Source organism: Grampus griseus (genome assembly GCF_964374135.1).
Source record: "Grampus griseus genome assembly, chromosome: 2".
Classification (NCBI taxonomy): Eukaryota; Metazoa; Chordata; class Mammalia; order Artiodactyla; family Delphinidae; genus Grampus; species Grampus griseus.
This window is the reverse complement of record NC_139018.1, coordinates 168,362,351-168,476,822: the sequence shown is the minus strand read 5'-3', so window position 1 is coordinate 168,476,822 and position 114,472 is coordinate 168,362,351. Positions and strand designations below refer to the sequence as shown.

The 114,472-nt window shown below is 44.9% G+C and overlaps 2 protein-coding genes across 6 annotated transcripts; both read left to right on the top strand.

Moving 5' to 3' along the window:
* Positions 1-46,210: 46,210 nt before the first annotated feature.
* On the top strand, positions 46,211-76,075 carry SEPHS1 (selenophosphate synthetase 1). Of its 5 annotated transcripts, none has more exons than XM_082648286.1 (9): positions 46,211-46,335; positions 49,150-49,419; positions 53,916-54,019; positions 56,038-56,145; positions 57,011-57,165; positions 60,568-60,658; positions 62,613-62,712; positions 72,430-72,642; positions 74,213-76,075. In XM_082648286.1, the coding sequence occupies exons 2-9, from the start codon at positions 49,227-49,229 to the stop codon at positions 74,425-74,427; spliced, it is 1,179 nt and encodes a 392-aa protein (XP_082504412.1). In that variant the 5' UTR covers positions 46,211-46,335; positions 49,150-49,226; the 3' UTR covers positions 74,428-76,075. The 5 variants fall into 5 exon arrangements, with proteins under 5 accessions (XP_082504412.1, XP_082504413.1, XP_082504414.1 ...); XM_082648287.1 differs by lacking the exon at positions 46,211-46,335 and adding an exon at positions 47,030-47,169; XM_082648288.1 differs by lacking the exon at positions 46,211-46,335 and adding an exon at positions 48,566-48,840.
* Positions 76,076-88,352: 12,277 nt separating this feature from the next.
* On the top strand, positions 88,353-105,727 carry PHYH (phytanoyl-CoA 2-hydroxylase). Its single transcript, XM_082647826.1, has 9 exons — positions 88,353-88,510; positions 91,949-92,007; positions 92,996-93,106; positions 93,745-93,913; positions 97,138-97,219; positions 98,612-98,793; positions 101,371-101,520; positions 103,411-103,542; positions 105,411-105,727. The coding sequence occupies exons 1-9, from the start codon at positions 88,436-88,438 to the stop codon at positions 105,462-105,464; spliced, it is 1,014 nt and encodes a 337-aa protein (XP_082503952.1). The 5' UTR covers positions 88,353-88,435; the 3' UTR covers positions 105,465-105,727.
* The last annotated feature ends 8,745 nt before the right edge of the window (positions 105,728-114,472 follow it).

The following is a 114,472-nucleotide window of genomic DNA, read 5'->3' as shown; positions in this document are numbered from 1 at the left end:
ACTACTGAGCCCGCGTGCCTAGAGCCCGTGCTCCGCAACAGGAGAAGCCACCGCAATGAGAAGCCCGCGCACCGCAACGAAGAGCAGCCCCCGCTCACCGCAACTAGAGAAAGCCCGCATGCAGCAACGAAGACCCAACACAGCCAAAAATAAATAAATAAAATAAAGAAATTTATAAAAATAAATAAATAAAATATCACCAAGTTACCTTTAAGAAACAACAACCCACGTAGCACAGGGAGATCAGCTCGGGGCTTTGTGTCCACCTAGAGGGGTGGGATAGGGAGGGAGGGAGGGAGACGCAAGAGGGAGGGGATATGGGGATATATGTATATGTATAGCTGATTCACTTTGTTACAAAGCAGAAACTAACACACCATTGTAAAGCGATTATACTCCAATAAAGATATTTTTTAAAAAAAGGATTCATTGAAGGATTCACGGCCAGCTTCATGGGGGTGTAGTCAGTGCCAACAGCCGTCCCCACCCAGGGTTGGCGGGGACCTCAGGGTGGCTCTCGGCCACCATGGTTCCAGGTACTGGGCACACCCCAGCACGGAGGCTGCGATCCCCCAGGGCGGCCGGTCCACTGGGGATTGGGGCACAGAACTGTAAGAAGGGGGATTTGGCTTCCCCCCATCTTCATTTAGCACCAGGTCTGGCAAATTATGTAGCTGGTCCCGCTTAAAGGTTTGCATTTTGAGCAGCCAGATTTTTAATGAGTGTCATTTACCAAAATGAGGAAGAGTAGGGTGGGGTAAGAAGTGCAATTTGGGACGTGTTTAATCTCGAGATGCCTGTGAAACATCTAATTGAAAAGACCAAGTGGGCAATTGCGTAGTCTACCTACAGCTCAGGAAAAGTATGAAGTTATAGATATAAAGCTGGAATTCATCAGCCTGTAGATAGTGTTTAAAACCATGAGAATGATGGTGCAGCTGTTGTGAAAAACAGTAGGATTGGTCCTAAAACCATTAAGCATAGAATTACCATAGAATCCAGCAATTTCACTTCTGGGTATGTACCCCATGAAAGCAGGGACCCCAACAGCTATTTGTACCCCCATGTTCACAGTAGCATTATTCACAGTAGCGGAAACGTGGAAACAACTCATATGTCCATTTATAGATGAATGAATAAACAGAACGTGGTGTAGACGTAGAAGTGATATTATTCAGCCTTAAAAAGGAAGGAAATTCTGACACAGGCTACAACATGGATGAATCTTGAGGTCATGACGCTAAGTAAAAGAAACCAGTCACAAAAGGACAATACTGTGTGATTCCAATTATATGGGGAACCTAGAACAGTCAAATTCATAGAACGAATGGTGGTTACCAGGGCCTGGGAGACGAGGGAGATGGGGAGTTACTGCTTAATGGGTGCAGTTTCAGTTTTGCAAGATGAAGGAGTTCTGGAGGTGGATGGTGGTGACTGCTGCACAATGTGAATGCCCTTAGTGCCACTGAACTGTGCACTTAGAAATGACTAAAATAGTACATTTTATCTTATGTACATTTTACCACAATAAAAAAGAACTTATTATTATTTACTGAATGCTTTCTCTATGCCCAGCACTGATCTAAGTGCTTTCCTTGTTTAAAACTCATATAACCCTTCACAACAGTCTTTAAGGTAGGTCTGACATTATCTACCCCATTTTACAAACATGGAAACTAGTGACCAGAGATGTTAAGGAACAAACCTAAGCTCACACAGCTTCTAACTGGCTGGGGTAGGATTTAGACTCAAGCGGTCTGGTTCCAGAGCCTAAGCTTTATTTTTTATTTTTATTTTTTTTAACATACTGTACTACCTGCCAACAGAGATTATGTCATAAGCTATAAGAATACACGTTTCACAATAAAACACTCATTTTTAAAATGAAAGGCTGAATTTACAGCCCACAAGCAGCTAGGTCCTGGCCTTTCACCGTATTCCAACATCACTTCCCAGCATGGAGCCTGGCACTGCAGAAGTGAAGAGAAACCATCCAGGGACGATCACTGTATCATCTCTGAGGAAACTGTTCTATGACCAGAGATATGCCCAGGAAACACGTACCGGAGGGTCTCCTGCTGCATGTGAAAAGGCCGGGATCACCCATGGTCCCTTTCCTGGTCCTTAGGAGGATACAGTGTGGACTCCGCCAGCCCAGGAGGCCAGGTCAGGGCCCCAATCCCAGGACAGGTAGGCTTGGGGAGGAGATGTGCAGTTCCTGGCTTTGGAGACAGACAGTTACTGGGCTGTATTTAAGTTGCTTCATTATGTTATCAATTAAACCTCTCAAGCAGAAGCAGTACCAAAGCCGTGGAAACTCCAGGCCTGCAGCTGGGAAAACACGGTGGCTGGACCACGGTGTACAGAAGTTCTTATTCATGAAGCAAAGTTAGAGCTGGCTGGCAGAGGGAAGGTGCAAACCACTCGTGGGGATTCCCTCACTCAGAAACACATCCCAGACTGTCAGGAACCCAGGGGCCAGTGTCGGCGCTGGGCAGGCCTGGGTCACTGAAGTGGACAGAAAGCAGGAAGGGCCAAACAACAAGGATGCGAAGTGTCGTTTTGGCTCAAGTCCTGGGCGGTTGGGAGAGGGTGAGCGACCTTAGATTGACCTCGAGGCAGCATCCCCAGATCTGAATGCATCCTTTAGAGGCAGGGAGGCCCAGGCCCCAGAGCAGTGAGCAGGCAGCCCGCTTCCTAAACCCCCCTTCCAGGTGGCATTTAAGTTGACCCATCGCCGTTGCCTTTGAAGTATTCCTACCTCTCAGCACCCCCCTTTTTAAATTTACTTGTTTTTGTTTATTTATTTTTGGCTGCGTTGGGTCTTCATTGCCGTACCTGGGCTTTCTCTAGTTGCAGCGAGTGGGGGCTACTCTTCGTTGCGGTGTGTGGGCTTCCCATTGCGTGGGCTTCTCATTGCGGTGGCTTCTCGTTGCGGAACACGGACTCTAGTCAGTAGCTGTGGCTCGCAGGCTCTAGAGCGCAGGCTCAGTAGTTGTGGCTCACGGGCCCAGCCGCTCCGCGGCCTGTGGGATCTTCCCGGACCAGGGCCCAAACCCGTGTCCCCTGCATTGGCAGGCGGGTTCTTAACCACTGCGCCACCAGGGAAGCCCCTCAGGGCCCTTTCTGAGGTGGGAAGGACTCTGACCTCAGCTATGCGACCTGGGTCAGATGTTCTGGGTGAGCACGGCCAAGGCTCCTCCTGGTTAGGGGGCCCTGCCCTAGTGACATTCACACCAACAGAAAGAGAATGAAACAGGGTTCCTTTCTCTGGTCCCAACTTTGAGGAGGGCAACTTACTTTAAGTTCCAGTTTTTAAAAAATCAGCACCTCCTTCCTTCATTACTAAATATTGGGTTGGCCAAAATGTTTGTTTGGGTTTTTCCATAGATGTTAAAGATGAAATTTTGGCCAACCCAATACAAGTTTTAAGCACATACTCATCTCCACGCACCACCCCAGCACACACCCATCTTCCTAACGCTAACTGCTCCATAACTATTGCTGTCTTGCGGTGTTTGGGATCCTCAACACTTGACATAAACACATTTAAATATATATGTATGTGTATTCGTCTGCTAGAGCTGCCATAACAATATACCACAGACTGAGGGGCTTAAACAATAGAAATGTATTTTCTCACAGTTCTGGAGGCTGGAAGTCCAAGTTCAAGGTGTGGGCAGGGTCAGTTACTGCAGAGGCCTCTCTCCTTGGCTTGTAGACAGCTGCCTTCTCTCTGTGTCCTCACATCGTCTTCCATCTGTATGAGTCTGTCTTGGTCAGTTTGGGCGGCTGTAACAAAATACCACAAACTAGGTGGTTTGTATATAGCAGAAATGCATTGCTCACAGTTCTGGAGGCTGGAAGTCCAAGATCAAGATGAGGATAGATTTGGTGTCTGGTGCGGCCCACTTCCTGGTTCATAGACAGCCATTTCCCTTGTGTCCTCACATGGTAGAAGGGGTGATGGAACTCTCTGGGGTCTCTTTTATAAGGGCACTAATCCATTCATGAGGGCTCCACCCTCATGACCTAATCACCCCCAAAGACCCCACCTCCAAATACCATCTCATTGGGGGCTAGGATTTAGCATATGAATTTTGGGGGGACACAAACATTCAATCTATAGGTGTCTGAGTCCTAATCTCCTCTTCTTATAAGGACACCAGTTGTATTGGATTAGGGCCCATCCATATTTCCCAATTTTGCCTAAATTACCTCTTTAAAGGCCCTATCTCCAAATACAGTCACATTCTGAAATTTTGGGGGTTAGGTCTTCAATACATGAATTTGGAGGAGGGGGGGACACAATTCAGCCCATACAGTATGGAAATGACCGAGGAGGTTCTGCTGAATCCAGCGTTAGCACAAGGCCCATCAAAGATGTTTTGTTTAACTTATCGGAAATAGCTAAATTTATAGCAAGGAGGCAGAGAAACTATGTTTTGTTATCTTCATTTCCATTCTCACCACCTTTAAAGGAAATTTCAAAAACAACACCTATAGCAGTAAATCCCAGCACTCGTTAGCTATGGTTTTCTCCTAAATTTTGTTTTAATACTTCAGTTCTCTGATCCTTCCTCAAAGCAACGCAAATATCAAAAAACAACCCAACGTGTTAGCCTCATCCCCAGGAAACGGCAACCCAGTAAGCAAAAGAACCCAGCCTCCTTGGGTCACTGGACTCACAACCAGAATTCCACCAAGCAGAAATAACAGGTGGCAACATTTAGTGCATTCCTTGTTTTCTGTTTTCCTTTTTCCTACCTATCAGTACCTTACGTTGCTGAGAACACAGTTCATATTGAAATCAGTCTTGCTTTTTTCTGTTACACTTGATCAGACTCCTTTCCTAACATCGTTAAAAATTATTCATCGACGTGTTGAACGGCTGCATAATACTACGTGGTTTTTCATGATGTCATTTCCCTATTTCTAACTGTTGGAAGCAACATTTAGGTTGTTTCCAGTCTTTCTCAATTACAAATAATGATGACAAACATCTTTGGTTTATATCCCAGCCTGTGTTTCTGAGCATTTCTTTAGGCTAGATTCCTATTAGTGAAATTACTCTATCTAATGTACATACACTTATTTTGAAGGCTTTGGGAACATAGGAAAAGAGCTGTCTTTTCAGATTCTGTGACTTCGTGGGTCAGGCCCTCCCCTGATGTTAATCCAGCATTTGGTCCTATGTTCTTACCAAGGTATCTTTGCCCTCTGCCACCTTTCCAGCCAAGCACAATTATTACTTCCAATAATTACAGGTTGCTGTGATAGGTACGAGGAATAAAAAGCACCACAGCTGCTCGTGGGGATAAAATGGTGAGGAGGGGTGTAGAAATGCTTGCATTTACAAAGCACTTTTCCTCCAAAGAGCTCAAAGGTTTTCCGAGACATGGTCTCATTAATCTTCTTAGGTCTGTTAGTTTTCCTTCTGATACAGATCCAAACATAAACCTTATTTGTTGGCTTGCATTTAGGCACTCACTGTGCTCCAGTTTTCTTGATGTTCCCTAAAGTGACTTTTATATTTAGGACTTCTGTTCATGCAGATGACAAAAAAGCCCCAACTGGGTCTACTCATCGCTCACCCTTAAGACCCACAGGAGGAAAAGAGGAAGGACAATTGGTCTCATCTGAAGAATGAACAGAGAAGTTCAGTAGCCCAGAGAAGTTAAGTAACCCAGCACAGGGTGAAACGGGGATTCAGGGCAGAAGCCCTAAATGACAGCTGCACACAGGCAGGTTGCTTTCTTTCACAGTTGCTTGCTTACATCTTTTTGCACAAATACATGCACAATTTCTGACTTTGTAGACATTTTGAAATGAATCGTGGTAGACGGAATATTGGCTCCCCCAAAGATGTCCACCTCCTAGCCTCAGACCCTGTGAATACATTACCTTACGCGGCAAAAGGGACAGACTTTGCAGATGTGATTAAATTAAGGATCTTGAGATAGTGAGATTACCTTGGGTTATTATGTGCAATCACAAGAATCCTTACAAGAGGGAGGCAAAACTTTTGGGCATCAAAGGACGCTACCAAGAGAGTGAAACGACAGTGGGAGAAAATATCTGCAAATTGTATGTCTGATAAGGGATTAATATCCAGAATACATAAAGAACTCCTACAACTCAATGACAAAAGGACAAACAGCCCAACTAAAAATGGGCCAAAGATTTAAATAGACATTTCTCCTAAGAAGATATACAATTGGCCAACGAGCACATGAAAGGATGCTCAACATCATTCGTCGTTAAAGAAATCAAAACTACAACAAGAAACCACCTCACATGCATGAAGATAACTATAATCATAAAGACAGACAATAACAAATGTTGGTGAAGATGTGGAGAAATTGGAACCCATGCACATTGCTGGGGGGAATGTAAAATGGTGCAGTTACCATGGAAAACAGTTTGGCAGCTCCTCCAAATCTAAACGTAGCATCTTCATATAATCCCACAATTCTGCTCTTAGGTACACAACTGAAAGAAGTGAAAACAGGAACTTAAACATACTCCAATGTTCATTGCAGCATTATTCACAATATGGAAAAAGTGGAAATAAGCCAAGTGTCCATCAACTGATGAACAGATAAACAAAATGTGGTGTATGCATTCAATGCAATATTATTCAGCCACAAAAGGAATGGAGTTCTAAAATATCCTACAACATGGATGAATATCGAAAACATTACATTAAGTGAGAAGGACAAATACAAAAGGATAAACGCTGCATGACTCCATTTACATGAAATATGTAGAATAGGCAACTCGTAGAAACAGCAAATGGACTCCAGCCGGCAGGAGGGAACGGGGAGTTATTGCTTAACACGTAAAGGGTTTCTGCTTGGGCGAGGAAGTGTTTTGGAAATAGTGGGACTGTTGTACTACATTGTGGTTGTAATTAATGCCACTGAATTGTACACTTAAAAAAAGGGTTAATGCCGAATTTTATGTTATATATATTTTACAACAATAAAAATAAAGAGGGAGGCAAGAGGGTCAAGGTCAGAGAAAAGAGATGCAAGGACGTAAGCAGAGATTGGAGTGATGTGCTTTGAAGACAAAGGAGTAGGGCCGTGAGCCAAGGAATGATGGCAGCCTCCAGAAAAAGGTAAGAAAACAGATTCTCTCTGGAGCTTCCAACGTCTTGATTTCAGCCTTCTAAAACCCTTACGGGACTTCTGACCTCCAGAATAGTAAAATAATAAATTGTGTTGCTTTAAGCCACTAGGTTTGTGGTAATTTGTTACAGCAGCAGTAGGAGACTAATCACGGATGTAAAACCTTATTATATTATTATAGTTCACTCACATGATACATGGATTCAGTTTAGTTGATCCACGTGACTTTTAAAGTTCCACACCAAAGCACACTACAGTTTGGGTAGAAGAGCTGATGAACCGGCCTGAAGGGTCCACTGAGTTTAACCAACGTGCGATAGATCAGACTGGGATTCTTCGAGAGACCCGGGCTGTCAGACCGTGGTCCCCTTTCCTGAAAAGATAAGCTGTGGAATGGATTCAATTAACGACATCCCAAAGAAAAATATTTCTACAAAAACAACCCTGAAAATTCATGCATATGTGAATTGTGTGATTTATGAAAATTCGAGCTGTGTGACCCAAGCGGGACTGGATTTAGAGACCAAATTCTGTGTTCACTGCTCCCACGTCTTCTTGCCCCTTTTTTACACTCCTGTAGCACCCGGCCTGGCCTCTTATCACGCTGTTCTCTTGAGGGTTGGGACCAGGTCTTCTTAAGCTTGGCACCGAGAGCACAGAATTTACATTTTCATCCTTATCTCTAATTACGGAATGAAAAGCTTTCTTTTTGATAAACCACTAGGAGGGGAGATGAAGTTCTGGAGAGTATCCGAAAAGATCAGGAAAAACCAGCGTGTCCCAAGGACATCTACATCCTAGTAAGAGACACCTAGAGATATAATAGGATTAACTTCACAGCACCTACAGAATGGTCATACCCAGCCCTGCATCTCTCCACCCTCTCTCCTAACACCAGCATCTTGATTCCTAGGCATATCCTGGTGGTTTTTCTCTAAAAACACCAGCCTACAGTTGGTTCAATCCCTAAGATTCTCTGCGGAATTCCCAAGCTGCTTCTTATCCATTTATCACCCTTACATGACTTTGCTCCATGAACTTGATAATGGCTAATCAAGTCTCAGGCAGGTGCAGCCGGCTCCGGCACCTGAGCTCCAAGCCAGGGGCTGCGGGTGTCCTTCACGTGGTGGCACTGGGTGGGTACAAAGGCTCTGCTGGCGGGGGTGTCACAGCCACAGTTATGGACTCAACCATCGTCCCCAGGGACCTGTGGCTCATGGTGGAAGTAGTGGGTTTCTGCCAGTTGCGGCGGTGCCCTTTAACTGCAGCGATGGACACAGAACCAAGGAGGAGGGGCAACCAGGTGGGACGGCAGATGCCCAGGGCTGCATTTAGCGCTCTGCCAACTCACTTCTTCCCAAGAGTGACCTGATCAGTGTTTGGTTTCTTGCACTTTGCTTACAGGCTGAGGTAAATAAAGAAATGCCGGTAAATCCACCTGCCCTTTCTTTCTTCCTGTTCTCCCCAGAAAAATCACAAGTCATACACAGAAGATCAGTAAACAACAAAGACCTTTGTCAAAAAAGAGCAAGGGAGAAAGTGAACAGAAGGCTGATAATCTGTCACTGCCACTTAACAGAACATTTCTCCAAATCGCTTTTATTTTTTTCTAATTACAGAAGGAAGGCATGTTTATTGTAAACAATTTGGAAAATAGAGAAAAACACGAAGAAAAAAGGCAAATTATCTGTAATCTTAGCATCCTGAGATACCACTGTCCCTGCGCTAACACCGTCTATACTCTTACTCTGCCTTAATTTGGTTCAGAGTCCTGTTATATTATTATTACTATTACTGTTGTTGTGGTTCTTGCTTGTTGCCTGACTACCTCAGTAGAACATGAAGCCCATGAAGGCAGGGAATCTGCATCCCTGTGCACCAAGGACAGTGCTCAATAAATATTTGTTAAATGAGAAACAGTCGAAAAGACACGCGCATCCCAACTTTCACAGCAGCACTATTTACAATAGCCAGGACATGGAAGCGACCTAAGTATCCACCGACAGATGAATGGATAAAGAAGATGTGGTACATGGGACTTCCCTCGTGGTCCAATGGTAAAAAATCTGCCTTCTAATGCAGAGGACGTGGGTTCGATCCCTGGTCAGGGAACTAAGATCCCATGTGCCACGGGGCACCTAAGCCTGTGCGCCACAACTACTGAGCCCACCTCAACTAGAGAAGAGAAAACCCACATGCCACAACCAGAGAGAGGCCCGCAGGCCACAACGAGAGAAGCCCAAGTGCCACAACGAAGAGCCCATGCGCCACAACGAAAAAATCCCTCATGCCTCAAGGAAGATCCTGTGTGCCTGCAACTAAGACCCAACAGAGCCAAAATTAATTAATTGATTTAAAAAAAGAACCATGTTTATTAAAAAAAAAAGATGTGGTACATATATACAATGGAATGTTACTCAGCCATAAAAAAGAACGAAAAAATGCCATTTGCAACAACATGCATGGACCTAGAGATTATCATACTAAGTGAAGTAAGTCAGAAAGAGAAAGACATATACCATCTGATATCACTTATATGTAGAATCTAAAAAAATGGTACAAATGAACTTATTTATAAAACAGAAATGGACTCACAGATGTAGAAAACAAACATGGTTACTGGGGGGAAAGAGGGGGAGAGATAAATTGGGAGATTGGGATTGACATATACACACTATGATATATAAAATAGATAACTAATAAGGACCTACTGTATAGCACAGGGAACTCTAATCAATACTCTGTAATGGCCTATATGGGAAAAGAATCTAAAAAAGAATTGATGTATGTATATGCATAACTGATTCACTTTGCTGTATGGCAGAAACTAACACAACATTGTACATCAACTATACTCCAATAAAATTAATTTTAAAAAAACAACAACAAAAAAAAGAAAAACAAATCAGCTTTTAATCTTTTTTTCTAAAACACCTATATACATAAATTATGTTTATAAAGCATTAGTTTTGTTAATTTTAAAAACCATTCTATTACCAAGAGCCCCAAAGAGAATATCTGAAATACTTATGGTCTGAAAAGTAGAGCCCGATGGACTCACCTACACATCCCTTCCTCTCGGGGGAGTTTCAGAGCAGCAGCTCTGGGGAACGGATGACGTCACTGTTCCAGCCAGGGCTGACGGCCTTTGAAAGGTGCACTCAGCTCACGTGCTTTCCCCCTTAGCTTCATGCAGCTGCTGGTGTGCGCACGGATACACTTGAACAGGTGATCGGGTTGCCCAGGAGGTAAGGTTGAGCAGGCTGGACGCAATGGAAGGTCAAGGGCGTGAGAGCATCAAGGAGCAAGTGCAAAATTAAGGCATCTGAACAGGTGGTTACTGGACTCTCCAGCTCCCTCTATTCCTCATCCTCAGATCTGCTTTGCCTTAAAACGTCTGAGAGCATCTGAAGTGACCTATTTCAACACACCTTCGCTTTACGTCAACGTCTTCCTGACTCTCCACCTATTCTTCTCTTCTCAGGAGCAAACATCCTCCTTCCTTCCCCTGGTTCCTCCTTCCTGGTACTTGTGACCTTAATGATGTCCCCTCCCAGCATCGCTAGGATTCTGCTCCATGGTTATCTCCTCTCTCTACTCTTACCTTCAGTTTTTCCAGATACATTCATTCCTTCCTCTTTTTATGACTGTTCTCGAACTACCCAGTCCCCCAAATAATCCTCCTTCCCACTCATGCTACCCATCTCGTCTCTTCCCTCATCTTCATATCGATCTGATTGATAGAGAAGTTTACACCTGTTGTAAATATCTCCCCCCACTCACTCTTTCCTTAACTTCCTATAATGTGGTTTCTACCTTGATTCCAGGACCGTCAGTGACCTTCCACCTGCTCTGTCTGAAAGCCTTCACTCACCTCATCCTCTCTGTAGCATCTTACACTGTCAACTATCACTGTCATCTGTACAACGACTGGCAAGCGTGGTCTCCTTCAAATTCCATGCTCACCTCTCTATGCACCCTCCTGATACAGCCTACACACTGATGACAAATTAATCTTTCTAAGGCATAATCTTTCTAAGGTGTTGTCTAAGATTAATTTCTTTCTATGGCTAAACCAGTAAATTAGAAAAAGTACTAAATATACTGGGTCAGGACTTGAGCAAGTCATTTAACAAGCCTCTCATCCTTGGACAGAAGGTTGAGTGATGTGGATATAACCCAGAAGCATTTTAGCAGAAGACCTCACGTCGATGCAAACAGAGCTGGTCCAGAGTGAAAGCTCAACGATGGGGCTCTACCAACCGTCAACTGTGGTGCAGTGGGCATGGCCACTTCCACTGTCAAGAGTGGTGAATCTGAATACAGTAAGTGCTAAGCAATGTCCTGCAAAGTGACTGCAATTTGTTGCCTCACTTATCCTGCTCCTTCTAAGTTTACCTTTAGTGTAGCGATGGCCAAGGCGAGGCACTGTGGAGCCATAATCCTGGTTTATCATGTCCTTAGACCCGAACCAACCCCAGGATACCAGTCTGTAATACCCAAGAAGGTCTCCAGCACCCAGGCCTCTTCACCAGCTCTCATTCTCCTAACTCAGTCCTTTCCTGTCCAGGATCTCGTCCTCTGTCTGCTCAAGAGCATCCTCTCAAAACCCTCCTGTCCTTCTCCCAAGGTGCATCCACTAGACACGGGCTTCCTTAGGACGAGATTCATGTTTACTTATCATTTTAATATCATTAGCGTGAGGAAGTGCCCCTCTTCCATTCTGTCCACCTGCATCTTGGCTGTCTCACTGTCTTCGAGACCAAAATGTCATCATGGCAGCCACCTTCATTCTCCTAGCTGTTTCTGCACTATTTCTGCAGGCTGGTAACAGACCTTAACTTCATTCACTTAACGCATTCTGTTTCCACTAACCAACCCCCGAACTCCCCTTCTCCAAAGCAATACAGTTCTCCTACTCAACATTCTCCAACAAGATCATTAAGGACTTTTAGTGCAGGTAAAACTGGTCTATTTTGGCAAAGGGTATCCATTCGAATGTAAATGAGCAAGGAATAGGAAATCTATGACTGATCTAAAAATTATCAAAGTCAGACCTGCATCCATCATTAGAGGGAATACACCTGGGGACGGCAGTTTTTTTGTTTTTTAAAGGAAGCTGTTTGTTTGGGTTTTTTTAAGTCTTTACTGAATTTGTTACAATATTGCTTCTGTTCTGTTTTGGTTTTTTGGCCCTGAGGCATGTGGGATCTTAGCACCCTGACCAGGGACCGAACCCGCAGCCCCTGGAAGGTGAAGTCTTAACCAATGGACCGCCAGGGAAGTCCTGGGACAGCAGTTTTAACCCCCCTTAATCATGTGGAATTTATGCACAAATGGACTTATGAACAGCTTGTTTGTAAGTAGAGGCACGTTGGTATGGTTCAGTGGATTAATAACTTGTTGAACAACTTTAACAAAAGATATGGGTTGGTAGACCCATGTCAATCTCTTTTCTTTTTTAAAAAACTTATAATTTTTAAAAAATTGAGGTATAGTTGATTTACAATATGATGTCAGTTTCAGGTGTACAACACAGAGATTCAAAAATGTTATAGCTTACATTCCATTTACAGTTCTTATAAAATATCGGCTATATTCCCTGTGCTGTACAATATATCCTTGTGGCTTATTTATTCTATACATAGTAGTTTGTACCTCTTAATCCCCTACACCTATCGTGACCCCCTCCATCCCTGTCCCCACTGATAACCATAGCTTGGGGCTGCATAGTCTGTAACCACTATATCTGTGAATGTTTCTTTTTTGTTATATTCACTAGTTTGTTTTATTTTTTAGATTCCACATATAAGTAATAACGTACAGTATTTGCCTTTCTCTGACGTTTCACTATGGATAATATTTTCTATGACCATCCACATGGCAGCAAATAGCAGAATTTCATTCTTTTTATGGCTGAGTAGTATTCCATCTTGTGTGTGTGTGTGTGTGTGTGTGTGTGTGTGTGTGTGTACCACATCTTCTTTATCCATTCATCTGTTGATAGACACTTAGGTTGCTTCCATATCTTGGCAATTGCAATCCATGTCAATTTAAAATGAGGTCTCTATTGCTTGATCAGTCTTCATTTCTGCCCTTTTCATGCCTTTCCAATTTGTGAAGGGATAAGAAAATCAGTGCTGAAAAATAATTTTAAGAATAAGGGTTCTCATACTAATATAAAATGAACATGTGTCCATTAATTAACTCATTAACTAACCATGAAGGCAGTAAAACATTACAACTGGCTCCAAGGGGAATCCAAAGAAAGGAAAAGTATAGAAGCAATCAGAAATGTTGAAATAATTTGCTAATCGCTGCAAGACTCGCAGCCTCTTTCACGGGGTGGAAGTCAATTGCAGGCCCACCAGACAAAATTCATTTTTCTCTTTCTGGACAAGAATTTTTTGCATCACTCCTATGTGTTTTCTACAATTTATATTTGCAAAACAGTTCTGTGAAAAACAATGAAAGACACAGACCCCCGTAAAGCCAGACAACCCAGAAGAATCTGCTCGATGATACCCAGCAATCCACTGAATGGAAACTCAGTAATCTTTTTGCCCATTTCAAGGCCTTTCACAATTTTTCCTGACAATAAGAGGAAACAATCATAAAGCAATCTGAGGTCTTTTGCAGGGACCAAGTACAAGGAGAGAATAGAAAAGGTTATAGCTTAGCAGTAGTGCCTTCGGGAATGGCTTAGGAGTTGAAATCAGTACTATGTTCATCAGTTCAGTGTGATGAGCGCCAGTATTATATTGAGTGTGACTCCCAAAAAAATCTTAAATTATTTTTCCACTTCAGGCATCTTCTGTAGAATGAGAGGAGGGAAGGGTCTGCCCTGGTCAGCTGTGATCAGACAACCGGGTTCCATGTACCGCATTTATTTATTTGTTTGTTTGTTTGGCTGTGTTGGGTCTTCGTTGCTGTGCGCGGGCTTTCTCTGGTTGAGGCCAGCGGAGGCTACTCTTCCTTGCGGTGAGCGGGCTTCTCGTTGCTGTGGCTTCTCTTGTTGCGGAGCATGGGCTCTAGGTGCGCGGGCTTCAGTGGTTGCGGCTTGCAGGTTCCAGAGCGCAGGCTCAATGGTTGTGTCACATGGGCTCAGTAGTTGTGGCTTGCGGGCTTAGTTGCTCTGAGGCATGTGGGATCTTCCCGGACCAGGGCTTGAACCCGTGTCCCCTGCATTGGCAGGCAGATTCTTAACCACAGAGCCACCAGGGAAGTCCTATGTACCACATTTTATAAGAACTGGAGACAGTCAGGCAGGTAAAGGAACGTGGAGTGGTGGAGGAAACCAAGAATATCCGGTCTAGAGAAGAAAAAGCTCAAATAGGAATGGGATAGCTGTCTTCAAAGTCCTACAGGACAAATGTGGAAGAAGGCTTAAGGAAAACATTCCTAAATTATAACCCAATGTACGGTGATGTTGACAACAGCAGCCAAGATTTATTGAGCTTTACTCTCTGGCAAATCCTGAGCTAAGCATTTTACAAGTGTCATCTCATTAAACCCTCACAACAAGGAGAATCTAGTGGCCAAGTCTAGACTTGACAGTCAGAGATGTCAAGCTTTGGATGGAACCAAAGGCCTTTAAGTTCCTTTGAGCCCAGAGATCACGCGGTTCCGTGTCCCTCTGCTGCTCAAAGACCTCCAATGGATCCCTACTGGCTACTATGTTAGGTACACATTTCTCAGCCTGCCAATAAAGGCTCTTCACGGGATGGCCCAAATCACTCTCTCTGGGTTTGTCACCTGAAAACTAACACCCAAAAAAGTACCAAATCCAGCCGTGCAAGGTTCTCAACCAACCCTTCTTCAACTTGACCACCTCTCCACATTCTATCCATGCTTTTCCATCTCCGATGTTACCTCCTTCTCAAAATCATTCTAGTACCTTCTTTCCCTCCTCTTCCACCCTCCTCCTCTCTCCAGTAGCATTTTGCACTCCTTCTGCCACATGCTGGCCGCTGTCATAGTTACTAAGTCCTTGTTTAATCTCTTCTACCAGCTTACAAACTCCTTGAGGGGAGGGCTGTTGGCCAGATGTGTTGAGTGGCCAGAGAAGGAAGGTGGGACTTAGATGGGGAAGAAGAAGCTTGAGGAAACTTCCAAGGCAACAGGAAGAATCCCAGGTCCTTCACCAGGGGAGCAGTTTCTGGAATGCCTTCGTCACTTGTGCTCCTCTGAGCTATTCTCTTTTTTCTCACCTCTTAACAGAAGGGAGGATGGAGCTCTCTTTTTTTCTGGAGGCAGCCTGGCTTACCCACAGAGGATGGCATTCCCTGTGAGACAACAGGGCAGTGGGGGCTTCCTCCCTTCGGTACCCAGACCCCGACAGCAAGTCAACAAGTGTTTGATAAATGACTCATTTATTTATTGTAGTTGGCGTCAAGACTGGACAAGTACGTTTGGGTCCAGGTTATAGAAGGCCTTGAACATCAAGACAAGGGGAGCGCCTACGGATCCTTGACCCGGAAAGTGACTTCCTTACATGATTTTCTCTAGTTGTCTTGTATGTATTGATATTTTTTTCAAAAGTGTTTTGCAAATATGAATTATCAGGTCCAACAGGACAGTAGGAGGAGCCAGTACAAATAACCAGCAGGGATGGTCCCCAGGGGCTAAGGGCCCTTCCAAGACACATATAAGTACAAATTCCATGTGAATATTTTTACCTGGGCTGTTCCCTCCAAATATTTCTAACAGGGCCCAAACCCATTGTAGAGCACCTGTAAATTGTTTGTATAACATTAAAAGATATATTTATTGTCACTTATTTGATGAAGGCATTGAAACAATATAAATCCAACTTAGTGTTCTTGTATGTATTTTTTTAAGATTTTTTTTTGATGTGGACTATTTTTAAAGCCTTTACTGAATTTGTTACAATATTGCTTCTGGTTTTTTTTTATATAAATTTTATTTACTTATTTATTTTTGGCTGCGTTGGGTCTTCGTTGCTGTGTGCGGGCTTTCTCTAGTTGCAGTGAGCAGGGGCTACTCTTTGTTGCGGTGTGCGGGCTTCTCATTGTGGTGTCTTCTCTTGTTGTAGAGCTCGGGCTCTAGGTGCATGGGCTTCAGTAGTTATGGCACGTGGGCTCAGTAGTTGTGGTTCGTGGCCTCCAGAGCACAGGCTCAGTAGTTGTGGCACACGGACCTAGTTGCTCCGCAGCATGTGGGAATCTTCCCGGACCAGGGCTTGAACCCGTGTCCCGTGCATTGGCAGGCGGATTCTTAACCACTGCGCCACCAGGGAGGCCCTTGCTTCTGTTTCATGTTTTGGTTTTTTGGCCACGAGGCATGAGGGATCTTAGCCCCGCAACCAGGGATCCAACCCGCACCCCCTTCACTGGAAGGTGAAGTCTCAACCACTGGACCTCCAGGGAAGTCCCGTTCTTGTATGTATTTTTTTAAAAATACGCTCATACAATCCTTTTTTGACCTCTCATTCACCCACGTCTTGCTCTAGTTGCTCGAAAATGTTACCGCAGACATTTGATAGTTTTGTGTTTCCTCTGCTTTTTGTCATCTCCCACCTAGACCTAGAATATGCTTCGCCCCTCCTCCACAGACACAGAAACGTCCTTTGCCAATTTCCCTCTCCCCCAAATCCGTAAAAGCCTCTTGACATGTCTGCTTTTCTCTTGAGGATTTTCCCTCTTTCCTCCCTTAGCTGTTCCACTGCTCTGTTTCAACGAACTGTGACTTACCTGGGTCTGGGGCTCTCTGGTTCCTATTACGGAGGTCCGACTCTTTTCCTGTGGGAGGCTGCAGAGAAAGTGAACAGCCCAGTAAGCCATCAGGAATTTCTCGCTGATCAGTGGGTTGCCTGCACTTCGTACGTCTTTTTTCCAGAACTACGGAGCAACCACCTCCCCACCCAGGAGCTGGGTGGTCTCCCAGGACTCTGGCCATCCTGCCCAGTGGAAATAACATGAGGATGGTGTTCTGAGCCGCCACTTCATCGTCAACCTTCAAAACAACCCCCTCACGTGGGTTACTACCTCGATACCACGGATAGAGACGCAATGTGGAGAAACTGAATAATATCTCCCAAGTTCCAGAGCTAGTGAGTGACAGAGCCAGGACTCAAATGCAGCCTTCCTGACCCAACACGTGTACCCTCCCCGCAAACTTCGTGTTTTGCACTGGGTTTAGAAGACTTACATTTTCTTTAACATGCTGCCCTAACACAAATTTCAAAAAGTAAAAACAAATCGCTCCATTAAAAAATTCACATCTCCTATTTGCAGCAACATGGACGGACCTAGAGATTATCATACTAAGTGAAGTAAGCCAGACAGAGAAAGACAAATATAACATGATATCGCTTATATGTGGAATTCAAAAAAATGATACAAATGAACTCATATACAAAACAGAAATAGACCCACAGTCATAGAAAGCAAACGTATGGTTACCATAAGGGGAAAGGGCGGGGAGGGATAAATTAGGAGTTTGGAATCAACATATACACACTATTATATATAAAATAGATAACCAACAAGTGTATATAGCAGAAGTGTGTATAGCACAGGGAACTGTACTCAGTATTTTGTAATAACGACAAGGGAGAAGAATCTGAAAAAGAGCATACATATATTATTGAATATGTATATAACTGAATCACTTTGCTGTACACCTGAAACTAACTTGACATTGTAAATCAATTATACCTCAATACAAAAGTAAAATAAAATAAATTCGCACCTGAACACTCTCGCACGATAATACTAACCCTCTTGTAAATGTATTTGCTTCGTCACCTGAACAAACATTCCTCATCAAAACTGCCCTTTGTCTGCTTCTCATTGTGAAATGCAGCAATTATATAAAACAAAGGATCAAAAGAAATGGATTAATTGCTTAGGGGATGCATTTGCCTTATTTCCTATAGTCTTCTTTTCTCTTCTTTTTCCAGACTGTCTCCCTGTTTCTGTTTCTAGAGGTTTCCTTTTTAAAAAAAAAAATTGCCAAGATTTTAATGAACCCATTCACATTCATTCCCTGCCTCTTAACAGCTTCACCATCCTGGTCTCCTGTCTTTGGACGCTGGATAAGCCCACAACACGCTCACACATTGGAAATCACAGCCCCTTCCCTTAGACCACTGTCAAGTTTACAGCATCCTCAAATTTTGCTCAATTGAAGGGGGATGCATTTATGTCCTTCCCCGTTCTGTTCCCTGCGGTGACCTTCCATCTAGAACATAAATTCATTGTTTTCTTTTTTAAAATTTTCTCAAAGGGGTGCCAAGAAGTACAAAAAAATCATTTTAATTACTCAAACAAATTCGTAGACAATTTAAAAGGTGTAAGGGACTTTCCTGGTGGTGCAGTGGTTAAGAATCCACCTGCCGATGCAGGGGTCCCAGGTTCGATCCCTGGTCCGGGAAGATCCCACATGCCGCGGAGCAACTAAGCCTGTGCGCCACAACTACTGAGCATGCACTCTAGAGCCTGCGAGCCACAACTACTGAGCCTTCGTGCTGCAACTACTGAAGCCTGTGAGCCTAGAGCCCGTGCTCTGCAACAAGAGAAGCCACCAACTGCAATGAGAAACCTGCGCACCGCTATGCAGAGTAGCCCCTGCTCGCCGCAACTAGAGAAAGCCCGCGCACAGCAATGAAGACCCAACACAGCCAAAAATAAATAAATTTTAAAAATACATAAATAAAAATAAAAGGTGTAAAAGGGTATACGTCCTTGTCCCCATCCTTTGGTTTCCTACACACAGGCTACCACTCTCACCAGTTGGTTGCCATTTCAAACAAGAACGATCTGTGCTAATAGTTTCCTGCTCCCTGTGGCTTTAAGCTGCTTCAAAGAAAATTCACCCATTCAGTTCAGCCTACTTGAATCACTACTCGACCTTCAGTCTCGACTTAAGTGGCACCTCCTCCTGGAAGCCTCCTGTCCCTCCCAAGCCTGCGACACTAAGCCCTTACCCCATCGTCCATCAAGCTTACCAAGCAGGATAGAAATTGCCTGTTTCTTATCTCGGGGCAGGACCAGCACAGCACCTGGCACACAGATGTATTCAGGAAATATTTGCTTAATTAATGTAGTATCTGAATACCAGTGTATATTGCAAACTATGCATGAAGTCCAGGGAATGCAAAGGCAAATAAACCAAGGTATCTACCTTGGCATCTTCATATAGTTCACCAAGAAAAAAAGAAACAGAAGCAGCAAGAGAAAGAGCCACCTTCATTAATCTTACTTTCAATCCAGGTTCATTTAGCAGCAGTATTTCTCATTTGTATCACCTGTTCTTCCTCTTACTGTTACTAAGTGTTCTGCAGTCACCCTTTATTGCCAAAATGAGTCCTAGGAACCCCATTAGTTTGTGTTGGCGAAAGCATCAAAGGTTGAATATTTCACCTTGCCTTGCTCGCCACTTTTCCTTTCTCCAAAGAGGCATCTGATTGACTCTCCAGCGCCAGCTATTGAGAATACTGGCAGGCAATTCGCTGGGGAGAGGGCACCATTTATTTTTATGACTTCAATCGAAAAGTTACATATAGTTTACAAATATACAGTCACCCCCCCCCCCGCCTCCGGTATCAGCAGGAGACTGGTTCCAGGACCTCCGCAGATACCAAAATCCGAGGATGCTCAACTCCCTGATATAAAATGATAGCACAGTATTTGCCTATAACCTACCATACAATCCTTTGTCTACTTTAAACCATCCCTGGATTATTTGTAATATTTAACACAATGTAAATTTTATGTAAATAGTTGTCAGTGTCCAGCAAATTCAAGTTTGGCTTTTCAGAACTTTCTTTTTTTTTTCCGAGTATTTTCAATCCGCGATTGGTTGAATCCGCGAATGCGGAACCCGTGGGTACAGAAGGCCCACTGCAGTCTCGAAATATACTCAGAGGCAGCATGTGTTGCTGCCCTGGAGAGTCAGAGCAGAAAAGTGGTATTAAGGCTCAGCAGATCCGTCCAGGTCTTCTGCCAGCCTCCAGACCCAGCTCAGGATGGCAACAGCTCTGAGCTTCTGCTGTGTGACAGGACAGCGTCTCTGAGTCATCATCGTGGGGTTTGTGACATGTTAACTAAGCTAACAAATGCAAATGTCCAAGACAATATGTGACTTGTCCTGAAGGTTCAGTATTGCTAAGAGAGGAGAAGCAATTCCTGCATGATGATGACATCTTTGATACTTATCATTTTAAAATTATTTTAAAATTTAAAGCTATCTTACTACAAAATCCTACTTAAGTGAAATGGAGCATATGCTCTGTGCATCAGCCTTGGGCAAATCACCTCATCTCAACAGTATTTTTCTCCTGTCAGAAATGATGAGTTTGGGCTAAAAAGATTAGACTCTCAAGAGACAAAACAACCAAACGCGATGGGTGAAACTTAATTGGATTCTTCTTTAAAAAAACAAAAAAACAAGACCTTAATTATTGTTGGCATTGCTGATATTTAAATATGACTGCCTATTAGATATTATGGAATTATTATTTGTTTTCTTAGGTGTGAATTTTAAAAAAAGTTTTGGTGTGATAGAGTTTTCGTGGGCAGGTGAGAGTATGTTCTTACTAACAGGAAATGCATACTGAAGTATCATGATGTCTGCAAATGTTTAGGAAAAAGAATATTCAAGTTTGTGTACAGAAAGAGACTGAAAGGAAGAAATAGAGAAAATATACCATTTTCACAAAATGATTTTTGAATTCCCTTTTTGCAGTCATTTCAAATTTCCAAGAGTGCATCAAAACCCTATGACCAAATATATTGAAAATCATTTTTTTAAACCAACAGTCTAGCCAAACAAGAACACATTCTTTATGCTCTAATTTTGGTCTTTAAAAATCTAAATATTCTGTCCCATCTGCATCATTTTAACAAAGTTTCTAAACTTCTGAGTACACTAAAAATTATAACTTTTCAAGGGACCCTCCTACACTGGTGGGAATGTAAATTGGTGCAGCCACTATGGAGAACATTATGGAGGTTCCTCAAAAAACTAAAATTAGAGCTACCAGGGACTTCCATGGTGGTCCAGTGGTTGAGACTCTGTGCTCCCGATGCAGGGGGCTTGGGTTCGATCCCTGGTCAGAGAACTAGATCCCACATGCATGCTGCAACCGAGAGCCCGAATGCTGCAACTAAAAGAGCCCACATGCCACAATGAAGATCCTGCATGTTGCAACTAAGACCTGGCACAGCCAAGTAAATAAAAAATAGAGCTACCATGTGATCCAGCAATCTCACTCCTGGGCGTATATCCGGAGAAAACCATCATTTGAAAAGATACATGCACCCCAATGTTCATAGCAGCACTGTTCACAATAGCCAGGACATGGAAACAACCTAAATGTCCCTCTACAGATGAATGGATAAAGAAGGTGGGGTGTATATATATACACACACAACGGACAATCACTCAGCCATAAAAAAGAATGAAATGATGCCATTTGCTTGGATGGACTTAAAGATTATCATACTAAGGGAAGTAAGTCAGAAAGAGAAAGACAAATACCATATGATCCCACTTATATGTGGAATCTAAAATATGACACAACTGAACTTATCTATGAAACAGAAACAGACTCACAGACATAGAGAACAGTCTTGTGGTCGCCAAGGGGGAGAGGGTGCGGTGGAGGGATGGATTGGGAGTTTGGGGTTAGCAGATGCAAACTATTACATAGAGAATGGATAGAAAACAAGGTCCTACTGTATAGCACAGGGAACTCTATTCAATATCCTGTGATAAAACATAATGGAAAAGAGTACGAAAAAGAATATATATGTATAACTGAATCACTTTGCTATACAGCAGAAATTAATACAACATTGTAAATCAACTATACTTGAAAAAAATAAATTTTAAAAAATTATAACTTTTGAAAATTCTGTTCATTAGTTTTTTTTTTTTAATTTATTTATTTTTATATTTGGCTGCGTTGGGTCTTTTTTGCTGCACGCAGGCTTTCTCTAGTTGCGCTGAGCGGGGGTTACTCTTTGTTGTGGTGCGCGGGCTTCTCATAGCAACGGCTTCTCTTGCTGCAGAGCACGGGTTCTAGACGTGCGGGCTTCAGTAGTTGTGGCACGCGGGCTCAGTAGTTGTGGCTCACGGCCTCTAGAGCACAGGCTTGGTAGTTGTGGCGCACGGGCTTAGCTGCTCCACGGCATGTGGGATCCTCCCAGACCAGGGCTCGAACCCGTGTCTCCTGCATTGGCAGGTGGATTCTTAACCACTGCGCTACCAGGGAAGCCCCATTAGTTTTATTTATCCTAATTTTTACCAACATTTTGACTCCCTTCCCTTCCCTCAATGATCCTTCATGCTTCTGGCTTTCAACAGAACCTGTCTTGCCTTTCCCCTTTGGATTTTATTCTTGTATGTCTTCATTTTTTCTCTCATCTCCATCATTTACAGAGATTTCTTTCTTCCTTGCTGTCAATATTTTCCTGTAGATTTGTGTCCTATTCTGGGCAGTATTTTAGTTCTCTAATTTATCCTGCCTTCACTGCACTTTTTTTTTTTTTTTTTTTTTGCGGTACGCGGGCCTCTCACTGTTGTGGCCTCTCCCATTGCGGAGCACAGGCTCTGGACGTGCAGGCTCAGCAGCCATGGCTCACGAGCCTAGCCGCTCCGCGGCATGTGGGATCTTCCCGGACCAGGGCATGAACCTGTGTCCCCTGCATCGGCAGGCAGACTCTCAACCACTGCGCCACCAGGGAAGCCCCTCACCGCAATTATTACCTCTACATCTGTTTCATTATCTTCTATCATCCTCCATTCCCTGGAAAGGGGGAACCCTGGACATCCCCACTGATGCCCCACTCCTCTGTCTTCCTTTGTTACAAGCAGCCCTCTGAGTGCTTTTTCAAATCTGGCATGGTTTTATTTAAAATAGAAAAACTTGGGCTTCCCTGGTTGCACAGTGGTTAAGAATCCGCCTGCCATTGCAGGGGACACGGGTTCGAGCCCTGGTCCGGGAAGATCCCACATGCTAGGAGCAACTAAGCCCGTGCACCACAACTACTGAGCCTGCACTCTAGAGCCCGCGAGCCACAACTACTGAGCCTGAAGGCCACAACTACTGAGCCCACGTGCCACAACTACTGCGCCCGAGTGCCACAACTACTGAGCCCGCGAGCCACAACTACTGAGCCCAAGTGCCACAACTACTGAGCCCGTGCGCCTTGAGCCCATGCTCCGCAACAAGAGAAGCCACTGTAATGAGAAGCCCACGCACCTCAACAAAGAGTAGCCCCTGCTTGCCGCAACTAGAGAAGCCCGCATGCAGCAACAAAGACCCAATGCAGCCAAAAATAAATAACTAAATTAAAACAATGAAATAGAAAAACTTAAACTTTTTTAAAAGCTTGAAATGCCAAGGCAGTAGGAATTTTCTCTCCAAGAATGTAAAAACGGAGCCAGCCCAGAATCAGTCCTCCACCGTCAGATCTAGTCCGGTCTTTCGGGGGGAGTTTACTTGGTCCATTAGGTGCTCTTCGAGAAGAAAGCCGGCCCGCCTGCATCAGTGCACTTAGACTCTCATCCACATACGGTGGAGTTCACCCAAGTGACTGCTCCTCTCCCCTCCCCCACCCCCTCTGCCCCCACCCCGCCAGCCACTCCCAGAGCTTCCTGTCATTTCACCTTTTCTCTGGTTCACAGAACCCTTGAATGATAATCCTCTTTTATTTTCCTGAACTTCTGAACTCTTCTTGCTTGCGTCTTTTACCTCCGGTCTTTGGCAGGCAGCCTCGGATTCCTTTATCTGCCTTTGGACTGGCTTATTCTTTTTGCCCATGGAGAATAAGAAGGACTGGTTTCCACCGTCGTTTCTCGCTTTTGACCACAATGCCAGGCCATACTGCATTTTTTGTTTCCCCTGTTCTCTCCTTTGTTTTAGTTGACCTAACTTTTCCTTTCATGTCTGGACTCAGAACCCAGTGATCTTTTTTCCTTTTTCTCTGCTCTCTGGTCTCCACTGCGGGAGCTACCTCGATGTGCTTCCCCTACCCACCTCTTTTATTCTGATGCTGGGCAAACTGAATCGTCCATCAGTCCCACAGGTACCACCTCGTCGTGGAAGGAGTTCCCTGCAGTCTGCACACCTGAGCTGGTCAGTTTCAGGAGTCCTGTGTTCAAGGGCTCCTTCAACCTGTGTTTGCAGGTTTACTGCCCGGGTTCTTCATAATCATATAACCTTGCTCTGCTCTCAAAGGTGGAAGGATCATTCCATCATCTCTCTGCCACGTGCAACATTCCTCTGTCCACTCCCCAATCCGGCCCAGTATTTCACTTGGTATTTCATTGCTGTGTATTTCATTTCATTGTCCTGGCATATTTCATGGTCGTGGCTTATTAGCCATCTCAGACTAGCATCTTTTGTAACCACGTTATTTCTCGTTCTAGACGTAAAAGCATTTGTTTCTTGTCCTGCTTGGGGCTGTGCCTCTGGAAAATTAAATCACAGGCTCCCATATCAATCCCCAAATACTTTTTAAGATGTGTCATGTATTGTCTTCCTTTGAAGGCTTAGTACCACTTATTCTAGGGAACTAAATTTCACCAATGTGTCTCCTGGGATTACAGTCAAAGACTTTGTACTCTCAATTCTCTAAACAAAATTCCTGCCTTGGAATGTTGTTCAGATGACAGAACGCCCTTTCTGAATGACTGGGTGATCAGTTCCTCTCAAATCAGCCAACGACTTGTGTTAAGTCCTTTCTCCTCATGGAAAACAAGAAACTCAGTATCACTTCGTGCCTCTGACTCTTCTCAGTAAAGCAGTTTTTCGTCTCTTCTCCCAAGTCTCACCTTAACATCTGGCTGCTTCTATCGCTTTTCTAGTCTGGGTCTGGGACTAAAACTCATCAGAAGACAGCCGTTCTCTGCGAATTGCCGTTAGCATGCCATCAGCCAGTCGGTCAACAGGTATTTACCAAGCAATCCTGGTGGACAGTCACCACAAAAATAGCCGTGGCAGAATCCCACGATGCCAAGGCATTGAATCAAATTGCGAGGAGTCCCCTCACCTCTAACGGCAAAACCGCGGCACTCCTCTGGGTCATCTGCCCATCTTGCAGGACACATGGTGTCAGGGAGGAAAAACCTTTCCTCTGTCCTCTTAAACTCTGTCACTGGGGGCCTGCAAACTACACTAACAAAAGACAAAATAATTGGAGAAAAGGCATACAATTTTTAATAATATTTTACATGCATGGGGATTTATAGAAAAGAACTAAAACTCAGGACTTCTCTGCAGTCCCCATGCAGGGGGCCCGGGTTCGATCCCTGGTCAGGGAACTAGATGCTGCCTGTCTGCCGCAACTAAGACCAAGCGAAGCTAAAATAAATAATTATTAAAAAGAGAAGAACTAAAAACTCAAAGAGGTGATTAGACTCGGGGGCTTATAGATCATTTTAACAAAGGAAAGGGGGTTTGGGCTTCGAGGCACAATAAATGTGGGGAAGTGACTAGGATGTACATGGAAGAGCTAATGGCAGATAAGGGTTATTTCAGTAAAGTCTGTTTATGCAGACTCATCTCGGTGCCGATTCTCTTTCTCCGGTGATATGAGTCGTTCTCCTCCTCCGGGTACAGGAGAGAGGGACTCTTGTCACCAAGGGAAATTTATGCCCAGCTGTAGGTAGATAAGGGGAGGCCAGAGAATTCTTCCTGCATCTGTTGATTCTCAGTTGCCTTCAGCTCAAAATAATCCTTATGCCAAAGTGGCATATTTGGCGGGGGGGACCTCCTGATACCCTTCAATGGTTCCTCCAATAAGTGCAGCCGTGCTGACGTTTTCTGCTGGCGCCTTACAGAGAGCAGTGCTTTCCGATTAGCATTCCCATTTTTCAGTTGAATACACTGCAGCTTTGAGAGATGAATGCTTTTCCTTCTCTGATCCAATCTCCAAATGACTCGATTCAGTTACCTTGTGCAGTGCTGTAATCTCACTGTTCTTCCCTCTCCAGCTCATTCATGTAGCCGCCACTGAAACTGTTGGAAAAACAAAGTATATTCTGCTCCTTAACTTTCATAGTGGGGACCCCTTGGTTTCTTCCCCCTGATTTCTCCCACTATCCCCGAGCAGAAGAATGAAAGACACGGAAGCAAGGAGAGACCGAAAGGAAGCTCAACGTTTGCAGCCATAGTTAGAACCCACATCCTGTGCCCCAGATCTCTGTGCCCTGTGGTTCATCCACAAGCTTGCTCTTGTGACCATCTCCTGCTTTAGCCGCGAGAGTTCCACGGAATTCAAACCCTGTCCTCATTGCCTCCGGGGGTGCTCCTGAGCTCATGGTCCCCCTGATTCTTCCCAATTCTTCTCCCTAAACATTCCAATATCAAGAAATGTGAGTCCTTTGGGGCAGAAACAACGTAAGGACCTACAGAATCACAGCTTTTCGGAGTCCGAATAGCTCTAGGGCAGGGAGTGTTTTCCCCACTGGAAGAGCATGCAGGCTGTGAGTTTGATGATGGTGACAGGTTGGCGGACCAGCGGGGTGGGACATGCCTCCAGCCGGAATCAAGTCTGTTCAGAAGCTTCACTCATATTTATTTTCTTCTGCCACTAATCCTTCCTAGTGCCCAAATTTCATGATGTTATTTGAGTGGAATTAAATTGGAACAGCTTACATTATCTGATTAAGTAGAGTCAGCTTTGACCACAGTGATGAAGAGGTCCAATCCTGTTAGTGTAATATTCCGCCCGTCAGGCTGTGGTCACATAACCCTGGGAAGGGCTGGGAGAGACTGCTGGTCTACTCGTTTATGGATATAGGTAATTAAGCTGAACTTTGTTTTAAAAAATTAGGAGGGCAACACAACGGAATATTATTCAGCTATGAAAAGGAATGAAGTACTGAGGCAACCTGCAAACGGATGAACCTCAAAATACTATGCTAGGGGGCTTCCCTGGTGGCGCAGTGGTTGAGAGTCCGCCTGCTGATGAAAGGGACGCGGGTTCGTGCCCCAGTCCGGGAAGATCCCACATGCCGCGGAGCGGCTGGGCCCGTGAGCCATGGCCGCTGAGCCTGCGCGTCTGGAGCCTGTGCTCCGCAACGGGAGAGGCCACAACAGTGAGAGGCCCGCGTACGGAAAAAAAAAAAAAAACCACAATGAGATAGGACTTCACATCCACACTTATGACCACGAGCATAAAGGCAGACGGTGACCAGCATTGCTGCAGATGTGGACAAGTGGCTCCCTCGGATATTGCTGGTGGAGTGTGAAACGGCGCAGCCAACTTGGAGAACAGTTGGCAGTCCCTCAAAAAGTTAACCATAGTTCCCACACGACCCAGCAATTCCACTCCAAAGGATATATCCAAAGGATATAATGAAAACATTTATATCCACACAAAAACCTGTACAGGAATGTTCACGACAGTATTATTCGTATTAGCCGCAAGGTGGAAACAACACAAATGTCCATCAACGGATGAGTGGATAAACCAAGGGAGGAACACAGAATATTCTTCAGCCATAAAAAGGAATGAAGTACTGATTCATGCTGCACCATAGACGAACCTTGAAAACGTTCTTCTAAGTGAAAGAAGCCAGACACAAAACTCGCATACTGTAGGATTCCTTTTATAGGAAATGTCCAGAAGAGGCCTATCTCTAGAGACAGAAGGTAGCTTAGCGCTGGGGCTGAGGGGAATGACTGTTCAACACAGAGTTTCTTTTAGGGATGATGGAAATGTTCTGGAATTAGCGGTAATAGTCGCACACAGTTGGAATATACTAACAAAACACTTAAAAGGAGTGGATTTTATGATATACGTATGATAACAGCAACAACAACAAAAAAAACCCTGAAGCTAAGGTATAAATCACCTTCATCAGCTCCTGAGAGCAAACGTTAGCTGGGAGGATGAGGGTGAAGCAGCAGGAAGTTGCAGGCTCCCAGGCTGGAGGTGTAGACAGGCCCAGACAGGGGAATGGGCCCTCTGCCCTAAACTACAATCTGTCTTGGTCATCTTAGGTCATCTTTCCTGCCCATCTTTCCTCTCCCGCTGTAGAAGGAAAGCAACCTCAACCACGGGAGGGAAAGTAACCAAAATCGACATTCATAGCCTTGGAAGTCATTTCGGGCACCAAAACACAGACAAGTGACTTTCAAAAAGTGCAACCAACAAAAAATGTATCTATTTTTCTCACAGCTAAGAAAGAGAAAGGATAATGACAAATCCTGGCTTCGGGAAACACTCACTTTGCCAAAAGATTATCGAAAGCATGTGGTCCCGGCTCAACTGCCTGTCTCTCCACACACGTCTCCAGATGATGGAGTGAGCTGGGTGTGTTTACATAAAACACGGTCCTTGGAGCCCAGCAGATGTTTGCTGCCTTCCAGGAGGGGCAATCGGATGGCCGCTTTGGTTTCGTGGCACTGCCCACTTGAGAAGGTAACTTGGGAGCTTAGTGCTGAAGGAGTGTCCTTGGGGGATCTACCAGCTGGGATCAGGTGTCTGAACCTGGACGGAATAATTACACACCCCCTTTCACGACAAAAGGAGATACCCATTCCGTAACCCGAGAGGGGGATTTGACTTTCAAATTGTTAACAGACCTTGGATCAAGCGAAAAGCTTGGGAGGGAAAAGCAAGCAGCCTTTGGATGAGTCCTGAGGTAGGCTGGATGTTCTCCTGAAAGACTCCTAGTCTCTGATTAAACTTCTGCCATCTTCCCTCCTACACTACGGTCCAGGGCAATCACTGAGAGTTTAGAGAAGGTCTTTAACTTATGGCTGCGGTTCATGGTACAAGTATGCGGCACTGATAAAGAACCACGTGGATGAATACGCGGGATCATAAAACGTTTTTTTTTTTTAAGAGGCACGTGAGAGGAAGTATTTCACAACAGGTCAGGAGGGGACCAAATATTTCAAGTCTGTGGCTTCTTCTGTCTGGGGGAAGAGAGCTGGCCCAAAGATGAGACGAAGTCGGGGGAGTCAGGATGGGGAGTGAAGCTCGCAGACACAGTGAAAAGGTTGGGAGCACAAAAGTGGGATGAGACGGGGAGCAAAAATTGCCTCTTGCTGAAGAGTTTGAGAAGGGGCTGCTGCTAACGTACGTGATTTGAAGATGTTTAAAAAATCACGCAACACCGTCCAGCCTCCACCTATAGACACCCAGAAGCAGAGGAGCACAAGATTAAAGGAGAATTCAGAGCGGTCAGTAAACACAAGACCATACCACCTCCTCATCTGGACCGTAGGTGCCTCTGCCCATCTCCGCCAGGGGTTTTAAGAAAAATGCTGAGATTGGTCAGTTTTTAACCCTAACTTAAGTTGTTGTCATTTAAGCCTTTTCTGGACAGTCTCTCTTCTAAGATCTTGGCTTTTAAGGTAACCTAAATGCGCCTTCTATTCTTTTCCATTATTTTCCCTGTAACTTCTTGGGGCCTTTTCAGGTTCTATTGGGGTTCCCTCCAAGCACGGATTCTCTGAGCCTGAGTCATACTATAACGTAACTGCTAGCTCCGTGTGGTCCCAGAGCACTTGAGACGTGAGTAATCCCAACTGAGACGTGACTAATCCCAACTGAGAAGTGCGCTAGGTGTTAAAATACATGTCATCTATCAAAGACTGAGATAATTTAAATTCTTTTAAAATATTGGTTACAGGTTGAAATGGTACTATTTTGGGTAAATGGGGTTCAATAAAATATATTATTAAAATCGATTTCATCTGTTCCTTTTTTCCTTTTTTCACGTGGCTGCTAGAAAATTTTAAGTTGCACCTGCGGCTCATATGCCATTTCTATTGGACAGAGCTGCCTGGAGCTTTTAATCCATGGCAGCCCATGGTGAATCTCTAGGAGGAGACTGTAGTATGCAGGGTTTCCAAACACATATGACCACACAACCATTTTTCACATGGCTCTTGTTTTAGTTATATACTGATTCTCCTTCACAGGTCCCCCAAACATAATCATGTCCATTAATTCCCATGAGTGGCTTGGAATCCTGTTTAGTGAATGACAGTAGCTGCAGTGCTCAGCCCAGAAGTGCACCTCCCAAAGAAATTCATTTATGGGGACAGAAAAAGCAGTTGAGGCCTTTTGAGGATGTAGCGCGTGATCCTGACCGCTTTAACATGGTCAAGAGCGGCAGAGTAGGGCTTCCCTGGTGGCGCAGTGGTTGAGAGTACGCCTGTCAATGCAGGGAACGCGGGTTCGTGCCCCGGTCTGGGAGGATCCCACATGCCGCGGAGCGGCTGGGCCCATGAGCCATGGCCGCTGAGCCTGCGCGTCCGGAGCCTGTGCTCCGCAATGGGAGAGGCCATAACAGTGAGAGGCCCGCGTACCACAAAAAAAAAAAAAAAAAAAAAAGATCAGCAGAGTAACTTTTCTGTAGGTGTTTAACGTGAGGGTGGTTTTAACAAAACCAAAATGAAAATACATTTTATCATTTCACCATATCCCATAGAACCTGATATCTGGAAGGTACCCAATCCAATGCCTCACGTCATATTCTAGATTAGGGACCAAATATCCAGCCACTAATAATTTCCTGAAATATCTACTGAATGTCCACTATGTGCCAGGCTCTTGTTTCATGTTCACCAACAAGCTTACCCAGTTGGTACTATTATGACCTGTCCAATTTCATAGGTGCTGGGAAGATCAGAGAGGTTGGACCACCTCTCTGAGGTCACACAGCTGGAGGGAGGGGCTGGTATGCGTCTCCACTATGCTTTGCTGCCTCTGGGAAGTGGAGGGACTTGCAAATATAATACATCAGACCTAATATTTCAGCTCTTTCAGATAGTAATATACAGTGTTTGCAATAGACAAATGACTGCTTTAATATATTCAAAAGTAATATAATTGTTTTAAACAATTTTAGAGCATTAAAGTAACAAAATGGAAATGGAAACGGCCAGAAAAACCCTTGCTTTTCCACTTTTTCATACCTACAGGTGGAAGTTTGCTGTGATGTTTATTTTAGTTTACTTACATCTACATACTGGACATCCTTGTCTTTTGTGAATTTACATACCAGAGTTTCCGTTTGCAGAAATAGGAACAAGACTCCCTTGTGACAAGCTTTGAGCTTTTCAGATTTCAGGGCCAAGTCAGAGAGGGATTGGGACTATATTCAGCTGTGATTTCTACCCGGCACCCCCAGATCATTTAACGTTTTGAAAATGTTTGGCTATTAGTTAATTCCTACCTTTTTCAGGAGGTAAAGAAGGAAACGGAAGCACAGAACGGAGGGAAGCCTCCTTCCCTGGGCCAGAGCCGACTCCAGCAACAAGGATCCTGACTCAGAGCATGAGGTTATGCTGCCTCCTACCGGCCAGACTGAGACTGCGCAAAACACACTGGGAGGAAAATTGTAATTCAGCGCTTCTCAACTTAATTACTATAGACTCTTTCTAAAGGGAAAAATGTATATCTTAAATATACCTACAGTCCGTAGATTGAAAAAACACCACTCTAAATCCTGCAAGTAAGGAAGTTCAAATAGAAACCAAACCTTAAATTCAAAGAGTTGCCTTCAGTTTCCACGGGAGATCCTGCAAGGCAATTACCTTTGTTCTCAGGTTAGGTCCCTCCTGTAGTTCCTGCAAAGTCTGGTAGTAGGGCTTCCCTGGTGGCGCAGTGGTTGAGAGTCTGCCTGCCGATGTAGGGGACGCGGGTTCGTGCCCTGGTCCGGGAGGATCCCACATGCCGCGGAGCGGCTGGGCCCGTGAGCCATGGCCACGGAGCCTGCACGTCCGGAGCCTGTGCTCTGCAACGGGAGAAGGCACAGCAGTGAGAGGCCCGCGTACCGCAGAAAAAGTCTGGCAGTAAGGATGACCTTGTATCAAAGGCATCTCTCTACTTAACTTTTGGTGCTGATTCTAACTCCATTCCTACAGAAACATACTCTTCCCTTGGTTTCTGTGAAACTGTACTTACCCCTCTTCTTTGCCATCTATGCCTTTCTGTCTCATCTCCTCGAAAATGGAGAGGACATCTTTGCCCTGTTTCAGCCTCCCATCGTCTTACACTTTCTTGTAATGAGATCTCCTCACTCTGACAGCTTCCAGGCAGAACTTCTCCATCAACCCATCCCGCTTCCAACGCCTTTACAGGCAGAATCAGTGTCTCTCTCCTCCAGGCAAACACATCACCCTGTCCTGAACTCTGTCGCCTTGCATAAACAAGGTATCTGGCTCCCCCTCTAGTCCTCCAGTAATTTGAGGACAGAAGACCACGTCTTAGACACTTTGGAACAATACCCTTATTGATATCACCTGAGCTTGAAAGTGTGCTCAGCATCCTTAAAGGAATCGTCTCGACTCAGATGTCTGAATAAGACAATAAGTTAAGTTCATGATTTAATAAGACAAATACATAAAACACTGTAATACAAAATGAAATGGGAGAGAGAAATGGCAGGTTACAGAAGCCGATAAAGCCTTGGACTAGGAGAGCACAAAGGAAGAAGCAATCGCCTTCAGCTAGAGAGGGAGGAAATGGCATTTGAGGCTGCTCTGAAATGGTAAGTACGTATGGGGGTTGAAGTGGGGAGAGTGGAGTTGTCATATATGAAAAGAGTCTACTCCAGACAGAAGAAATCCAAACAAAATAAAAGAAAATACAAGCCTCTGAGACAGGAAAGTGTGAATATCTTCTATGAGAAAGGAAAAGTGCTGTTTTTTCCAGAGTCTTCTTTCAGGAGGGAGAGAGAGAAAGGCACATGGGGTCAAGTCACTGAGGGTCTTAAATGTGAAACTAAGGAGAGGAGTCGGATATCTTGACCAGGCAGGAGCTGGGATGGAGTGTCCGTGGGCCCGTGGAGCACAGACACTCCGGTACCCAGGTATCCAACTGTGTCCAACTTGCCCTTGGGCGCTGTAGTACTTCTGGGAAAATGACTTGAACTCGGTCAGCCCCAGGAGTTTGGACGTACGTAGACAGAGGACCTGGTGTGAGCAGCTTCGAGGGAGGGTCCGTGGAGGCTGAGTCTGACTAGGAAACCAGGCAAGCCCCAAGGCTGAGCGTGGGGAGGGGACAGGGGAGGGAGTCCCAAGCGCCCCAGGGCAGCGGGCACCAGAACCGGGGTGGTGTATGCAACCGTGATGAAAGGGCATTTTCTTCACCTCTGGAACACTTTGGGACACCCCCTGCCTACCTCCACCTCAGATGGGGTGTACAAAGGAGATAGCATTCTCTTCTTTATATAAGAGCAATGATTTCCAAATTTGAGCGTGCACCAGCATCGCCTGGAGGGCTCGTGAAAGCACCCCATATGGGGCCGCACCCCATATGGGGCCCCACCCCCATAGCACCTGAGTTAACAGGTCTGGGGTGGTGCCCCCAAAGTTGCATTTCCAGTAAGTTCCGAGGCGAGGCTGATATTGCTAATCCAGGGGCCTCTCTCTGAAAACCGTTGTGCAAGAACATCCCTGGGAGGAAAATGCTAAGAGTAGCACCCATGCCTGTGCTGTTCATCATGGAGTTCCCAGCGCCTAGCAATGTGCCTGAGACATAAAAGGACCTCCAGAAATATAAGGCTAAGAGCTGGTCCTGAACAGATGCAAGGCCAGAGAGCACGTGACACATAAAAGCCCGATCACAGACGGAGAGACCGCCCCCGTCTTCAGACGGAACAATGTCGAGACGGGTGTAACACCTATTTTGTTTTAACATTTAATGAGTTTTCTTAGATTTTTTGTTTTTAATAAAATGTCACAGATAGAGTTCTACCACAGCTACGACCTCAGACTTTCCTCCTCTCCCTCCCAGCAGGTAAGCCTATCTTGCATTCAGTGATTCCTTCACATCTTTATGAATTGATCATATATATACATATTCAATATGTTTAATGCTTTATTTAGTTAGTTATGATTCTTTAATATTTTTAAATGTCATGAGCACATCATACAATGCATTTCATGGTGCGCCTAATTCTGTTCATTATGGGGGTTTTTTTCCCCTTAAATTGTGGTAAAATAGATATAACTTAAAATTTACCATTTTAAGTATACAGTTCAATGGCATTAACTACATTCATTTTGTTGTGCAAATATCACCAGCCCATCCATCTCTGGAACTTTTTCCTCTTCCTGAATTAAAACTCCATACCCATCAAACACTAATTCCCTTAACATCATGTTTTCACGGTCCTTCAACTGGATACATTGACTTGTTCTATCACTGTAACTGCTATAATAGCGTTCCAGTATAGGACTGTGCAACCTTTATTATCCCACCTCCTTTTTGATGGAAATTTAAATTATTTCCAACTTGCAGCTATTACAAATATCCTGATATATGACTCTTTCTTTGTACATACATCCCCCTAGGAGAGGAATTAATAAGAATCAGAGGATATATCCATCTTTACCAGAGAGCATTCAATCCATCCCCAAAATGGCTTTACTAATTTCTATTCCTGCCATTAGCATAAGACAACCCCAATTTCCCCACATTCCTGACAACGTTTAGTCTCACTGGACTTTTAATTTTTGCCAATCTGGTGGATATAAAATGGTGTCACATTTTCATTTGCATTCCTTCTTTTTTTAAGTGAAACCAAGCTACGCACGCAGTTTTTTAAAAATATTTATTTATTTTATTTTTTTGGCTGCGTCGTGTCTTAGTTTTGGCACTCAGGATTTTTCGTTGCGGCGCGCAGTCTCTTCGTTGCAGAGCCTGGGCTTCTCTCTAGTTGTGGCGCACAGGTTTTCTCTCTCTAGTTGTGGCGCACGGGTTCCAGGGAGCGTGGGACCTGTAGTTTGTGGCACGTGGGCTCTCTCTAGTCGAGGTGCCTGAGCTCAGTAGTTGTGGTGCGTGGGCTTAGTTGCCCCATAGCATGTGGGATCTTAGTTCCCCACAGGGATTGAACCCATGTCCCTTGAATTGGAAGGCGGATTCTTAACCACTGGACCACCAGGGAAGCCCTTCATTGGCATTCGCCTGATTTCTGGTTAGGTTGAACATCTTTTCACGTATTTATTAGCAACACAAATGTCCCCTTTTCTGAATTCCCTGTTCATACCTTTACCACTTTTTCTATTGGTTTGTTTTTTCTTGTTGATTCATAGGAGTTCTTTACATACTTTAGAAAGTGTTCCTTTGTTATTATGAGTTACAAATATCTACTCCCAGTCTGTGGCTTGCCTCTTGGTGTAAGTATCTTTTTTATTCCACATAAGTTTTAATTTCAATATAGCCAAATTTATCATTTTTTTTTTCTTTTTACTTGATGCTTTTAGCAACTTATTTAAGAGCACCTTCTTGTTCTGAGGACATAAAGAGAAACTCTTACAATTTCTTTGATAAGTGTTGATTTTTGTGTGTGTGAGTATGTGTGTGAAAGCATTAATTTATTAAATCTATGCATTTTAACATGCATTTTAATGTGTATGAGGGTTGGGACCACAGTGTGGAAGCAGAGACATCAGTTTGGGGACTGTCTTAGTTTGGGACGCTATAACAAAATACAATAGACTGGGTGGCTTAAACTACAAATATCTATTTCTCTCAGTTCTGGATGCTGGGAAGTCCAAGATCACAGTACTGGCAGATTCAGCATCTGGGGAGAACCCTCTTCCTACTTGTAGATGGCCACCTTCTTGCTGTATCTTCACATCACAGAGGGGGAAGGCTCTGGTCTCTTTCTCTTCTTATAAGGGGACTAATCCCATCATAGGGGCCCCACACACATGACCGAATCTAAACCTAATTACCTCCCAAAGTCCCCATCTCCCGATACCATCACATTGAGGGTTAGGGCTGCACCATATGAATTTTAGGGGGATACAAACATTCAGTCCATAGCAGAGGCCATTGCAAGTCATTCAGGCAACTGAAATATGAACTTAGGAAGAACCGGTGGAGGAAAATAATGAATGGATTTGGCAATATTCGGTAAAGTAGAATCAACAGGAAGCCAGACCCAGCAGAGGAAATCACCACCAACAGATTGTCAGGGGTGCACACCCATTTTAAATGAATCACAGAACCTCCAGGTAGAAAAGGATCTTAAGGCTCATCCAGTACAACCACCCACGTGTTGTTTGGACCCAGTCACCAAGCATGGAAATGGAAACATGTCTGCTCACTCTCTTTGAAGAAAACAGTACCACCGCAGCCAGGTAGACTGGCTCAGCTCAGAGAAATTCAAGCCAAGGAGGGCCAAACCTGAATCACATCCAAAACCAGACATGGTCCCTGCATTCCAGATGTGGGCGCCCTGAAAAACTTAAACTAAAACCGATTTCTGCCTCTGCCGTTATTTATTTATTATTCCTCACTTGTATCCTGTATGTCTAGTTTCGTGTCTGGAGGCCCCGAGGCCGGGTCCACCTCTGAGCCGTGTCCAGCGCAAGCCTCACACGTTGCAACACAGAGCGAGTGCCAGACAAGGACAGGAACCCTCGGGTGGGATGAACTCAATCTGTAATTCTCTTCCCAAGCAGCCTCACAGCAGAGGAGATAATTAAGAGAGATGGTGTATTTGGGAGCAAAGGGCGAAGTCAGCCACGGATTAAGTATGGGGAACAAAGAATGTGAATAAATAGCTGCTCCTCTGCTGGCAGAACAGTGAACTCTAGTCCACTTAGGGCTTGGTTCTGGAGCCAATTTTTGTTTAACCAATTGTGAGAGCAGGAAATAGACAGGAAGCCTGAATCTTATATCTGCACAGACATGTCATCTCTACCTGTGTTCTCTGCTTCTCCCCTTCCTCATTCTTCCTCTCTTTTCTCCTCCCCCACCAAATACTAGGGAGAATTGGGCTTCTAACACTCATCGTTCATTACAATATGACTTAGACACTAGGGGGCAGGGGAGAGCCAATTACATGTAATTCAGAAAAGCGGGAAGAAATGCACCCGAACCAAGTAACCAAGACCCTTCATTTATTATATTGCAGAACCAAGCCCTGAAGGGCAGGAAGCTGGAAATGGCTGGGATAGGATCTCTGGCTAGAAGGCAAGAGCAGCTTTCCTTAATGGAAGAGAGAATGGAATGGTGGAGGGAAAAACTGGAAAATGAATCAGGTGTGGATGGCTCTCAAGGTCTCAGGATTTAGGGGGAGCGGGGCGGGGGGGGGGGCAGTAATCTATGCATTTTTGGAAATTATGTGCAAAACCTCACTCATTTTAATCAGTGGAGACAGGAAGAGAGAGGGAATGTGAAAATGCAGTTGAAGAAAATAAACTGGTTTTACTTCCCTCCGTATTATCTCTCATGTATCAGAGACAAAGGGAAAACTTAATTAATTTTGTAGCCTTTGCTACTCTCGGGGTGCAAACAATGAAATCTTCACTTTATAGCACCAAATTACTTTTGTGCTTAAGAAAAATGGGATTCACCAGGGACAACACCACAGCATAGTGGGATCTTGTGGAATGTGGCTAAATTTTGGGTGGTGCAGAGCCAGAATTTCGGAGAGCATCATATTGTTAATTGTATTTCAGTGGAGAGTACCCTCCTCGGCCGATCACACTCAGAGCCATGCATGCGGGGTGCTGCAGGAAGTGGGTCTCAGGGGGAGCCCCAGGCTTGGTGGGGAGAGGGGAGACCCTCCAGGGGGCCTGCAGGGGACTTCTTAACTATGGGGTCTACTCCAACGAGCTTCCTTCCTTTTGAAATAACCGATTCACTTCAAACACCATGACTCGAATTTCTTGTGACCTTTTTTTCTTGCCAAAAAAGCTATGGTTTTTACCAAAGATTGTAAAAGACCACTGAAGAAAATAAATGATTATTGTAATGACTGTAGCATTAATGAACTAATGGAATAATAATGCACTCCCTATATTTCCAATTGCTCCTCTCAATTCAGATTCTGTTCTCCCCCAGCACTTGCCACCATATTACTCAGTTTGGGGGGGTCACAGACCCCTCCGGGGAGCTGATAAAAGCTAGGAACTCTCTTCCCAGAAATGCACAAGTAGGTACAATTTTGCACGTAATTTCAGAAGGTTCATAGATCTCCCCCTGCCCTTCCTCTCCAAAAAAAAAAAAAAAGAAAAAAGAAATCGCTGAGACCTTGACTTAGCACTTGGTATTACAGCAATTCTCTTTCATTGATTGGGATCTTGACCTGTTCACAGAGTCCCAACACTGAGCACAGCGCCTGCAAACTAATAGCTGCTCAAAGATAAGGCTTATTGTTCACCTGACTTTTCAGGCAAGAAGGATGGAATGAGGGACTTCCCTGGTGTCCAGTGGCTAGAGCTCCACGCTCCCAATGCAGGGGGCTGGGTTTGATCCCTGGTCAGGGAACTAGATCCCGCATGCCACAACTAAAGATCCCACGCTGCAACTAAAAAGAAAAAAAAAAGATCGCGCATGAGGTAATAAAGATCCCATGTGCCACAACTAAAAAAAAAAAAAAAGAGATCCTGCATGCAGCAACAAAGATCCTTCACAGCCAAATAAATGTTAAAAAAAAAAAAGAATGGTGAAATGAGAGAAATGACATTTAAAAACAGGGAGAAAGCATGTTTATGTCACTCAAGAAAAAAAAAACTGATTGGCCTTTAAGCTGTTACCATTTTTACTGGGATTTGGATCACTGGAAAATTTCATAGTGTGAAAAAAGAGCCAGTTTCTCTTATATAGACAGGGATCTTCAGCCTTAGCCCTTGAGAGAGTTAGATTGATCTAGAAAGATGTGTAGTTACTAGGGACTTCCTTGGTAGGACACGGGTTAAGAACCCACCTGCCAATTCAGGGGTCCCAGGTTCGAGCCCTGGTCCGGGAAGATCCCACATGCCACGGAGCAACTAAGCCCGTGCGCCACAACTACTGAGCCTGCGCCCTAGAGCCCGTGCGCCACAACTACTGAGCCTGTGTGACACAACTACTGAAGCCCGCGCGCTTAGAGCCCATGCTCTGCAACAAAAGAAGCCACTGCAATGAGAAGCTCGCGCACCGCAACAAAGAGTAGCTCCCGCTCACCACAACTAGAGAAAGCCCACAAGCTCCCGTGCAAAAAAAAAAAAAGAATAAGCCTAGATAGAGGCCTAGGGGAAAACAGAGAATGCCCCCAAAAGATCAGGATGCAGCTAAAATCTGCCTTAGGGATCTTGTTCCGTTCTAGAACCTGCCCACCAGGACGATGCTGCCTGTGAGGGGGTCGACAGTGAGTGGTTCCAGGCACAGGCGCTACTTTGCTTTCCCATGAGAGCTGCCAAGGCCCCATCTTTCCTTTCCAGCCTCTGAATTTATTACCTCCGGGACTCCTGCTTCTGGATCTGAATTTCTGCCCCCCTTCGCCCCCCACAGAAACCTACCTTCCGTCGGGGTTCTGACACTCGCCCCCAGGCCTTAAGCCCTGCTAGCAGACAGTTCTAGGGCTGCAAAGCCAGGCCTGCAGGGGGTGATGGGCGGTGCGGAAGGAACACTCCTGTACCCTGCTGGGGAGCAAGGGATGGCCTAGTGGATCCTAGTCTGTCCTGGGCTGAGAAAGAGGGAGAGGGGAGAGCAAGGTGTCCAGAAGGTGTCATCCTAATGGAACCGAACATTTGGAGTCCCTGCCTCGAGGTGGAGCGTAAGGGATAGTATCTCAGGCATCTGTGTGACCTCAACCCTGGTCCAGCAGACTGTGACCCTTCTGGTCAGCCCTCATTTGTGTGAGAGGACAGTGCAGTTGGACAACACCCCACTTGGGGGAGGGGGAAGGTAGCTGCAGGAGGGTAAACCATCCTGCGATTTGCGGGCAGAGCATGTCAAGTGCGTTCTCAGTCACTTGACAACTACTTAGTGAGTGCCTGCATCTTTGAGTGTGGACTTGGGAGACAGATGGCCCCGGTTCAAATCCAAGCCCTCCACTTTCTGCCACTGTGACTTTGGACAAGTTACTCACCGTCTCTGTGCCTCTATTTCCTCACCTGTAAATGGATAATAATGGTATCTACTTCATCCGGTTGTTATGAGGATTAAGTGAATTTGTCTATGCCGCGCTCTCAGAAGCCTGCCTGGCGTGCACACAGCAAGCGATTTGAAGTGTTAACTGTTGTCACTGTGTTGAACCCACAGCCATGGTCCTTGCCTGCGTGGAACTGACAGCCCATGAGGAAAGCAGAACAAACACTGTACAATCCACCCACTAAACTTAGCTACCGGAGCATCCGTACCTGCTTCCTCTCCTGTCTCCATCCAGCTGCCAGAATGCCTCGCCTCTCCCCTCCTTCCAGGACCTTGTTCTACCAGCTACCCTTCCTCATTCCTACATCTTTAGTCTCCTTTGCTTTGCTTTACGCACCTGTTCAAAGCTTTTCAGGTTCTAAAAAACAACCCCCTTCTCCCCCTCAAGTAAATGTCTCTCTTCTTCTGCCCCTTCTACAGCATGCTTCTTAAAAGAGGCACAGTATAGACTCTTCAAAGACTCTTAAAAGAGTCTATACTCATTATCTGCACTTGCCGACCCACACGCACTCCTCGGCCCCCTACACCCCGTCTTCCACCTGCACTCAAGTACCCCAAGGCCACTAAATCCAATGATTTATTTTTGGCCCTTATGTCGATTTTCTGTAGCACGTGACAATGTTGACTCCTCCTACCTTCTTAGAATTTTCGTCCCCCAATTCCAGAGTAACTCTCTCCTGTCACTCCTACCACAGGCCAGAGAATGCCCGAGGCACTGGGAGGCAAAGGTATTCAGTCTCCCCAGGAGCTCGTGGCTTTTAGTGGGAGGGGGGAGCGGGGGGTGGGGAGGTGTGGAGGAGAGATTAGGTACATGGAATCATTGCAAATCAGGGGGATGAGTCCTACGATAAGGACCAAAGTAGGAAGGCGCAGCTGGTTCCCTCAGGGCACTCAGGGGAGAATCCATTTCCTCGCCTTTTCCAGCTTCTGGAAGCTGCTCACGTTGCTTGGTTTGTGGCCCCGTATCACTGCGACCTCTGCTTCCTTTGTCACAACTCTTCAGGCTCTCTTGCCTCCCTTTTTTCCTGTATAAGGATCCTGGTGTTACATTGGTCCATCCAGATAACCCAGGAAAATCTCATCAAAAAAAAAATCCTTGGGGGCTTCCCTGGTGGCGCAGTGGTTGAGAGTCCCCCTGCCGATGCGGGGGACGCGGGTTCATGCCCCGGTCCGGGAAGATCCCACATGCCGCGGAGCGGCTGGTCCCGTGAGCCATGGCCGCTGAGCCTGCGCGTCCGGAGCCTGTGCTCCTCGGCGGGAGAGGCCGTGGCGGTTAGAGGCCCGCGTACCGCAAAAAAAAAAAAAAAAAAAAAAAAAAATCAAATCCTTGGGCTTCCCTGGTGGCGCGGTGGTTGAGAGTCCGCCTGCCGATGCAGGGGACGCGGGTTCGTGCCCCGGTCCGGGAAGATCCCACATGCCGCAGGGCGGCTGGGCCCGTGAGCCATGGCCGCTGAGCCTACGCTCCGCAACGGGAGAGGCCGCAACAGTGAGAGGCCCGCATACTGTAAAAAACAAAACAAAACAAATCCTTAATGGGACTTGCCTGGTGGTCCAGTGGTTAAGACTCTGCGCTTCCACTGCAGGGGTCATGTGTTCGATCCCTGGTCAGGGAAGTAAGGTCCCGCATGCTGTGTGGCACGGCAAAAAAAAAAAAAAAATCCTTAACCACATCTGCAAAGTCCGTTTTGCCAGGTAAGGTAACACAGTCACAGGTGATTAGGATGTGAGTATCTCTGGGGACCACTCTGCTGTCTACCAGAGATGGAGTTCTCCCTGGAGCAGCCAGACAACTCTTCAGAGAGAAGACTCTTGGAGGGGAATTTTATAGGGTTAGTTCTTATTTGCCAGAAGGGGAGAAAAGGTGGTACAAGCAAAGGACTAGTGCCTGCCGAGAGGCTAAATGTAGAAAGAGAAGGTGAGCCTGGAGATCTGTAAGCATCCAGCATGGTTGCATGGCTGAAGTACAGGAAGAGGGTACCTTCTAGAGATCATATGAGAGAGGAAAAGTAGAAGCTGGATCGTGAAGTTTTTTGTTTTTAAACCAAATTGAGTCTGAAATGTATCTGAAATGCATTTACTTGGCCAATGCCATTACTTTAGACTGTGCTATTTTTTCTTTAAAACATTCTTTAGGGACTTCCCTGGTGGTCCAGTGGGAAAGACTCCATGCTCCCAATGCAGGGGGCCCAGTTGGATCCCTGCTTGGGGAACTAGATCCCGCATGCATGCCGCAAGTAATAAGAGTCCGCATGCCTCAACTTAAAAAAGATCCTGCGTGCCGCAACTAAGACCGGGTGCAGCCCAAATAAATAAATAAACCTTGGGAATTATCCTTAAAAATAAATTAATTAATTAAATAAAGCAAATATTCTAAAAAAAAACAACTTTAAGTTGACTCACTTTTTGTCCTAAATAATAATGCCCACAGAATCACAGGTTTTATATGTTAGTTATATCTTTCCAGTGTGTGTTAAGATGTGTATGTAACTATAAAATGTTCTTCCCTGTACACCCTAAAATCACGTACACCCATGAGTGAGTACCATACTTTGAGAAATGGAGCCAGAGGCATTGAAACCGCCTAAAGGTTTTGAGCAGGGAAAGAAAGAACATGATCAGGGTTGCCTTGGATCAATATCATTCCCGTAGCATTAATCACTTTGGACTGAACAGAGACCGGTGAAAATCACAGCAGAAAGCCCGTAAATTAGGAGACTTCCACAATAGTTGAGGGGAGAGATGAGACATGAACAGAGACAGGGACTGTGGGAGGGGAGTGGAGGGTTTGGATGTGAACAATATCAAGGTGGTAGAACTGACAGGTAACAGTGAAGACTGGAAATGGAAAGGGAGGAGCTGGGGATGACTACCAGGGTTCTAGCATGTGCAGTGCAGCAGATACCGGTCCATCCACCAAGATGGCAAATAGAGGGGGAGCTGATGGGCGGGCGAGGGGGGGCAGGGTTGGAAGGAAAAGAATTGCTTTAGTCTGGAACATGCTCGATTTGAAGCGTCTGTGGAACACTCATGTAAGTACTTGAATGCCTGTGTCTGTGGCTCTGGGGACTGGGGCATCATAGAGAGCCGAGCTGTCCAGTAGAAATAGGCTGTGAGCAACCTATGTCATTTTAAATGGTCAGGTGGCCATATTAAAAAAAAAAGTAAAGAGATTAAATGATATATTTTATGTAACGCAACATATCCAAAATATTCTATTGCAAGATGAATCAATAGAAAAATCACAAAGATATTTTACATTCTTTTTTCATTTTAAGTATTCAAAATCCAGTGCATTTTTTACAGAGAGCACATCTCAGCTGGGACATTCCAGGCACTCGAAACGCACCACGGAGTGTTACCGTATTTATTGGACAGCACGGCTCTAGAAGCACTTGCTGCAGGCAGGCCAGGGTGATCAGATGTTTACCTGGGGGATGGTGGAGGCTGAGGACCCTGATCAGATACTGAGGGTGATCAGATTTGCTAAAACTGGATTTTACAAGGAAGGGCACAGATGGGTCTAGGAGAAGATTCAGGAGCCAGACTGAAGTTTGGCCAAGCACATCATCTTTGTCACAATCCCACCCATGACACCTGATCAATATAATCTTTGGAGTGGGGCTGGCAAATGCGTATTTTCAACAAGCTTCCACCAGGTAATGCAACCCAGGAGAACCATCTTTCAGTTGGAGCCAGTAGCACCTGAGAACTCAGGGGAGATGGTTCACAACAGGATGGGGCTCTGATGAGCCGCCTGGGGAAGACTCACAGAAAGAAAAAAAGCTTATGGGGGGAAGCACAGAGAGAGAGGCTTGTGTTTAGGGCAAAGGAAGGGAAGGATGAGAGCGCTGGTGGAGTATCTGTCCCCAACACTGTAGCCTGGCTCCAGGCTACTCAAGGCATCGTGGCTTAGACCAGAGTCTACAAACTCCGCTCGGGAGAATCTGACTCAAGCTGTCCTGAAGCTGCCGGAGAGCTCCAACCCCAGGGCCTGGGGGAGGAAGGAGTGGGTTCTGAGGACGCTCGCCTCCCACACAAAGCAGGGATCAGCCTCTTGCTGGCCCAGACATTCAGTTTTGAAACTCCGCAGGGCTCTGTCCAAGGTCTCTTTCTTTTTCTTCCTCTGCTCTCACTCCTGGTTAATTTCACCCCTTTCCGGGGCTTCAAACTCCATTTATATGCTGATGGTGCCCACATTTGCATCTCAGACTCAGAGTCCACCCCTACTCGAAGGGCCAGACCTAGTTTTACCAATTGCCTTCTGCCTAGAGCATCTGGCGGGTGCCTGAAATTTAACATTTCCAAAGCTGAACTAACCCCCAAACCTGTTTGCTTGCTAGTAAGTTCCTGTTTCAACTAGTAGCCTCACTACTCACCCGGTTCCCCCCAAACTAGAAATCTGGGTGCCATCTTCCGCCTCTTCCGCCAACCATACGCGAAATCACCTGAAATTCCTTCCTTTGTCTGTATTCCTGCAACTTCAGTTCGGATACCCTCGACCCCATGCTTGACTAGTACAATTCCCTCCTCATTAGAGATGTGGCCCCACTCTCCCTTCTGGGAGAGGGCATCCTCCCAAATGCGGTACAGCCTTCTTTTACAAGCTAAACTTGTAAAACCCAAATCTGACAAACTCTGCTGACTACGGCATAAACAGCAAACTCCTCGGCATGAAACATGCATCCTCACAGAGGGCCCTACTCACCTCTGTTGTCACCTTCCCCCAATCCCCAAAATCTTTTTTTCTAGTTGTGACATTTGTTTGCTAAAAAATACACACAACATACCAAAATGCCCCAAACAACTCACAAAATCGATTTTAAAAGGGAGGAGATGAGGGGAGTTAAGATATCTGTATCCTCCTTCCCTGATCCCGAAGGTCTGGAGTGTTGCCTGGGGATTGCCTGTACCTGCGTTTCCCCAGGCGATTCGGAGGCAAATCTAGGTTTGTCAACCAGTGGGTTATGCCACTCTGACAAAAGTCCAACACATCAAAGAATCTAGGCTACTATGCTCTTTCCTAACTTCCTGTAGGGCTGCAGAGAAAAGACAGAGAGGAGCCTGCATCAGCCTGGACTGCATTCTAGACTGCATCACGATTGCATCCTCACCTAGATCAAAACCCTGGGGAACTGCCAAGCAGAAATTTTAAGAATGAAAAGGGCATCTGCGTAGCCTACAAACCTGACAACAGAACCTACAGCACCTTTCGGTTAAAAAACGCTCCTGCCCCAAAATACATTTGGAAAACGTCGAACCACTCTAGAAAACTTTGATCGGCATCCCCTCCCTCACTTCTCGGTTTTAAGGGGAGCCCTAAAAGACGCCATAGGAAAGCATTTTGCTTTATTTTATTCAGCAGTGCCTTAGAAAGTTGAAAACCTGAAAAAAGTAATCTCAGAAGCTGAATCGCTCCTATGGGTGTCCATTCAAACACAAACAGTATTAGACTGCCATGTTTACTTGAACCCGTGGAGAGAAAACAATGTAACTGAGGAACCTTAAGCTTTGACTTCCTACCAAGCACATGAAACGTTCAAGAAACTTTGCAGGACGTGTGCACGTGCACTAAGGCTCACATTAACTCCCGAGCCAGGCTGAACAATAGAGGGAGACTCGTTATTAACGAAACGCGCCGTCTGTGTTTCGAAGTCCTTCATCGCAGCAGAGGGGGCCTTTCCTCTGCTCCGATTCGATTTTCAAATTGTTTCCACGCTCATTGTCTGCCAGTAGGAACAACGGCAGCGCTTGGGGCGCTTGGGGGAGCAGGTACAGCGTCCCGCAGAGTGCAGCGCGGTTGAGCCCGGCCAGGTTTTGGGACATTCCCGGCTCTTCCAGCGGATCAAGGAAAAGGAGGTGGCCCGGGCGCCAAAGGCTGCTGCCAATGCAACTCGCAACTTTTGAAATCAATCCTTTTTGCATCATGCAACGGATGCCACCTCTCCTCTGGCTTGCAACCCCCCACCCCTCCCCCGAGACCAATCATTGCCGCGCTCGGGCCTGCACATCGCCTCCGCCCCCTTGCCGGGCCGCACGCAGCTACCGAGCCGCACTGGCCGCGGCCCGCCGCCTCTTAAAGGGAGGGAGCCGGCCCTTAAAGGACCCTCGCGCGCGGCACACGGCGGCCCCGTTCCCGGCAGGGGCCCGCCGAGCCAGGCCGAGCCCCCGCGGCGCCCAGGCGCGGCCCGGGGCCCTCCCGCCCTCCGCGCCGCCGCCGGGAGCGGCCTTTTTATTCAGGCGACGCTTAAGGGAGCCCGGCGGCGCCCGGTGCATTGTGGGAGCGGCGGAGTCCCGTTCGCGGGAGGAGGCGGAGGGCGCAAAGCGAACCGGTAAGCGCCTGGCTCGGGGAGGGGGGGCGAGACACCAGGCTTAAAGGGGAATATTCGTCCGCAGGCCCAGGGCGGCCGTGCGGATCCCCTCGCGGGCCGCCTGGGCGCGCCGGGAGCCGTGCACGGTCGGCGCTCTGCAGCGCAGCCTGGAGAGGGGCCGAGCCAGGGCTTGGTGGGGCCGCTTTAAAAAAGAAGCACCGCCCGCGCCGCCGCCGCCGCCGCCGCGCGGGGCCGAGGAAGGAGGGAGGGAGAAGAGGGCGGGGGAGGAGTGGAGGGGGAGGGCGGCGACGCAGGGGTTAATTTTTTCGCCCGCCGACATTTTTGTGCGGCGGCGGCGGCGGCCCGCGCGCGCGGCGGGAGAGCCTAGCCCGGTGCCCGGGGCGCGGCGCGCGGCGCCTCCGGGCCCTCCCCGCCCCCCCGTCCGCGCGCGCCCTCCCTCCGGCCCCGCGGGCGCAGCCTGACCCCGGGCGTCCCGGCCTGGCCGGCCCGCGAGCCGGGGGACCCGCCGCGGCCGGTGGGCCGTGCGCGCCTCACTCCCGCCCCGCGGCCTGGGCCGCGCGGTTCCCGCCGCTGCCGCCGGGACAGGGAGCGGGCGGGCCGGCATGGCCCCGCTGGCCGCCCCGCTCCGCCTCCACCGGGCCGCGCCGCACAAAGAGCCTGGGCCCGGGTGGCCTTTAAAGGCGGCAGCCGGGGATTTAAGGTGTCCCCGAGCTCTGCCCTGCACGCACCGGCTGCCGCCCCGACGTGTGCTTCCCGAGGGGTGCGCCGCCCCTGCGCCCACGTCGCCGCGTCCCCTCTGTTTTTTATTTCCTAGGCTTGGGAACCTGGGGGGAGGTAGGTACCGGGCCGGGGCTGCCCCCTCTCCCACCCCCACTTACCGTGCTCCCTCGGCTCTGCGGCCAGCTTGGCGCCCTCGTTTGAAAAAATTAAAACGTGGCCGAGAAGGAAAGGGTTAACCGTTGTTTTTAAATATTCATGTCATTGTTTAAAGGTGTAAACAGGCAGCTTCGGGGTTGAAGTCGTCTGCGCGTTATGCCAGCCCCCCACCATTAATTACGCCTTTCCTCACGTCCCCCTCCACCCCCCCATTTTCTCATCCCGTCCAAAAAATGTAAGAATTTATGTTTTTTTAGGATTCGGATGCGATGTGTGTGATTTATGTCCCTCGTTCCATTTGGAATTTTAAAACTCCTGAGTGCCTTTTGGGCTTAAGGTGTTTTAAACTTTTTGCCCTTAAAAACCTAGGAAGATTTAAAAGGAAGTTAGACCCCTGAATTCCAAGGGCCCCTCCCCGCCTTTTTTTTTTTTTCTTTCTTTTTTTTTTTTTTTTGGATAGGGATTGGAGGTAGGAAAATAACTGGATGCCTCGTGAGTTGGATTTTTTTTTTTACCCCTGGTAGGAGTGAGGCGGTGTTAAGTGCGAGGCATTTGGTGAGGAAAGGACTGTTGTTTTTGTTCCAAACCCAAGTCAAACTGCTATTGGACTTTTCCTAACTCTAAAATGGCTTCAAAATTCCCAGCTCCATAACTTAGCTCTCCTGGCGCCCTCCTTTCGGACAGGTGGTTGGTTTTCTTGGAATGTTGGAAGGTTTACTCCTTTACGGTTGTAGATTTCAAACGGAAATCATTGCTCACCCCAAACATGGCTTTGTAAAGACAGTTTGGATTACTGCCCAAACTCAGGCTCTAGGAGATTTATTTTAAATGAGTGATGGGCTTCGCAGGGGATCGAAAACTCTATAAATGGGAATTATGTTCTTAATGATAAATTTTATAGGGGAAACTGACCCTAAAACTTGGGGTGTCTAATTCTATGCCCAGTAAAGTATCAGCCGGGAAGTTTTGTAAACCCCGGGAGCACGTGGAAGGTTTCCGTTTAGCCGCAAAGGCTTCAAGCTTAGAAAAGTTTGTTCCAGAAACTTCCAGCGATACCAAGTACCATAAATGCTTGTGATTTAGTACAGTTTATCACTTTAGGTCTGCAGTGAAACAGTAACGAGCAGTAGCATATTTTATCAATGATGTGTGTGTGTACTAGTTTGTTGGGCGGGGTGTTTGCTTTCTAGGAAATAGCACTGAATTAAAACATCAGAAAACTTTCCACTGCTCTCTTGTAGAAAATGAGCTTTGCTGTGTTAAACAGCCATTCCAGTTCTCAAGTTGTGTTCTTTAGAGAGGCTTCCTGTTAGTTTTGGATCATGTCGTGTACTTCTGGCTCAGAGTGAAAACCTGTTTTTCTAAAACTGAACTTAGCGTCGTAAAGAATTTCATCAAATGCATATCCACCGATGTCCTTTTCACCAAAAGTATCTGTTAAGCATATTATCTTTCTTTGTGAGATAGCAAAAGATGGTAAAAGGTCTTCCTGAAGAGTCACTTTAGCCAGGGCATTTAATATCTAAACCATAGTACTTCCTGGTTGATAGGTGAAGTGACTAGTTTTCCTGTAATGCTGCCGGCTAGAAGAACGTTTGGAACTTTTTACTCAAGATGGCACTGTGTCCTGTAAGTCAGCTGGCCCATAGTTCCGTCTTCCTTGCAGCCCCTCAGAGCCACCATTATAACAACACAGACATCAGATCTCCTTCCATAGAATATGTCTCTAATGGTACAGTCACCTTTTAAAATGACGACTTCTAGCTTATGCATCACTGTGACAAACTATTGTGGTCCCAGATGGCTGTTTCCCTGTGGTCTTGGTGATTGCAGCCCTTTTCATGTTTACTTTTCACTGTCATGTATTCACTCACTAGATTCTTGGCGGGTACTGGTAAGAACTCTTTAATGGTGTCTTTGTGTTTCGGTGCTACCCAGGTGGATCTGTAAAGAAACCAGCCGTGTAGGAGAGGGAGGGGAGGAACCCAGCGGTGAGGTGTGTGCGCCCGAGAACCATGTCTGCGCGGGAGTCCTTTAACCCGGAAAGTTATGAATTGGACAAGAGCTTCCGGTTAACCAGATTCACTGAACTGAAGGGCACCGGCTGCAAAGTGCCCCAAGATGTCCTGCAGAAATTGCTGGAATCCTTACAGGAGAACCACTTCCAAGAAGATGAGCAGTTTCTTGGAGCAGTTATGCCAAGGCTTGGTATGTGAACTGCTGTTTCTTTCATATTTCCCTGAGTAGAGCATCTTGGCTGCAATGTAGTCAGTGAGTCAAAAAACTAGATTTCTCCTCCCATGTTGCCTTTTTTTTTTTTTTTTAAAGTTTCTGCAAGAAGGATTCAAAGAGCAAAGCAATGGTAACTGTTACCTCATTGTAACTTATTTGGAGGAACGACTTGAAAAACATGAAGAAATATGCTCTAACCATTTTGAAACTGTTACTATGCGATTGAGACACTTGTATTACAGTAAGAGCATTTTTATTAAATCAGAGTAGGAAAGGTGTCGTGCAGGACACCTTTAGAGAGCAGTGCCTGGGTTGGGGGGAACTCGGGGTTCCTGTGCAGCAGGCATTGCTTGAAAAGCTCCCATGGGGAGGAGGGAGACACAGCAGGTGAGAACACTGGACGGGGTCTGGACCCCAGGACGGCATCTGGACTTGAGAGCCGTGTTTCCTTGACCCAGTTCCTGCTGCCATTAGTGGTTTGCCTTTTCTCAAACACAGAGCTCAGAAATTCTAGGCTACTGGGATGCTGTTTGTTAGCTTCTCTTGTGTGCTTTGTTAAGTACATGATGCAAGACTGTGATCACTTTGCCTTTTGGGTGTTTGACATGTATTCTAGGAGTTTGTGGGTGTTTTGTAGTTACGGTGTATGAGTTGATCAGCTTTCTTACATAAGGTTTTAACTGCATTTCTTTTATGGTCATGTTCTGTCTTACAACATTGGTTTTGAACCTAGGGTACTCCTTTCTTTCCTGATGTATAAAGCAGAGAAACGCAGAGTTGCTTTGGGTGGGAGAGGAGAATTCACACCCTGCACTCTTGGGGCCTGTAGGGCTTGCAGGAGCTCAGTTAGAAAATCATCCTCATCTAGCTGATGTCTCAGCGTGGAGAACTACCACAGGAATGAGGTGGAGTGGATGTCAGCTTGCTTGTCAAGAAATGAGAATATACTGAGAAAGCCCTTAGATGACTTTGTCGGGGCCAAATGGGCAGAGACAAATGCAGTCAAAACCTCATGGATAAAGGCATCATTCCCCTCTGTAACTGCCCCCGTTGACTTCTTGAGCACTCCATGGAGCTCAGGAAGGCCGGGTAACCCGTTCCCTGTCACTTGGTGGGGGTCAGGAACTGGCATCCACATCTTCCAATTCCTCCGCCCACCATACTGCTTATCGTCTGGTTTTTAAGTCCATACGTGTTCATGGGGAGAGGAGCCGCGTCAGCTGTAACTCAGCAGTGGCAAAAGGGGACAGATGTCGACAGCAAGGGTCCAGGCAGGAGAAAGAAATAAATGTTACTCTGTGCAAGTTCGTAACCCTCCTGAACCTCAGTTTTCCCATCTGTAAAATGGGGTAATAATACTGTTTGCAACTGTTGTGAGTAGAAGAAATTATCCGTGTGTGTATGTATATGCACCCTGTGCACCTGTACCCGTGTACATAATACTTGTGTGTGTATGTATAATGTTTATATAACGTATACACACAAGTCTGTTGACCTGTATTTAAAATGTTTTTTGTAAAAGAATGTCGTATTTCCTGGATTCTAAGGATGAACCGTAACAATTGTTAAATATACACTTTTATTAAATGTATTCTAACTAAAGAAATGTTAAGATAAGTGTGTCTTAGTACTTGGTACCTCTGTTGCCTGATGCCTAAGCTGCCATGTGTTGATGGCTGCTGGCCGTGGGGGTAGAGTGATGATTTGGGTTGTTTTTTTTTTTGATGGATAGTTTCAGTCTTGCTGAAACCTAGAATTCCCCGTCACCACCCACTGATGGTTACATACACCCTGCTCGGTCTGGTATTTGAGGCTCCCTCTACTCTGGCATTTACCTGCCCTCTGCCTGTACTGTCCCTCTCTCTCTCAACTTGATACCCTCGTTTGCAAGGCCCATGGCCTGTCCCATTCTCACCCTCTCTCTCTTCCTTTCTTGAAATTTGGTAGGTGATTTGTAGACCAGTCACTACAGACCAGTGCTGTCCCAAAGAAAGATGAGGTGAGCCACCTGTGTCATTTAAAATTTTCTAGTACAGATAGTTCCATTAAAAAAAAAAAAAAGAATCAGGGGAATTGAATTCTAATATATTTTATTTAATCCAGTATATAAAAACTATAATTTCAATACATAATTAATATAAAACATTGCTAACAAGACGTTGGTTTTTCTCGGTACTAAGTGTTTAAAAATCGAGTGTGTGCACTTGTAGCGCATGTCACTTTGGAATTGCCCCATCTCACATGCTCGGTAACCGCATGTGGCTGGTGGTTCCCATGTGGACAGCCCTTGACCCTCCTTCTAACACGGAGTGGTGTCCTGGTGAAGAGAGAGGACTTGTAGGTGATGGAAGCTTCTTGTCAGCCCCAGGAGCGTGCTGGGGAGTCATGTTTCACACGCTCTGATGCTGGGTATCAAGAGAAATTAACTGCTTTACAAACCAAAAAGATTGAATTCCAGTTTAAGATTCCCACGTTACAAAACATTTAAAGCTAACTTTCAGCAACTCTTTAGTCTCTCTTTCAATAGTCCTATAGTTTATATGAAAATCTAAAAGAAAAACAGTATTTCTTCCCTCTTTTCCAAAGTGAATGGTAATAGACTTGGAACACCCAGTTGTTGGAAAGATCAGTTTGGGGGAGCAGTCGGTATGAGTTTAATTGTGGCTCTTGAGTGCTAGAGAGCCCCGCTAGAGGGCGCTTCTGCATACATGCGTCGCTGAGATGAATCATCACACGCTTTCTGATCACTGGTAATGAGCGTTCCATTGTTACAGATTTGTGAGGCTTGCCATTCTGAATCAAAGTCCTCCATTCCCTAACTGGATCTTCCACCAGGAGTTTCTGCTTTGCCATCTAGTGTAGTAATAAAACATCAGCCTGCCTACACAGAGTGATCTTTCACTAAACTTGATTTTATTTTAGTGTTAGTAAGAATGGATCAGGACTTGACATGGTGCTGGGGTAGTTGTGAAAGAAAGCCACACGTGGTCCTGTCTGAGTGACTCGGGTGTGACTTATTCCGTTTGAAATTCTGAATCGAGACGGTAAACATCTACCTGCTTCCTTTCGTACTTCATGGGATTTGTCCTTTGCTTTTGGCCATTGGGCTGCCAGGTTGAAATACTTCCTGAGGGCCAGAGGGCATCCTCTTGAGAGAGGTGAGTGTAGGAAAGCACTCCATTAGGCTTACCTGGTGAGAGGCCAGTCTGAATTTGAAAGGTTTGCATTACAGGTGATTTTTTTTAAAAAATGTAGCCTGCAGTAGCTAGTCTTGACTGTTTCTAAACTGATTTCAGGAAAAGGGAGCTGTTTCTAATTAGCCCATCAGTTGTCTGTGTTATCTTTCTAAATGTTTAGAAACAATTTTTAATAAGTTGAAATATATCCCATAGGCTTGTTAAGCAAATTTTTCTTTCCCTGCTCATTAAGTTAGTAGAGGTGACATAAGTTTCTCATGAGTGGAATGCATGGAATTTTAAAGTTTCTTGGGAGCCACAGTGTTTATGTACATGCTTGATTGGAATCAATGAATACTTGTTCTAGCATTGTCCTTTTCTTTCTTTCTTCTTTCCTTCCTTCCTTCGTTTCTCTCTTTCTCTTTCTTTCTCCCTTCTTTCCTTTCTTATTTTTGTCATTTTTGACTAAAATGTAGTATAATAGCATTTTTTAAAATTTTTATTTATTTATTTATTTTTGGCTGCGTTGGGTCTTTGTTGCTGCGCACAGGCTTTCTCTAGTTGCGGCGAGCGGGGGCTACTCGTTGAGGTGCGTGGGCTTCTCATTGCAGTGGCTTCTCTTGTTGCGGAGCACGGGCTCTAGGCGCGCAGGCTTCAGTAGTTGTGGCATGTGGGCTCGGTAGTTGTGGCTCACGGGCTTTAGAGCGCAGGCTCAGTAGTTGTTGTGCACAGACTTAGTTGTTCTGCGGCATGTGGGATCTTCCCGGACCAGGGCTCGAACCCGTGTCCCCTGCATTGGTAGGCGGATTCTTAGCCACTGCACCACCAGGGAAGCCCTATAATAGCATTTTATATGTGTAAAATATTTTACAGATTTTCTGTTGGAAAAACAGAATCATGCCCAAAGATATACTCCTAAGTAACTATGGAGAAGACAACCCAAGTTCCATTTGTGCTGTTCTCATCTTTACAGAAATTCTGTATGGTGCCAGTCACGTGATACAGTAACACAAAGGAAACTTTCTGTTCAAGGCATCGTTAAAGTCTAAAAATTGTACCATGTTGAAGTTGAGTCTTATGACTAACAAATTGTGTTCTCATTTTCTATCTTAAGCTGGTTTTGTTTCACGTTTATTGCAGTTATGCTTCTTGATAGGAAACACATTGCTTTGTTGGCGGTGAGCAGTGTTCCGTAAGTGTCTTATGCAAAACCCCTCCTATTCAGAACACTGCAGGTACAAAATGACATGGCTCTTCCTGTTGACTTTTGGATGATGATGACCCCCATCTTTGCAGGCATCGGGATGGATACCTGTGTCATTCCTTTGAGGCACGGCGGTCTTTCCTTGGTTCAAACCACAGATTACATTTATCCCATCGTCGATGACCCTTACATGATGGTAAGTTTAACCGACGTGTTTTTACATCTGGAACTGCTTACTCTTTTGGTTTTGGGTGGTGGCTGGGGTTTTGTTATTCTTGTGTGGGTTTTTTTGTTTTCGTTCTACACAAATTGCTCTCATCCTACCCCTGCCCTGACTCCCGTGGTTGTAGATCTGATCTGGTCGATCCCTTGCTCACACTTGGCACCGTGCATGAGGTAGGCAGTTAAGGTGGATGGGGGGCGTCCCCTGCTGCTTTCGTACCTGCCTGTGTGTCTGTGCCAGAACACCTGTGGTCTGTTAAGCGTGTCTGTTGACTGATGTGTTTGTAGTTTTCTTCTTTATTTCCTTGTACTTTTCTTTCTGGGACATTTGTAAACGCCACACTCCTGTGTTTCACCATCCTCTGTAATAGGACTGATCCTAGATGTCTCTGTCCAGAAAGAAAGAGCTTAGCATCTCATCACCATTAAACCTGACCGTTGATCCTGAATCTGGTCATTCCCCCTCCCCGTGTCTTTTTTTTTTTTTGTGGTACGCAGGCCTCTCACTGCTGTGGCCTCTCCCGTTGCGGAGCAAAGGCTCCGGACGCGCAGGCCCAGCGGCCATGGCTCATGGGCCCAGCCGCTCCGCGGCATGTGGGATCTTCCCGAACCGGGGCACGAACCTGCGTCCCCTGCATCGGCAGGCGGACTCCCAACCACTGCGCCACCAGGGAAGCCCCTCTCCCCGTGTCTTATTCCACTGTGTGGCGTGTGCATCCGCCTGCTGATCACGCTCTGCCCCGACACCCCGTCCTGCTCATTGCAGGGTTGCTGCCAGCAGCCCCTCCTTCTTCCCAGCTGGACCCTCCACCCTGGCAGCTGGGAGGAGCCGATGAAGAGATTGGCAACATCCTATCATTAGAAAGTGCCGGAGGCCCTTCCTGTGCCAGGGGCACTGGGATTGAGCCCCACGTAGGGACTGAGGCCGGGAGGTCTGAAGGTGGGGACAAGCACGCATGCTCCCAGAAACCTGTTTCTCGCCTCTGGCGCAGCGGTCCTGAGAGCTGCGCACGCCACTCCCCCGGTGTCCCACCTGTCCGGGGGCCCAGGGGGCTAGAACCGGAGTTCATCCTGTGCCAGCATCTCGTAGAAGGACCCGAGCGCCCACGCAGAAGGGGCAGCAGGTCGCTGCAGCCCGAGCCTGTGGTTGGCGCCTCCCAGCTGCTGACGGCGCCGCGCCCGTTACCTCGAGTGAGTCACAGGAGGTGATCAGGCTCCCTGCCGACCTGCCAGGCGGTCGTGAGACGGCATAAACGGGCAATGAAACGGCCGCTGGAAGTGATAGTAACTTGTGGTTTGATTACCCTTACGTCAGAAAGAAAAATTGGTCGTTTTCTCCTTTACTGTCTAGAGAAGGGCAACTTTAAAATTTTTTTAAATGTCTGTTGGCAGTAGAAGATCTTTATTACCACATTTCTGTTGAGTACTGTTTCAGAGCTCCTCAATAAAACCTTATAGTTTACTGGGAAATGCTTCCCTTTGTCTTTAGAAAACAGTCTGATTTCAGGCCTAGGTGTCGTTTATTTCTTCTGTCTTTTTGTTTCTCAACCGAGACGATTTTCCTGTTTATCTCGTACGAGAAGCTCCCAGATTTCTCCGTCTAGGTGTATAGAACCCATCTTCTCTATAACCAACAAAGGGGACATTTTTAAGGCTCTGCTCGGGAGAAGCGGCGGCTCCACGTCTTCTCTAGCACAGTCGTTTCCCAGCACTTCCACTCCGGCTGCTCTGAAACCAAGCACTCCAAGCTTTTCCCCGACATCTCCCCGCTCCGTTCCGCACCCAAATAAATTGCAGACCTCTCCCTAAAGTTTAGAACGGGAAAGAACCTGGAGACGATGGGTGCTGCACGAGAAAGGAGAGGTGGTAACGGGAATGCCCGAGAGTGGTTCTGTGATGGAGGAAAGGCGGTGAGTCCGTGAAGCACAGAGCCGGGGACCACGTCCCGGCAAGCCCGCTGTGGCGCCTGCTCACGTCTCCCCTCTCTTCCAGGGCAGGATAGCCTGTGCCAACGTCCTCAGCGACCTCTACGCCATGGGGGTCACAGAATGCGACAACATGCTGATGCTCCTTGGAATCAGCAATAAGATGACCGACAGGGTAAGCAGGAGCCGGTCCGGCTGCATCCTCGGCCCCGGTTGTGGTCCTGTCACTTGTCTGGTTGGCCCTCCTTCCCAGCCGTGAAGTCAGGCTGTCCATGTCCCACCCGCCCTCTGCTTTTTGGCAGTTAGCAGCGAATTAGAATAGGCTGGCCTCTTCGTGTCTCCATCCCCACCCGCTGCTTCCGCTTCTCTCTCCTGGGCAAACTGAAGCCAGCGTGCGTGTGTGTGTCGTGGTGACGTTTAGGCCGCAGTAACAGCACCTCCAGGCCGGGCACCCGCCTCTTCGGTCACGGTTGGCTGGTGACGTGGACGGCGGTGGGGCTGGGGTGCCCTGTGCTCACCCGCTAGCATCTGTGGCCTTGCTGCCTGACCCCCTCCTTGGCCCAGAGGTGAACTCCTGTTTAGATTATTTTTGACAGGTAATTGGTTTCGTCCCCGCCAGAAGTTTGCCCTGCGCATAGAACTGAGCATTCAATAGGCCCTTCTCTGCCCTCACAGCGTGCTCTCGGGCCACTGCTTGTACACAGACACCCGGAGCGGGCGCGTGGGCACGCGTTAGCTGGTCACGGGATGGTTAAGGACCGTCCAGAGAGCTGGCTCAGGTACAGGGCAGCCCTGTGCACCCAGCCTGTTCCGGTGTTTGCTCCTCTGTCGTCTGGGCTACATTCGCTTTGTGACCTAGAGCCTCTTCCTACTTTTGATAAAAGGGCTATACCATGTGAACTGTTCCCTGCCCCTTCTGTAAACTCTCAGGGCTTCCTGTAAGGGTTTTATGATCTTTTTATAACTACAGTGGTAGACTCTCTTCTCTGGGTTTTGAACTGAATGATGTGACTTTTAATTTGTGTCCTTTTAAACCGTAGGAAAGGGATAAAGTGATGCCCCTAATTATACAGGGTTTTAAAGATGCAGCAGAGGAGGCCGGAACATCTGTAACCGGCGGCCAAACAGTGCTAAATCCCTGGATTGTTCTAGGAGGTGTGGCTACAACTGTCTGCCAGCCCAACGAATTTATCATGTAAGTTGATTTTGGTTTCATGTCCCCTGGCCAGGTTCTCTCTCTCTCTCTCTCTTTCTCTCTCTTTCTCTCTTTTCTTTAAAAATATATTTATTGAGATACTAATTCACATACCATACAGTTCACTTATTTAAAGTGTTTATAAATTCAGTCGTCTTTGGTATAGTCACAGGGTTTTGCAACCCTCACTAGAGTCCACTTCACGACACTTTTATTGCCCCAGCGAGAAACTCTATCCACCCCCTCGGCTGTCACACCCCACCGCCAGCCCCCATCTCCATCCCCCATCTCCATCCTGGCTTCTTCCACTTCACAGAATATTTGCATAATCTTTTTAAGGTGTATCCATTTTGCAGCATGTATCAGTACCTCATCCCTGTTTATAAAAAAGTTTTAGATTTTTTTACTGAAGTATAATTCATATAACAAAATTTCACATAACATGAAATTTAGCTTTTTCAAGTACGCAATTCATTGGTTTTTAGTATTCACGAAGTTGCGCAACCATCACCACTATCCAATTCCAGAACATTTCCGTCTCCCCAAGAAAGAAACCTTGTATCCACAGCAGCCACTCCCAACTCCCTCCTCCCCCATCCCCTGGAAGCCACAGATCTACTTTCTGTCTCCTGGATTTGCCTGTCTTAGACATTTCATATAAATGGAATCATGCAACATGTGATGTTTTATGTCTGGCTTCTTTCACTTAGCACGTTTTTAGGGTTCATCCATGTTGCATGTGTGTCACTACTTCATTCCTTTTTATGGGTGAATAACATTCCATTGTATGGACAGACCACAGTTTATTCATCCAGTCATAGGTCATGGACCTTTGAGTTATTTCCACCTGTGGTGCGTGATGCTGCTGTAAACATTCGTGTGCAAGTTTTTTTGTGTGGATATACATTCCAATTCCCTGGGGTAGATACCTAAGAATTACTGAGTCACGTGGTAACTATTTAACTTGAGGAACAGACTAAGGCAGCTGCACCGTTTTACCTGCCCACAGCCATGGATGGGACCCTGATGTCTCCACATCCTCTCACCAGGACTTGTTTTACTGTCTTTTTGGTAATAGCTGTCTAAGTGGGTATGAGGCGACATCTCACTGGGTTTTGATTGGCATTTCCCCGGTGGCCAGTTCTGTGAGCATCTTTTCTTGTGCCCTCTGGCCATTTCTAGATCCTTGGAGAAGTTTCTTAACAGAAGTTGGCCCTTTTCGTGTTTGATGTCTTATTCAGAAAAGCCACCTTGTCCTATTCTTAGAGGAAGCAAAAGCTCCGTTTGTTTTATCTGATTTTGTGAGCAGGCACTGTGTTCAGGACTCCAGGGGTGTGAAAGGCCCTGCGGTGCAGAACCCCTCACCTGCCCTCAGTCATTAGTGGCAAGCACTTTGACCAGTCTCGGGTATTTTTAACCAAGTAACTCTTGACATTCAGATTATCTTCAGTTATGTTGACATTACACATAGTACTCCAATGCATAGATCATCTTGCATGTGTGACTCTTCGTAAGAAATTTTTCAGAATGGCATTGCTGGGTCCGTTGCCTGCGCACCATAATTCTGATCGATGTCTTCAGTTTGCCCTTCGTAGAGGCTCCACCAGCAATGGGTGAGAGTGCTGGGTTGCCCCATCCTAACTAGCACAGCCTGGTGACAGCCTCCTTGGTCTTTGCCTTACTCCTGAGAGTAAGGGTGAGTGTAATTTTCATGTATTCATGTCTTTGGTCCATTTTTTGACTGATGGGTGCGTCCGTGTTAAGGGTCTTGCCCTTTACCTACATCCAGGTTTTATTTTCCTATGTTTTATGTTGGTAGTTCTCAAACTTTCCACTTAGATGGGACAAGAGAACTTGCACCTGTCTCCCCCATTCCAGCTTTCCCATAGAAAAGGAACCCAGCTGTAGCCAAAAAACGAGAGAGGAAAAAACAATAAAACAGGCTTCAATGAATTTTTTGTCAACAGCGTGTATGCTTACTTTGTAAAATAAGAATGCACCTACGCAGGTGACTATGTTTTGTAAAAGACTGCCCACAGACTTAAAAATAACCCGGCGATTTTATCGTACTTCACTTGCTGATACAGATTTGTAGGTTGCACGTAACCAGTGACGCACAAGAGCACATCAGCTCTCAGGTGCAGTTGAGTCAGAATTGAAAGGCATTTATGTCTTAAGGTCCCGTTTTTGGAAAATGAGTTTCTGGTATATCCTCCCAGAATTAATATTTTTCAAAGCTAACAATGGATATAGATATTACAGGATGAGTCGAGGAGCTAGTTTTTGATTTTTAAGTCTGTGCCCCTGGCTTTTTAATCGACTTGTGTGAGTATTTGAGTTGTTCGCTGTCAGGGGACGGGATGGCTGTGTGGACAGCTCCTTGAACTTGGACAAGAAAGACATGAGTGCTAGACCCATGTCCTGGTCGTGAGGATACAAGTGAGATGGGAGTTTTGTCTGAGGGGGGACAGTCTTTCTGCTTTTAGGGCTGCGTTTTTTTAGTATTTGCCTTCTGTCTTTAAGACAGGGACCAACCAGGGACCCTGTGTACCAAGTAGGAAACTTATTGGTCATAACTCTGAGTTTGAAACATTGATGCTGAAATCACCAAAACATTAGACCCACAGATTCTAGCCAAATCCCACATCCTGAGAAATCCCACCTGCATCTCTATCATATAAGTGACTGTAAAAAAAAGAAAGAGAGAGAGAGAGGGAAAGAAAGAGAGGAGAGAGAGAGAGAGAGAAAGGAAGGAAGGAAAGGGAGGGAGGAAGGAAGAAAAGAAAGAAAAAAAACAACCGTTTTTGTTCCAGAAGTCTTGTTGCCTCAGAACCCTGGTGGGTCTGTGTTGAAAAGTACACAAGAGGGCTTCCCTGGTGGCGCAGTGGTTGAGAGTCCGCCTGCCGATGCAGGGGACGCGGGTTCGTGCCCCGGTCCAAGAAGATCCCACATGATGCAGAACGGCTGGGCCCGTGAGCCATGGCCGCTGAGCCTGCGCGTCCAGAGCCTGTGCTCCGCAACGGGAGAGGCCACAACAGTGAGAGGCCCGCGTACCGCAAAAAAAAAAAAAGAAAAAAGTACACAAGAGCATGGCTGAATCAGGGCCTGATGAGGCCTTTGAAGACTAAGCGATTTGCTTTTTTGGGAAACTGATAAGTCACTGGCCTAAGTGTTGTCAAAGTCCACGGCCTCCTCACTTTTCATTTAATGTTTTGTTTGTCAGTCATCCTAGTAGTAAACGGCAGAGCTCTAATACATGGCATTAGTTGGCTTAAATATAAGTGAGTGTTTGCAAACACACAAGTGGTTTTACCGGCCTTTTCTTTCTCCTGTTTAACCGACAATGATGAACTTATCTCCTCGGTTGATTTGACAAGGACCTGCCTGTGCTCTCTTCTTCAGGCCAGATAACGCAGTGCCAGGCGATGTGCTCGTGTTGACCAAGCCCTTGGGGACGCAGGTGGCTGTGGCCGTGCACCAGTGGCTGGACATTGTGAGTGACCTTCACCTTCCGGTGTCAGCAGTGTGGTTTCTAAAATAAGCTCTTCTAGTTTTAGTACCAGGAAGTGTGCTGTCCATCTAGGCCTTCAGAAATCCTGGGAATTGTCCCTATTCTTGTATTAGATCCAGTTTTCATGTATTGAATGCTTGAAGTAGGTAATCCCCTGCTCGGGGTTCAGAGATAATCCATAATGAGAATTCAGGGGACAGTGAGTGCAGTTTATCTGTTCATTTGGTGCTGAGATGGGTATGTCTTTCATACTTAAACATCACTAAAAAATAATACAGAGGAGGCAGTTCCCTGGCGGTCCAGTGGTTAGGACTCCGCACTTTCACTGCCGAGGGCCCAGGTTCAATCCCTGGTCGGGAACTAAGATCCCGTGAGCCGCGCAACGGAGCCAAAATAATAATAATACAGAGGAGAATATGTGCAAGGTTTGATATTTGAGGTTTAAGGCCAGGCTTATTGACAGTTTAAATTATTTTAGTCATGAGTTTTTTGGTCATTTCTGGTTGCTTGTTTTGTCTTTTTAAGCTAATTAGTAACTCAGAACATTTTGATAAATAATTAGGTCGTGGAGAAAGCATCTAGAATATGAAGATATTTATCCTGAGTCACTTTTCAAGTGAGCTATGATCAGTTGTTCTTCATTTAAGACTTTTCATTGCCATAACAACTCAAAAATTAATATGATTGTGGTATATTCTCACATATCTCAATGCTTTTAATTTCTACAACTGTCATCTGAAACCATCAGTCCTGAGAAACAATTGAAAATGAACAATTTTATGTTATTCGTCAACCAGGTATATCTTAGATTGACAAACAGAGCAGAGAAAATCTCTTAAGGAGGCCGCATTCTTTAGTTATTTTTCCCTTCTCATCCAGTGAGGATGGGGAGATTTCCCATCAGGTGTGATCACCTGTGAGTCAGACCATAGGGCTTTTATAGGCCAGTAATCCAGAGGTGCTTTCCAATAAGACTGCCCAGGTGAGGCAGAGGGGGTCCAGGAGGAGGGGCTCTGGGATCCTTCTGTTTGTCCCACCCCCAGCTTGACACTGCCTTTGCTTTTTTTTAACCAGTTTCTTAAAGATGCTCAGAATTGAAAAAAGCAAGTTTCAAAGGCAAAGTAACAGCACAATACCCTTTCATAAAGGTCGGAAGCAACCCAAGAGTATTGTTTGGGCATCTATACGTACGAGGATACTATTTTTTGAAACGCAGGGAAATGACAAGTGTAAAATTCAGAATCATTGTTACCTCTGGGGGAGAGATGGGGGCAGGGGGATAAGGGAGGGACGCAGACATAGACTTAAGTTACTTGTTGGGCAGTAGATGTTGGGTATTACCAAGAAAGGAACAAACGCACGAATGCTGGCTATTAAAATGGACCGTGATGACTGCGTGTCATGAACTCAGCATCGCGATGCCAGATCCTTTAAAACTCAGACTGAGGAGGAAGGGGGAAGACGGCAGTCTTTCAGAGGATGCTTTGTGGTCACCCATGCCGTCCTCGTAGCTGATACAGTTCAAGTTGTTTCCCATTAATTTGTCCCTCAAGAGGACTTGATCCCAGAATTCAGGGAAAGTCAGTAAGAGTATAAATTACATGAAAAATGAAAGCCATCCGCTTACTAGGGGAGATGGAGAAGAGAACCCAAGGACATTCAGAACTGTCTTGCTGGTTTCAAGTTTCTAGTACGCTGCAGTGTTTGACTACAGAGGTGTGGCTGAGGACAGAGAAGGTGCCAGATGATATATCTAACGGCCACTTAAAGCAGTAGTCACGGGGGGAAGAGTTAGAAAACTTAATATTGTGTGCAGAATTAGGGAAGCAGAACGCCCCAGAAGATGGCTAAGGAAAAAATACTCTTTCAGTGGTTAGAAGCAAAGACTGATCACACTTTTCTCTCTTTGCTCCCTCACCTGTGTTCCTATCATTAGCCTGAGAAATGGAATAAAATCAAGCTGGTGGTCACCCAGGAGGATGTGGAGCTGGCGTACCAGGAGGCGATGATGAACATGGCCAGGCTCAACAGGACAGGTGCGGCCAGGGCTCGCCACACAGGGGTTGGCCAGCTTTCTGAGCAGGGCTGGGACGGGAGACACTTAGGGCTTTGTGGGCCACAGACAGTCTCAGTTGCATTGATTTTCTTTTCCCCCCATGACTCTTTTAACACGTTTCTTTAAAAAAAAAAAAACAGAAAACAAAAAACCAGAATACATTCTTAGCTGGAGGAACTGGCCATGGGCCAGGTTGGGCCAGTGACTGCAGAGCCCCCTCTGTCGGTGCCTGGAGCACCGGTGGGACTCCAGCTATGTCGTGTGTTCTTGACAGAAGCGTGGGGTAAATGTGACTCACCTTAGAGGAAGTAAACGGCTGGCCACTGGCCTGAACGTTGCGCTAGGTCAGGTGGTGAGGCCGTGAGCGTTTGTCCCCAGCCACTCCTCTCTGAGGTGTGCGTCTGGAGTTCTCCAGGGCACTGCGCCTGTGCCAGCATCTGTGTCCCCTCTGGCTTAGAATCGCTCACCGTGGGGACAGTGCCAGGCACCGGGGAGAAGCAGAGAAGCATGGATGAAGTCATCAGTTCACTTTATGAATCTGTGAAATGGAGAGCTAAGGTCACATTTTCTCTCTGTTGCTTCAAATTCTACATTCCTGTGATTATGGGCAGCATTGAATTCCTCTGCACCCCAATAAAAACAGAAGAGAAATTTATATAGCATGTTTTCAGAAATACTTGACTGACATTAATTTAAAGTGTTAACCTTGTCATATTTTTAATTCCCAGATTTGTGTATATAAACGAGTAATGACACTCATGCCATAATTTTTTGACATTTCATTTCTAGTTCTAGCTTCTTAATACTGATTAGAAAGTAATAATAACAATAGTGGTTACCATTGATTTGGTAGTTACTATGTACCAGGAACCTGGCATATTTTCTCATTTAATTCTTCTGACAACCTTATCAAGGTAGCTACTATCATTCTCATTTCACAGGGAGGTTAAGTAACTTGCTCAAGGTCACAGCTAATCGATGGGGACCTAGGATTTGAAGCCAGATACGCTTTTAATGCTTTGAAACTACTGCTTATAATGCCTTTAAGTGTTATATTCTATCCTTTTTTTAATGATTTAGTAAGAAATCAAGGCCCTCTCCACAGTCTTTGTGCACAGTAATTGAACCAGTACTTTGTACTATGCTAAGAATCTTAAAAGTAGTTTAAAGTAAAACAGGAAAGTTCAGGAAAGAGCCAGAAGTCATCTTCTGGGAAGCAGCAAGGCTGCCAAGGGACTCACTTGATGCAGTTTAAGCATCTTACAGGTGATTTTTATTAGCGTTCATACCTGTATAGAAAGCACCAGGTATATTTTATAATTAAGAAGGAAGCCCGGGCTTCCCTGGTGGCGCAGTGGTTGGGAGTCCGCCTGCCGATGCAGGGGACACGGGTTCGTGCCCCGGTCCGGGAAGATCCCACATGCCGCGGAGCGGCTGGGCCCGTGAGCCATGGCCGCTAAGCCTGCGCGTCCGGAGCCTGTGCTCCGCAATGGGAGAGACCACAGCAGTGAGAGGCCCGCGTACCGCAAAAAAAAAAAAAGAAGGAAGCCCTTGTTGGGTGTCTTTGAAGTCCTAACCTCTGACCAGCCAGAGGAACCCTTTCTGGAAAAGCATCTGTGTGGGTCGCTCTGTACAGAGGATTTGGAAGCAAACCAGCATTTAGAATGTGAGCTCCAGGAGGGCAGGGAGCTGTCTTTTGTTCACTGCAGTGTCCACAGCACTTAGAAGAGTGAAGGACACACCACAGGGGTCATTAAATCTGGATGGAATGAGTGAACTCTGTGCTAGCCCTTCTTTTTGGTACTTCATGGACATCTTTTGAACAATCCTGTGAATTGGATCCTGTTTTTCCTCCTTTGTCTGAAAAGAAATACATGTAAGGAATACACGCAGCTTCTATTCTCAAACCCAAATCTGTCCAACTTTATAAAGGCCACTGTTTCTCCCACTTGTTCTATCTACATAAGCCTGTGATAGAAATTGGTACAGTTTTATTCTGGAAATATCAGTTTTCTTCCTCATCATTAATTGCATGTTGTATTTAAGGACCTGGGTTTGGGTTGTGTGGAATCCTATTTTGGAACTTTGAAGATACTTGGAAGACGAAGTTCTAGATGAAGTTCAAAAATCTTATCCTAAAAAAAGTCCCTGTTTAGTTACTCAGGGTTCGCTGAGCCAGCAGTCAGAAATCTCATCCCTCCCATTCTACAACTTACCCCAAATGACTCTGAACCCAATATATGGAATACTTAAGCCATGAAGTCTTCAATTATTTAAAAAGAAGAAGAAATTTGACTGTTGAACAGGGGATCTCAAAAGATCTTCTCCGAAACTCTGATTTTAAAGTCACTTTAGAGTGTGAAAAGAGGGCTTCCCTGGTGTTGCAGTGCAGAACCCACCTGCCAGTGCAGGGGACATGGGTTTGAGCCCTGGTCCGGGAAGGTCCCACATGCCGCAGAGCAACTAAGCCCGTGCGCCACAACTACTGAGCCTGAAATCTAGAGCCCACAAACCACAACTATTGAAGCCTGCACACCTACAGCCCGTGCTCCACAACAGGAGAAGCCACTGCAATGAGAAGCCCTCGCACCGCAACAAAGACCCAACGCGACCAAAAATAAATAAGTTAATTAATTAATTTTAAAAAATAAAAAAATAAAATGTGAAAAGAGATTTTTTTCCAACATCTGCCTTTCCCACCTTCTTTATTAAAAATTTTTATTAGATACTAAATTGATACAAAAGTTATTTTATAAAATATGTGCAGGGCTTAAGGAACAGCAGTACAGTACCCATGTGTCTACCATCTCATGTGAGAAAGAGAACCTGGCCTTACAAGCCCCAAGGGGCCCCTCCCACACCCAGCTCGGGGAAAGGGGCAACGCTGTTCTGAATCTAATGTTTATTCTCATGTGTTTTAAACTGTTTTTGCCACATAGCCTTGTCCCCTTGAGCAATAAGTTTTGCATTTTTTGCTTTACTAAATCATCCCTGTGTCATTTTATTTCCTTTTTGCTGTTCTGTACACTGTTCAATATTCCTGTCAATCCCTGGTGTGTGTAGCTGGATTTCATTGTTTTCACCACTGTATAATCTTCCACTCCATGACTGACTGCTGCTGAGAACTTCTGGTGCACATGTGTAGGAAAGAGGGCAGTACTGCCTCGGCTTTTCTAGAAGGTGCTAAATGATTCCCAGAGTGGTGGTATACCACAGTTTTTGAGAGTATGCTACATTTTAAAGATTCTTTAATATGTTTTCTCTTCCTGTTTATTTTCTATAGTTTTTCTACTGTAAAAAAAAAATCATGTTAACTATAGAAATGCTGTCAGAAAATGAAAAAAAGGAGAGAAAAAACATTGTTCATAATCCCACCAGCCAAAAACAGCTTCTGTTAATATTTTTATGTATTTTCCCAGGATTTTTTCCTTTGGTTGGTTGTTGTCTTATTGTTGACGTTGTAAACTAATGGTTAGCGTACATTTTACTTATATTTGGAATTTGCTTTTATTCATTTAATATCACTAAATTCTTTTTTCCATATTATATAATCCTAGTACACATAATGTTTAATGGCCAGATGTTCTACCAGAGTGATACACCATAACTAAATTACTTTTTGCCTACTTTTGAACAATTTATTTTGAGATCAAATTTTTTTATAATTTTTTTTCCTGCATTCCAGGAGTATTTCTTTGGCAATATTCAACATTAAGTTGAATTGTAATTATTTAATTCTGTGTTCTCAGATGTTCTCATCACTTACAACCAAGGCTTTTCATTCGTACTTCTCTTCCTGTGCCGTTCAAAATGTCTAAGGAGGGCTTCCCTGGTGGCGCAGTGGTTGAGAGTCCGCCTGCCGATGCAGGGGACACGGGTTCGTGCCCCGGTCCGGGAAGATCCCACATGCCGCGGAGCGGCTGGGCCCGTGAGCCATGGCCACCGAGCCTGCGCGTCCAGAGCCTGTGCTCCGCAACAAGAGAGGCCACAACAGTGAGAGGCCCGCGTACTGCAAAAAAAAAAGTCTAAGGAGTCTTTTTCCTTTCTTTGGTCCTTCAAATTAAGTAGTTTAACAATAAGAAAGTAATTTGTAATGGATTTATTTTTACCCATGTGGGTTATTAGTTTGTTTATAATTTGAGCATTTAAGATTCCCCATCCTTAAGTTGTAGACATTATTGGTAGGGGTACAGTATGGCAGAACACTATGCAGGAGTGTTTGGTCATATCTAGCAAAATCCTGTGTACATTTATTTTGACCCAGAAGAAGTCCCACTTCTATGCGTCTGTCCCAGAGCTACAGTGGCCAAAGTATGAGATGACATGTGTACAAGGCTATTCATTGAAGCACTGTTTATAACTGCAAAAGAAGGAAACAGTCCAAATGTCCATCACTAGGTGACTGATTGGATTATCTCATCTCTGTGCACAGAGGAATACTATACAGCCATAAAAAGGAACAAGAAAGCTTTATTACTAGGGAGCTATCTCTAGGATATGGCCAGATGAAAAAAGCATGTTCATAAATGAATATGAATTATGTTCATAAATGAATTAATTTGTATGTTCATAAATGTATGTTCATAAATGAATATGAATTAATAATATGTATTTTATACTTTCAAAAAGAAACAATGGAAAAAATAAATCATTAATAAAAATGGTTACATATAAGAGGGAATAGGGAGGAAGCAGACCCTCTCTGAACATGCTTTGTTTTGTAAGTTTGACTTGGAAATACATGTTTTGTATAGTTTTCTATACTTAAAAGTTAAAACAGCATATTTTACAAATCCGAACCAAATTTTTTTTTCTTACATCTTTACTGGAGTATAATTGCTTTACAATGGTGTGTTAGTTTCTGCTTTATAACAAAGTGAATCAGTTATACATATACATATGTTCCGATATATCTTCCCTCTTGCGTCTCCTTCCATCTCATCCTCCCTATCCCACCCCTCTAGGTGGTCACAAAGCACCGAGCTGATCTCCCTGTGCTATGCGGCTGCTTCCCACTAGCTATCTATTTTACGTTTGGTAGTGTATATATGTCCATGCCTCTCTCTCGCTTTGTCCCAGCTTACCCTTCCCCCTCCCCGTATCCTCAAGTCCATTCTCTAGTAGGTCTGTGTCTTTATTCCGGTCTTAGGTTCTTCATGACATTTTTTTTCCCTTAAATTCCATATATATGTGTTAGCACACGGTATTTGACTTTGTCTTTCTGACTTACTTCACTCTGTATGACAGACTCTAGGTCCATCCACCTCATTACAAATAGCTCAGTTTCGTTTCTTTTTATGGCTGAGTAATATTCCATTGTATATATGTGCCACATCTTCTTTATCAGATGGACACTTAGGTTGTTTCCATCTCTGGGCTATTGTAAATAGAACTGCAATGAACATTTTGGTACATGACTCTTCGTGAATTATGGTCTTCTCAGGGTTCTTTGACCCACCTCCTAGAGAAATGGAAATAAAAACAAAAATAAACAAATGGGACCTAATGAAACTCCAAAGCTTTTGCACAGCAAAGGAAACCATAAACAAGACCAAAAGACAACCCTCAGAATGGGAGAAAATATTTGCAAATGAAGCAACTGACAAAGGATTAATCTCCGAAATTTATAAGCAGCTCATGCAGCTCAATAATAACAAACAACCCAATCCAAAAATGGGCAGAAGACCTAAATAGACATTTCTCCAAAGAAGATATACAGAGTGCCAACGAACCAAATTTTTTTAAGGTCGTTCAACATATTTCTAAGTTAGTGGCAAAATCACATGAAGAATTATTTCAAATCACTTTGAGCCTGGTAGTTTCAGGGCACATCCTCAGAACAAAAATCCACAAAAATATTTCATTGTCATCAGTGGGTTTGTGTTTGTGAGAATGTTGGCATAGTAAGATAAAGCAAATAAGTTAATGTAGTTAGGAACAAAGATTTTAAGAATAAGAGAGAAGTAGTAAGATCAAAGAAGCTAAGTGACATCTGTAATCTTTAATTCGAAATGATCAGTGTGAAGTCAAGATTTTCTATAAAAATGTTCATTTCCGTGCCTACTGAAAAGGCCTAGAAGTGGTGATAACCTGCAGGCCTGAAGTCCTAGTGCCCAGATTCTGTTCGGAAAGTTAATGCTCTCCACTAAAAAGGGCCAGGACTCCCTGGGGAAATGGCAGATTCCAGTTTGGGGACAGGAAGTACAGAAGCTAAGCCTGGACTTCCTGTGCCTGAAAGTGGTGGCACTGTCAGCGACTAGTGCGGTCGTGTCACTTCCCGACAGCTTGAAGGGGCTCCCACCCGTCACAGTGGGGGGGGGGTGCAGTTTGAGTATCAAAGACAAGAGTGACCGTATCAAGTATCTAAACAAATGATAATTAAAACTTTTCTGGTCACCTTTGGAAGTTGCTAGGGCACCAACTTGTTCTGAAATAAAAGGAGTCAACCCCTTATTTTACCTGTTTTATATGGAGTGTATTTCAGGGAAACCATATTTTCTAAAAAATTCTTTATAGAGGTCACATCTAATAAACACAGGAAAAATGATGGAATTAACAAAGTTGCCATTTTTGCTGATCCCTTGATTTAATGAACCTCAACAGCAAACATCAGTGGCTGCTAAAACCTTTTGGTGAAAGGTTCTCGTTGAGATATTCCCCACCCCCATGAAGTATTCTTGCCAGCAAAAAATGAACCAGAGTCTCTTGGAGCCTTGGTCCTGAACACCAGTACAGGAAGTCAGGAAGATGGTAGAACATGTCAGCATCGGGGGAGATCACCACATCTATAATGCAGGAGATGCTACAGAAAACAATGGCTCAGTTTCCACGAGTAAATGACGTGGGGGGGAAAGGAGGGGAAACTGTTAAGAAGTTTAAGAGAGAACAATCAAATGTAGTATTAATTTTGTTGGTGTGATAATGATACTGTGGCTGTTAAAAGTTTTTTTATCTTTTAGAGGCACACACGGAAATATTGTATTTATAGGCGAAGTGATATGATTGGGGTTGGCTTTAAAGTTGCCCACGCCCCGGACCCTCCACATCCCCCAGCAAGTGGGCAGGAGTAGATGAGGCCCCAGAAGAAAGGTGGTGATGGTTGAAGCTGGGCATTGTTGGGTACGTGGGAGTTCGTTGTGGGCTGCTACTCTCTCTACTTTGTGTTTCGCTGAAATTTCCGTAGTAAAAATTAGCAACAGTAATTCCCCATACAGGGAAGAAGTGGTAATCAGTACCTCAAAAATTGAATCCCTCTTATTGACTGTAGGTTTCAGTGGGTCCTCTTATCTACTATGGTCCTCAAAGCTTGGGAAGAGCTGAAGTGCAGGTCTTGGCTTTGTTAAATGTCATCGGCTGCCCCACTGCACCAGGTGCGGGTGTGTTAATAGGATGGGCCGTCCTAGTTGCTTATCTAGCAGCATGGACTAGAAGGGTCGATTCTCCTCTCTGCATGTGTCGTTGAGATTGCACCCAAGTAAAAGAGATCTTGGTCTAAAGAGAGGAAATGGACCCCAAAAAGGCATTCACCCCAGAGTACTTCTGTAAACACAGGGCATATTTCATTCCAAAATCAGCCTTTCCGTTACTTTCCCCCCTAAAATGAAATACAGGAGTAATGCAATCCCAACTACAATTCTAGCAAGTTATTTTGTGAGTATCAGCAAACTCATTCTGAAGTTTATATGGAGAAGCAGCGGACCCAGAACAGCCAACACCGTGTTGAAGAAGAGCAGGTTGGAGGACTGACACTTCCCAACTTCAAGACTTCATATAAAGCTGCAGACATCAAGACAGTATGGCGTTAGTGAAAAAGACAGATAGATCAATGGGACAGGATAGAGAGCCCAGAAGTAGGCCCGCATAAGTATAGTTGAACTGCTCTTTGACAAAGAAGCAAAGGTAATTTAATGGAGAAAGGATAATCTTTTCAACAGATGGTGCTGGAAAAACTACACATCCACAGGCAAAAAACGAATCTAGACACAGGTCTTAAACCCTTCATAAAAATTAACTCAAAATGGATTGTAGACCTAAATGTAAAATGCAAGACTGTTAAACTCCTAGAAGATAACTTAGAAGAAAATTTAGGTGACCTTGAATTTGGTGATGACTACTGAGATAACACCAGAAGCACTATCCATAAAAGAAAAAATTGACAAGTTGGACTTGATTAATATAAAAAAACTCGGTGAAAGAGAGAGAGGATGAAAAGACAAGCCACAGACTAGGAGAAAATCTAAATCTTCACAAAACACGTCTGATGAAGGACCGATAATCCAGAATATACAACGAACTCTCAAGACCCAACAGTAAGAAAATCCAATCAAAAACGGGCCAAACATCTGAACAGACACCTCACCAGAGAAGGTACACAGATGGCAAATAATCATATGAAAAGATGCTCCACATCATACGTCACTAGGGAATTACAAATTAAAACAAGGTACTACCCCACGTCTACTAGAATGGCTAAAATCCAGAGCACCAAATGCTGGTGAGTATGTGGAACAATAACAACTCATTGATTGCTGGCGGGGATGCAGAATGGTACAGCCACCTTTGAAGAGAGGTTGGCAGTTTCTTACAAAACTAAATCTACTAGTAAGATCCAGCAGTTGTGCTCCTTGGTGTTTACCCAAATGAACTGAACACTTCTGTCCACCCAAAAACCTGCACATGGATGTCTGTTGCAGTTTTATTTATAATTGCCAAAACTTGGAAGCAACCAACAAGTCCTTCAGTAGGTGGTGAACAGATAAATAAACTGGTCCATCCAGACGGTGGTGTTGTTCAGTGCTAAAAAGAAGTGAGCTATCAAGCCATGAGAAGATACAGAGAAACCTAAAGTACACGTTACTAAAGTGAAAGAAATCAATCCGAAAAGACCAAATATAGTGATTCCAACTCTCTGACGTTCTGGAAAAGGCAAAACTATGGAGACAGTAAAAAGATCCGTGGTTTCCAGGGGTTGGAGGAATGGGTGAAAAGGTGGAACACGGAATTTCTAGGGAAGTGAAAGTACTCTGTATGATACTCTAATGATGGATACACGTGATCATACATTTGCCGACACCCGTAGACTGTACAACATCAAGTGAACCCCAGTGTAAACTGAACTGGAGTTAGTAATGACGTATCAATACTGATTCATCACAGCACCACACTGACGCTGGGTGTCAATGCAGGAGAAATGGGGTTGGGGGGCACCGTACGGCAACTTCCTGCACTTCTGCTCAATTTTCTCTAACCCTAAGACTACTCCAAAAGATAAAGTGTTTTATTGTTTTTAATTAAAAAATAAAAGAGATTAACCTTTTAGACATCATTGAATTTAGACCTAAATTTAGACATTGAATTTAGGTCAGACAGTCTTAAAAGATCTTGTTCTTTGATTTTAGGAGAGTTTAGACAGGTTTACTTTTGTTGAGATAGCATTTCCTCTCTACAGATATTTTAGTTTACTGGGAATTTACTGTTGGTTGAAGCTGCTGTTCTGAGCGGTTCAAACTGAACTAGGAAACCAACTTTCAGAATTTCACTCTAGGTTTTGTTGATTTCACTTCCATCGTATGGTGTTGCCAACCAATTAGGAGTTTTGAGATCAAAGCATATGTAAGATTTTGAGTTGAGGAAGGGTGTTTCCTTGGGGTCTCCATTCACGACACCAGATGATAAAGGCTCCTGTGTCCTCTGGCAGCGGCGGGACTCATGCACACGTTCAACGCCCACGCGGCCACCGACATCACGGGCTTTGGGATCCTGGGCCACGCACAGAACCTGGCCAAGCAGCAGAGGAATGAGGTGTCCTTTGTGATTCACAACCTCCCAGTCCTGGCCAAGATGGCAGCCGTGAGCAAGGCCTGCGGGAACATGTTTGGCCTCATGCACGGGACCTGCCCAGAGACATCAGGTACCAGGGCCGCAGGCCGGGTTGAGGGTTAAGCAGGGAGGTCAGTGGGATGTCCCCGAGGAGGAGGAAGCCAGGTCCAGGAGCTGGACACCCACCCCCCAACCCCACATGAGGTTTTGGCTGCAAGGGTTCTCAGCCCCCTGCAGCGTCTCCTGCCGTCCTGCCTGTGATGAGCAGTGTCATTTTCAGTCCAGTGTTTGTGTGTTTGGTGATGGAATGGGAGGGAAGGAGGGCGGATATGGGGAAAATAGGTCATTCAGTTTCCATTGACAACTCAGCATTTTAAATAACCCATGTATCCGTAGGTTACATTGAAGAGGCTGTATTTTTTCCTTGCAAAAATAAGTCTAAAATTGCTGTTTTGAGATGAAATAGTATACTATGTCTCCAAAGTACCTTTTTTTTTTTTTGTCCCGTTTTTTTCTCTCTTCTTTTTACCTGGATCTCTGTTTCATCTTTTCAGTCCCCCACCCCACCTCACCCCTCTTTTCTCCCCCTAGTTTCTTTTACTTCTTATTTTATTTTTTCTATAACTCAGTAGTTTCCCTACCCTGGTAAAACAGTTGAATCACCTGGGCATTAAGAAAAATACCCATGCCTAGACTGGACCCCTAGGAAACCTAATTAAGTCAGTCTGGGGTGGGCCTGGTCGTGAGAAGTTCTGACCCCCAGAGGCCAAGACCACAAAGCCCCAACCACGCACCAGCCCTTTAGGGGGGCCTGGGGTCTCTGGTGGGCCTCTCATGGCAGTGGAGAGGATCCTGCCACTTCCTGGCCTCGAAATAGATACGAAATCCATTTCCTAGAAGTAAGCTCCAGGAGGGCAACTGAACTGCTAGTAGAACAGCTCCTGCCGCCTGGAGGGCATGGAATCAGTTGGAACAAACTAACGAATATTCCCAACTAATGCAACCTGTCTCTATTCAAATATGAGAAGTTTCTCCTTTTTTGTGAAAGTGTAGTATATACTTTTGCCTGATTTGTGTTTCTTCTACTTACAAATGTATGAAATATTCTAGCCTAGCTACTCAAGTACCAATGAAGATTTCTTTTCATATATCTTATATTTTTTCCATTTTGAAGATAATGACAGAACCAGTGACAGAACCCAGATACTTTGGGGCACGCACACTTTCTTCCTGACCTTAATTTTTAAATTTAAAAAGTATATATATACCAAAAGCCTTTTTTTTTGTAAAATGAGGACTCCATGTAGAGAATCAAATAGAAAAGGAGTTCTCTTTTGTTTTTAAATAATCCTTTCAGCGCAGCCTGGAAAAGATAGCCTCCACGTATATCACTGAGCCTCAGACACCTCACTGCTACCTCCACAGCGTCAGACGATTCTCAGGTGGGGCGTTTTCATGATTTAAGTTCTGTCGTGTGTGTTCTGAAATACAGTAGGAGCTGACCAAGGAGCTGCATAATGACTCTGCAGTGTGGAAGAGGTGAAGGCAGTGCAGCCGGCTTCTTCGTAGAATGTAGCTCAGTGCAGACATTTTCTAGAGGGATGGTGGCAGGGGAACTGCAGTTAACGGTCATCCTTTTCTCTTCTTTTCCCCTTTGCCAGGAGGCCTTCTAATCTGTTTACCGCGTGAGCAGGCAGCTCGGTTCTGCGCAGAGATAAAGTCCCCCAAATACGGGGAAGGCCACCAAGCGTGGATTATTGGGATCGTGGAGAAGGGTAACCGCACGGCCAGGATCATCGACAAACCCCGGATCATCGAGGTCGCGCCACAGGTGGCCACCCAGAATGTGAACCCCACACCTGGTGCCACCTCTTAATCTAGGCCGAGGCAGCTGTGTGGTTTTGTTTTTAAATAGCTCTATTTCCTTTATCATCGTTTCAATTAAAGACTATAAACAACAATGAAAAAAATCTCATTGTGTCTACACATCTGGTGACCTTAGGTCGATTTGTGAGTGGATGCAATTAATCAAATAAAATCCATTGCCTTTTTTTCCCGTTACATTAACTGAAGATGCACCTAATCTTGAGGCAGCTTCTGAGTTGAGAATTATATTGTTATCCAATACTGTTGATTCATTTTGAATCTTTAGACACTTATCTCTTGCCGAGTAGGCTCTTTTTAAAGGTGCTTTCACGTAGCACAGACATTACCCATTGTAGTGTCAAATAGCAGTTTGTGTCTTTTCATTTTGTGTATATTTATCATTATCGGTCTGACCCTTTTTGAAGTGTCTGGAATGGTATTCTGGAAAGACAGAATTGGTGAGTGAGTGACAAAATGGTATCCCAGTAGCGAGAGGGTTGCATGAGTCCTTTGAGTCTTCTAATTCCATAGCATCTCTTTGACCCAAGAGTGCATTCAGTTAAACAGGCAAGTGCTTAACTCTGCATGGGAAGCACTTTGAAGACAAAAAAGAAATGTTACTTCTTTTATTTGTAGCCTTCCTAATACTTACAGTAATATTAACTGTTTTCTTTATCGATAGCAAAAAAGGACACTTTCTGCAATGTAATTAGATGTTCGATAGCGCAGCAAGGAATTGCCCTCCGAAAGGGGGTTCGTGTATAATACTCATTTACAAGTCAACATATAATTAGCTACACAAATAATTTTTAAATATAATCAAAAATAAAGACTGTTCTGTGGATAGCAGTGTTTAATACATTTTATATTTTGTATGGTGATTTCAGGCCTTTTGATTTCTTAAAATCAGCAGCTATTTAGCCTGATCCTTAGCATTATTTTGTCCTTTGCGCCAGTACTTTTCCGTGCACGCTTCCTGTGATCTGTGTGGAAACGCGTATCGCCAGCTGTGCAGCTCGGACTTCCAACTTGTTATTCAAATAAATATTTAATTTTTGTTATTGCTCTTGTATAATCAGATGCCCCTTTTAGTATTATTTTAGAAGCATCGGGAGGGTTTTGGCTAAAATACAGTTTATTGGGGGAAAACTAGATTTTAGTTTTATAAAACTTTTAAGTCTTTCACGGGACCTATATTTTCTTGAGGTAAATTTTGTAGTTCTAGAACAAATAGGCAATCTAAAAAGGTGTTTATCGGTGTTAACTTAAAAACAGAGGCTTCCGTATACTTTCCCCTATGGAATGAGTAGGAGGGGGCTCCTGTCCTCAAGCACAAGTGCACTGATGCCTCACGCGTCTGCGCTGGAAGCTTCTGAGCACTTCCTGCGTGCAGGCGCCGAAGCCGAGAGAACAGCCAGACTTCTTGCCAAAGGAAACCACCACCTGGGAGGCGAAGCCCTGGAAGAGGCTCCACCCTGGACGCGTCCTTCTTCAGGGGCCAAAGCGCAGCCTCTTCGCACGTGTTACTGGAACTCAAGCCATAAGTTCGGTGCGCGGGACCGAGGGGCTGCCGCAGAACTGAAATTAATTGGACGTTTTATAGGAATTGAAACCCATGTTGGTCCTCAAAAGCTACAAGCAGGTGGTCTGCAAAATAAAATGTGTTGGAAACCTGAGTAAGAGAAACATACTGTTGAGCTTTTTTTCTTTCTTTCTTTAAATACAGGCGTGATGGCTAAATCTGAACTCCTTTCAATGTTGATCATGTCTTGAATGCTGATGGTTTCCTTGGTGGCAGGTCTGCTGAGAGGAAGTGAGCCAGTTGAATGATGCACTTGAGGAAGTCATCTTCGCGAAGATTCATGTTTATAAGGAAAATGCTGGGTACTTAGAAGTCCGTGTAATCGAGTTGGAAGAATGGGGCTTTAAAGGGGTGTTTCTTAGAGAGCGAGTCCACGTCACACCTGCATCAGAATCACCTGGGGATGCTTGTCCCAGTCAAACTGTTGGGCCCACCGTAGGCCAACAGCATCAGAATTTGGGGGGTGGGGGGGTGGGACCAGGGAAGCCTGCTTAAGTGAGCGCCCTGTGTGGCTAGGCACACTCGTTGCAGAGGCACCGAGGGAGGGAGAGACCTTGCTTTTTACCACAAGCTTTTCCGGGAATTTTCAAGTCTTGACCAGTCTGTTTATTGACATCTGGGTCCAACAAAACAAAGAAAAACCCCCCAAGTTATCTTGCACGTTCTTTGAAGAATCGAGTGATTGTCACTGAATATTTGAGTTCTTGGCAAAATCTATGGAGACTGTTTTAAAATTCGGTGAACAGTTAATAAATAGGCAATTATTTGACTTTCTGGTAGCACTTTGAAACTCCACACTGAGGCATGTTCATCTTGGTATAGAGATTTACTGCCTTTCAACCCTATGATGTTTTGGCATCCAAAGATACAGTCTGTTAGAATGCACGGCATTGGTGAGGACAGCCTACAGAGCCTGGACCCTGGGGAGCTCAGTAATTCTTTCAGGAGATGAGTCATTTGCCAGTGAGTATCAAAGCTGGGTCTGTTAATTGCACAGGCTGTGTTGAAGGATTTATTGTGATTCAGTCCAGGAAAAGAAACAAATACTGTGTTAAGCAATATGTACTTTGGGGCTCAGTATTTTTAAATAACTTAGTATATTGTAGTTTCCAAATTCTACATGCCTTATGATGTAGTTTCCAAATTCTGCATGCCTTAGTATATTGTAGTTTCCAAATTCTGCATGCCTTCCAAATTCTGCATGCCTTCGTATATTGTAGTTTCCAAATTCTGCATGCCTTATGTAGTTTCCAAATTCTGCATGCCTTATGTAGTTTCCAAATTCTGCATGCCTTCGTATATTGTAGTTTACAAATTCTGCATGCCTTATAAATGCGAGTGTTTCAAAATCATTCTGATTGTAGACGTATAAGCCAGCAGTTTCTGGCCTGAATTTAGCATTACCCTTGAAAGAGTTAATCTGAATTCTAAATTTTACAGTGTTATTCTGTAAAGAAAGAGCAGAATAGCTATACTAGACTATTCTTAATTTTTAGAATAAAGCAAGCATAGATATTGATGCTTCAGAAACTTAACTGTCGTGTGCGCACGTGTGTGTGTGTGTGGGTGTATATCTCCCTGAGCTGCTCATTTCCACACCAACTCACCCTTTCCCTCTTAGGGAATGGCTGTGTAGACAATATAATTTACTTTGAACGGTAATTTGTACCTTTTCTCTTTAAAGATCCACAGTGAACCATGCAATTATTAAACATGCCAGGGCCCACCAGGAAAACCCACAAAGCCCTAGTCTTAAAAGTGGAGCATCAGAATGTCATTTTGCCTCTGGTTTAGTCTCCGTGTCTTGAAAGACTGGGAGTCGGTGGACTGTCTGGCCTTCATCCAGTGAAACCATCAGTAAGATGGGGAGTTCACAGGTGTCTAGACACGTTCAAGAATTGCCGGGGGGACTTCTCTGACGGTCCAGTGGCTAAGACTCCACGCTTCCACTGCAGGGGACACGGGCTTGATCCCTGGTCAGGGAACTAAGATCCCTCAAGCCATGCAGCACGGCCAAAAAAAAAAAAAAAAAAAAAAAAAGGTAAAAAAATTACAAATAATAAGTTACAAAAGTAAGTGGCCATGGCCACCTTATGCCAGGGAAATCGGTCTAGTAAGTCTACCTACATTAAGAAGTTTTGGGGTGGTGCTTCAAGTCCAGGGAACATTTATTTCTTTTCCCCAGCTTTTTATTTTGAAAATAATTAAACATGGAAGAGTTGAAGAAATAGAATTGGACTCTCCTAGAAACGTGAAGTTGTTGACATTTTACCACAGTCGCTTTCTCTCCATGTATAACACAAGCAGGCACACATTCGTACATATATACACAGGCTGGCTCGGTGGTGACCAAGCCACTCACATAGGTAGACTGCAGACACGGTGACGCTAAGGGGCAGGTGAAGGACGTCACACCGCTGTCCTCGGCTGGGCAGACTGCCTTGCCTCCGGCCATAGTGTTTTCATGGCAGTGTTTATATTTTAAGGGAAGAATGAAAGAGAATTTCCAGAGTCTGAAATAATGGAGGTGAACAAAACTAAGAGAAATGCCAAACGGGTAATGGAGATTTTTAAAAATTGGCATTAAGTAGATATATTGTTGTGCAACATGTTTCTTTTCACTTAATATACCCTGGACCTAATTTCTTATCATGTTTAATGACAGAACTATCCCCGATCACTTCAACCCTCATGTAGTATCCACTTGTATGGCTGTAGGATACTCAGGCATTGAAACAGAAATATTGAAGGTGTTTCTAATTGTCTCCAGTTCACTCACCTTCAGTTTTGTTGAACACTAATCCTTGAAATGCTGCAAACCTAAATGTTCACTCCTGTTCGAGGCGACAAGTGTTGGCTCAAACACAGTACCTAAGTTCCGTTCCAGGAGCACATTCGTAAGTCCAATTTGTTCATAAGTCCGACAAAGTTAGCCTTGGTACCCAACTAACACAATCAGCTATATAGTACTGTACTGTAATAGGTTTAGAATAGTCTCATACAAATAATACATAAAAAAACAAACAGGCTTCCCAGGTGGCGCAGTGGTTGAGAGTCCGTCTGCCGATGCAGGGGACACGGGTTCGTGCCCCGGTCCGGGAGGATCCCACATGCCGCGGAGCGGCTGGGCCCGTGGGCCATGGCTGCTGAGCCTGCGCGTCCGGAGACTGTGCTCCGCAATGGGAGAGGCCACAACAGTGATAGGCCCGCGTACCGCAAAAAAAAAAAAATAAAGAAAATATTTTTAATCTTACAGTACAGTACCTTGAAAAGCCCAGTAGTACAGTACAACAGCTGGCATCCAGGGGCTGGCATCGAGTGAACTGGCAAGAAGAGTTACTGACTGGAGGAGGGAGAGGAGGTGGGCGACGGTAGAGCTGAAGGATCGTCAGCGATAGGAGACAGAGGGCCAGCTGCAACTTCACGCACGCCTGACGTGGATGGCACAGGTTCTGGTTCCTTGCTGAATTCAAGTCTACCTACCCTCTTGAAAAACGATCCAGGGATGTCTGGGTAGTAGCTCTTTTTTTCTCATCAGAGATGACACGGTAGCACTGGACTGCATTCTGAACGGCTGCTGCAGCCTTCGTCTACCAGTCTACGTTCAGGTCCCGTGCCTCAGAAACTCACAGTGCCTCCTCAAATACAGAAAATCCCCTTGCCGTCTCCTGCGTCGTGAATCTCTTCAGTTTTTCCGTTTACTTCTTCCTCTCGTCTCTCCTCGTCCTTTCTCTGGAGGCAGATTCCATCAGATCTTCATTAGTAAGCTCGTGTTGCACAGCAAGGAGTTCAATGAGGTTGTCCTCTCGCAGATCTAGCTTGAAATAAAGATACTGTACTACTGTACTCTACGCAGTACTGTAAAGTACACAAAAGCGCAACCACTTGTAGAGGATGCGCTCACATGACAGCGTATGCCGGACACGTGAACTAACTCACGTGACTGGACACGAAAACGCACGTTCTCATCTGGGAAAGTTCGACACTTGAAGGTTCGTACGTAGGGCACTCACTGAAAATCAATTAACAAGCATTGCTTACGCGGCCCTGCCCAGTAGGGCCGGCTGGGAGGAAGATTTCTTCATCACTCACTGCTGAGCCCTGGGCACCTGGCAAGCCTGGGCCTACAGGTACCCTGTGGCATAGTCTGCTCTTCTGACGTGCAAGGATAAACCAGCAGGTTATAAGTGGTATTTTAGAGAAACAGCCAATCCCCAAATACTTGAATTGTAAAACGGCAGAGAAATTCTGGACTTGACACATCTTCTAAGGATCTTTCCCTCCCCTGGTTTATAGTGTTTCCCTCTGACCCACCAGCTCCCAGGGTCTCTGGTACCAGCTTCTCTCCCTGTCCCCTGTCCCCTCTGGCTGCATGTACTCCCCGTGGAGAAATGCCTTGTACAGATCCTGAAGCCCTTGCCAGGTGCTTACTGTCTTCCTCTTTAACTAGACTGTGAACCCTCTGCTAACGTGAATGCTGACCCGCATCCCTCTCTATTTCCCCCTGTACTTTGCAGACAGCCCTGCACAAATTCGGTACCCAAGAAGTGTGTGAAGTTGTGTTGGTTGATTTATCTTCATTTCATGTTGGACAATTTACCCTAGACCTCTTGACATTTTTCAATCCTAACAGTTCCATAAAGGGATAATTTTATCCTTTCCTTTTCTGCTGAATTTGTACATATATAGCCTTTAGTTTCTAGCTCCTCCTGAAAGATTAAAAACCTCTCTGCACCACACGTTTTCTCAACTCTTCAGACTTGTTTTAATTATGGCTGACACCAGAAATGGGCTTGGAGAAAATAAACTTGCATCTCTTTGTCTGGAAATGATTTATAGGAGGTTTGTATTATGACTTCAACACACAGCTTAATTATATTTGTGCCCTTAGAAATATCTTTATGCTGTTTTACTTAAATTATTTTCATAAGAGAAGACCATGATCTTTATGGGACAGATGCAGAAATTATAAGTCAGAGCTAAAGGAATGGAAATGAGTGCTGTGTGTGTGTGCGTGTGCGTGTGTGATTTTTTTTTTCTTGTTTCCTTCCTCCCTACCCTACCTTCACCACAAAAACGCCAGAAATCAGTGGTTCTCAATGGGATGGGAATGAGGGTAGTGATATGTCAAAGTCACCTGGAGAGATTCTTCCTTGGGTTTAGGGCTCACCCAGGATAAGCTCACGGCTACATCCTTAATCACATCTGTGTGGACAAAAAAATGTCACCTTCCATATCAGGAAACAAAGGATGTTGTGGCCATCCTCCAGCAGTCACTGCAGCCGCCCCAGACTGTGCCCTGAGGGGACTCAGGGTGGAGAAAACACGGGATACCAGCCCTAGATAGTTAGGGTGCACATCAGAGGAATGATTTCAAGGAGCCCAGACTCTTGCATCTTCCCATACAAAAGAAAAGTGCTAAATTCATTAACTTGGGCCAGCTCGTTTTTCTGTAACTAATGGTAGTCTTTTGACGTTCCAACTACCTGGGTTTGGTTTTGGTTTGGTTTTGGTTTTCTTTTGGCAAAAACTTCTCTATATCCTGGCCCCTCCTCCTTTACAGTCGCTCAGACCTCTCTGAGAGGCTCTCTCTCTCCTGGGCTTATGGCCAGCAAGTCCGCCGAATAAAACATAATTCTCCTATGTATTTTCGTTTCAGTCGACATCTGCAAAGACCCTTTTTCCAAACAAGGTCACAATGACCCTTTCCAGGGGTTAGGACATGGACAGATCTTCTGGAGGGGCCTCCGCTGTGAGGGAAGGTCAGAAATTCTGTTCTGAGATGTCTGTTCGAAGCTCTAGTGACGACGTGAAGTAGGCAGTTGGATACACAGGGTTTGGAATTTATTGGAGAGTCCAGGCCAGAGATATAAATTTAGGGATCACCAGTTTACAGAAGGAACTTAACATCATGAGGCCGGAGATTACCGAGGGAACTAGAGTTTATAGAAGACAGATGTCAAAGTGTTAAGCAACCATTGACCGAAACCACCCGCCTGGGCCAGGCACGATGATAACCGCTGGCCTGAGCTGTCTCACATCACGAGGTCCCGATAAAGAACATGGTGCTGCCGCTGAAAACTAACCGGGAGAATTCGGAAGGGGCCACAAGGAGGGAGGAGACCCCAGCCCATACTATGTCTTGTAAAACTAACCCAGAAGCATTCGAGAGGCGCCACAAGGAGGGAGGAGACCCCAGCCCATAGTATGTCTTGTAAAACTAACCCAGAAGCATTCGGGAGGGGCCACAAGGAGGGAGGAGACCCCAGCCCATACTATGTCTTGTAAAACTAACCCAGAAGCATTCGGGAGGGGCCACAAGGCGGGAGGAGACCCCAGCCCATAGTATGTCTTGTAAAACTAACCCAGAAGCATTCGGGAGGGGCCACAAGGAGGGAGGAGGCCCCAGCCCATAGTATGTCTTGTAAAACTAACCCAGAAGCATTCGAGAGGCGCCACAAGGAGGGAGGAGACCCCAGCCCATAGTATGTCTTATAAAACTAACCCAGAAGCATTCGGGTGGGGAAAAAGGAGGAGGGGGGAGACAATATGTCCCGCTAACCTCCCACAAACCCTCGCGCTAGAATCTTGGCTAAGAGCTGCGCAAGCCACCAGAAGGGCCCTGAGGCAGACGACGGGTTAAGCAAGATGATTGGCCAGAGACAACTGGGAAACTAACCCCATCACCATAAAATCCGAGACTGCGAGCCACGTGGCAGAGCAGTGCTCCTGGGTTCCCTCACCCTCCTGCTCTCCGCCCGGGCGCCCCTTCCCAGCAAGGTCTCTTGCTTTGTCAGCACGTGTGTCTCCTCGGGCAGTTCATTTCCGAGTGTTAGACAAAAGCCCACTCTCGGGCCCTGGAAGGGGTCCCCCTTCCTGCAACAAAAGGACTGAATGGGGAGCCCAGGGAATGAGGAAGAACCAGCAGAGGAGGCTGAGAAAGAGCAGGAAGTGGCCCCTTCAGTGTTTCACTGGGTCCGAAGCTGCTCAGGCGTCCGGTAAGTTTCGAAAGGAGAATTGACCATTGGATGCTCAACGAGCTCGCGATTACTGGTGAACCTGACAAGAGCAGTGTCAGTGAAATGATGAGGCTGAAAGATTGACTGGCTTCCAAAGAAAATGAGATGAGAAAAATTGAAGACAGTGAATTTATACAATTTTCTCAAGCTTTGCTGCAAAAAGATAGAGAAGTGTGAGTGACAGCTGGAAGGAGAGGTGAGGCCAACGGGAGCTTTTATAAAATAGGGGGGAAAAGAGGATGTTGTATGCTGATGGGGGAAGGACCCAACAAGATGGAGAAGGAGAGGAGGAGAAACATCAAGACAAGGGATGCACAAGGGGAGGGCTGGCTTTTGCTGGGAGCACTGAACGGTCCTTCAACAGCAGAGCTGCAGGTAGATGGCAAGTGTGCTGGCTTCTGGTGTGTTTTTTTTTGGCTTGCGGATTCCCCGACCAGGGATTGAACCCCGGCCGCAGCAGTGAAAGGCCGGAATCCTAGGCCACCAGGGAACTCCTTAAGTGCACTTTAAAGCTCACTTACTCAGCCCTAAAAAAGAACTAAATAATGCCATTTGCAGCAGCACGGATGGAGAATTAGAGATCATCATACTAAGGGAAGTAAGACAGAGAAAGACAAATATCATATGATATCACTCACATGGGGAATCTAATTTTAAAAAATGATACAAATGAACTTATTTTCAAAACAGAAACAGACTTACAGATATCGAAAACAAGCTTCTGGTTACCAAGGGGGAGGGATAAATCAGGAACTTGGGATTAACATATATACACTACTGTATATAAGATAGATAACCAACAAGGGCCTACTGTATAGCACAAGGAACTCTACTCATTATTCTGTGATAACCTATATGAGAAAAGAATCTGAAAAAGAATGAATATATGTATATATATAACTGAATCACTTTGTTGTACACCTGAAACTAACATAACATTGCAAATCAACTATACTCCAATAAAATAAAATAAAAAAAAAACAACTCGCTACCAAATAACGTGGCCTATAGTCATATCTATTTTTCTCAAAAGGAAATGGCATTTTTCAATCTGGAATTGATTACATTTTCTCATTCATATAATGAAGTTTTCTTAGTGTGCACAACACTTGAACAATTTAATCCAAGGTTTTCCTAGGTCCTAATTTTTTTTTTATAAATTTATTCATTTTATTTATTTATTTTTGGCTGTGTTGGGTCTTTGTTGCTGTGCGCAGGCTTTCTCTAGTTGTGGCGAGTGGGGGCTACTCTCCCTTGCGTGGGCTTCTCATTGCCGTGGCTTTTCTTGTTGCGGAGCACGGGCTCTAGGCGTGCAGCCTTCAGTAGTTGTGGCACACGGGCTTAGTTGCTCCGCAGCATGTGCAATCTTCCTAGGCCAGGGCTCGAACCCGTGTCCCCTGCATTGGCAGGCGGATTCTTAACCACTGCGCCACCAGGGAATTCCCCTAATTTCTCTTAGCTGCTCAAATATATGGCTATTATCTAAAAAATCATTTCCTTAAACATCTTACACATTGGGAAAAACTATTCCTTAGATGATTTTGAAAACTGTTATGTTTCAACATTTGTCTTCAAGATTACTTTCAATATTTGGGTAAACCAAGTACATTGCTTGAAGGGGGGAAAATAAATATTTTATTTAATAAGAAATGAATAAATATCAAACGCTGAAGAAGAAATCGTCACTCCTGTGATAATGTTCACATTCCATTAATGTTTTGTTTCAATGGTTGTAAACTGTTTTTATTTTAATAACACAATTACTAAAGATGCTTACGTACGGAATTTCCAAATGATCCAAATTACCTTTTTTTTTTTTTTTTTTTTCCGGCCTTGCTGCACAGCTTGTGGGATCTCAGTTCCCCGACCAGGGACTGAATGTGGGCCACGACAGAGAAAGCACGGAGTCCTAACCACTAGATCACCAGGGAACTCCCCAAATTGCTATTTTAAAAAACTAGTAACGTTAAAGATAAAACAAAGCAAAACAAGAAACTAGTAACATTTGCCTCTTTACCTAAAGGACAATTTATTGTTTTAATTCCCAATGGAATCTTAGATGGAAAATTTAAACCCAGCACTGCCTCTAATTTTAAAAAGGCAGATAACAACTGGAAGTACTCAGGGATTTCCTCATCCCTTCTAACAGTCATAAACTTACACACAACCATTGTGTAAATGGCTGGTGGTAGAGAGGGCAGGGATTTTCACACACTTGTAAAATGAGGATATTTTAGGGTAACATTAAAAATACAGGTGTAGATAACTTCATTTCATTCCGATTTCTCATTGGTCAGGAAAGCCAAGGCTTCTCTCAAGTCCTGTAAGGATAAATGTCTTAATCTTTAAATAATTCGGGCAGAAGATCTAAATAGACACTTCCCCAAAGAAGACATACAGATGGCCAACATGCACATGAAAAGATGCTCGTCATCACTAATTATGAGAGAAATGCAAATCAAAACTACAATCACCTCACACCACTCAGAACAGCCATCGTCAAAAAGTCTACAAATAATAAATGCTGGAGAGGGTGTGGAGAAAAGGGAACCCTCCTGCACTGTTGGTGGGAATGTAAATTGGTGCAGCCTCTATGGAAAACAGTATGGAGGTTCCTTAACAAACTAAAAATAGAGTTGCCATATGACCCAGCAATCCCACTCCTGGGCATATATCCGGAGGAAACCATAATTCGAAAAGATACTTGTACCCCAATGTTCATAGCAGCACTATTTACAATAGCCAAGACATGAAAGCAACCTAAATGTCCATCAACAGATAAATGGATAAAGAAGCTGTGGTATATATATACAATGGACTATTACTCAGCCATAAAAAAGAAGGAAATAATGCCATTTGCAGCAACATGGATGGACCCAGAGATTATCATACTAAATCAGACGGAGAAAAACAAATATATGATATCACATGTGGAATCTAAAATATGATACAAATGAACTTATCTACAAAACAGAAAGAGTCACAGACACAGAAAACAACCTTATGGTTGCTAAAGGGGGAGAGGGGATAAATTATGAGTATGGGATTAACAGACAGACACTACTATATTTAAAATAGACAACAAGGACCTACTGTATAGCAGAAGGAACTATACTCAAAATCTTGTAATAACTTATAATGGAAAAGAATCTGAAAAAGACTATATATACATATATATGCATGTATAACTGAATCACTTTGCTGCACACCTGAAACTAACACAATATTGTAAATCAACTACAGTTCAATTAAAAAAAAAAATTCAGGTAGAGGTAGACTGAATTGACATATTTACTTTTTTTGCCTCCTCCCAGCAGTCTCCACTTTTCACCACGCGAGGGCAGTAAGGAGATACCTATTTGACCATTCCCGTTCCGTCGGGGTTTTTCTCAGAAAGTTTCAGAAAGATGCAGATTTTCTTTCGTGTACCTATCAAAGGCCAGATACTTCGTTTCAAACTATGATAAACACAAGTATATCTCCTGGAAACCCTTAAAGATCCAGTCGACAAGTTCAGGGTCAGGTTCCAGCCACGGGATGAGAAGTTTGAGGGGAATGAGGTTAAGAGCTAATAAGGGAAGGCCCAGGGCCCTCCTGTTAAGTAAAAGAATCTGGGAGTGTGGGTAAGGAGGAATCATGGAAAGAGAATAAAGAATCCAGAGGTGGAAGCCCAAAGACAGTCCTTTCTCCTTTCTGCCTTGGAGAAAACAGGCAGCAGCTTACAGTAATTCTGAGTCCTGCTTCTCTCCTTGACCAAGGCAGTTTCACCACATTGTATCAAGGCATCATCAAGAAATCAAAACATGTTTACGAGGTGAGACGTTCTGAAAGTAACTCTTTAAGATAAAGAAACAATTTAAAAATGAGAGGAAAAAACCCCAAGGACATTCTTAGCCAGCCATCTGTAGATATTAGATGGAAAAGAGATCTTATGGAAAGAATTTCTAGCTCTTACAGCCACTATGAAAAACACTATAAAGGTACCTCAAAAAAATTAAAAATAGAACTACCATATGATCGGGCAACCCCAGTTCTAGGTATTTATCCGAATGAACTGAAATCAGGATCTCAAAGAGATACATACACCCCCATGTTCACTGCAGCATTATTACAATAGCCAAGATAATGGAAACAACCTAAGTGTCCATCAATGGATGAACGGGTAAAGACAACGGGGTATATACATACAGTGGAATGTTATTCAGCCTTAATAAAGAAGAAAATCCTGCCATTTGTGACAACATGGATAAACCTTGAGAGCATAATGCTAAGTGAAATAAGCTAATCACAGAAGGACAAATACTACATGATACTACTATGTAGAATCTAAAGGAGTCAACCTCAAAAAAAAAAAAGTCAACCTCATAGAAGCACAGAGGAGAATGATGGTTACCAGGGCATATGGGAGGAAGACATGGAGAGGTGGGTACAAAGTTTCAGTTATGCAAGAGAAAACAGTTCTGGAGATCTGCAATACAGCATAGTGCCTGTAGCTAAAAATGCTTCATCCTATACTTAACATTTGCTGGAAGTGTAGATCTTGTGTTGTGCTCTTACCACACATACACACACACGCACATGCACACACACACACACAAATGAGATAAACAGTGTGGGAGGAAACTGAGAGGCGATGGATGTTTATGTCCTTGATGGTGGTGATGGTTTCACACACTCATCCCCAAACTCATCCCATTGGGGGAAAAAAAAATTCTGGTTCTTTACTAAATTTAAAATTAGGGAATTCCCTGGCAGTCCAGTGGTTAGGACCCACCGCGCTTCCATTGCAGGGGGCAGGGGTTCCATCCCCGGTCGGGGAATTAATATCCCGCATGCTGCGTGGCCCGCCAAAAAAATAAAAAATGTTATACTAGACCGTGGTTTAGACATTTCCTACAATCATTTATTACACTTTTTAAAAATGACCAAACTGTTTCTAATATTTCGGACTGGATTCCCACAAAATTAAAGGTCTCTTTTGGAAAGCACATGTTGCTTCTAGGGCTGAACATTTGAATTTTTATTCCTTCAGCAGTTTAGTGGAAGGATCAGTCATACAGCATAAAATAAGTGGAAACTATGCCATTAAGCATGTTATGTTCTGGCTGGATTTCCTCCTGGTTGATCTTACCCTAGTGACCGAGCCCTTGGGGACTAGCTTCCTGCTCTGTGCGACAAAGATGACCTCTGCGATCCGCTAGAAGCAAGGTGCGCAGGCAGCGACCCCACGCTGTGGTCGCCATGTGAAGCTGCGCGTAGCGCCCTAGGCCGCTCCCCGGAGGCGGCGCTTCCCCGAGCCCCGCGGCCCGGTTGAGCTGCGTCCGTGCCAAGCCCCGCCCGCCGCGCGGAGGCGGGGGTCGCCCGCGGAGTTAAGTGCGGCCCAGGCCGGGCCACCGGCTGTCCCCCCGCCCGATGCCATGGACGAGGATCGCGCCTCCGCCCGCCTGCGCGTCTTGCTGCGACACCTCGGCGGCCGCTCGGCCGGGGCCGTCGTATCCTTTGGGTGCGGGGGTCTCGAGCTGGAAGGGTGGTGGCTATCAAGGCGCATCACACAGCCGCCGCGCTGGCTCTTCCTTGCTCCGCGCCGCCTGTCCCCGTGAATGGTCACGTCTCTTCCGGGCCCTGGGGGCGAGGATAGGTGCGACCCCAGGAGCCGGTGGTCCCCAATGCCCCAGAGGGGACCGGCCCGCCCGGTAGGCCCGGGACTGCTGGCCCCAGCGACTGGAGTGGCGTCGCTGCAGCCGTCCGGGCCCTCAGGGCCTCTGTTCCCCGGCTTTGGGGGCGGGGGGGCGGGGGGGAAGTCGTTACCGAGCGGGCCTGCTTTCTGCTACCTTGTCGCTTTCTGCACTTGGCCGCGCCTGATGGCCGCGGCTGCCCAGAGACCGAGACCGTAAACGGGGGCGCCGAGCTACCTGGAGGAGCCACGGAGTCCTCTCAGGGCGGAGCAGCTCTTGCTTCTCCAGGGGAGCCCCGTGGAGCTAACACTGTCTCCTGGAGAAGGGCTGGGTGCCCTGTGTCCCCTCCTGGTCAGGCCTTGAGAAGTTAATCCCCGAGAGCATGTGTGCGCTACGGGCCTTGGATCCAGAGAGATGTCACTGTGACATAGAAGTCAAGTAGCTTTATAGAATTGTTTTTGCCTGCTCAGTTTAAGTGTTCTCGTTCAGCGCGAACCTTTGGAAACTCCGCAGAAAACTGGGCCTGGGATTTTTTTCCCTTGTGGCCTGTTCTGCTATATTTAGGATCCTGAAATCTTTCCTAAAACGATCTTACTGGCTGTTTCTTTTACTTTCACTATTGCTCTCTCTGCTGAATTCCAAGCCTTGATGAATCGGAACCGTTGTAAATTTAAAATTTCATCCACAAACTGATGAAGGGAACCCAGGTGACTCTGTAATCTCATTTTACAGTTGAGAAAACAGTCGAGGCTAGGGGAGATGAAAACTCCTGACCAAGGTCATTTAAGGGAAGCAGTGGTTGTCAAAGTGCAGTCCCCGGACCAGCAGTATCAGCGTCACCTGGGCAATTGTTAAAAACGCAGATACTCAGGCTCATCTCAGACCTGTGGTATCAAAATACCTGGGCATGGGGCCCAGCGATCTGTTTGCACTTGTTTCTGATACATTTTATTTTATTTACTATTATTTTTTTTGCGGTATGCGGGCCTCTCACTGCCGTGGCCTCTCCCGTTGCGGAGCACAGGCTCTGGACGCGCAGGCTCAGCGGCCGTGGCTCACGGGCCCAGCCGCTCCGCGGCATGTGGGATCTTCCCGGACCGGGGCACGAACCCGTATCCCCTAGCGTTGGCAGGCAGACTCTCAACCACTGCGCCACCAGGGAAGCCCCTCCTTGACGTTTTCTTTTTGGCCTCACCGCGTGGTTTGTGGGATCTTAGTTCCCCGACCAGTAATTGAACCTGGGCCCTCCACTGTTGGACCTCCAGGGAATTCCCATCTCCTTGACTATTATATTGTCCCCAGTTATATAAAGACATCATTCAAAAAGGATAACATGTTTAAGAGAAGTGACATTCTGAAAGTAACTCTTTAAGCTAAAGAAACAATGAAAAAAATGAGAAGAAAAAAACCAAGATGCTAAGTCAGTCATCTGTGATTACTGGATAGAAAACAAAAAGGAATTTCTAGTTCTGTAAGATATTTAAAATGATACTCTGCTACGTGGATCATATTTTTCTTGGAGTCATTGTTTATTTTATAGACTTTTTTTTTTCTTTTGAGACACCATAGGTAATTCAGAGGCCTGTGAAAGGCTGTATTGCTGCAAATCTTAAATCTAAGGCAACTAGTGTTTCTTTTTTTTTTTGGCTGTGCTGTGCAGCATGCGGGATCTTAGTTCCCAACCAGGGATCGAATCTGTGCCCTCTGCATTGGGAGCATGGAGTCTTGACCACTGGACCTCCAGGGAAGTCCCTCCTTTGTCAAATTTTAATTGGGCTATTTATCTTTTTATTATTGAGTTGTAATAGTTCTTTATTATATTCTAGATACATGTCCCCTATCAGATATATGATTGCAAACATTTTTTCCTGTTCTTTGGGCTGTCTTTTTTTTTTAACATCTTTACTGGAGTATAATTGTTCTACAGTGGTGTGTTAGTGTCTGCTGTATAACGAAGTGAATCAGCTATACATATACATATATCCCCATTTCTCCTCCCTGTCGTGTCTCCCTCCCACCCTCCCTATCCCAGCCTTCTAGGTGGTCTCAAAGCACCGAGCTGATCTCCCTGTACTATGCGGCTGCTTCCCACTAGCTATTTTACATTTGGTAGTGTATATATGTCCATGCTACTCTCTCACTTTATCCCAGCTTACACTTGCCCCTACCCGTGTCCTCAGGTCCATTCTCTACATCTGCATCTTTATTCCTGTCCTGCCCCTAGGTTCATCAGAACCATTTTCTTTTTTAGATTCCATATATATGTGTTAGCATATGATATCTGTTTATCTCTCTCTGACTTACTTCACTCTGTATGACAGACTCTAGGGCCATCCACCTCACTACAAATAACTCAGTTTTGTTTCTTTTATAATTTATTTATTTTTGGCTGCTTTGGGTCTTCGTTGCTGTGCGTGGTCTTTCTCTAGCTGCGGCGAGCGGGGTCTACTCTTTCATTATGGTGCGCAGGCTTCTCAAGGCAGTGGCTTATCTTGTTGCGGAGCATGGGCTCTAGACACACGGGCTTCAGTAGTTGTGGCACGGGGGCTCAGTAGTTGTGGCTCGTGGGCCCTAGAGCGCAGGCTCAGTAGTTGTGGCGCACGGGCTTAGTTGCTCCGCGGCATGCGGGATCTTCCCGGACCAGGGATCGAACCCATGTCCCCTGCATTGGCAGGTGGATTCTTAACCACTGCACCACCAGTGAAGTCCCAACAGCTCCTAGTCTTGAGCCAGGGTTGGCAAACATTTTCTATAAAGGTACACTTTTTTTTTCTAATGACCAGCCAATATTGATAATATTTTGGACTAGACTCCTACTAAGTTAAGTTCCTCTTTTGAATAGCACAGGTTTCTCCTTATTTCTAGAATAGAGCCTTTCCATTTTTATTTGTTCAGTAGTTCGGTGGGAGAAATAGCCGGGGGAATGAAACGGATGGAAACTCTGAAAACCGTGTGGAAGCCTTGGCTCAGCTGTTTTCTGCTCGGTGACCTTGGACTAGTTACTGAGCTCTCCCAGCCTAGGGTTCCTTCTCTATGCAACAGGAATAGTAAAGCTCCTGGCTTGCAGCCACCTCCACAGGCTATTGTGAAATGAAATGAGGTAAGCAGCAGCGCATCAGAGCTTACGTGTGTCATCAGTTTGCTTGGTGACTACTTAGAGCCCGTCTTCCCTTGTGAAAACCAATACAGGGCAGACCGTTTCTAGAAAAGGTTGACACCTAAACTTTACTTCATTTGCCTTAATTCACATCCTAGATAGCGCACCACACTTCAGGGACTGTTTCTCCTGCCGGCTTCCATCCTCAACAATTCCAGTGAGTAGATCTAATTTTAATTTTTAACCATACAATGTATATAAAGGTTTTTTTTTTTTTTCTAGTGGTAACTAGGATTTAAAATACATGTTGCCCGATGAGAATGCATTATACAAATCCTCCATTTCCAGGATTTGTTCTAACGATCATGGAAAATTTTGAAGACCCTGACTTTTTCTATATGTATTTTAAAATTCAGAAAGGGGGAAAAATGTGAGAAAGTGCATAATCTTATTTTGTAAAATTCAGGCATCGTATATCTCATTTAAATTAGCCTGTCGTTTGGTTAGTCTGATGTATTAGCTAGCATCTTTGGTTTGTCTTAAAATCACCTTTGAAGTGGAAAACATTGATCTCCGTGGAATATTCTCATAGGGTCACAGTTCCAAACCAGAGTAATGGACAGGGTGATCTGAGTTTGTGTGTGTGCGCTGTACACTTATTCAGATTTTTGTTACTTTGATTTCTTCTGTGAGTGCACGAACTAGACAATTTAAAACATAAAATATATTAGTTTCCCATCTGAAAAACCATATTCATTACAGAATAAATTTTAAAAGCAGAGAAATAGAAGGAATTAAAAAAACATCATCCGTAATGCCATTACATAAAGGCAATCACTAGTAAAAATTTTTTTTGTACTTCCTTATAGTCTTTTTTTTAAAGAAGTCGTGCCTTGGTTTTACATCGTTGTCATATTTTAATTTAATAGGCATTGTCCATGCTATTATAGGCTCTTTGTTTTTAATGCTTGAGTCACGTCCCATTGAATGGATATAATATGATGAGTTAATTACTCCTCCAGTTCTTGGTGACAGTAATTAATGCTTTGGATCTAAAGCTTTAACATTTTTTTCAGACTATTTCCTTAAAGTCTTAGAAATAAAAATGCTTAGTGGAAGAGTACATACATTTCTCAGGTTCTTGATACATATTGTTAGGTTGTGATTTTTAAATTGGACTTACTTGAGGTTTTTTTCTCCTTTAGGTATACTCGGGATAATAATATTCTAAGCCTAGAACAGAGAAAATTTTATGAAGAAAATGGATTTCTTGTCATTAAAAATTTGGTGTCTGATGCTGATATTCAATATTTTAGGTACAGTAACACTATTTGTTATATAACAGAAATATGTATTATATGTGTATAGTGGGAATATGAGTAAGATTAGCTTGTGTCTGTACAGATATTTTTCAGGGATTGGGTTTGTTAGGAAGTGGTTTGTTAGAACCTGGGCTCGAGCCAGGGTGGCTGGCTTTAATCTTAGCCCCGTCGCTTAACATTGTGTGTATGAGGCAATTCCTTAACCTTTCCATGCCTGTTTCCATATCTGCAAAACAGGGGAAATAACAGTACTTATGTCCTAGAGTTGTTTTTAGGACTAAATAGGTAAAATAGAGAGAGAATACTTTAAACAGGGCCTGGCTTATTGTAGTGCTAGGGAGGTGTTTGCTCTTTCATTCAGATGAAACCAACTCACAAATATTTCCCTACTGGTCTGCCAAGCTAAGGAATATTTGAACTCTGGGAGCAAGTTTCAGCCTCACAGTTAGGAGGCAGGCACTTCTGAGTTGGCCATTTTCTCCTTCCTCCCATCAGAACTATTCAACCTGGGGCTAGAGGCCAACTTGGTGCAGAAAAACCACCCCCAAACCTTCGAGTCTTTCCACAGAACAAGGCCAGGGAGGTGCTTGGAGCCTGTGGTAATGACATCATTTACCAATTGAATTTTCTAGGGATGAGTTTGAAAGAATCTGCAGAATGGAGGTGAAACCACTGGGACTGATGGTGATGAGAGATGTGACCATTGCAAAATCAGAGTATGTGCCAAGTGAGAAAGTGATCACCAAGGTCCAAGATTTCCAAGAAGATAAGGAACTCTTCAGATACTGCACCCTCCCTGAGGTTCAAGGCCTTCTTGTGTTCTCTTTCTCTTTAAGCTAATTGCCCATCTGCATGCCTGCCTCTGAAATATTATTATTATTTTTTACTTCATCTAGCCCTTTTCTACTGGGGTCCTAGAGTGGTGGTTCTCAATCAGAGATGGACATTTGGCAATGTCTGGAGACGTGTTTGCTTGTCAGGCAGGAGGAATGGTGTCCTGCTGGCTTCTAATGGGTGGAGGTCAGGGATGCTGCTACTTGGGCCCAGGGATGCTATCATGCACAGAAGAGCCCCTTCCCGCAAACAAAGAATTATCCAGCCCAAAATGTCAGTAGTGCCAAGACTGAGAAATCCTGCTTTTGCTAATTATTTCTGGTGAAGGAGAGCAGGAATTCTGTGGTAAGACAGAGCAAGAGAGCCTTTCTCACACTTCATACAGGCACTTCCACAGGGGTGACAATGCTGAGGCTATTTACTGTAATATCCATTTATTTTTTCATTTTGTTTTATGATCTGGTCAGTAGAGGTGTGAGTTTGTTTTTAAATGTAAACTAGGGCCTCCCTGGTGGCGCAGTGGTTAAGAATCCACCTGCCAATGCAGGGGACATGGGTTTGAGCCCTGGTCCGGGAAGATCCCACATGCCGCAGAGCAACTAAGCCCGTGCGCCACAACTACTGAGCCTGAGAGCCACAACTGCTGAAGCCCGAGCCACAACTACTGAAGCCCACGCACCTAGAGCCTGTGCTCTGCAACAAGAGAAGGCACCGCAATGAGAATCCCATGCATTGCAACTAAGAGTAGCCCCTGCTCACCGCAACTAGAGAAAGCCTGTGCCCAGCAACCAAGACCCAACGAAGCCAAAAACAAAGCAAACAAATAAATGTAAACTAGTTTTTTAAAAATTATTCTTTAAGAGTAGTTCATATTTATAAAAATATCCAAATAGTATGGAAGGACATGAAATGAAAAGTGAACTCTCCCACCCCCAGCACCACTCACTGTTCAGTTTTTTTATGTATTCATCTAGAATTATTTCAGGTATACTCAAGCATATCTGTATAACCCCACCTTTTGTGTGACAGGGAACGTACTGGTTGTCACTTTGTTCTTCCACTTGCAGTAGATCTGAGACATCTTTCCATATTAGTATCTCTGGATCTACTTTATACTTTGTAAACTATTGCATAGTATTCCATTGCATAAATGTACTACAGTTTATGACCATTTATTTAGAATGGTTTGAAAGGACACTTGGCACAAAGTACTCACTAGAAACTATAATCTCAAGTGCTGTTCAAAAATCTGATTCGTGAAGAAAGACTGTACAGCTGAGCCACCTGGGATGTCGGGCCCCTTGGGTTGGGGGTGGGAGGAGAAGTGGCCCCTCTGAGCCCTGCATGCTTCCCAACCTCAAGTCCTGTTATAGAAATGGAAGTTGTGTGGGTGGATCGAGGATAAAAAGCTGGAAATCACAGGCAACATGTAGTAGATTGAGCTCTATCGGGACTTTCAGATTTCCTACCTCTGTAACATGTGAACCACGTATCTGGTGGTTCATGAAATGATTTTAGGGAGGTAGGCATTCTTTTAATAGCTGGGTATTTATTTTAATATGTATTGGAAAAATGAACCAGCACCTCAAATCCATGATTTCAGGAATATTATTAATCAGGATAAAACTAAGTAAAAGAGGGACTTCCCTGGTGGCGCAGTGGTTAAGAATCCACCTGCCAATGCAGGGGACACGGGTTTGAGCCCTGGTCTGGGAAGATCCCATATGCCGCAGAGCAACTAAGCCCGTGTGCCACAACTACTGAGCCTGTGTGCCACAACTACTGAAGCCCGCGTGCCTAGAGCCCGTGCTCCGCAACAAGAGAAGTCCCCGCAATGGGAAGCCCGCTCACCGCAACAAAGAGTAGCCCTCGCTCGCCGCAACTAGAGGAAGCCTGCGCACAGCAACGAAGACCCAACGCAGCCAAAAATAAATAAATAAATATTTTAAAAAAGAAAAAAAACTAAGTAAAAGAAGTGAGTTAATTTAATTTAGGGAGAATATTGGCTAAATATATTGGGAAATTCTGCAAAGCAGGACAGAAACGGTGAGGATGGCTCTTGAATGACGAAGGTTTAGAAAATCGCAGCCTAAGTGAATACCAAAAAAAAAAAAAAGACAAACTTCTTATTAAAAAAACAAGCATGAGGCCTGACTCCTGAGATTTTTGTAACATTTCAAGTGTTTCATACTCAAACTGCCAATTTTCCTTATACACAAGAGATCAAATAGTGAGAGAGCCGTAGACTGTGCTTCATTTTTTGGAGGCAGACAGAAAGGGAGTTTGAATACCATCTTTTTCATTTAACTGGCTCTGCAAACTTAGGCATCTTATTCGTGTAGGGCATTCATTTCAAAGTATTATTAATGAATGGGGGCATTAATTTTCAGGGACTATTGTGAGGCTTAACCGAGCTGATGTGTCAATATATAGAAAGCCCCTGGCAGGTAGGAGGCATGCAGTGTTGAGTCCTTTCTGCTTTTTACTCCTTTCTAGTGGGTCTGATGCAGGAGGTGGTCCTCCTTGTCACTTGCTCCCATTGCAGCTTATTCCTCGGAGCGTGGGTCTCAACCACATCGGCCCACGTCATTATGTGTTTAACACCTTTTTTCCCACCAGCATATAAACTCCTTTGGGGCAGGGACCCGCTTATCTTGTTCACTGTTGTGTCCCTATTTGCTGTCACTCTGCCTGGTTCAGAGACCTTAGGAGGGAGTTGTTGAATTAATGGCCATGCTGATTGTGAAGTGGTCTCCAGGCCCCTGTTCTCCTGCCCTCGGGGTTACTCATGACAGCGGCAGACCTGTCGGGGCCTTTCGTGGTCCCTTCTTACGAAGAGTCTCCGTGAAGGAAAAGGAAGCTGCCTTCTCACTGGGCAACTGGCAACAGCTTTGGTGGAAAGAAGGGCATTCCTGCCCTTTGCAGCTGGTGTCTCACAGAGACTCACGTCTCTCTTGTAGGAGAAGTACGCAAGTTTCCAGCTGGCTCCAAAAAGCCTGTTTAGTTCCGAGTGTTGTAAATTTCCAATGATTTCCAGTTGCTGACTTTTCCATGGTTTGTTTGCAAGGTTGTGAAACATCAATTGATTGTTTTAAACAGTTGCCATCTGAGTTCTTGTATAGACAGATGTACTTTGTGCCACCTGCCTGTGTATCTGATTTCCCATGAACTTTCTTCCCCCTCTCCCTTAGATTCTGAAATATGTGGAGTGCTTCACCGGACCCAATATTATGGCCATGCATACGATGCTGATAAACAAACCTCCAGATTCTGGTAAAGAGCTCTTATTTGTAAAGCAGAAGCAACAACAACAACAAAAAAAGTGTTTAAGTACATAAGGTTGATGTCCTAACTAATAGCAATGTGTACAACTGCTAAACTTCGCATCAATGAATATATGTACTTTCATTTAAGTCTTAAGATAGCTTACATCATAAAAACATTGAAGTATAGGGTTATCGCTGGGTTTTTACACATCTGGCTTCTGAAAGATGCAGTTCAGTAAACACGACTGTCCCTACACCCCAGAGGCTGTTATTCAACATCTCTCAGCCTTGTTAGCAGTCTCACCCATGCATGAGAGTGGGGACTTTGCCTTCCTGATCTAAAGCCATTACTATTACTACCAAATTAAAACTATTCTTATAAATCATATACCACAGTTATTCTTAAAATTTCCTGTGCTTGCTAAAATGTAGCTTCTAAGACCTCCCTCCTAGAGAGACTGATTCAGAAAACAGAACCCAGGAATCTGCATTTTTATTAACCATACCCAGAGATGCTAATGCAGATGGCTCTTGGCCACACTGAGAAATTCAGCTGTACCAGCGGTAGTAAATCGGCCACTAGAGATTCTGGATCCTTTTCTACTTTGTCTTCCTCCTGATGGCTGGGAGAGGTTTATGTGACAGGTCTGTAGTTTAACATCAAGTCTTTCCCTCCTTGGGTGTCTTGCCTGGAGAGATCCGGTGGCCTGGGGGAACCACGTTCAGAGGGCAAAACTAGGGAAAAATGTAAACATGGGCCTAGTATCTCTGATAATCCACATTGATTGTACACCAAATGCTTCTAGTTTGGTGGGGAAACCTCTGAGAGGCCTTTTATTTATTTAGTTAGTTAATTAACGATATATTTTTTTGTACCAGGCACTTTGAAGGCTATCAGAGGACCTCAGATTTGACCACTCTCTTTAATTAATCAGCCTTTTTTTGGGAATACTAAGCTCTGTGCCCAAACCAGAGTTAGGAAGGAATAAAGCACAACAGAGGTGATGACATATGTACAGCATGCTAGAAAATAGTGTAAAGTAGTCCTTGGCTACCAGAAGCCCAGAAAGAATGACAGGATCCAGAGTTACTGTGCTGATGGGAATTCTCTGGTGGTCCAGCACTTAGGATTCCATGCTTCCACTGCAAGGGGCATGGGTTCAATCCCTGGTTGGGGAACTAAGATCCCTCATGCTTCGCGTCATGGCCAAAAAAAAAAAGACAGTCACTGTGCTGATTCAGTGTTGCAATTTGGTGCTTATCTGTTGAGGCTGGTTTTCTTTAGCATTGTTTCATCTGTTTGCTTTTGCAGGGATAGGTCATTGTTCTGGTTTTTCAGGCAGAGGAGAAGAATTCTGAGACTTGAGTTTACTTATTTTAACAGCAGGTTTTGTTTTAGGCAAGAAGACATCCCGTCACCCCTTGCACCAGGATCTGCACTATTTCCCCTTCAGGCCCAGCAATAGCATCGTTTGTGCCTGGACAGCCATGGAGCACATCGACCGGGACAACGGCTGTCTGGTTGTGCTCCCAGGGACACACAGAGGCCCCTTGAAGACACACGATTATCCCCAGTGGGAGGTAAGTCTGCCTGGAGGCTGAGTCTTGATCAGAATCTTTTGTTGTTTTGATTTCACATCAGTATACATAAGGAGCTTTGCCAATAAGATGACATTTCCTTTCTTAGCAAAACATTGTTCTAGGATTTAGAATAAGAATCAGGGAAAATTCAAGGATGTCAGATAAAATGATTGTCTTTGTTCTTTCAACAAGTGCTTGAAAGCCAACCAAAGTGGGGAACTTTGGTGATGCTATAAAAGATCTGAGATTATGAAGCCTAAGTGCAGAGGTAAGACACAAAGCGGCAACACCAGATGTGTGTGCCAAGTGCCACATGAGTCTTACACCCTGATTGGTGGGTCTCGCAGTAAAGAAGTGGGATCATCTCCTTCCAGCTGAACAGACGGGCAGAGAGAGGCTCTGGGGAGGACTGAGTGGTATCCTGTTGCGAGGCTGTTCATGGTTTATCCATTCAGCTGATGATGCTGGAGGACTGTTTAATGCTTTGGGGTCCATGAATGATGAGGTCAAATTGGTTCTTCAAGGCGATAACCTTGTGGTCTGGCACAGAATGTACTGCAGGTATAAGAGTCCAGAGGCAGAGAAACCAGAGAGGAGACTCTTAGCATTTTAGGTATAAGGCAATGTCTCAAAAATCCCATAATGATGATCAAGGTGGGAAGAGCACCTGTTGTTAAGGCAGACAGAATGGACACGGTTCTGTGGGATGTAAAGAATATGGCTCTCAGGACTTCTGTGCCAACTAGTGAGAATTCTTCTTTTTTAAAAATATTAATTAATTTTATTTTTGGCTGCACTGGGTCTTTGTTGCTGCACACGGGCTTTCTCTAGTTGTGGAGTGGGAGCTACTCTTCGCTGCAGTGTGCAGGCTTCTCACTGCAGTGTCTTCTCTTGTTGCGGAGAGCGGGCTCTAGGTGCGTGGGCTTCAGCAGTTGTGGCACGCGGGCTCTAGAGCGTAGGCTCAGTAGTTGTGGCGCATGGGCTTAGTTGCTCCGCATGTGGGATCTTCCCGGACCAGGGATCGAACCTGTGTCCCCTGCATTGGCAGGCGGATTCCTAACCACTGAGCCACCAGGGAAGCCCCTAGTTAGAATTCTTGCACTGAGGATTAGTGCTAAGTGAAAATATTTGAGTCTAGATTCTGATATAAAATCTGAAATTCGTCGATTAAGTTGAGGTTTAGGAAAGGTTGGTGCAAGCAACAGAAGTGGGTTTTCACTGACTTCAGCCGAAGGGAATGTTTTGGAGGGCTGCAGGGGCAGGCAGAATCGGTGGGAAAGCTGGCCAGCTCTGGGGGTTGGGGGATGGGGAAGGAAAGCGGAAGTCCTTGCTCGGTGGGAACAGTTGGGTGGGGTACCTGGCATGGGCAGTGGACCCTGACTACATCCGGTCTCTTCGATTCTCTGCTCAGATTCAAAGCGGCCTCGGTGGGAGGTCAGATTAGCTTATCTTGGTTACATATCAACCCTGTGCAAGGAGAGAAGCTCACTGGGTCAAAGTCCCAATACAGTGCAGTACGAAAGTAGTCATTCCCCAAAAGGAATTTGTATTTGGGATAGTCTTAGGAAAGGAAATGGGATGCTACCCTCCAAAGACCCATAAAGGTTTGCAAACTTTGTCACTTCTCGTTTTAGCTTCTTCCATAAAGACATAACCATTACCTAATACAGTGACTAACTTTGAAAATAGTTATAAACAAACACAATGTTTTATTTATTTTATTATTTTTTAAAATTATTCTTTATTTTATTTATTTATTTTTGGCTGCATTGGGTCTTCGTTACTGCGCGTGGGCTTTCTCTAGTTGCAGCGAGCGGGGCCTACTCTTCGTTGCGGTGCGCGGGCTTGTCATTGCAGTGGCTTTTCTTGTTGCGGAGCACGGGCTGTAGGCTCGCGGGCTTCAGGAGTTGTGGCGCACTGGCTCTAGAGCACAGGCTCAGCAGTTGTGGCGCACGGGCTTAGATGCTCTGTGGCATGTGGGATCTTCTCGGACCAGGGATGGAACCTGCGTCCCCTGCATTGGCAGGCGGATTATTAACCACTGCGCCACCAGGGAAGTTCCCATAATGTTATAATTTACTATTCTTTCTTTACTCTGCACGTGACATGAGTGGTTTTTCAGCCCAGAAAAACTGAGTATTTTCTCTCCCCTAGTCTGGGAGAATAGTTAGCTTCTCAGAGATGCTCCTGAGTAACAGAAGAATGATTTATGCCAAGTTCCAGGTGGGAAAGAATGATTATGGGTTAACCTGGAAAGCTGGTCTCCTGCATTACCACAAAATGCAAAGCTGATCTAGATCTTCATTTATAATTCAGTAATGAAGGGTAGGTGGAAATTCCAAATTTTTCATCCGGTCTAAAAAGTCCAAAATTTTAGCATCAACATGTGGCTTTCTTAAAACCAGTCATCTGAGAAGCTTTGGTATATGTAAGGTTTTTTGGTTTTTTTAAATCTAATTTATTTATCTGTTTCTCTTGGAAGAACTTAGAGAAGCTTTGTTTTTTCCTGATGAGTCATTGATAGGGTCTTAATTAGTGGCTTCCTCACATCTGGACTTGGCTTCTCTCGTGTTTTAGGGAGGGGTTAACATCATGTTCCACGGGATCCAGGACTATGACAAAAATAATGACCGGGTGCACCTCCTGATGGAGAAAGGAGACACCGTTTTCTTTCATCCTTTGCTCATCCATGGATCTGGTCGGAACAAAAGTCAAGGATTCCGGAAGGTATGCATTCACATCACAGCTCTTTCTGAAGATGAACGGGTTAGGAACAAAAGTGCCATGATATATTCAAAGTTAAAGGATTTGTGACTTTTAACTAAACTGCCCTTTAGTCTGGTTTATTTAGCAGGAAATATATTTGCCTCCGTCACGCTTTCTTGCTCACAGCAGCAAGGAGCCAGGTGACCTCAGGATCCCAGCCTACTGAACATTCATGGAATTGCTTCAGAGTGAGAGTTTACTTAATTGGAAGCTGCTAGCGTATGGTTTCAGAGGCAAAAACAAAGGCAGACATACCAAATAAGAACATCTGGGATGTGTACAGCTCATATAAGAGGAACGTTTGTAATATTATTGCTACTGGGGAAAATATTATTGATCGCAAAGGAAGGTCTGAATTGGCCTCCCGGAAATCAGATATGGCCATGTTTTTCACCCCTTAGCCTCAGTGTTTTCAATTTCATGATTTCAGTGCTTACATTAAAAATTGACATAATTTCTCATAAATTCCCAGATTCCTTGCCTCTCTAAGATTCCGCAGATCTGACGATACTATGGGCTCCCATTTCCCTATGATGACATGGCTGTTTGTACTAAATATTAGGGGCTTCTTTGGGGCCGAGGGAAGTTTTCCAGTCTGTCACAACAAGCCCTTGTGTCCCCTGAGGCTGAGGGTTAGTTGTCAGATTTCATCTTCCATTCATTCAAATATCCAGCAGGCTCCATGAGCCTGGTGAGGGATGGGCATGAGGGAAGAAGGCACTCCCCTCAGGGGTACCCAAAACACTCCACAGTCCAGTTACATAATATTTTAATGTAGTAGTTTAAAAAATCAAAATTAATGCCAAAAAATCCATGGTGAGCACAATGCCAAAATTTTAAAGACGAGGTCAGACCCTCCACTACCATGACCCTCAGAACTGTGCAAAGGGGTGCAGGCACTACGCTGGAAATAATGTGTTTTAATATACTGACTTTATAATTTTTCAATATTTTTTAACTGCTTTAATGTTTGGGGAAGTATTAACCATTAAAAAATACATAAAAGGGTACAGGTAGGACTGTACAATTTTTCCCTGTTGCCTCAGGCTCCAGTATGGCTTGGTATGGCACTAGGGCTTCCATGGGAAATAAAGTTTGTGACTCAACTGCCTCGAAATTTGATATTTGGGGCAAAGTAGGAAGCTCTTCTGATGGGTGCAGTCACCCTAAGACAACTAACCTGTGACAAGGAAGGTGAGTTTTAACTACCGCCTTGCAAGTTAGATCTGTTTATAACTCCTTCAAGAATGGGGAGAACCGAGGAACTTCCATCCTACCTTCAAAAGGAAACGAGGTGGGTATTGTATGTGAATGCGATCAAACTTTAAACATCCTTCTGATTCAAGAGGGATGTCTGCCTATTATTTCCTTTGCAAGGTCTTTTCAGTTTTTTCACCCCATCATCTGTGGCCATTGAAATACCAACTCATTACAAACTTAACTGAGTAACTTCTGTAACTGAGGTGATGAGAAACCCTGCAATACATTCCTCTGTAGGACTTGGCAGTATCCACTCATTAGAAAAATCAAATGCTAAAAAGTTAAAGACTTCTTACTTACATAATTCTGTTCCCTGCCCCGTATATACCTTTGGAAAATAAATAACACAGCTAGTGAAAAACGTCATGTAAATTCTCAATTATCCTTTAGCTGGGTGGAAAAAAAAAGCAGCTGAGCCATCGAGAGACTGATTCAGGACACGTGGGAACAGCGTTCAGTCTAGAAATCGCACGCTCAGTGACAGAACTGACTTTCTAAAAGAAGCCTCCTTGCTAGGTTGCTGGTGTTAACGGGGTGTTTTTTGTTTGTTTGTCCTTGTTTTTGTAACATGAATCGATTCACTTTGCACAGGCAATTTCCTGCCATTTTGCGGATGCCAACTGCCACTACATCGATGTGAAGGGTACCAGTCAAGAAAACATTGGAGAGGAAGTTTTAGAGATAGCCAGTAAAATCCATGGAGTGAAAGACGTCAGCCTGAAGGTATGTATGTTTGTATGAAATGACAAGGTAAAGATCTTGGTTTTTTCTTTTCTTCAGATGCTTAATAATTCTCATACCTGATTTAATTTGAAAGTATAAAATGCTTGGGTTTAGAGCTCGTTTCGGAAACATTGCTGAGACCTGAGAATGACAGTGGAGTTTGTTTGTACTACTTCCTTCCCCAGCGTGGGAGACCTGAATTCTGTAAGTCTCTGGGCTGTCCTGTGGCACGCAGGCCGTCGTGTTGCAGAACGGACAGGTAGGAGAGGAAGTAGATAACATATTCAGGGGAGAGCAAATGGAGGACAAGGCTACCTTCTGAACGCACACGGTTTAAAGGTTTGGGCTGTCAATCATAGGCCTCCTTTGTTTGTAAAGAGAGTATATGCATTTGGAATTCCAGTAAGACTCCCAGAAAGCAATTCTCAAGCAAGTGTTTGTTTGGGTCAGTTTGCATCTGGAGTTTAACGAGAGCCTGCACGTAGCAGAGATGAGAGATCACGGATGCCTGTCATAGCGGGCGTAAGACGGTATTCCGTATGCTTCCCTAATTAATACACCTCATCTGCAGATTATCTGTTTTTAACTGGTGAACATTCCATGCTGCTGCTGATCGACAACAAGTTATCAGTCAAGGCAAATAAACTTATTTGCATCGTAGATTGTGTACATTTTAGCATCTGAACCAAGAACCTGACCCTACTTGTTAAATGTGCATTAGATAACTAAATGCATCTATTCTGGGGGCGACATGACCCCCAAATAGGCTGAGTGTAATGATAACTCAGGGCCTTCTAGTACTCTGAAGAGCCTTGCTCACCAAAGGCAGGGTACCACCTTCTGAAACAACTTCCCAGAGCACAAATCTTCCTCCACCCTTAACCCCTTTTCTCTTTGGAATCTGTGAATGTATCCCATATCTGAAAATGCTCTGGTCTCACACTGGCACATCCTGGAAGTCTTGTCCTTCTCCCTTTGTCCAGTACTTAAATGTCCTACAAAGGCAACATATTTTGCCAACTGGTGCTTCCATCCAACACCCTGAATTTCAAGGCAGGAAAAAAATGTATATACGTCTGAGGGCTGTCACAGTTGTACTAAATGAATCAGTTCCTGTATTTATTTGTCGTTACTCTCTCAGCTATAGTTCATTGGCTTTACTTAAAAGAACAATACTAACTTCTGCTATAGAGTTCTTTGTCAGGTACAAAAGCACGTTCATATCCCTTTTCTTCTCTTCTTCACCAAAACCCAGTGGAGCAGTCATTATAGCTCCAAGTTCTTAATGAGAAAATGAAGAGTTCAAGAGATTGCCCTCAATTACGTAAGTGACGGAGATTTCAGAGTCAGGTCCAGTTCCCAAATCGTTCTTCCCAGGATACCTTGCTGTTTGCTCAAAAATAAACAAGAAAGTCTGAGTTGTTTTATTAGGAACAAAGAAGAAAAAACCCAAACCAGTAACCCAGGACATCATTTTCATGATAGTGATCTAATCAGGGGTACATGGCTCAGAATGGGGCAGGCAAACATAACCAAGGAAAAGCAGGAGCTTGGGTACTAAACTGTTTGTATTGTGACCAGATTTAACCGCCAGTTCCAACACCTGTAATCAGCACGAGCACCAAGTAAAACAAGACTGACACGAGTGGGGACTCACTGTCTTGGCTACAAAACATGATTTTAGATGTTGGCAGGTACATTAACTGGACTCTCAGAATGTGCTTTATTTACTGTTATGACCATTGTGGATGGGTTTTTTTTCTTTTTAGTATTTAACCACTTGTAGATGCTAGTAATCTACTTTGTCTTATGGTGAATAGGTAAATCAAAGTGTCCCATAAACTCACTGTGTTTGGTATTATTTCCAGGATGTTTGGAGATTTCGAGCACGCGTCGTGAAAGGAGAAAGAATCAACCTTTGAAATAGCCCTTTGCTCGAACTCTTTTCAAGAAAACCAGGATGGAACAAGGTCTCAGAGGAAAACCTTTTCTCAATGAGATGATGTAATCTTTTCTATCCACTTGTTAACAAAATCAAAGTGCACAGATCCGGTACTTAATTGCATACAGGTAATTCTGCAGCACGGTGGCGTGGCTTTAATGGACATAAAATCAGTAGAAGTGAAATATTACTGTTTTAAGGAAAACTTGGGGTTGCAACTAATAAAGGTGATGCATAATTGAAGTCTGTTCGATCAGTTTCTTTCATTCAATTAGGGATTAATTGTTCTGAATTAATTAAGCAGGGATTAATGTTCTGAAACGCAAAGCCCACCACCTCCCAATTTCGTGTTGTGAGAGATTTCTTTTCAAATCTGGAACAATGAATATTAGAGGCACAGTTAGTGGAGGGCCTAAGAAGGGCATCAGGGAGTAAAAATGTGGGTGGAGACTCATGTTCTGACACAGGATTTCCTTCCATGGCCTCTGCAGCCCAACCAACCTCCTTAAAGACTGGATCTTTCCAAGCCTTTTTCTCTAAAGAGAGAAGACCAGGGTCACTTTCTCTGCCAATTCATATTGGGCAGGGCAGCATTTACGAATGAAATCTAACCTCTTTCAAAGGTCTTGGAAAATGGTTAGATACTTTTTTTTTTTAACATCTTTATTGGAGTATCATTGCTTTACAATGGTGTGTTAGTTTCTGCTTTATAACAATAGCCAGGACATGGAAGCAACCTAAGTGTCCATCATCGGATGAATGGATAAAGAAGATGTGGCACATATATACAATGGAATATTACTCAGCCATAAAAAGAAACGAAATTGAGATATTTGTAGTGAGGTGGATGGACCTAGAGTCTGTCATACAGAGTGAAGTAAGTCAGAAAGAGAAAAACAAATACCATATGGTTAGATACTTTTGATTTGGATTTCGAGTGGTGTGGACTGGGGGGATTTAATAGAGCACTGTATTTCTACACCAGCTGAGGGCAGCAAGGAGCCACAGTCCTTATTCTTAAAAATTCTAGTTAAAGCTTTAATAAGAAAGAAAGAGTCCCCATTTTTGTCATTCTGCTATGCACATGTTTTCCTAAATCTAGCTTCACCGTTTTTGTCAGTTTCTCTGTAAGAACACTCAGTTTAAGCTCAGGTCTCGCTAGATACTGGGGAAGACATGAGAATCCCTGACAGCGTCTAAGGATTATGGAATAATTGGAAATAAAATGTACATAGGGAAAGCCAGTGTAAACAGCATGTATGGGGCACTGTTCTGCAATAAACTTTTCCAACTAATTTTTTTTAAAGGTTTTTTTCTTTTTAAAATTTATTTATTTTTGCTGTGTTGGGTCTTCGTTTCTGTGCGAGGGCTTTCTCTAGTTGTGGCAAGTGGGGGCCACTCTTCATCGCGGTGTGCGGGCCTCTCACTATCGCGGCCTCTCTTGTTGTGGAGCACAGGCTCCAGACACGCAGGCTCAGTAGTTGTGGCTCACGGGCCTAGTTGCTCCGCGGCATGTGGGATCTTCCCATACCAGGGCTCGAACCCGTGTCACCTGCATTGGCAGGCAGATTCTCAACCACTGCACCATCAGGGAAGCCCCCAACTAATTCTGAATTTAAAATAAATGTGAAAAAGTAGACTTCAGCAGGAAAACCAGACAGCAGAATTTGTCACTTCCCTTGTGCTTATTTATGGCTGCGTTGGGTCTTCGTAGCTGCGCGCGGGCTTTCTCTAGTTGCCGTGAGCGGGGGCTACTCTTTGTTGCCGAGCACGGACTCTAGGCTCACGGGCTTCAGTAGTTGTGGCACGTGGTCTCAGTAGTTGTGGCTCACAGGCTCTAGAGCACAGGCTCAGTAGTTGTGGCGCACGGTCTTAGTTGCCCCGTGGCATGTGGGATCTTCCCGGACCAGGGCTCAAACCCGTGTCCCCTGCATTGGCAGGAGGATTCTTAACCACTGCGCCACCAGGGAAGCCCCCCTGTGCATTTTTGAGTGAACTCCAACTAGTCAATTGGGAAACATTTCCCATCTTAGCCGTGTCCCTTTGCCTACTAGTTATCTAACAAATATCCAAGCATCTGTTACTGAACCAGGTTCGTTTTGCACCAGTTTCTAGAAAAGTTTTTCAAGCCGAAATGCTGAGACCCGAGGTTTGCAGCAGAGAGGAGACGGAAGAACAAAGCCTCAGATCTGCCTCCTGGAAGGCAAGGGGCTTGGGCTATTTATGGGATAAGGCAGCAGGGCGGACTGAGGCATGGGGAGCGCGGGAAAGGTGACTGGGGAAAGGTGCAGTCAGGTCATCACTGTTATTCTGCGCAGGTGTGGCTAAGCCTCAGGTCTCTGCGCATTCAAAAAGGCAGGCGCTCTGCACAGACCCAGGGTGGTGTCTTCAGCCCCCTGATGTCAAAAGGTCACTTAACGGAGACTCGCGCATGCCCAGTTGGAGGGTGGGTGGTCCTATCCGGTCTCAACCAGTTCACCTCCAAGCAGACACAGCTGACTCCAAGTTCTGGGACAAGAACTCAGGCAAACATCGTATAGCAACAATTAAAACGACCTTGGTTAGTGGAGGCAGGTGAAATGGATTTGACTAACGATTACCCACGCTTTCACACTCACTCCGTGTAACAGGCCCAAGTATGGAACGAAGACAGTAGCAGGATGAACTTGACTGCTTATTTTGCTTATGGGACCCCTGGAAAGGTGGGAGCCGATGTCCGCTGGAAACTGATGGGCTGGGATAGGAATATCACTAGATCTTGGCAGAATAAGGAAAAGCCTGGAAGATAACAAGAGCCTGGCTTCACAGTGGGGGAAGGGGATTTATCCTGGGCTTATGTTTATTTCACCAGAGACCCATCTAAAAAGAGTATATGAGGTACTCAAAGCACAGAACAAAACAAATAGAAAGGCTCCTCTTTTTCTATATTTGGGACTAATCATAGGAAAACCAGAAACCTTTGCTCCTGGTATCTACTTGGAGCTCGCCTCTTTTTTTTTTTTTTTTTTTTTGAGGTACGCGGGCCTCTCACTGCTGTGGCCTCTCCCGTTGCGGAGCACAGGCTCCGGACGTGCAGGCTCAGCGGCCATGGCTCATGGGCCCAGCCGCTCCGCGGCACGTGGGATCTTCTCGGACCGGACTGAGGCACGAACCCACGTCCCCTGCATTAGCAGGCAGACTCTCAACTACTGTGCCACCAGGGAAGCCCCTGAGCTTGCCCCTTTTAAACCACAGGTTAAATGAGTTCGAAAATCTTATGATTGCATCAACAAAACATGATAACATTTCCCAAAGCTAATTCTAGTAATACAGGTCAACGGTTCAAACCATCTCAAATTTACCTGTCAAAATCTTTTCTTACTAACCCAACACAACCTGAATTAATCTCTCCTTCAACTCAACTCTTGTAACCATCCTGTATGTAGAGTACATACCACCACCTGGCACTTAATACATTTCCTGAAAGTATGGTTTTCCCATTTGTAAATACCCTGCCTTCCTGAATAGAGATAGTAAAGACCCTTGAAGGTCCTGCCTATTCCTTTGGGCACCTCTGTTAACGCTCACAGTGCCCTCACATATGAGACCCTTGCTATTTATTGCTTATTCAATGTAAGCACCAAACTTCTCATTTTTTTTGGCTGTGCTGCACAGCATGTGGGATCTGAGTTCCCTGACCAGGGACTGAACCCCTGCCTCCTGCAGTGGAAGTGCAGAGTCTTAACCATTGGACCACCAGGGAAGTCCCTCATTTTTGTAACTGTTTCTCTTTCGTAAGAGAGTATGTCCCTCTACCCTCCTACACTGTTGGTGGGAATGTAAATTGGTACAACCATTATGGAGAACAGTATGGAAGTTCCTTAAAAAACTAAAAATAGAACTACCATATGATCCAGCAATCCCACTCCTGGGCATATATCCGGAGAAAACTAATTCGAAAAGATACATGAACCCCAATGTTCATAGCAGCATAATTTACAATAGCCAAGACATGGAAACAACCTAAATGTCCATCGACAGATGAATGGATAAAGATGTGGTACTTACATACAATGGAATATGACCCAGCCATTAAAAAGAATGACATAATGCCATTTGCAGCAACATGGATGGACCTAGAGATTATCATACTAAGTGAAGTAAGTAAGACAGAGAAAGACTAATATCAGATACCACTTATATATGGAATCTAAAAAAATAATACAAATGAACTTATTTACAAAACAGAAACAGAGTCACTGATGTAGAAAACAAACTTATGGTTACCGGGGGGAAAGGCAGGGTAGTGGGTGGGAGGGATGAACTGGGAGATTGGGATTGACACATACACACTGCTATATATACAACAGATAACTAACAAGGACCTACTGGATAGCACAGGGAACTCTTCTCAATACTCTGTAATGATCTATATGGGAAAAGAATCTTAAAAAGAGCAGATATATATATATATATATATATATATGTACAACTGACTCACTTTGCTGTATGGCAGAAACTAACACAACATTGTACATCAAAAAAAAGAGAGAGCATGTCCCTCTTAAACACACTTGGCCTGTGCAGCCTTGGCCCCGATTTCCGGTTCCCGACGTGTTTTCCCCTGAGTGTTCCAGCCACCTCTCGCTCCACTGCACTCTTCACCTCTTCACCAATACCTCTTTCATATATGTTGGGGGACAGGGACGCTGGGAAAGGAGGTGACTGTGACTGAGAAGTCTGGTTACTCATCAGAAGCTCCACAATAGGTTTGATTGTATTGAGTTTGATATCTATTTTTTTAGGTGGATATGCTTTAAAAATTTTTAACTGCAGTAAAATGCACATAAAATTTACCACCTTAACCATTTCTAAGTGTACATTTGAGTGGTGTTAAGTACATTCACATTGTTGTGCAACCATCACTGCCATCTATCTCCAGAACCCTCTTCATCTTGCAAAACTAACCCCCTACTCCTCATTTACCCCTCCCTCCAACCCAGAGTACCACTAGTCTACCTTTTATCTATCTCTATGAATTTGACTATTCTAGGTTCCTCATGTAAGTGGGATCATACAGTATTTGTCTTTTTGCAGCTGGCTTATTCCACTTAGCATACTGTCCTCAAGGTTCATGTAGTTGTAGCAAGTGTCAGAACTTCCTTCTTTTTAAGGCTGAATAGTATTCTACTGAATGGATAGACCACATTTTGCTTATCCATTCCTCCATCTGCAGACACTTGGGTTGCTTCCAATTTGTATCGATTGTGAATAAAGTTGCTATGAACATGGTATACAAATAACCCTTTGAGACCCTGTTTTCAATTCTTTTGCCGAATTTCAGGATCATATGGTAGTTCTATTTTTAATTTTTTGAGGACCCACCACACTGTTTTCCACAGCAGCTGCACCATTTTACATTCCCATCGAAAAATCACAAGGGTTCCAATTTCTGCACATCCTCTCCAACTCTTATTATTTTTGGTATTTTTTATAGTAGCCATCCTAATGGGTATGATGTGGTGCTGGGTTAGATATTTTTGACCAAAGTAAAATTCTTAGCTCAGACTTGTAAGGACAGTTGAAAGTTGACTACCTTACTGAAATAGAGTAGATGGAGGGAGGTGGTGTACATCTCTATCATCATGTAAATTCCCTCACTGTTCCAACCTGGAAACTTCTCCATCTCATAATACTTTAGTCTTTGGCTAAGACATTATCTCTGAACTATCAATTCTATCTTCTTCAGAAGGATACCTTTGGAAGTTCACAGGGACAAAATTATTCCAAATAAACATAAGCCACTCTTGGGTTTTAGTTCTAATGCCATTATCCTGAACAAGGCAGGTCCCACATAGGCTGACCCCCTTTGTCATGTGTTTGCAAGAGGGCTGAGAAGGTTCCCACTTCAAATCATCTTCCACCCATGTCACAAATTCCACCCTAGCCATGAGTTTGAGGACAGAGCCTCTTTCTAGATGCTCTCTTTTTTAAAAAAAAATGGGAATTGACTTTATTTTTAAATTAATTAATTAATTAATTATTTTTGGCTGTGCTGGGTCTTCGTTGCTGCACGCGGGCTTTCTCTAGTTGCGGTGAGCGGGGGCTACTCTTCGTTGCGGTGCGTGGGCTTCTCATTGCGGTGGCTTCTCTTGTTGCGGAGCACGGGCTCTAGGCGCATGGGCTTCAGTAGTTGTGGCTCGCAGGCTCTAGAGCACAGGCTCAGTAGCTGTGGCTCACGGGCTTAGCTGCTCCGTGGCATGTGGGATCTTCCTGGACCAGGGCTCGAACCCATGTCCCCTGCATTGGCAGGCAGATTCTTAACCACTGCGTCACCAGGTAAGTCCCTAGACATTCTCTTTTAAAACTCAAGTGCCTCAGGAAGTCTGGCATTAAATCCTAACATCTTAGTGGGACATTTCCTCCTTTTTGATAAGAGAAATGGGACAGCCTTGGGAACAAAGGAAAGACAACAAATGGGGATAGAAAAGCAAAAGGGAAGAGGGTCACGGGAGGTGTGTAACAGTGATGCAAGGTGACATAGGCCAAAACTGGCCTTTCACCAGAACTGGCACTGAGCCCATGTGTACCAGAGCAGTTATATCTGCTGCTGAAATACGGAAAAACCGTCATAACAGTGGGTAGCGAGCCGTTGTCCCGAGCATTTCCATCACCGCCCCCCAGGCCAAGTGCCGCCTCTCCATCCCAGTTGCTCCCACCTCTTTCCTGGGACTCCTCCCCACAACTTCCCAAATCCAGCGGCCAGAGGGGACCTGCCCCAGGACCGTGAACATGCCAAGCCTCACTAGTTATTCAACATTTTGATGTCACCTGCTTCCAACAACTGTCAAGTGGACAATAAAAGCAAGTCTCAGGATAGATTCTGCTACCGATTCAAACAGCTGTTGGCAAAGGGACAGAGGAGTCAGTCATCTACCCTGGTCTGTTCATCTCAGATCTCTCTCCTTTGCCATCCTGGGGTAGGAAACAGTGATCTGAGAGCAGGTGAGCCTTGTCATTTGATCTGGCCACAGGGTCCTTGTGAATGAGGGTCCCTGGACCTAGAATGCCACACCATGGGGGTCTGGTGGCCGCTTGCTTCTGTGTTGTACATGCGAGGAGAGCTGTGGCCACACACTCTTTCTAGCCACAAGCGACACTCTATTAAGGATGGAGCACTGTTTCTATCTTCCCTTATGGGAATGACAAACCCTCTGGTGCAGATTTAGATAATGATAGTTAAAGTACTTGAACATGAGTTCCTGGTGGGGATGCTTCAATGCTGACTAATCCCTCCGAGGGTGCAGATTAAATTTAATTAACACGCACCCATATTCTGCACTGTTGCTTTTTTTGAATATCAGCTTTATTGAGATATTTTGCATATCAGAGGGCTCACCCATTTAAATACACAATTCAGTGGCTTTCAGTAGATTCACAGATATGTGCAACCATCACCACAGTCAATTTTAGAACATTTCTGTTACCTCAAAAAAGAAAGCCGGTATACACACAATTCTCCTGGGAACTGTCATTTCTTGGAACAGAGTTGGGTGGGGAGAGGAAGGCCCAGGACTTTTCTCTTATTTTTTTATTTATTTTTGCGGTACGCGGGCCTCTCTCTGTTGTGGCCTCTCCCCGTTGCGGAGCACAGGCTCCGGACGTGCAGGCTCAGCGGCCATGGCTCACGGGCCCAGCCGCTCTGCGGCATGTGGGCGGGGCACGAACCCATGTCCCCTGCATCGGCAGGCGGACTCTCAACCACCGCGCCACCACGGAAGCCCAGGACTTTTCTCTTTTATTTGACTTTGATTGAACCAGGTGAATGCACTCCCCATTCAGAAACTAAAGCAAAATTTTAAAGTAAAAAAAATGAACAGGAAGAAACTGAGAGTGACTCAGAGACTGGTCACTAAGGGGTGCAAGCAAAACTCTCTCTGCCCTTCTCCGGATTTCTGCCCTAGGTCGGGAGTCAGTGATCTTTCTCTGTCGAGGGTCAAAGAGTCAAAAATATTTATTTTTCGCTTCACCGGTCATACTGTGTCTATTGCAACAATTCCGGGAGGCAGCTGGGGACCACAGTAGCCGTGACCCCACGAAGCTCTATTTACAAAAACAGGTGGCCTGTGAGATTTGACCCCAGCTCCTGTTTGCCCCCGTGCTCTGGATGAATGCCCGGAGCCAGCAGAGCAAACAAGTCCTTTGCACCTGGGCAAGAAGCATCTGGCCTAGTGGCAGCTGTGCTTGGGGTGCACCCACGGTGCTTCTTTTTTTAAAAATAAATTTATTTATTTTCGGCTGTGTTGGGTCTTTGTTGCTTCACGCGGACTTTCTCTAGGTGCAGCGAGCGGAGTTATTCTTCGTTGGGGTGCACGGGCTTCTCACTGCGGTGGCTTCTCTTGTTGCGGAGCACAGGCTCTAGGCACATGAGCTTCAGTAGCTGTGGCTCGCAGGCTCTAGAGTGCAGGCTCAGTAGTTGTGGCGCACGGGCCTTAGTTGCTCTGTGGCACATGAGATCTTCCCAGACCAGGGCTCGAACCCTTGTCCCCTGCATTGACAGGCAGATTCTTAACCACTGTGCCACCAGGAAGGCCCCGCACAGTGCTTCTTTAGGACAGAGAAGGTGCCGTGAGCCTGGCCCTGCCCAGGGCAAAGTGTAGCTTGCTTTCACGTGTGATGGATGGCTGTTCCCTTTTCTGCTTTTCTTTTTAAAAAATGTATTCTTGGGCTTCCCTGGTGGCGCAGTGGTTGAGAGTCCGCCTGCCGATGCAGGGGACATGGGTTCGTGCCCCGGTCAGGGAAGATCCCACATGCCGCGGAGCGGGCTCGCTGAGCCTATGCTCTGCAATGGGAGAGGCCACAACAGTGAGAGGCCCACGTACCGCAAAAAAAAAAAAAAAAAAAAAAAGTATTCTTATTTTATAAAATTGAAATATAATTGACATATACCATTGTATTAGTTTTAGGTGCACAACATAATGATGATTTACATATATACTGCAAAGTGAC

Excerpts from the sequence above, each read along its gene's own strand:
- SEPHS1 (XM_082648286.1), top strand. The coding sequence starts at position 49,227 with ATGTCTGCGCGGGAGTCCTTTAACCCGGAAAGTTATGAATTGGACAAG. Across the intron at positions 56,146-57,010 it reads GCAATAAGATGACCGACAGG|GAAAGGGATAAAGTGATGCC; the intron begins GTAAGCAGGAGC and ends TTTAAACCGTAG. Across the intron at positions 57,166-60,567 it reads CAGCCCAACGAATTTATCAT|GCCAGATAACGCAGTGCCAG; the intron begins GTAAGTTGATTT and ends TCTCTTCTTCAG.
- PHYH (XM_082647826.1), top strand. The coding sequence starts at position 88,436 with ATGGACGAGGATCGCGCCTCCGCCCGCCTGCGCGTCTTGCTGCGACAC. Across the intron at positions 98,794-101,370 it reads ACGATTATCCCCAGTGGGAG|GGAGGGGTTAACATCATGTT; the intron begins GTAAGTCTGCCT and ends CTCGTGTTTTAG. Across the intron at positions 103,543-105,410 it reads TGAAAGACGTCAGCCTGAAG|GATGTTTGGAGATTTCGAGC; the intron begins GTATGTATGTTT and ends TATTATTTCCAG.